The following is a 144179-nucleotide window of genomic DNA, read 5'->3' on the forward strand; positions in this document are numbered from 1 at the left end:
TCCTTGTTTTCAAAGTTGTGTTAGCATATTCTATTTGCATTCTATATAAATTTTGGAATCATCTTGTCAATATCTAAAATATCTTCTGGGATTTAGATTTTGATTTGGATTGCATTGAAACTATAGATCAGTTTGGGGAGAACTGACATTTTTAGCAACATTGAGTCTTCTGACCCATGAACATGGTATATCTATCTACTCATTTAGACTTTAACTTTTTTTACTTTGTTTAATCTCAGAAGTGTTCTATAGTTTTCATTGTATAGGCCTCATATCTTTTGTCAAATTTAAGTCTTTGTATTTCACATTTATTGATTATGTTGCAAACTGTATTTCTTTTAAATTTCAACTTTGGATTCTTTGTTGCTAGTACATAGAAATATAATTGATTTTTGTATTGATCTTACATCCTGCAAACTTGCTAACTAAATTATTAGTTCTAGTAGCTTTTTTTTAGAGTCCTTCAGATTTTCTGTATAGACTATCATGTCTCTGAATAAAGACAGTGTTACTTATTCCTTTTCAATCTAGATTTTTAAAATTTCCTCTTCTTATTGCACTGGCAGGAACCTCCAGCACACTGCTGAGTAGGCGTGGTAGACTCGGACACCGACGTCTCTGCTGTTACAGCCTCTTCCTTTGAGACGTCCCTGCCGAGGTTGGGGATGGGTGTCTGTTCAAGCCTGCCTGAACTTGCTCCGCAGTCATTCTTCTCTAAGACCTCATTACCGTCTGGTGGGTGCTGCTTGGATGCAGAAGCCAAATTCCCTATATTCTTGGCTTTTCAGATCTCACTGTTCTCTCTCTCCCCATCCCCGTCCTCTTTCTTCTCTATGATACTCTGTCTATACTATGAATCACTGTCTCCTACTCTTTCACTTCCTGTAAATTCTTTGAATTGATAAAGCTTTTGGAAAAACACAGCCAGATATCCTTGCATGGAATCTCCAATGTTTGGCCAGATATCTTTACTGAAGCAATGTAGACAGATGGACCTTCTGCGAAAGGGGACAATACAGTGAGAGCCGAAGTAAGTTAATGTCATCCCTTCTTTTCCTTTTTTTCTCTTTCCCTTTGTCTCTTTCTCTATACCTCCATCCCTTCCCCCTTTCTGCCTTCCTCCGTCTTTCACTCTCTCCCTTTATCCATCCCTCCTTCCTTTCTTCTTTCTATTCAACCAGCAATTCTGAGCACCTCCTTAGCTCTAATCCTCTGCAGCAGTGGGCAAATGCTCCTGCATATGCACAACAGTAAAGTGATTCACAAATTCAAAAACTGAGTTGGGTTCTCTGATTTTGCTAACTCTCAGATAACAAGCATATTTACATTCACTCTAACTTGGTAACTTTTCACTGTTTTATTATTATCTATTGCTTCCCAACGAATTATCCTGGCGCTTGGCAACTTAGAAAAGACTTACAACCTCCTACGGAGCAGGGATCTAGATGCACTTTAGCTGGGTCCTCTGCTTCAGAATTGCTCATAATCTGCCATTAACCTTGTTAGCCTGGGCTACGGTTCTGTCAAGGCTCTGCTGGGGAAGAGTCTGCTTCTGGGTCCAGTCATGGTTCTTTGCCTGACTCAGTTCCTCACAGGCTGTTCTTGCCATATGGCCCTTTCCATAGCACTGCTCACAACACGGCAGCTGGCTTCACCAGAATGAGCAAATGAGATGATCTAGCAAGATGCCAGTGAATGGAAATCGTCATCTTTTATAACCTTATCTCAAAAGTGATATTCTATATTCTCTTCACTAGAAGTGAGCCACTTGGTCCACCTTGCACTCAAGGAGAAGAGATTATTTAATGGTGTAAATACCAGGAGGTGGGATCAGTGGGACCATCCCTACCATAACTATACTTTGAATGGGTGCCAATATCTCAAGAAACTGAGGTAAATTGGCAGTTTCCTTTTATTTGGTGAAGGGGAGAGAGCCAAGATTTATATGCATCTACCTTGTGTCAAGCCCAGTGCTGAATGATCTTATGCACCTTACTTATTTCACTCCCACATCTTTCCTGTGATGTATTTGTGGCAGATGTATTGAGGCTTTCCCTCAATATTCATTCTTCCATTCTTTCCTGTTATTGTTCATCGCTAAATCATGTCCAGCTCTTTGCAACCCCATGGACTGCAAAATGTCTAATGGTTGCCCAGGTGCAGACTACATTTCCCACTCATTTTCTGCAGCTAGGGGTGGCCATGGGCCTAAGTTCCAGTTGATGGGTTGGAAGCTGTAGTGTTGCGTGGCAGCTTCCAGTAAACCCCTTTTGGAACAGCTAATAGGTATCCTTTCCTCTTCTCTGTCCTTTCTCTGTCCTCCTATTTGGAATGCCTAAATGTCATCATTTTAGGTCATGAGATTGACACCATGCAGGTAAAACAACTAGAAGAGAGACCTTCTGTTTATGACATTGGGAAGCACAGTATCAGCATTGTATTGCCTTTTGGGACTTTAGGGGAGGGACAATAAATTGCTATCTTATTTAAACTGCTGTCAAAATGTGTGGTTTTGGTTTAGTGCAGGGGCGGCAAACTTTTTGTAAAGGGCCAGAGAGTAAAGTCTTTAGTCTGTGTGGGCCATCTATGGTGCTTGTCACAAATTCTTCCTTTTTCTTTTTTTTTGTTATCAAAACAACTTTTTAAAATGTAAAAACAGCTCAGTCCTTTAAACAACAGCAACCACCCATAGCTCAAGGTCCAACAAAACACAGGCAGCTGGATTTGGTCTCCAGAGATGGTGTGCTGACCTCTCTGCTCTTGTCCTTTAAGGGAACAGTAGGAACCCCAGGGTAAATGTTGACTTCAGGGTTCACTTACCTTTCTGGAGCCATGTTTTCTCATTATTTTTTGTTTCTGAGTATTCTTGTTTTCTTTATTGATTGGAAAATAATGCATTCAATCATTAAAAGTTACGTTTACTCTCAGAAGTTGCACCAGAGGAAACTTTTATAAAAGATGTCAATGTAAAGAAGTCACCAGAGGGACACTGCAACTGTGGATCATTAATATTAAGGTATTTACTAAAAAAAAAATTTTAATTTTCAGGAAAGGAAAATGAATCAGCAACACACGTTGATACTTTTTAAAACTTTATAATGGTACTTGAAAATTCAATTAAAATCATTTTACCATCCTGGAATTATACTAGTCATTACAATATCACATTATTAATTATCTTATGAGATTTATGCTTCTATAGTGCACATTATATCTTCCAAACCAATGATTACTTTCCCAATGAATGAATGTTGTAATTTTACTCAGTATATTTAGATAGATCACAGAGTTTTATAAAACATTGTACGCAAAGTACAAAAATAAGTGCCTTATGCACACTCTTTAATACTGTTTTCGTTTCTTTGGTACCTCAGCTAACTAACTTCACATAAATAATGTCAATAATAGCAAGAAGGAAAAAAAGCAAGAAATTGCTTAACATCTAGAAACTAGAGATACATTTTGCAGACATCATGCTTTTTATCAAGAGAAGAGATAATATCTGGCTATATTGTAGTCAGAAAAGTAAAAAAAAAAAATGAACTCATGAAGAAATAGGGATAAAATGCCAATAATTACATCACATCTTTCAACCACTGATAATGACAAATTGATTTAAACAGACTGATCTTTACCCTAGGAGCTCAAATATCTCTTATGAATTAGATTGCAGAAAATGCAAAGTTTCAAAATTTACATTTGGAAAAAGTATGTATACTTCATTGTAAATCGTCTACTAGAAAGTAATGAAGGTATAGACAAGGCTTGTTAAACATTGTTAAATTTTATAAACACAGGTATATTTAGAAAATAGAAATAGTTAATAACCACAATGTTCTCAAGTAAGTAAAAAGTATGGATCCCTGCTCATTAAGATCATAAGTCAATATGTGAATTTGTCAACTCCATGTATTAAAGCTCCTCTGGATATCTAACTGTATTGTTTTCTTCTTTTAAAATTTTTGGGTAGTCTGTTATGTTTCTTTTGGGGAAAATATTTGAAAACTCATTTTTACTTAAGTAGAAATAACAACAGATCGAGTTAAATTTGTCTTTAAAAAGGTTTACTCTACCAACCCTAGTGTTTGGCTGTGATAGTGGAAATGAAGTTTAGAGCAGAGTTGATTTATTTTGGGGATTCTGACTAAATGACAAAACCTACGAGCTGATGCACTTAAATATATGCAATTATATTCATTTTTAAAAACTGCATATGGATCACTAGACTGTGTACCCCACTGAGGGAAAAAATTTTTTTAAAAATTTGTATTCACAGTTTCTGGCATAAGAGTAAGTGCATAGTAAAAACAGACTGATCATACATTCTATGAATATTTTTGTTGGCTCATAGCAATAGAGACTAATAACACTCAATATTAGTAAAGAGAATAAAGGAAGAGTGAAAAACTTTCCTTTTTAACAGGAATTTCTGTCTATTAATATTATTTTCCATTACAAATAATAAAATCTTTATATGGGATTATATGAGGATTGGGGGCAAAGAATAGTTGATGAATAACCATAATGGTGAATTTAATGCAGGGGAGTTAGTGTTTGAGCAAATCTGTAAGACACAGAAGGAGGGGAAAAGGCAACATGCCTCTTAATGTGAAGCTTTATAGAGGAAATCCTTTCTGTTTTTAGGTGCAGGTAACTTGGTGAAAGAAAGAAACCAGCAAGGGCTCTAAGACCTTGCTAATGCCCTCCGGATTTTGACAGACCAAGCACATGCCTCTAAGGGCTATTTTTCATCTTTTCTGCTTCACTCTTTGGCTAAGTGGCTGTGAGCTCAGTGAATGAAAGGCAGAACTCAGAACCCAGCACCCAGGGGCAGTGGGAAGAAAGCAAGGGCCAGAATGGGGTCATAGAGACTCAGCTAGATGGACTGTAGGTCGAGGGTAACCCTGGAGGAGAAGATGATGGATTCTTGTGTTCACCATGCTCCTACCCCAGTCAAAAGAAGTGGTCAGGTCTTTTAGTTTAAGCTATATCTGCTCTGGAGAGAATAAAGCCGTGTTGACAACATTAAGAAAACAAAAAAAGCCATAAAGATGGTCACTGTATAATTTGTTGTCTAAACTGAGACACACTTGAGAGTAAGGGGGGCAATTGTTTAATTGTTGATAGTTAATATTTATAATGGGACAGCAGACGTAAGCCTACATTGTCCTGGCAAACCAGGATGTACGGTCACTCCAGGGAGATGCTATTAAACAATGAGTGGCATGATTGCTCATTGGTCTCTAAGAAGTTCCTGCTGGCAGCTTACTTTCTTTAAAGAGCTGTGTCTTGCTATTTCTCCTCCCTTTAGGCAAAGTAACATATGTGAAGAGAGAGTGGGGGCATCTTCTTTTCTTGATATCTCCCTCAAAATAGGGGCAATATCCACAAGAGAGAGGTAGATGCAGAAGTGTTCTATATTTTATTCCAGGCATTTTTGAATGAATGAAACCTTCTGGTTTCATATTGTTTTTTATGTCAAGATTGGTTATGAACTTCTCTTTACTACTAGCTGAAGTATAAGGTATTGTTTTATCTTTCCTATGAAACTGAGGGCAACTGAGGATGTGTAAAGCCCGCTATCTCCCATAAATGAGTCTCTGTGTTCAAGGTATACATTGCTGTCCCTATTATACCTGTTCATTCTATATTCTATATAACATTGCAAGAGAAAGCTGGCTTTTAAAATGTTGGCATTTGAGGGGCAATAGAATATTCTATACCCATTTTTTATTGAGTAAAAAAATTTTTAATGTTTTACCCCATAAGTAAAGAGATACATATGGGGGCAGTCAAAAAAAAATCTTATTTTCCTAGTAGTTTCACTAATTATAGCAGGATATGTTTGGCTTTGTTCTAATGTTGGCAAATACAAATATACAGCCTGGTGAATATTTGACATGTTTTATGACTATGTCCTCATTAAACTGAGAGTATTTTCAAGATATTACTAGAATGAAGTGAAATATCAACATCAGATTTGAAAAATTAACAAAACCACCATACAACTGTTGCTTGTCAGGTAGGAATGTCTGTTGCCTTGCTTCTCTTTCAATAAGTATATTAAAATTCCTAAGTTGTGCTATTAATATTTTCTCTTAAAAGTGTTCATCACAAAGTTCACTTATGGTATCATATTTGAAAATTAGTTTGTCTTTAATAGATGTCTTTACAATATATAAAAATGTAGCTACAAAATATAAAAAGTACAGATTCTCTAGTTTAAACTGTAGCTACGTTTTCACCTCCTGGAAACTTCTGTGTGAGTTCAAGGGTGTAGGGGATACATGACCATGGCCTTGTATTGTTCCCTTTTAGTTGTAAGTTACTTTTGGGAAATCTGGGATGGGGCTGGAGTTGCACAATAATAACAAACTTTATCAAACTTTGTAGCTTTGAATACAAGACAATTTACTGAAAAATCCTAGCTTTCTTTATTGACGCTTATTCTGCCAAGGTACCCTGAAAAAATCTCCCTATCCCCATGAATTCAAATTGTGACCCAGTTGCCCAAGAAAGAACTATAAAATAGTCATTTAAAAATACAGTGAAAAAGAACACAAGTTAAAAATTACATCGAGGTAATATTTCTGAAAAGCTGATCTATATGATTGGAAGAATATTTTGTTTTATTTTTTAAAAAAAACTTTTAACTTTTAAGTAAGATAAAGTAATTTCCTGCATATCTGTTATCAATACATAGCTATAATTTAATTTCCATCCACCATTAAAAAGTTAAGTATCTGTGGTTTGGAAATATGTTCTCATTTGTTAGATATTTTTTGAAGTTGATGTTTTCTTAACATGAGGTAGCTTCGTAGCAGCATTTTGGGTGCTGTCACCCGAATAACAGTGTGCTTTGGCATGATACTAGGTTTGGGCAGGGTTGGCTGGGTGTGGGTAGTCATCTAGGAAAATTATATTTTGTGGCAGTTAAGGGCAGTTCTCGCTGTATTAATGGGGTCGGAGAGAAATTCAACAATTTAAGAAGAGGAGTATTTTTACAGAGAAGAAAAACTGACATCTAATCTCACTGCTATTTCATTTCCTCCTAAGAACTATAGGACTGATTTTAATTCTCACTAAGCTATTAATACCCAAATTTAGAAACCCAATTCTAACTTACTAGAAATTTCTAAATTATTGGCTTGGGTATTTTGTTATTATCACTTGGTAGGTTGATTTTAAATTTTTCCATGAAGACTTTTTTTCTACTAAGCAATAATTTAAGAAATGGGAAAATATCAATACACAAAGAATGATAGGTATTAGATAAGTGCTAATTTCTGTAGTCCAAAAACATAAACATGCAAAAAGAAACTTTGGTTCTACATTTGCTTTTTTTCAAACCTCAAGTTTTAAAGTTTCAAATTCATCATAGTGGGACTTGTTCTACATTATTTAATTTGGGCAAAGGAAATGAAAACATATGGCATGGTGAACACACTGAAACTTTCATGATTTATGTTCTAAATGGGATTCCCTAAATTTTACTAGAATAAAGTTTTAGCAAAAAAATAAAACTCTATCTGCTTACTTAAATAAAATTAGTACTCAGGAAGTAAATGTCATGAATACTTATTTTCCCTTGAGCAAGAATGAGGTGATATTCCAGTGGCAATTTTCTTTATACTTTGGTATTATTGTATATATACGTTTCTGCTCTTAACCTTTAAAAAAGTGATTATGATTTCATTTGGAATAATATTTTTTTTCTCATGAAGAGATTCTTGTATTAACTAATTGTCCCTTTTGATTACATTTTAAACTACTCTGAATCAGACCTTATATTGTACATTGACTAGCCATGCAGAGTGATTTTTTACGTTTATTTTCAAAGATTTTAAAGAGCATTAAACTTTTGTCCTTGGAATTTGAAATGATTCTTTGGACTGAGTAGAAATTTGCCTGCCTTCACTGTAGTTACTCTCCTTGAGTATGAAAGCAGGTCCATGGGGGAGTATAAATTTAAACCTAAGAATTGCTTAAGGAAATGTTTTTCACTTTCTGCTATTTAGAATTGGTTTGGCCAAAGAGTTAGTTTGAAGCCAGTATGAATTATAGTCACATCCATACTTCTCATGAGGTGAATATATGTAAAAATAAGATCTGGCTATTTGTTTTCATTTAGACTTTTTTTTTCTTGCATCTTTCTTAATGAAAGTGAAATTAAAAAAAAATTAAAACAGAGTGGAAATACAAAGAATACAGCAGTTCCCAGATTTACCTGCATACTTGAATCACCTAAGGATCTTAAAAAACAAAATGAAACAAAACTACTGATGTCAGGCTCCAATCCCAGGACATTCTGATGTAATTGGTATGAGGTGTGACCTTGGCTTTGGTGGGTTGAAAAGCTCTCCAGGTGTTTCTAATGTGCAGTCAAGTCTGGGAAACACAGTCCTTGGAAACAGGAAAAGTAAAATATAGAACTGAAAGCACAAGACCTTTCAGTGTTTCAGCTGTAGCCTTGAAGCCTTCGATACCTGATTGGAGTTAACAGAACTTTCAGGTTACAAGGACTCTTAATTGTTGTTGGAATTTACCTGATTTTGACTGGAATCTGGCCTGATCATTTGGATCATAGAATTCCATTCAAGAGTTGACAAATTTTTCTACGCTTTGGTGTCTATGTTTGTCCTTTAGTCTTGCAGAATTTTACAAAGGCCAAGGGATTTTTGAAATGAAAATTGAGTATTGAATGTCTTGCACCACTAATGAGACTAATGGTTCACAATAGGTATTCTGTGTTTGGACTTTGCTTATTTCTGTTTTGAACAAAAAGCCATCATTTACAAGTACAAAAAGAGAGCAGCGCCTTCTACTCCCATCTCCATCCCAGAGTCTGTAGCACTCTCACCTCGGGTGTTCTAGAGAAGAGGCCCCACACTCTGGAGATTTTGATAACTAGCACCTTTGCTGAGTATCTTTAGACTCAGCTTCTAATATTCAGTGATGGACATGAGGTTCTCCTGTGATAATTTTCAAGACCAAAGGACTCAGATATGGTAAAGCGGTCTGATACTTACTGAAAGTAAAAGGAAGAGAAGTCAGTGGATTTCTCAGCAGATTTAGTACAAGTGGGTTAGAGAGTCCATGGCTGAACATAAGATGATATAACTGTCTCTGAATGCTGGAGGGTGGGCTAGGTGCTGCAAAAACATCAAAGAAATATGAGTAAATCTTCTCTCCTCTCTTAGTTTGAAGTGACTTTTCAGCCAATTTGAATAGGAAAAAGTATCATAAATGGTATTCTGTAGATTTGATTTAAGTTTTTACAATATTGGAGATGAGCAAAATGAGACTGAGAGGAAAATAATATGAACAAGTCAGGATGTTTAAAATGAGAAAAAGTCATTTCATGTTGGTATGACAATTATCTTCTGGGGATCCTTCGGATTGGTAGGAGTTCTAGGGAAAAAGAGGTGTGAGCTAATGAGTTAAACAGTGGGCCTGGATTTGTTTTTAACAACAGCTATAACAGATCACATCAATTACCAAGTCCCCAGGGGATGGAGGGGATGAGAAGATCCTGACCTACAACAAAATGACTGGATGGAATTTTCAGACTGACATGATGCTGATTCCTCTAAACCATGGACAATCTTTCACAAGCTCCAGGCTGTGAACATGCTCCGTGCAGTGGGCAATGGGAAATGTACTTGGAAAGGCATCTCCTACTGTCCCTCTGCCTTTTGTGACTGTGCCTTAAAGCTGTAAGCCAGGGGCTAAGACTCTGGAATTACTTGGCTCCCTTGGTTGTTACTGGTTGCCCAAGTCTTTTTAGCTCCTGAATTCTTGCTGGCTAAAAGGTGTCTCTCTACTTTGTCAAGGTTTGTAAACATGCTCCCCAAACCCTCAGGAACCCTGAAAGAAGAACTTTTGGGGACAATAACTCCTTAGCTATCTGTTAGATAAATGGCTCCTTAACATTGCATTTCATTTGGAATAAAGTTCTCTTAACATAATTTTACAGTTAGTATAAGCTGTACAGTCTCAGGACAGGCATCACTTTGGGACAAGTATTGTGATCACTGGGGGACTGAGTTAGAGGTTAATTTCTTCTGGACTGAGTTTGTGTGTTTTACTCTTAAGACAAAGATGTCTTCAGAAGGTTCCATATCCATCCCCTCGGGCAGTCACTGCAAAAGTAGGGTAGACCTCATACGCTGCATATGCTGCTAAGTCTTGTCCCAGGGTCACCGCCTGCTTGAGCTGGGCTGCGGACACAGATGCAGTTGGACTGGGGACAGCGTAGCCTGGAGGAGGAGGCAGAGAAAACTTCATGAAAGGGGGTTTAGATTTGCTCACTTTTGGCTTGTTGTCTTCTTTTTGAAAGATAACAATTTAGCATGGTTGCTTAAAGCCCAAAATTAATATGTACATTTTAAAAGGTGCCCTCTGACGACACAATATCTGGACTCATGCATTAGGGAACAGTGTTTCTCAGAGTAGGGTCAACCACCTATGTCAGAATCATTTCACTCTTAGAACACTAGACACATTGGGGATAGATCCCAAGAAACAGACACTTCACAGGATGCTGAGTTGAGCAAAGCTTGAGGTTCAGAACTTTTTCAGAGGGTCTCAGAACTTGTAAAGGAGGGTAGGCAATTGATGGGTTGGCAAGGCATGGGGGGTGGGCTCTGTGGGTCCGGTTCTGCTGCACCCCACCTCACCTAAATAGAATATTAAAAACCATTGCTATACTCAGGATTGTAAGGACTGCATAGACCAGTAGGATAAATATTTAACATTTTAGCACATTTCTATGTAGCAGCATAAAAGCAAATACCTAGTGTGACCACATTTTGACCTAACTGGACAGGACCGAAAATACCTAACCCCACCATCAGTCTGTCTTTGGTGTATGTGGAGGCCATGATGCTCATCCTAACTGTCAGAGAACCAAGGGATTTGAGTAATAAGGACATAATCATGTATGTTCATATTACTGTTTTTCTAGCTGATCAATATTCCCTTTTGAAGAAAAGAGCATAATGACTATTATCTACAAGCAATATTTCCCTGTTATGTTTTAGATCAAAACCTGGTTCTTCCTGAGATGATCCCCAAATTGTGAAAGATAACAAGAAAAAGGGAAAAGTGTGCTTAAGCAACAAATGGGGACCTGATTTTTTTATTTTTTAAAAAGCCCATTGGTTTCTGTGTTGTGGAAGTCTGCCCAACCCCAGACACATTGATTTCTTTCTGGTGGCTTCTCAGGAAGTGGTGGCAGGAAGCTGGCTGGACTAGTTTTTAAAAAATTGAATCCACTCCTTGGCGTGTGCACTTGGGCAGTAATGCTGACTAATGCACAAGTGGAGTTTGGTACATTCTCCACGGATATGAGAAATGTGTTAAGAATTACTTTCATAACTTTGGAAACAGTATTTCTAAAGTAAGTAAGTAAAATGTGTGTGTGTGTGTGTGCGTGTGTGTGCATGGAGCATAGATTTTATCTTTAGGGATTTTGAGTTTTCTTTTTCAATTTGGCTAATTTCTAAATAGCAAGAGTATTTGTGTTCCAGACAGAGTCTTCCCTTGGAGCCTGTTATTCTTTGCTTGACTTCATAATGAGTTATAAAAGATCATCTCAAATTCTTAGGCATTCCCAAGATGATTCTTCTGCTCTAAATAATTTTTTATTTCTTGTAGGGACAAATAAAAGTGAGGATAAAATAAAACGTTTTTGAGTAAAAAGCAAATCCTTTCCAGTGTGAAAGCAAACTTTTAAAATTCTTCTGGCAGTGGCTCATTTATTTTCACAGTACATGAATTAGATGTCTTTGGGGTACAGCTCTCTGTAAGACAGGGGTTTAACTTGCTGCAAGAACTGAGAAGCCTGGCACAAGTCCCCAGAAGATGGATGAGTCAACACCCTGTTGTATGGAAAGCGAACACAAAGCTTATGGCCCCAGCACAACCCAAGAGGGACCTGGCCCTTGGCAGTGGCTGCTGTTGCCTTGGTAACCTTGAAGGCCTGCATCACACATCTTCTCCACATTCTACAGAACAAAGCTGGAATTGAGATCATACTTGTGCGTGAAGCGTGATTAGTTTTAGCCTCACTTGCCAGAATGGAAGACATATTGGCAAGTTTTGAGAAATAAAAGGAAATGAGAGCAGGCTCAGGTGTTATGGATGTGAGGAATATAGCAGTTCTCATACCCACATGCGATCAGCATATAAATTAATCAGTTGATGGGCATGTCCTATTTCTAGGTCTAGTCTGATTTGGGCTTGTTGTAAGTATGCCAACAGTGACAAGTCAGAATGACAGATTTCTTTGAAAGATACAAACTTTTATTATTAAGAGTGGAATTGCTCAGACTAACTGCTGAAGGAAAATTTCCAAAAGACATTTCTTGTCTGGTCCTCTTTAATCTCTAGAGGATTCATTTTAATTATTAGTATTTGTTGTGGGTATATAATAAATGGGGGAAAGTCTTAAATGTGACCCTGAAGGCATGTTGATCTACAAATAGGCTTTACTTTAAGTGATCAGCATACGCCCCAGACCTAAATTATACAACAGATAAAATGAGCCCGATTATCCCGTTATTGAAAGGGTCTCTCTCTCTCTTCTCTCTCCCTCTCTTTCACATACAGAATTTACTTCAAATAATTTTAAAAAAATCAGCTGTACATGTTTTTTTCAGAAAGCAAAGTACTAAAAGTAGGATTGAGTAGAACTGAAGATTAGAACTGGGGAGGGAGTCCCAAGGATTGCTTCAAAGCTGATTGACCTTGGCCAATGGCTTAATCTTTCCAGTACTGGGTTTCTCCATCTGTACGATGGGCATGATGGTAGAGTCTGTCTCTTGTGGTGTCATGAGCATTGCTGAGATAGGTGAGTGCCTGGCACATAGTTAGACTTCAAATAAATACAGCTATTCATAGACAGTTCTAAACTCTCCTACTAAAAGTAAAAGCCAACACAAAGCCAGAGGCAGAGCGACTGCTTCATTCTGCATCACACAGATGCTTATAGCCGAGCTAAGACTAGGTGCCCGCACCCCCGCCGCCCAGCTCTAGTCTCTCGCCTAGACATTAAAGGCTCCCTAATCAGATTTAGAGTAGGTGTAGTCCACAGACAACTCTGTCAGTCCATGGTACCCAAGAGGGTCTCCCAAACACTCTCTGTAGGGCGTCATTTCTGGCGCTATTTTTTCCAAACCTGGAAACGCAGTAGCAGAAGCGGCGGCAGCAGCTGCCGTCTGGGCGTCGGCTCCATCAGTGGGGATGCCCAGAGCCTGCAGGGTGTACTCGGCCGCGTATGTCTTTGCTTCATCCACGTAGGCACTTAGCTTCGGAGGTGTGAAAGGATGGCTGGAAAGCACATGTTATTAATAAATGTGTGGTGCTGAGACAGATGAAAACCTAAGGTGCTGTATGCTTTTTAAGATGATTGGATAATGGAATTTTGTGTGGGTACTTATCTTTCTTTTTGCTTTTAAACCTTTTAAGTATCTATGCATGTCGGAATATTTGTGAACTTATTTAGAACATGGGTGAGATGACACTCCTGGAAGGTACTTGCAACTCATTATAAACCTTTTCTAATATATATGTGAAACATGATGGTTCCTAAAACGTGTAGAAATGCAGGTTCAAGGTAAAATTCTGAAGGTAATAACCACTAACAGAGAGGTTATGTTTTTCGTCCAAGATTTAAATGGCAGAGTATGGTGTTATTAGGTGTAAAATGGTAATTTCGAATAGTTCAACCCAAGTACTACACAGATAAAAACATGGGCTATAGTTTTCATTTCTATTACACTTAATATCCACAGGTTTCCATTGGTTGATGAGAGTACCCAGTCTTAATTGTCTCTGAAATTTAGGGGCTTTGAGATGCTAGTCTCGTAGCTGGCACATATATCCCAAATACACATCTCAACGTATGCTTTGAATAAAATGAGTCAGTAGTAAGCTTGAATATTTATCTTCTTTAGATAGTGATAAATATATACTACATTTACAAGAGACTCTTATTCTAAAATCTAAATGATGAGAAGTTACGTACATGGCAGGATTCTGGCTGGCCAGGGCAGGAATGGTTATTTTGTATAAGAAGAGTTGTCTTTGATCTTGTCCAATGGCAGAGTGAAGCTGATACACAGGTTGTCCCCAGTTATTTTTCTGACAAATTTCTTCCAATATCTACAAGAGTGGTGGGGGGGGGGGGGAAGTGACTTTTCTTTCAAATGTCACATTTGCATTATTTCTCCAGCTTTCAGGTTTTTTAATTGAATCTTCACAGTTTAAGCAAATATAAGAAGATAAAAAATGCCAAATGGTTTAATGACTCATAAAATTTAAGATGAACTCAATTTGAACTCCATTTAAAATGTTATGTCTATTAATTCATAAAAATCATTTTCACACCATTTATTCTAATATGCTTTTAGTTTAGTCCTTTAGCTCTTTTTACCAATACTTTACGATTTGTTTGATATATTCTTTTTTTTTTTTAATTGATATTCCAGCACCGTGTGGCTGGATTTACTCATTATTACTGTGAATCCTTCTGTTTATAATGGGTTAGAGAAAATAACCTAAGGATTTATTTCTATTTCATGGCATTTGTCATCGGGTTTTAACTTTACATTTTCACAAAAATAGAGTTAAAAAGTTTGATGGGTATTTCTTGATGGACGTGAATAGATGGGTGTTGATAGTTGCCATGTTTTTGTTTGGCAAAACACCACTTCTGGATATTTTTACAATGATCTGATTTTTAGAAGCTGCCTTCTGTCATTACTCCAAACCAAATCTTTCCTAACGGCACATATTTTCTTCATCCTGAAACCATTTTTGTTGGCCCACAAGCCCTGATGCTCCCACTGGGCAGCAGATTCAGCAAACTGTGCAACAGAAGGCATAAATCTGAAAAAATAACTCCTGGGGTAGAACTGTTCCCTAGGCTGTGTCCATGGATCTTCTTATCTCATTTGCGCAAACCCTCGTCCAGCAGCAACGGCACATTTTCCTGTTTATTAAACTTTTAGGTTGTTTCTGTTTCCTCTACTAACTTTTGCTTTTTAGTACTCTTAGTTTTGTAACATCTTTTTTCATCTACAAAGTGTTCTCTTAGGTTCTGGGGCAATAGTCAGTTACTTGAGCTGGTAGATATTTTGCCTGCTTGTTTATGCCTATTGTGCAGACACGTGTAAAGGATTTTAACTCTAACTCCTGACTCTTCAGGGCAGCCCTAGTACCTCTGCTCTTCTTGTTGGAAGTTCATAACCCCTCCAAGAATTTGTCAAGGCTCCATCTAGGCTGGTTGGTGGTGGCATGACCCTTAATTTCTAAGCCACAGTTGCAGAAATTCAGAGAGGTTAATTTTAAACACTTTCATTAGTTCATAGAGATGGTTACTGATGGTACTATAAAGCATGATCAATTTCTCACCTGGGTTAATATAAAAGCAGAGATGATTACACATTCTATAGTATCTCTTAGAACTATTACGTAGAATTTAGGACAGTGATGGGGCTTCCCAAGTAGGGCTAGTGGTAAAGAACCCACCTGCTAAGCAGAAGACATATGAGACGTGGGTTCAGTTTCTAGGTCAGGAAGATCCCCTGAAGGAGGGCATGGCAGCACATTCCAGTATTCTTGCCTGGAGAATCCCATGAACAGAGGAGCCAAGAGGGCTTCCATCCATGGTATCACAAAAAGTCGGACACGACTGAAGTGACTTAGCATGCAGCATGCACATGACAATGATTATTTTTTTTCCTTAAAATGTTTCTGGATATCCCAATACTTTAATTAGATTGCTTATTTTAGGTTTTAACCCAAGATATATTGGATGACTAGCTTTTGTGTTTCTTGAACAAAGCTCCATCATCGTACTTAATTAGATTTTATTGTAGTTATTTATGTGTCAGGATCCTCTCACTGGATTGCCATATGATTTTTGATGGCAAGGATTATGTTATATTTGCTTTTCCATCTTTAGCTCCTAGCATAATACTTGGTGCATAATGCTGGCCCCACAAATGATTTTAAACAGACACATTATTACTGTTTACTACTCTAATAGGCATCCTTTTAAAAAAAATTACCTGGGGAGGGTTGTAGAAACTATAGATGAGCTCCTTTTTATGTATAAGAAAACTATTAATCCTACCAAAAATAATCAACCAAAAAAAACCAAAAACCCACTTAAGATGAGCTTTTAGAAAATCAAGTTTTCTACTTGATTGTAATCATAAGGCTACTTCCATAAATTTGGGGCTTATACCTTTGGGGTGGGAGTCAGGAAGTTTCCTTTAGGATGTGCAAACTGTCAACTGGATATTGATTATTCAGCAAAAGTATCTTTGCAGAGTCCAACATGAAATGCACATCCAGAGGGAACAGTTTGAGGGTTAACATTGATCCTGTTTTTTATTTTTAACCCTGTGATTCAGTTTCCATACTGGAACAACTTTTATAGCTTTAAATTTTCCAGTAATAAAAATCATACCCTCATGCAGGAATATGGAAACTTAGAACTGTGACTTGAAAGCAAAAAAATTTACCATAAAAGCCACTGCCCCAATATAATCACTGTAGAAGATTTGATATGACTGATGGCGTATCACAGCTAATATGAGTAATGACACACCATAGATTACACAGTGCTTTCACTTCAACAGTGTTTCCAAGAAAAGATGTTCTAATGAATCTATTCATTCCCTGTTGTGAGTGCTCTTCATTTGCTAACTGACCTTGCTTTATTTTCTTTTCATTTAAGGTACTGGTTGATAATTCTTAGTAGTCAGGATTTTTGCATTTCAGTGGATGATTATTTAAGATGTCAAAGTATATAATTAAAAACAAACAAACAAAAAAGAAAGAGTCTGAAGTGGACCAATGGTATTCAGTGCCCACTGTTGTCTCACAATATGTTATATTGATTGGTCACTTTATCTAGGTAATAAAACAAAAGAAAACAAAACAAGACAACAGCCCAAGTAAGGATCAAATCAAATCCATTGATGAATGGTGAATGATGGTCTTTGACCCAACTTATGCAAACTATCCCAGCTACCTCTGGAATAACATTACATACCTGGGGAGCAAGTTTAATTCCTTGGGGCTTTAAAGTGACAGGATTCATTGGGGTGAGCTCCATCCCAGGTAAAAGGTCATAGAGTTTGTCTTCTCTCTTGTCTCCTTTGACCTGGTATCCCCGGCCCAGGCCTGTGTAAGCCAAATAGCCACGGCCGCCCAGTCCTCTCACTCCCGCAGCCCCTACAGGTACATTCATGTAAATTTCTAGGAATGTAAGAAGGCATTAAACTGAATCAAACCACCAGAAAATCACCCTGAATCTTACTGTAATGGAAAAGTTAGCCCAAGTCACATTGATTATTGCCCTGAAGATGGATAGAAAACTCCAGGATTCTAATGTAATGAAACTCAACATAATATGGCATTTACCATAGGCATCTTTTTTTTTTTTTTAACTGCATGTAGAAGAAAGCAATACTGTCAAAGCTATGGATAAGTACACATGCCACTTTAAAACTTGGATATAGAGAAAAATTTTGCAATTTCTCTCTTCAGTTAATTTTGTGTTGACTTTTTTTTACACTAATGTTGAGAGATATATATATTTCACATTTCACAGTGTAATATGACCACATGTATTAAAATAAGTCTTGCCTTTTTGTCTTTGACCAGTGAATTGGAAATGAATTCTAGTTTCCCTAATGTTCCATTCCTGATGACCTGTTGGAAAACCAGTGTTTAGAAAATGTGTTTTAAAATACACCATTTTCTTATATTCTATCAACGTGAGGCTTAAATGTCCGTTGAGTTTCATTAATAGATTACTTTTGATTTTTTGTTTTGCCACATTACTACTTTGATTTCCTATTAGTGTTGTAAAGAGATAAAAAGCTGATTACCCTTCATCCATGAATATCATTCATTGATTTCTTTCTTGTTATAAGACAGGTATTTTTCCCCTTGGAGTAGAGTTTGTTTTTTTCCTACATTACAACTGGTTGACAACTTATACTTAATGTAGGGATTGTTTAATGACGTGATTTTAGATGATAAATGTACAGTGGTTTAATGACATAATTTGTCATCAAACATATAAATAGATTGCCCTGAATGAATTTCCTTCAGGAAAAGGTTCCTAAAGGTTTCTTTTATATTACGACTTTGGGTGAAGTGATTGTATTATGAGAATGGAACTTTCAAGGCAGTTGCAGACTAGAACTCCTAGGATGGTCAATTCAGTTCTCCTGAAAAATAGTAAAACACAGTAAGATAATTGTTTCCACAATAATCTGGACATGCCCCTTGCTTCTAGTCAAACCCAAGAATAGATTTAAGTACACAGTTTGTTGTTGAATTGCCCAGACTGTTGTCATATTTGGAAGACAGAATTGAGATTCTGTTGGCATTGATTCCTAGCAGAACCATTCTGAAGGATCCCATTAGGCAAAATCAAGACAGTTTCTTGAAAAAATGCTTTCCTTATCTTTGACTTTTTTTGAAATAACTGAGCTCAGAGAACTGCTTGAACATTTGGAATTCTCATAGGATTCAGTAGGAAAGATTTGTTTGGCAATGAGATTGAGAGTTGTTTATTTTATTTTTTTTTCTATTTGGACTTTTACTATTTAGTTCCCCATATCCTGGAGAAACAAGTTGATTTACCTAGTAATGTGGCTTTTTGGAAGGCATTATACATATTTCTCAGGGGAGGTCAGATGAGAGCATCTCATGTATCTGTTAGAATATATTTATGATAATTTGTGATTTATATCTGGACATGATGGCACTGAGTCACCATCCAATACACATGTGTCTTGACATTTGAGGTAGTTGGTTTCCACTGAACCGTACTGCTCCCATTTGAAAGTTTTGTAATGAGTCACATATGTTTGTAATATGGTAGTACAATGATAAGGAAGAAACTAGTAATTGTGGATCTGAGTTTTAGTGTGTGCATATTTTATGGGCCTGTGCAGAGAGCAAATGCATACCTTAAATTCATTTACACTGTATTCTGACCAAGTTTTTCAATAACCAGTTGTAATGTGAAAAAAGATTCCTAAGGAAGGAAAAATATTAATGTAATATTTGATTTTCAATAAGCAATTTTCCAGTTCTTTTCTCCCAGTAGACTCATCCAGTTAGACATAACTTAGACACAAGTCTATTGCAATACAAATAATTTGAAACTGCAGAGCTTCATCTAAGGCAAGAGCTGATTAATGTTACCTCTAACAGAAGGGGCCCGGATAATGGCCCTGTTGCCAAGATGTCCTTTGGTGGTTGGGAAATGAAGGCTGGGAATCGCTGTATAGGCCTGGGGGGCATAGAAGACAGGTGCTCCAAGGTAGGTGGTGGTGGGGTCGTAAACATGGCCCAAAGAGTAGGTATACTCTCCCTGCAACATGGTGCCCCTTCCACCTGTTCCTCTGGTGTACCTAACGTAACTGTCCTTGTCCACTGGTTTGGCTAGGGTCACTTCAATGGGGGACCCGTCCAGCACCTGTTGTAGACAGTAAGGAAAAAGCAATGTGAGACGATATGAAGACAACCAGGTGTGGCTTTGTCTTAGTAACACGCCTCCTTCTAAGGGTTAGTCTATTTGCTGCTATCTTTACTATTTCACTTATCTGTTTGAATGGAAAGTGTTGCCTGGCATGTCAGTAAACAAAGGATGTTGCAGCCATCAGGCCATCACATTACAGCTCGAAGGAACTCAGGATGGGAAAGAACAGGACACTGGCTGTAGATAGCTGAGGTGCATATCAAAGGAATGATTTCAATGAGCCCAGACTCTTGCATTTTCCCATATACTGAAAAGTGCTAAATTCCTTAACTTGAGATATCTGGTTTTCTTTACCAGTTATCTTTTGTTATTTTAACTACCTGGTCTTTATTGCAAAACTCCTATATATCTGGGTTCTCTCTTACCTCTTCAGAGCAGTCCTTTAGAACTATTGAGAGGCTGTCTCCCAGGCTTCAAGTCCTCAGAATATCCTCAAAATGAAACAGTTCTCAACTTTTAGGTTGTGTAATTTTTCCAGTCAACATATGCACCATCTTTTCATAGGTTCTTGTTTTCTGTGCCCTGTGAGTTTCCCCTGAATGGTTTGTTGGTAAATTGCATATAATCTGTCAACAGGCCAGTAATTGGCCACTGTCTATTGACATATTAGTTACAAATCTATTAACTGAATACAGTCACTGAGACAGAATTATGTAATATTTTTATGTGATGTATTTTAAAATACATACTTATATAATTATATAATTCTAAGAAATTTTAGGTTAGTTATGGGTGGAATATAATCTCCAGTACCTAGCACAGTGCAATGAAGATGAAAGGAGATCAATAAAAGATCTTATCAATTGTTCACACTTTGTTATGGGCAGCCTAGTCAGGCCTTTCCAGTTGCCAGCCAGCTAAGTGTCTTACTCTTTGGAGCTACATAATAGCTGAGTTTTTAGTGGAAATGAAGAGAGGCTTAAAAGTAGGACCCAACTTAAGGAAGTGAAATCATTGAGGGTGCTGCATTTGTCCTCTATAGATACTTCCTTAAGAAGCAAACTTTTGATCTGCTAAACAAACAGGAATAGCAGGTCAGTACTAATGTTTCTCAAGTCAGGTGCTACTTAAAACTTGTCTTCAAACATTTTTGAAGTGGTTCTTTTCTGATACAAGTTTTTTACATTTTGCAAACAGATCTGGATGTTGAAAATAATGGCCGTGTGTAGATCTACAAGTGTGACTTGCTTTTTTATGTGTTGCTTGCATACATAAGAGACAGAAGATGGCTCTCAACAATTACTTGATACTTTGATATATTTACTATCAGAGACAAAGTGTTTTGAGGAGGCATTTGTAACTTCTTTCAAATAAGAGTATTATTTTTTTAATAAAGAAAAGAAATATCAAGTGTTCCTGCAAATATTCCCTTTCACAGCGGCTGATGATTTCATGGGTGATTCAGTGGTTCCTGGATCACTGATGTCTGCTGGATGAAGTTCATGCTTTATGATCATCCTGATCATTTGGGATCAGCCTCTTGTTTCTAGTTACATGTATCTGCCCTCCTTTTTAGTAGCAGGAATCAGTATCAAATATCTTCCGTCGAACACATGGAGAGAGAGAATTCAGCTCATATTCTACCATATTATATTGATGTTGATGTAATTAGAAGAAACAGACGGAGTATTAAAGAAACACCTTGGATGTAATCCTTTGTCTTTGTTCCTGTGTTAAGAAAGATAAGATACCTAAATAGGTCTGTACTTACAGGCACTTCTATATCAAGAGATGTTTTTAGTGGAATGATTCTTTACTGAAAAGTCAGATTTCTTACTGTAATAGACTTTGTTCTGCATGCCTCTGCTCCTTTACAGTTTTCTAAACCCAGTATTGTATTTTACTTATTTTGTTTAGGTGTTTCAAAGTCTAGGACAATATCATATTAACCTGTATATCCCCAAGCCCAGCAAGATTTCTTTCTCATTGTAGACATTCACAGGTATTTGTAGAATAAGTGAATAATCATGTGCGAAGCTCAGTTCATCACCCTTCTGTCCAAATAGGTTTCCCTGCTTGACTTCCCTAACATCATTATCCTGGTCCTCTATATTGAAAACCTAAAATGACTTATCCTTCTTTCCCACTGCTCTAGCCAATCAGTTCCTGGATCCTTTGAATTCACCCTGCATAGTTCTGTGTAGAGCTTTCTCCTACATTCCATTCTCACCCTCATTCAAGCCCTTATTTCTTCCCATTTGAGTGACTTTAATAGTTATTTAACTAGTTCCAATTACATCTTTCTCCCTATTCTATGAAACTTCAATTCTTTATAGGTTGATTTCCCTAAATTGTTAATGGGATCATTACTTCACTGCACAAAAAACATCAAAGCCTCACCTTGTCTAATAGATTAAATTTAAATATCCTTATGGATACTTAAAAACTTTCATAGTTCTAGGCAAACTTACTTTTGATTTTCCCATATCACATTACAGTTAAGTATTATAATATTTAATAATAACTTGAATATGTATTTAACTATATAATACATGTATACATTGTTGTAAAAATATTTAGCCATGGGTTTCCCTGATAGCTCAGTCAGTAAAGAATCTGTCTGAAGTGCAGGAGACCCAGGTTCAATCCCTGGGTCAGGAAGATCCGCTAGAGAAGGAAATGTCAACTCACTCCAGTATTCTTGCCTGGAAAGCCCTAGGGACAGAGGAGCCTGGCGGGCTACAGTCTATGGGGTAGCAAGAGTCAGACACAACTTAGTGACTAAACCACCATAAATATGCCAGCTGCAAAAATTAGAAACAGTTTGAATACTTTTCCACTATGATGATTCCAATGCAATTATTTAGCATTTAATTGATGATGGTCCCTTCTTTGCAAGCATCATGTATCCTCAGAAATGTTTTCAAATTGAGAAACTAATCTCTCAAATATTTTCAAAGAAATATTATTATGACACTAAATGTAATTATCAATGAAGAAGAAATAATATTTTGCTTCCTAGGCATATACTTAATATATATGCATTATATATATTTATATATATGCATTAATATTTTGCTTTCTAGTTTACTTTATGTGTGTTGGAGTCGGTAGTCTCCCCCACTATGCAGCCCCCACACCACCCTCCCCCCACAGCAGGATTCACACACTTCTGTAGATCAGAAATAGCTCCTAAGCCCAGGCCCCACTATGTCTGAAAGCCTTGTGCTGGAAGACCCTCTATTTGCCCTGGAGATCTGCTCCCCATTGGCTGCCAGCCTCCAAGCTCCCACAGGGAGTTCTGCAAGGCTCCCCTTCAGGGCTCCTGGGCCTTCCAGATTATGATTGAATTTAGTCAGTGGGGAGGGCTGGCCAGAGGTTGGAGGAGAGAGAGCAGCAAGTGTGAGCTATTACTTCTCTTGGCTCCCTCCCTATCAGGTGACCTTGGCCTGAATATGTCCATTGGCCAAAGTTCATTACTTTTCTCAACAAGATCTGCTCTTGACAATCCTCTCTCCTTTAGGTTTCCTGTTCTCTAGTCCTTTGTCTCCTTGGCTCCAGGACTGCCCCAGGCTCCTGCCCTGTCTCTTTTAATTCTCCTGCCCCAGGCTCATACCTTTATCGTTAGTCCTTTTGCCAGCTGTCTCCTATTAGGACTGACCAGTGTGAGGCCTGGCAGGTGAAACAGCCCTGTGCTCATTCGATTCAGAGCAAGGCAATCCATCTTTACTGTTCTCCAATTATACTTTGTTCTTTACAAATTCTGTGCCTCTGTCTGAGGTTACCTCTCCTTTGCCATTTTTTTTTTTTCCTTTTGAAATTCTTCCCAAGTATCATGGCTTCTCTTAAATATTATCTTTCACATCTATGAAGATTTTCTGATTCTTAATAACCCACCTCTTTGAATATTGTCACCACTTCTTATCCATTTTTTTTCTTAAACAAAATTTATCTGACTGGACTTTGTAAAGGTATTTGAGTACTTGTTTTAATCCTCAGTTGACTTTTAGCTCTTTGATAAGCATCTTGGTTTGATCCTTTAAGTATTCCAAACAATATTTAGCATGATAAATGGTTTACAGAAGATTGTCAATATTGTGGGATTAATAAGTAAACATTATACTGGTTTCTATATATAAATCATAAGTTAGAATATAATATTACTAGTTGTTTTCCCCAGAGCTTACTCTTGGCAAGGTGAAGAGATTCCAAGCTTTCCATACTTGTAATATCAAACTCTAAATGCAGAATGATAACTTTGACATCTTCTCAGGTCATCAGTCTCCAAAATACTGGACTACAAAGATTACAATTTCTTTGAAATAATGAGAGAAAACTGAAATTTGGAAAATCACCTTGGGATACTCCATTCCAACTCTGTATTTCTAAAAAAATTGAGGGCCAGTGACTTGTCCAAATCAGCCAAAATTAAAGATAGAATTGGACATCTCCATTGAATTTTCCATCACCCTTTTGTTTGTCTTAGATGGACTAAGGCAGCCATGTCAGAGATGGAGGAAGCCTGAGTGAGATGGACTTGCAGGACTGTTCTCCTGGGTAAAACCTCCACAACAAACTTTGGTGGAATCTACATAGGTTTCTTTGTCCTACATTACCTTCCCATTTAAAGCTTTCATAGCCTCCACTGCATCTTCTCGGTTAGTGAAATGCACAAAAGCATAGTCTCGGATTTTCTTCACCCTTTCCACAGCACCTGGAAGCAGAGTGAAAGTAGCTCCATTAGCAAACCTGATGTACTTAAACATTTAGCTTGCAAGAATCTTTTTTTTTGGAGATTCACTATTTAAAGAGCTCATTGAGAATATTTCCTGTGTTCAGGTTTAAAATTCTGCACATTCAACAAAAGATTTTGTTTGTAATTCTGTAATAACACTTATGTTCTGCCTTATTATTTATAGATTTATTTATGGATTTGTTTTTCCACTTCCTAGATTATTATCTTTGAGGATAGAAGGGTATGTTTTTCAGTATATTATATAAAGGATAGTAATTTATTCATGGTAAAATATTTGTTGAGTTGAACTCAATTATTGGTCATCTTATATATTTAGGTAATTACCTTTTTAAATTTTATGGCTCTTTCCTCAAAGACATCTTGACTCCGTTGATTTGTACAATAAAATTTTAAAGTTAGAAGAGACTTAGCAATAATTTAATTTTTAATTCATTTTACCTTTATTTGTTTTCAACTTAAAGATTCTGAATCTAAATCTCTGACAAAGTAAGTGAAATTTATGAACTCACATAGCTAAGAACTAGAACTCAGATCTCTCATCTGCTTCTCTCGTTTGATCAAAACAAACAAACAAACAATTCTGAAAGTACATCTGAGAACCAAGATAGTTTCTTACCATGCTGGTTTAAAATATCAAAGGTTGGAAACAATGTACATATCTACTAATCCTAGTAGAGGAATCTCTTTAATAGAAGTATTCACACATGTGCAAAAGGATCATGCTTAAGAATATTAATAACACTAGTCAGTTGAAATAGCAAAATAAAACAACTTAATGTCCATTTTCATGAGCATGATTAAATACATTTGTATTAAATAATACTAAGAAGTCTTTAAAGAGAGCAAATAGGCTCATGTATACTTACATGGAAACCTTCAGAACCTGTTGTTAAATCTAAAAAGTTACAATATAGTAAGTATAATATTATAGCATTTATATTTATAAAATCCCAACCCACATATATATTGCACATAAATATAAATATACACACAGAAAGAGAACTGAAATGATCAAGATTGAATTGTTAATAGGGGTTAGTTCAGAGGAAGATCCTGATGCCGGCAAAGATTGAAGGCAAAAGGAGAAGAGGGCGGCAGAGAATGAAATGGTTGGAAAGCATCACCGACTCAATGGACATGAACTTGGACAAACTCCAGGAGATAGTGAGGGACAGAAAGGCCTGGAGTGCTGCAGTCCATGGGATTGCAGAGTCAGACACAACTTAGTGACTGAACAACAGCAACGACGGGAATAGGGAAAAAAGTTGGGGAGAATAAAGGGGACTTTCATATTTTAATGTGCATTCTTTGGTGTTTTTACAAATATTTGCAATATTGATATATATTCTTTGTGTAATAAAAAATAACAAATCAACCTAACCTATTATTATGTAGAGGGATTGCTGTACGTGTTGATGGACATTTGTAAAAATAAAGTTCTACCAAAACGGTTGAACTTTAGATTTTACATTTTATTATTAAAATGTCCTTGCTTACTCAATTTTAAAAATAGAACTTTTGCCTAAAGATAGAAACTTGCTTAATATTAACTTGTTAGTTTACCATGCAAATTATCCTTTTTCAGTTAGTCACTTGGGTATATTTTGAGCACTCAGGTTTTCTTCCATCCTTAGTTTCCAGGGACAACCGAGGATGGGACCCTATGCCAGGGAGGATCAGAAAAGGATATATCTTCTCCTTTTTCCCTCTCACTGTCAAAGTTCAGTTATTTACCCTCTTAGATTCAAGGTCATGAAGACAATTTGAGTTTCTATCCTGCTACATGTTTCAATGGCTATAAACTGTCTTCCTTTGGAATAATGATAGGGTGCTAATGTAAAGATAATTTAAAAACATTGTGATGTTTCTTTTTCCCCCTCAGTATTTGATTCTTTACTTCTTATGACAGTGGGTGTACAGAACAAAGTTATATGGCTAAGTTGAGAAAATGAAGGTATTTGAGACCATGAACCATGCAGACATGTAATTAACAGCATTGCAAACATGGTCTCTTTATTCCTTCAGTATCAGGTTGGAGTAATTATTGTGACTTAACTTCGTGCTTCTCTTGGGTATTAACAGGTAAAAGATGGGCCAGTGAGGACCTCTACCTTCCCGGTCTTTGCCCCATTCACCCTGCAGTGCCATCCTCTAGCCGGCTCCGCTAATCTGTTAGCCCCCAGAGGCATCTTGGTATTGTCCTTATCTAGTTCCTGCATAGTATTTTGTGCACAGGGGCTATTCAATAAATATTCCTGGAATGAGCAAATATTTTATTCAATTCATATTCTGTTATCATTCACATCAGTTAGGTGGCATTTCAGATGATAATAGATTTTGGCATACTCAAATTCTATTTGCAGATATTGAAATCAGCTTGCGTTTTTTGAACAATAATGTTTAGCCACACATGTTTTTAGAAATCATGGTATGTGAAAATGTAACCTCATTAAGCAGAAAGATTAGAAAGTGAGAATTTTTTAAATTATAAAAGCTGGTTTTCTTTACAATGCTGTTTATCATATGGCTTATTTTAATATGTTTCTTCTTGTTTATTGATCGATCATCATTTTACAGAGGGTGAGACAATAAAATATCAGTGGTCATCTATAAGACTCTAATACAGCGAATTGGAAAACAAGGACTCTGTTCATTATCAACTTGTCAGCAGCCGTTGAATTACCTGAAGACAAACACATCTGCAGTCCCAAGGGGAGACTATCAGAAGGTCATGTTTCCCAAAGTGTGGTCCTCAGACCAGCGGTATCAGCTTCCCCAGAACTTAATGGAAATGCAAACGCTTGGGACCCATCCCAGACCTATTGTTTTTCAGTCGTTCAGTCGTGTCCTACTCTTTGCAACCCCATGGACTGCAGCATGCCAGGCTTCCCTGGCCTTCACTGTCTCCTGGAGTTTGCTCAGGTTCATATCCACTGAGTCAGTGATGCTACTGAATATGAAATTCAGGTGGGTGGGGCCAGTAATCTTTTAACAAGCCCTTCAGGTTATTCTGAAGGTAAACTGTTTTAAGAAAATCAGATTTTGTAAAATGATTATAATTGGAATTTTAGCAGATACTTTTAGGCTACACTGGGGAAGAACATACATTTTCTGGCTCTAGTTTTTATTTTAATTATCATTATTTATCTGAATAGCAATATAATCTTTTCAGTTTAATAAGGGTTAAAATAATATATTGATAATTATTTGCAAGAATACTCAGGGTCCTTTGAGGGATCCAACTTTCAATAGAATTTTTAAAAAGTTATTTTTTTCTCTAATTTTTCTAGGTAAGTATAAACTTATCATTTCCACTGGAAAAGAAACTGGTTAGCTCTTTTGTCCCCCCAATACAGCAGATGTCTGTGAGTCAACAACCCTCTGCAATTCATTTTTTCTTTTTTTGCAGAGTGCCAAGAAGCAGCAACCACATATCATTATGGAGTCCTAGGAGTTGTGCCACCAGCCTCAGAGAGAAACAGACCTGGCATTTATTATTTTCACTATAATTAAAAGGGCCTAGACACTTGTCTCTCTTCAACATGCAGACTAGAAAGCTGATAGCCAGTGACTATGAAAGGAAGCAGCCTTTTAGTAGTTTCTCATTCCAGCCTTTCTGCCTCCCTCCATCCCTAAGAATAATGTTTTAATTACACAAAATAAATATTATTCACTATGGGAAGGAAGAAAGTCAATGCTAAGTCATGGTGGAACAATGTTTATACATGCACATATCAGTTTCTATGCTCACAATTGCATCAACTTCCAGATCTGCAATTACATGTCACTTCTCCTAAATAACCTAACCCTAGGAGTTAGGTTGCCATTGCTGTTTAACTCCTTCCACACACACACATCCTACCTGTTAGTTCCTCCCACCGTGCCTGGCACCTAGGAGCTACTGAAACAATGACAGGTGAGTGAATGAGTGGGTGAATGGAATATGTGTAGGTCATGGGGGTCTTTGACTTGTTAAGGACAAGCTCTTAACCAGACCTGGATTTAAGCCCAGAACCTGCCACTTTCTGGTTGTATCACCCTGGACAAGCAACTTAGCTGCTCTGGGTCCTGGTTTCTTTAAAATAATGGAAGTAGTAAGGTACCCTACATCGCAGAGTTGTTGAACACACCATTATACTCAATTAGCAAGGAAGGCAGAGTTCCTGAAGTGTGGAAAAAGACAAGTCTCTGGTGAATCTTTAAAAAGAGAGAAAAGAGATCCTTACTAATTACCTTTAGAATAAACCATCCATTTATGCTATTACATTTGACAAAGCAGTCAGAGTTAGAAACAGTCAGCATAACTATGTGAAGTGATTATTCTCAGGCAGTTTTAAGGTGATGGTATTATGGCCCATGCTTATCAACAACCTAGGAAATTCTCATTTATGGAAAGATGTCACCACAGTGATAAACTTAGACTAACATGCTCTAAGGCATGCTAATCACACAAGATGGTCTACCAAAAATATGGGATCCATGGCCCTCAAATTGGGAAGTGAGTCATTCTACATCTCCTCTTTTGGAGACTTTCAAAGCAAATTAGGTTAAGAACTATGATAAGTCCCACAGACAAATTTTTAATTTTATTGAATCTGGTGTTAGAAAACTTATTTGACCATGGATCCCTTTTAAAAGTAACATCTATTGATAGTTTATAGAATTAGTGTCCTGCAGAACTGGCTTTGAGAAATACTTGTTTGGACATTGTTCCTGTAAAATGTTTACCTGTCTCAGTGTTGCAGTTCCTATATGAGGAAAAAGAGATAGGGAGTCAATCTCATGGCTTAAAACTGACAATGAAAAGTATTGACAAAATGAAGAGTAATCAGTTCTCCTCCACCATCCTTTTCCTTTTCTATTCACTCAAATGAGCTTTCTAGAACAAGCTGTTACTTCCTTTCTTAGACATCTAAAGTCATAATCATATTCCATTAGACAGTGGTTCTCAACTGGGGGCAATTTGCTCTCCCAGGCACAAAAAATTCTAGAGACATTTTTGGTTATGAAAATTGCAAAACATTACATTCTGGAATGCACAGGACAGACCCCCACAACCAGGAATTATTGGCCAAAAATGTCACAAATACCGAGGTTTAGAAACCTGCTTTAGATCTTTAGTTATGGTCATGCATTCATTACCACAGTAAATATTTATTGAACATCAACTAAGTCCCAGGCACAGAAGTAGGAGCTGAGGAGACAACAGAAAAAGAGCTCATGGAATTTATAGTTCAGTGAAGGAAATATGTATCAAGTAATCACACATAAGCATGTAAAATTATAATATTGATAAATGTTGTAGAACCTTACATCCACATTTTCTAATCCAAAGGTCGAAATATAGTTTTAATAGTCTGTATGTGATTATGAGAATGATACGTGAAAGCTATCTTATTTAAAGTTACGGGAAGTCAGCTCAAGCAGAAGTGTTTTAAATATATTTTGAAAAAGTGATCCTGTCTGGCATGTCCTACCTGGTTTAATATTATTGAATTCTTTCTCAATCATCTCTTCTGAGGTAGACAGCATTAGGTTTCTTACGTACAGGATTTTCACCGAGGACATCGTGTCTTCGTCAACTTCTACTTCTGGTTCTGCCCAGTCTACAGCAATAGGATGGCCCCATAACTGAATTCTTCCTGTTGGGAAAGATCAAATATGATTAATTATATAGAAATTAGGACATCATCTCAGTTCATACTAAAATGGCCTTTTAAATTGAACCTTGAGATGTTGATTGAGCAAGAATACTAATATTAAAAGAGGTGATGGTTGATCTTAAAAGGCATTTCAGGTAAGACCTAGCTATAAGCAAGTTCTGGGCTTTCCAGGTGGCATTAGTTGTAAAGAACCCCGCCTGCCAATACAGGAGACATGAGTTCAATCCCTGGGTCAAGAAGATACCCTGGAGGAGGAAGTGGGGAGGAAACCCACTCCCACATTCTTGCCTGAAAAAATCCCGTGGACAGGGGAGCCTGACAGGTTACGGTCCAGAGGGTCACAAAGAGTCGGACACAACTTAGCAACTGAGCACACACACAGACAGATGAGTTCTGAATGACAAGTGGCTTACTGTAATGATTGGGTATCAAGGGAACTAGAACATGATTTGAAGTGGAACAGAAAGGAGGCAGCAGATGTCCTGTTTGAATCTTAGAACAGTTCTCACAGGATGAAGGTAGTCACTGAAGATGGCAAAAAGGGGAGAAAGGAAAAGGATGAATTTAGGGCTCAGACATAGAGTCTGGCTTCATGAAGCATTAGAAAGGTCACTAGAATCTTTGTGATTAAGTACCACCACAGAACTGTCCAAAAAAAATGGTGCATGTGAAAGGGGTGTAGGTCTCAGGTACATTATCTGTCCCTTATACTCAGAGCTCTGATCAACAGGATTCTCTCCTAGTTCTTTGCCAGAACATAGAAAAAATTATTATGTTTCCAAATTAAGATAAAGAGCAATGGTGGAGTCTATGATGGGAAACTGAACTCATCTTAAAGAGGTAGCAGTTATCCTACATATATTTTGGTATTTCTATAATTGTGATTAATTGAACGTCTTGCACTCTATGTTTCCCATATTCTGTCTCACAGAGACTTCTCACAGTAACTCTGTGCGGAGGGGTATGACTTTCTCAGGTTTACAGAAAAGGAAATGAACTTTTGAGAGGATACGTTGCCCAGATCCACTTTACTTCTCCCCTGCTCCCTTTTGCTTTTCATTACTCAATCTTGTACCCCTATATAGTGAAGATCCATGCTGAAGTGATAAGAGGAGAGTGAGGGTCAACTCAGTTTCTAAGTTTGATTGGAAATATGTGTATTTTTTATTAGTTTTGGAACAAGTGATATCCTGGAAGCAATAAAAAGTGTGAGAAAAGTAAAATCAGAAATCCTCAGTATTGGTAAGAGTTTAGTTGTTTAATTATTACATGTTTAAGGCAATTATTGTCAATCAAAATGCATCTTTTTATCCTTTAAAAAGCAGTCAATGAAAGCATCTGTGGCATTGACATTCTAAAACCCAAACAAAAGATAGACGCGGCCTAATGAGTCAGCCAATCCTGGGGAGACTGTCTCCTATTCTTCCAGGTCTTCCTTGCATCCTAGACAGTTTTGTCCATCATCCTCTTTCCTCCCCACCCCCCACCTTCCACTCCCCTTCTATACCTCCGTCCCTTTTTGTACCATTCCCTTCCTTTTCTGTGCTTTACACAGACTTTGCTAAAGGTCTTATCCCAAGGTTCCTAAGGTTCCCAAGTGACTCTGGTTTCTGTAGCTCAGTGGTTCTTAGTCTTGACCCCACAGTAGAAGAGCTTAAAAACACATGGGTTCTACTAGATTTGTTGGACTGAGTTCCTTTCTACCTGCAGGGATAGACTGTTCAATTTTCACAGTTTTTTGAGTCAACTGATGTCACCTTGGTAGCTGGAAATGAGCCATAGTGGGAGTGTTATACTAAGGAATCCCAAAATACTGCAACCAAGGCTTTTGATTTTCCCCTAGGAATTGCCTCATCTCTAATCCCAGGATCCTTCTTCCAAATTCTGATCTAAGTGGCCCAGTCTTCAGGATTTTGAAAAGCATCTCAGTTAATTCATCCAAAATTGAGAACACTATTCTAGCTCATTGACTTTTGCCTACCAAGACTGAGACCACATTAAGTCATTCATAAGCCTGAAGATGTGGAAAAGGTTAAAATAGATAGAAGTGGGAAGGGATGCTGGAAACAGTGATTTCCATAAACATTCCTGTGAAAATGAGTATTGGAAAGTGATTTGTGAATATGAACTTTGAAGTCAGACAGGTTCAATAATCAGATCAATGATCTTGGCTAAGAAACAACCCTACTAGCTTCACTTTCCTCATCTATAAAATTGGGATAATAAAAATACCTACTCATTAAGGTTGTTGTGAAGACAAAGAAGATGATGCATGGAAGGGAGAATTTTCTCTTTTAAATGATAATTCAATAATGTACTTTCCTCTTGATACTTTTTGGTCTATTTTGGAGATGTATAGTTTATAAAGAATATGCGTTCTTTGAGTCTAATGTAAATGGTATCAAATTACAAATGATGTTTTTTTTAGAATCTCCCTTGTCCTTTAGAAGAAAACAATGTACATTGTAGATGCTTAATAAATGTTTCTATCCTGAGTCATTCCCCAGGTTTTCCTATATCTCCCATGCAAGTAAATGGCTAATATCATCAGTTGATGGATATAGCAGTGGATCACAAAATTTGGTGCCACAATAGAATTACCTTGAAAACTTAAAAATATCAGTGAGTGAGTGAAGTGAAGTTGCTCAGTCATGTCTGACTCTGAAACCCCGTGGACTATAGCCTACCAGGCTCCTCCGTCCATGGGATTTTCCAAGCAAGAATACTGGAGTGCATTGCCATTTTCTCCCCCAGGAACACTGGTTGACTTCTGAAAACCCTTTCTCCTATTTTGGATTCTCTTTCACTGCCATTCTCCCGCTACCCCTCCCAAATGATTGTATATATCTGTACAGGTAATAAAGGAGGAAAATAATTAGTGTGGGCTGCAACAGTGTAAGCTGGTTTCTTCACAAAGTGATGGCTAAGCTGGGCCTTAGAATCAGTGAGTCAGGAGAGAGGGGAAAGGGTAAGTCATTCTAGTAGGAGACATAGCACTGGGAATAAAGGATACAAAACGAGCAAGGCATTGTCTAGGACATTGAGTTTGTCCTGGGAGAAAGGAGGGGTTTTTATTGGGAAACAGAAGGTACAAAATATGTTTGAAAAGAACTGGAACCCTGAGTGAAAGGTCTTGAATGACAGGCTCAGAGGTTTATGCTTTATCTCATATGCAGCAACAAGACAGTTCAAATAATATTTTTTAACTAGTGAGTGAGTGACAACATTCAGCCTGTTAACAAGGAGAGGCTGAATTTCTGCCAATACTAACAAATATTCCTCACGCTCAGAAGCCATATTTCAATTTTGAAAATTTTCAGAGGGCTAATCCTGTTAGTATTTTTTAAGAATGTGTATAGGGCAGCCTACATCTAGGTATTATTGCTGTTTTGCTTTGTTTCAAATTAAGGTGGTCTTCCATAGTGCTTAAGAGAAGCATTGATTCCAGTGTGTTCAATCAGTTATTCTCGAAATCCTTATCATTTTAATGTTAATTCATTTCAATACCTTACTTTGTGTAAGTTTTGGCAAATAAGCACAAGACTTTCAATAATTTTTCCTAAGTTGATCTGACTGAGAAAGTGTCTTGGTGGAAATTTCTAAGCCTAGGAATTTATGGTTGTTGCTCAGACAGGACCTACCTTGTTTTTATAGCACCTAACTAAGGTGTCCTTTTATGGACATCACCAACAGGGCCTCCCTGTCCATCACCAACTCCAGGAGTTTACTCAAATTCATGTCCATTGAGTTGGTGATGCTACTAGGGAGTCATAATAAAAGTATGCCACTTAATTGTCATTGGGATAATGTTTCACTTACATATTTATTATTTCCTCATTTTGATGGATAATATACCTTATTTCTAATAAGTCTGATAATGAAAATGATACATAAAGATACCTGTTGATTGATAAATTTAAGGAGATTCTTCAGTTTAAAAATTCAGTATAGGGTTTCTATAGCTCGAGGTTCTAGATTTCTCCTGTGCATGTGTATTGGATTTAATACACAGTGAATAGTTTTCAGAAGCTAATCTGTGAAAACTCTAAGGAACAGAATTAACTGTGAGAAAAGAAAGACAGAGAGTTTAAAATGTTACCTAATGAGAGATAAAGAGCAAAGAAACAGACTGCAGGGTTTTCTTCCTCTGCTAAGGAGCCCAGCAGCCGGAAGCAGGCAGAAGGGAGTGAAGCCTCCTCTCTGAGGATGGTCCTCACCTGGGAGAAGCTTCCTCCGGGCCATGGCTGCTGCCCGGTGATTCTCGTACTCCACGAAGGCAAAGCCGCGGTTTTTGGTTTTATCTGCAGCACTTGGGTAGACGATGACATCCACGACTCCTTCGGTGACCTTTTTCATCTCTGATAAGATTTCTTCTCTCTTTTTGGTCTTTGGGATTCCCCCAACAAACAATCGGCAGTTGTCCACACTGGCACAGACCCCTAAGAGGCGCCCATTTCTGCCAAAAGAGCAGGTGTTTTGATTGGTGAGAATCCTTGTGTGGTTAAGGTGTAAGACAGAAGTCGAGCGCGTCTGGCCTTGGAACTTTTATGGTCTGTGGATGTGTGATGTTTGGCTACCTTTAGGGTTTAGATTGCTTTTGGAGAGTGGTAAATGCTTTTGAGAAATTCTGCTTTAAAAAAATTTTTTTTTAAATTGGAGTACAATTGCTTTACAATGTGTTAGTTTCTGCTCTACAAAAAATCAGATTAGCTGTATGTATACACATATCCCCTCCCTCTTGAGCCTTCCGCACGCCCTTCTATGCCACCCCCTAGGTCATCACAGAGCCTGGAGTTGAGCTCCCTGTGCTATGTAGCAGCTTCCCATTGCTATCTTAAAAAAGAAAAACAATTGAAGCTGGGTAGTATCTGCTGTCTTTAGACTCATTGTAAATTCGCTAGCTATTGCCAATCCTCAACCCTCCCAAATATTAATATATCACCAATCCTGAGGCCTTTACACCTGGCCCAACCTACACATGTAACTTGCCTGGCTGCCCTGAAGGTATCTGAGGTTGCAACCCCTGGTGCTCCCTTTCTTTTCCAACCAAATAGAAGCTATTCTGACAAGGTCACTATTCAAGATAGGCCATATACAGAATTGATTTTCACATATTATCTTATTTGATTGATACAAGGAGAATGTGAGATAGGCAAACTAGGTATTGTTTCCGTTTTGCAGTTGAAGAACTTGAGACTCCAAGAAATGAAATGACTTGCTTAAAATTTTGTAGGTTTTAAGATATAAAATTGGCCTCTGGGCTCAATTCAATCCCCATTTCTCACACTGTACAGTGTTGCTTATTAGCAAGTTGATGGGTATGTTTGCCAAGATGAGATCGGTTCAACTTTTCCAGGAGCATTTGGCAAAATGCATACAAAAAGTCTCCATTGTGGGAACCATAGGCCATATAATGGCCCTCTGGAGGGAGTGTCCTTAGAAATAGAGATGAGCACTAGAATTTTGTGTAAAGTTATTCGCTGCTACTATTTAAAATCTCTCCCAAATTGGAAATGAGCAAAATATTCCATCATAGAGAACTGGTTTAATGTATCTCAGCTGAGACGACATTGATTCTAGGGCTGGATATTTCCTCATTGTATACTGTGGTGTGTTTGTCCTCCCTAGTTCTCACCCACTAAACACCATTAGGTCATCCAAGAAAACCTCTTCACCATCTCATATCCCTTAGGGTAGACAATACAATACGGCTCCTGGCTGAGATGCACTGTTAAATAAAAGATGAGCATTCGTAACATTGAATGCTCTGTAGTCAATAAACACAGTAACATAGGAGAGTATTTGATAGTTGAAAACACCAGTTCACTCTGTGCTGTTGGGTTAAAAAAAAAAAGCCTATAAAATGAATATATGAGAAAGCCACTTTGATTAAAACTGTATAGAAAGTCTAGAATGACTATAAGAATTCAACATAGTTATTATCTTATCTTTGGGCAATAGGGCAATGAAGGAATGGTTTGAACTTTTATTACTTTTTTTTTTTTTTTTGGCTGTTTTTGTGTGTTGTGTATTAGGCTATGTGACTTTTGTAATAACACAAAATTATTAAAAATGGGTAAATTTCCCGTAAAAGAAACCACTAATTCATTAGGAATAAAAAGTGCTTAAGGGGGAGATTGCTCTTAATTCTTGCTTCTAGTGGTTCTCAGTTGTGTGGCAGATGTTTGACCAGGGTCTATGCTTTGCTGAAGAATCAATAACTGCGTATCAGACCTGTGACAGGTCCGTCTCTGTTTGGTGAACATTGTCCTAGGAATGTGGTTTTTCTGGAGCGGTGAAAGTGCTGATAAAACGAACTTTCAGTTTTTTTTTTAAAAAACAACTTAAACCTTTTGCTTCAAGATATTATTTATTTAGAAAATGTATTATTGATCATTAAGGGGCTGGTCTTATCAGTTACCAGTAGGGGGAGCCTGGAGTCTCCATATCCAGTTTTCAGAGCTGTGTGATTTGTCAGGCAAACCACTGCAGTGTTCTTGCCTGGAAAATCCCATGATCAGAGGAGTCTGGTGGGCTAAAGTCCATGGGGTCACAAAGAGTCCAGCATGACTGAGCGACTAACACTTTCACTTTCCCAAGAATTGCTTGGAGATGAAAAACTATCTCTCAAAAGCTGAAGGCATGACTTTAATGTCACCAGAAGCCAGGCATTTAGAAGATACTCAGGGGATATTTGATGATGAGGAGGGTGACATGACAATTTTGAGTCTTTGCAAAGGTTATTCTCCTCTCTATAAGAAAGGTTCTCTCTCTGGCAGGACCCAGGCAAAAAGGATCTGGTGTCTATTGAACTATTTCACATTCCCTTTATCCTACTCATTAAAATTTAAAGTCACTCTGTGCCTTCACCTTGCTTCTGGCATCCAACCTGAACTTCAGAATTTTGGCCACCACTTTTCTCTTTCCAACTACTTTGTCATATTTCTCCTCTTCCTTCTCACCCTCCTCCTGTCATCACCATAACCATCAGCAGACATTTATAGAGCATCTGACATATCAGGCACTGAGTTTTACATGCATTATCTCTCTCTCTCTTTTTTTTTTTTCATTATGCCCCCCATGAGGTACAGATACTTTTATTTCTATTTTACAGATGAAGACACTGAAATTCACAGAGGAGAGTGTTATTTCTCAGTGGATCATGCTTATTGTTCATACCCTATCTATTTTCAAAAAGTATTGACAGGCTCCAGTGTGTAACAGTATCCTAAGGAGATCCAGCAAACATTGATTCCCTACACAGTCAATTCTACATCCATCTCAATTTAAAAGCTCTTTTGGCAATAATCCTGACTGTCAAGATATCCAGATACCATGAGAGATCAAGGAATGGAGAATCCTCTAATTCCTGAGAACATATAACTAATATCAAAAGCTATACTAGGATATAGCTTTTTATAGTCCTTTTTGAAACAATTTGGTATGTATTATTTCATATGATGGATGCCCAGAATAACTCTGTGTGATCACATGATGGCATAACAGTGATGCTAAAAGAGGTCAAAGGATTTGTTCCAAGGAATCTGGACTAGACCTCAGATCTTCTGATTCTCATCCCCCAAAATTCTGCGCATAGCAGAAGTCTTTTGGATCCCCGGAGCCATATGTTGGGGGAGCCTCCTTTATGTTTTTTCTAAGACTCTGTTCTAAAATCCAGTCTTGAGACTGAATGGCTAGACCAGTAGCAGCTGCCAAGTCCAGTCAATCCCATTGTGGTCAAGGGGTTTAAGAAAAGTGATCCAGTAGTCGATTGACTTACACAATTACAGGGATAATGTGGAACTTATTTTGGGCCTATAACAAGTGAGAGAAAAATAATGGTAGGAAATCTACTGTCTTTGTACTCATCAAATTTCAGATTCTGTCACTTTTAAGGTGTGACTCTGTTACAGGAAGGAATGTCTTCCTTCCTTCCTGTGAAAAACAGCATCTCACAATTAATGTTGCTAATGTGTGACTTCTGTCATTTATTGACCTATTACTATGTTCTGAATACTGGGCTAAACATTTAAAAATCTTGATAACATCCCCATAATAAATCTATGAAATAAGTATTATTATTATTGTTCCCACTTTGTAGATGAGGAAATTGAGGCTCAGAGAGGTCAAGTCAGTTTTTGACACTCAACTGAAACCTGTCTGACCCCAAGCTATTCCTTTTTCACTCGGTACACTAATCTTTGCTCTGGGTGACCCTGGGCTTCCTTAAAAAAGGATTTATGGCAGTTCCCTCTAGTTTACGTTTTGGAACTCAGACATTTTCATGAAGTTTAGTCCTATTGCCAATTTATTGACTGTATAGGGTCAGTTGTGTCCTGGAACCTTCTGCTAATTTCAAGTCTTCCAATATTACCTTTATTTGGCTGACCCCCAAGTTTATGCTCCAATCGTGACCATTCTCCTGACTCTAATGTCACACAGTCATCTCCTCAGTGTCTTCCCTGGGACATGTAATGTTCATCTCAGGTGTCGCCTGTCCCAAACATAGCGCTTCATGTTTTCCTGCTATTCTCCCAGCCTGTTCCATCTCAATGACACTATCACATCCAGAGAAACTTCAACCAAAATCCAGTTTTCTTCTAAATCCAATACTTAGCCAGTCTTGTCTATTCAACCTCCAAAATATCTCTCACATCTGCCATTTTACCACCTACACCACTAACCAGCCCCTTTGTCTAACCACCAGCATTTCCTGCCTCGTTCTAGACACAGTGGCAGCCTTGAAACTGATTTTCCCTCTTTTAGTCCTTACCCTGGGTCCTTAATAGCTGGAGGAATGTTTTAAAACGTATGACTCTAGTTAAACTCTTCTGTGATTTCCCCTTTTGTTAGACTAAAATCCAGATTCTTAAAGAGGAAATATGACTCTCCAACTAACTGTATTGCCCTCAATCCTCCTCGCTTCACTCTGTTCTGAACATTGGCTTTTTTTCTGTTCTCTAAAACATCATGCTTACTGTCATTTTGAGACCCTTTTTACTTGTTGCTCTTTCTTTCTCTGCAATGATCTTCCTCTAGGTCTGACTATCATGGTGGATTCTTTTCATTCAAGTCTCAGATCAAATTTTGCTTCCCAGAACTGTATTTTCTTAAATACATCAAGTTAGAACAGCAACCTCTTCACACAGCTTTATCCCATTTCCTGGTTTTATTTTTCCAAACTCTTTTGAATACATCCAGTTGCTTACTATGACTGGAGGAAAGTGCTCCCTGATACTTCTAATGGTTTGAACAGTGGCCAGCACATATTTATCAAATGGATAAATGAATGAATTTTGTTTCTTTGAATAGTTTACAGAACTTAGTCTGGCACCTTATATAATGTTGGCTAAATAAATTTTTCATTAAATTGATTTCCAAGGAAAAGAACTAACCTATTTTTTCCCTGATTTTGGCTATCTTTTGCATATACTAAAATATAGATAAACTTGATAGAACAATAGATAAAGGTACATTGATTCACTTTTAATCTAGAAGAGATAGATCTTACCTGATTTCATAATTATTAAGTTGCTTGATTGCATTCTTGGCTTCCTGTTTATTTGAGAATGTTACAAATGCATAGCCTCTATTGTTGCCATTAAAATCCATCATCATTCTCATTTCATAAATTTTACCAATCTACAAGTAATGAAAAGAGAGAATTCATATTTAAACACACATACACACACACATAATGTTTTGTGAAGTCTGCCTCTACCACATTTGGTATTTGCATCCCATATGAATGGTTCACATGTTTTCATGCTGGGTTCAAATTTGTCTTCTGACTCATCGGCAAAGTCAAGATAAATAAAGAAAACATGTGCGAGTGGCATTTCAGCCTGAGTTGCCAGAATATATATATTTTTGACAGAGCAAGTGACCTTTCATCACACAATTATCTGGGGATTTATACACTGTTTTAGGGACCAGAAAACACATTTGTCATCAGAAGTACAATGTTTCGATAGATTTGTCCTTATTCTCTACATTGACCTCTGAAGTCTCCATAGTTTTATCTTTACTTGGTTGTACTCTACCCTTAGTGTTTAAAAACCAAAACTAGGAACATTTATTTGGAACATTGCAAAACTGACTTATTTGCTATCTTTCCCCGCACCGTAATGCAAAGGTGAACAGAGCAGTGTATTTCAGAGGATGGTCTGGGAAGCCCTGTTTTCTGTAGGGCTGTAGGCGTCTGTAGGTGGAAGGCAAATGCTAGTGTTAATGCAACTGATCCGGGGCCAGACCTCCCTGGCCACGGGCGCGCCCTCTGTCCCTCGGTGCAGCTCCTGCTTTGCCTCTATGCTACTCTCTCCTGCTTCCCCAACCATTCTCCATGATCCAGATACAGTCGTTCATTACTGCTGGTTGCTGTAAAAGGATGGCCGACACAGATGTGAGGAACATGCGTGAGAAGAGGCACTATTCAGCAAATGCTATTATTGCAGTGCTGGCTCCCGCTCAGCTCAGCCCCACCCCATGCCACCCCAGGTATTTGCTGATGGACACCTCTTTCTCCTGGGCTCATTAGAAAAAAGTTCAAGCATGTCTCATCTGCATTTCAGGTGGCTTTGGCACTTATTTTCATGTTCGGTATATAAGATTCTTACAGGATGAAGTCCTCATAATTTGTGCATGTGCCAATTGATGTTGTTTGTATAAAATTAAAAGTAGTTCTGAAACAGGCTGAATTACACACACACACAAACACACACAGCTGATTTGGGCATTAGGAAAAGAAATAGCTAAACTCTCGTTTTCACTACATTTTCTAGGAATGTGATTGTTTTAAACACCACCTGGTAAATTATCAAGAACGTCAATTTTGCATTTTCACTTTAACTTTGGGTTCAGTAACAAAATATAATTTAGAGTTAAAACTGAGGAAATTTATTCCTCAATTATGTAATAACTTTGAAAAACCATGTTATTAATCTTGCTCATCACATTCAAAGTTTTAGAAAGAAATTTTTTCATTCTGGATCAGTATATACAGGTACATGGTTGAGGCATGACTAACACATACACATTTTTTTAATGCGACAGTCTTACACTTTATAAAACCATAGTAACATTTCAAGTTGAAACAATAGTTTATTTTAGACAGGTTGTTGTAGTGTTGTTCTAGACTGACAGATATGTTAAGCTTGCAGTAAGATGGCTTTGCCAGTGGAGATGGGGGGTTGAAGTACAGATTTAAAAGTCATCAGCAATGGTAGTTTCAGCTGTGAGTAATAGAGCAGAGAGAATTCAAGGCATTGATAATTAGAGGCAAATCACTAATAGCTAGGAAGGTTTTAACTTTGTCCATGATTGAGGAATGGCGATTGGAAAAGAAATCATCACTGACCAAGAAAAATGAGGGTGAAAGCAAGGTGAAGAGAATAGTATCTTTTTCCTTAAAAGATTAAAAAAAAATCATCTTCAGACTCACTTTTTCACATAGTGGGATAAGCTCATCTTCAAAAAGGTCTCGGGGGAGTTTTCCAATAAAAATTTCACAGCCCCTTTCTGGGGGTGCAGCATCCCAACCAGGTGGGGGACCACCATATTTTCTTTGTCCATTTTCCTGCAAATTCCATATGGAGTATAGGAGGGAGAAAAAAGCAATACAATCTTTAGTTTGAGTTCCTTGAGCATTTTCAAAATCATTTCTTAATAAGGAAGATGCTTATTGGCAAGTAATAGTAGTAGACTGGTCAGATAAAAATTGAAGTCTTCTCAATGTGGATTTTAACACCATGTTCTTTGTTTCAGGGACTTGCTCCAGATAAGCACAGTGAAAACTTATAAAGTGCTGGACAAATATAAGGGGTCATCATTATTTTTTGATTGCCATTCAAACTCACCAATGCCTGATCATCAAAGAATCTGACCATAATTTGAATCTGGGGTTCTGATTTAATGTTGAAGTCTCTGAGGGTTCTGGACCTGGACTATTTGGCTCTAGGATCCACTAGCTGTGGGCCTTTGGACAAATGTCTTGATTTTTCAGATCCTGAGTGTTTTTCAACTATAAAGTGGAGACATAATCAGTTTTTTATTAAAGGAGATAATGCATCGGATGTCCATGGCACAGGTCTTGGCATGTGATATATATAATAGTTACTAATCCTCTTCTTGCCTGCCTAGATGGAGATTGTTTCATGAGCAAGGCAATGTGAACCCCTAATTAGAAATATCATGAAGGTTACCATTGGAACTAGTTAATTTGGGAGGTCCCCAGGGAGGGACTTAAATCTGTCTTTGAAGTTGACAAGACTGGTGAGAGGTGTTCACTAATGTTTTATCTTTGTGGGGAACCAATGCTGTTCTCAGCCCAAGTATAATTAGCTTCTATATTTTCCTTTGTCATAAAAAGACCTTTGGTAAATTCAGTGTCTTTTTTTTTTTAATTGGAATATAATTGCTTTACAAAGTTGTGTTAGTTTCTGCTATACAACAGTGTGAATCAGCTATATAATGTCCTTTTCAGGGAGGAGTAACACAGGGTTTTCTGCCAGTGCTGTCTTTATTTTTCTGAAAGTTAATGACCTAAAAATAACTTCAGGGGCCCCAAAGTGAAAGATAGGCCTAATCCACCACTTCTGAGCTGACAGTTCATTTGCTAAAGAGGGATAAATTTACTGTTCACTTAGGCATAGCCAGAGCTCTTTGTTATTATACTTTATTGTGATTTTTGGAAAAAGGAAAATGTAAGGGACCAAATGTCTGTATTCATTACTAACTTCTACCATGATTACTTAAAAAATTTTTATACCATAAAATGATACATGATGTTGGAAAAAACATGGTAATGTATAAAGTGAAAAAGAAAAATTTCTCAATGTGCCACCCTACCTGTTTGTAGAAGCAGTTGTTGTTTGTCTGCCTTTCCAAATACTTTTCTATGTATATTTCTAAAAGACACATTTTAGTTATTGAAGGACATTGTTCTACGTGGTAGTTGTTTGTTAAAAATCAAAGTAAAGCAGTTTCTAGTTTCACTGTTAAATCTTTGTGAATACTAACTTGAGACTTTCTCAATTATTTTATAATTGATAATACAAAAGCTTTTTGGATTACAGTATTTAAATAATGTCTTTAATTGTAATCATGGCTAAAATTCCTAATAATTTAATCATGTTGCTTTAAATTAAAAAGATGTCATATGGGTGTTTGACCTTGCCTTGATTACTTTTTGCTATAAATAAGTAGGTGCTTCTCATTTTATTCCACAAACATGGAAATATTTGCCTCAAGGGTTCTTGTATTTTTTTTTCCTTCCCCTATATTCTTTTAGGATTATTCATTAAAAAAGCTTTCACTGAGAAATCTGAGAAATGAACTGTTTTATACTTATAGGAAAAAACTTAAGAATTCAATGATCTATGTCTCAACCAAGAATTTCCTAAAAAATGAATTTGATATTTTTGGAGACATATTAAAGCTTTTATTTACTTAACAAATATCTATATAGTGCTTACTACATACCAGTATCTCTTCTAATTCTCAAACAGTATTATAGATTATGGACTATGACTATCCTGATTTTACAGAAGACATTGAAGCCCACAAAAGATTAAGTAATTTGCCAAGATCCTGTGGTTGGGAAGTGGGGAGTCAGAATTTAAAGCCAGGCAGTCTAGTGTCAGAGTCTATCAGCTTAATTTCTACTATATTTTGCTTTGTTATATGAAAGCCTATTCACTTATAACAGATTCATACATTCAGTTACTTATTTATGAAAAAATTGTCATGCCATTAAATTGCAGACTCTCTGTTGCTTTTAAAATCATTCCAACTTCCAATCATTTTACTACACAAATTTTGGAAAGAACATATTTAATACCTGCTTCTTACAGAGAGAAATATTTCTATTGCCCATTCTATAGTCCACCTCCTAGGACTGACTGTTACCGCTGAATTGACGCAGATCCCTCTGAGGCCATTTCTATTTAAGTATCTGGCGATATACTTCCCAATGGATTATTGGAATAAATTTACTATAAACTTGGCAATATTTGTATTATTCAACCTAAGGAAACAAAGTTTCATTGCATAATAGTGAAGTGGCTATTTCAGAATTTCTCATTTGACAAGTTTTGATAGCTTGAAAAAAAATAGGCAACCAGCAGATTGACCTTTAGAATTTCCTCCTCAAGTTTCTTGCTATTGCTAAAAATGTCACCAAACTGTTTTGTGCGTATCATATATATCGGAGAACTCATGTGATTATGAGTCAAAATGATTGATTAGGAGAGATTATTAATTCTGTTGTTTCTGTAACACCAACAGTATTTTGGGGAATTGCCAAGAGTCTGACTGGTGCAGAGATGCCATGAAGTTCAGACACTGGGGGAGATTTGCCCTATGAACAACCCACTGGGCTCAGAATGCACCAACTAGTGGAGGTCCAGGCCAGTTTAAGACAGGCTCTGGGCATTAGTCATGGGGTTAGAATAGCTGTCCATTACTTGGACAGTTGGAAGCTGAATTGCTGGTATTTTAGGCACCATGCGTATAGTTGAGTTTAAAATAGATAAAGCACAGTTAGAGCTGCTCCTCCCTCTCCTGGCTGATGTCCTTCTTATGGGGTGCATTCTTCCAGCAGCATACATGTATAAATAGTTAGAGATTAAAAAATACAGGTTTTTGTTTTCTATGAGAGAGTGTTCATTAAACTTTGGGATCTTTTATTTTTCCATTCAAAGATGTGAATGTCACATATAAATAGATGAAAATCTTCAACTACATAAATTTCAAAATAAAGACCTAATTCTAACTATAAATCCAGTGTCTTTAATTTAGATACTGAATACTGAGCTTACCCATAACTCAGTTATATGTTAAGAGTATTTGGAAGTCCCTTCTGCCACAGATATTTTAAGCCCTTTCATGAAGGAACCTCAGAGTCTTAAAGAAATTTTATATACCATCTTTTTCTCCTTGGTTAAAACCATCCAACCTTTAATACATGATTCTGAGCAATAAATCTTTGCTTGAAGGACAAGCAGACTGAGTTAATTTGGGCCACCTGGCATCTGATCTTTGACTACATCTGAGAAATCTGGGCAAAACTACCTTTTTCCTGTAAGAGTTAAAAATGCCCAGATACTTGCTTCTTTAGTGTCCCTTGTAGCTGGGATAGTTCTGGTTATAATAAAGTTAAATTGGGTTCTGGTGCAGAAACTGTCATGGTGCTAATATTAGCATTGAAGGTGGATATGTCTTATTACCATTCCAGATTTGTGTGTGGTTTGGGTTTCATTTCTAAGAGTTTACCCTTTTTGAAATTATTTTGTTTTAATATTATTATATATTTTTAAAGTTGAAACAGTTGATTTCCAGTGTTGTGTTATTAATAGTTTTTGGTGTATAACAAAGTGATTCCGTTATACATGTATATATATTTATATATATATATTTTTTTTTCGTAAAAGCTTACATCTTTTTTACTCTTGAATCTAGTTCTCCAAATCCAAAATTTCTAGAAACCAGTACCCTTTTAATAAACTTTTCTGCTTAATCAGCCAGAGTTTACTTCTAACACTTGCCCATAATAGTAACAGCAACTGGAAAAACAACAGCTAACCCTGAGTCAGGATCTGTACAAATGCTTTCCATGTATTAATTAATTTAACCTTCTCAACAAACATATGAGGATATTATTATTACTTTCATTTTGTGGGTAAGAAATTCAAGGCGCAGAATGTGTCCAAAGATATACAAACAGTAAGTGACAAAGACAAAATTTGAATCCTGAGTTCGTGCTTGTAGTTTTAGCATTAGTTTTCTTTTTTAAAAATATTAACCTAATATGTTCATTTTACAGATGAGGAAGCTGAATCCAGAGATATTATGTGGCTTCCGTAAGGTTGCATTGGTTTAATTTATTGCAGAAAATATAGACTAAAAGTCCTCTGGTTCTCAGTCTGGTGAACTTGGCATATGTACTGTTCAGAATTCATGAGGACCTTTCTTCTCAGGCTTAGCAGTCTCACAATTTTCCATATTGTGTGCCACACTCACTTTCTTGTTCAACTTCATCAAACATAGATACCAGATGGTTGGTTGTCTTGATAAATGGACCCATTCATAAGGACATTAATTAATGAACCCTCATTCAGTCTATTTTCCTGAGTAGTAATTTCAACTCCTTTCACTGGTTCTTTGGAAATTTTATATTCCAAATCTGTAATCATCTTTGTGGTTCCCTCTGGTCCTTTGTTTCTTGCCAAGAGGGAAGAAACTGTGTATGTTTCCTTACTAAACTGCTTTCAGATGTTCCCCAACCCATTGTCCAACTGACTATGTTTGTATCTATTTCTGTTCCCGTTCTCTTAAGTGCTGGACAATCTCCCCAAGTTTGGTGGCATTTCTAGCCTTCACAAGCATGCCAGTCACCAGCATCATACCAAGAACAATGGTTCTGTGGCTAAACTCCTGTGGTCTGTCCTCATGGTTGATGCCTACACATGGAGAACAGCTCTATGGACTGTGTCTATTGGGGTTCATACATCACTACCATTTTTCCTAGTTGCTGATTTGTGAAATTGAATAAAGGTCTTTATTAGACCTTATCATTATTATCTTCCACCTGTAAAGCATCTATATACCTCAACATGTGATAGGGTTCAAGGCAAATCTTAGGGGCCTTAAATAAGAGGTACCAAAAGAATCTCCTTAGTTGTGATTTTACCTTTGGTTTGCTAATGCTATTATTGTTGTGGAGGACAACAGGCAGTGCTATAAGGAATGTTTATTTTGTTAATTCTGTATGAAAGATAACAGTCTGTTTTGTGTATTGTTTGTTTACCCACACATCTTAAGATCAGTGACTTCAAATTGGTAAAATCTACTTTAGGCTGAGAAGTTTTCCAAGGCAGAATTTATCTAACTTATATACTTTGGAAGTTGGCATTACCCTTGTTCGGTTTTTTTTAACAATCTTTGCAAGGCATACACAATATGAATGCCAGATATTTTTCTTAAAATAGAAAAATAACAACTGTAGTATAAAACTGAATAAGTGGGATGTTGGAATTTGTAGAAATATGGTACTATAGTTAGTAACAAAGAAGCAAAACCAGGGCATGACTATAATACATGGATATAAATTTAGTTTTTTTATCATACAGCCCAGAGTTTCTCAAAATATCATATGTGAGGTGATATTAGGTAGTTTATAGTCAATGTTTTATTTTAATAGTTATGTTTTATTTTAATAGTTATGCATTTATTTTATTGCACATTAGGAATGTAAAACTTTTCCTATTTACATAAGTTAGAAAAAGTCTACTTTTAAAACTAAACAGTATTTCTGTTCAAATTTTTTATTAAATTCTAAATATTATTAGTGGTGGTATGTGTTTATGGCAAAAATCACACAGATGCAAATAGATTTTGACTTTTGAAAATTTATCTATTTGTTTCAGTCTTCAAAAGGCTCTCACATTTGGTCTTTAAAAAGTGTATGGTTTGTCCATAGAAACAACTGTTAGCAAATTATGAATCATGTTTCTGATGTATCATTTTGGAAGAGTGACGGTTGAAATCCTATTGCCTAGGAAGAGTTCTGATGTCAAGTGGTTGGTTGTCTTATGAAGGTAGAACTAATTTGTTATCAAATGATGACTTTAATGATATCTTCTAATATTTCCCCTTTATTTTTAAGATTTATATGTGACAACCACCCTTTAGGATTTCAGTATTTCAGTAGTGGAAGTATTTAAAAGCAAACAGGTTTTTAAAAAATAACTTGTGTTTTATAAAGCTTCCTAGACATTTTTGGCTAATTCATGGGAATATGAAATTCAAGGTTATCCTTATACAAATTTGGAAATCAGAAAATATATTTTTTGGAGTGTATATGTGTGTTTCTGCGTAAGAGAACAAGGGAAATGCCAATTCACTTCTAAGACACTGTTTACATTTGCCCTGAGGTTCACTAATGTGGACTGCAAAGCATATATTATCTTGCGACTAGGATTTACTGTGCTCATGTTCACTTCTGGCTCTGGGTATGTGTCTCATCTCACGGCTCCAACCTGCAGGAACCTACAAATTATATCTAAGAAATAACTAGATGAAAGCTTTGGTGATTTCTTTATCTGTTTTGGGCTTGAATCATTTTGGAATGTGTAATTCATTCAATAGGCCCATCCAGCTTTTTATTATAGATACAGTTTGCCCTTTTGCATTGACTTAACTGGTAGTAGTTGGAGATCTGGTTAAACGACATAAAGATATTCACATGCAGATTTGACCTGATGACCTTATGTAGATAAAAAACATTTGTTTCAGGTTAATTGTTCTTCTATCCTTTTCTAGTTCAACATATGCCAAGGAGAATTCCGAATGTACTTGTTCTTTTAGCAAGTGAGAAATCTTATACAGTAATTATTCTCCTTACCACACCCAGAAGAATTTTTGACAAGCTAAGGGACTCAGCAAGGCACTAAATCTTTCCTCAGGAAATTCTTCATTTAAAAGGGTAAAAGATTAATGAGGTGATTGCAGAGGTCTTGGGAGGGTATTAGGATGCTTGTGAAATGGAGTCTGACTTATGCAATATTTAAGTATGGAAACATATTCATAGAATGTGTTTTGAGTTAGTTAATAGGATCCTTAAAGGAAATATAGGGATTTTTAAAATCCAATTGCATATCCACTTAACACTTCGTCCATTAATTATTCAATACTTAATAACGTTCTTTGCATTGATTCACTGTCTTTAACTTATGCAAGAAAGTATCATTCTCTTAAGTGGTGTATAATTTCCCACAAATGGAAGGTCATTATTTAACACTACAAAAGAAGGAAACCGTGATCAAATTCTAGTCAGACATTGTTATCTACTAAAAACTGATCCCTAGTCCTGTTCTCTGTTTTAAAAGATTAGCAGGGGAAGGAGAGGTGTTTAAGATGTACCTCTAAAGACTTTCCTCGTCAGAAAACTTAGAATTGAAAGTGGAATAATTCTCTCATGATGAAATTCAAGGTTATTGAATGCTCTGTCAATGTATTGTTCAACATCACTTCAGCTCTCTGCCCTGCATCTCTGAAACAATGTTTAAAAAAAGGATCATGGCTACTGAAATCCCACCCAGCTTCATGATTATATGCTTTTGTGATCTCATTTTTTTCTCTTTAGCTTATGTTAGAGAGTTCTCTTTGCATGTCATAGTAAGACTTTAGGTGAAGATTAAGAGCCAATTATTTTTTGTTGCTGATTGATATTAAACCAACACGTAACAGTTTTAAAAGTCCTGAAGTTATCTGCAAACAATGTCTAAAGTTCAAAACTGCCATCAATGCTTCTGTGTGAGTCATGAAATTTACACTATTTTTTAAGCCAACAAAACAGAAACCGTCATGTCTTTCTATTTTAAGGGGAAGCACTATAGTTCATATTTTGCAAATATTTTGAACCTTATATCGAAGACCTCATATGTAACCCACTCCCTATTAGGCGAGTGGAGAAGAAATTCATTGCTGTTTGAAAATAGCTCCTGGAATGCATTTCTATTCCTTGGGATGCTGAAGTTCCCATCTCATGTCAGGTACATGCACTCTCCACAAAAGGAGTCACAGAGCTGCTCCTTCATTTGGAGCTGTGGCATTGCTGGCTAGTAAAATCAAAGCTTCTTAGGACCTTGAAAATGAAGCTAGCCTATGGGTGGCTACAGTGGTGACCTTAAGGAATTACGCCTGTGATGATCTAATGGTACCATCCTGTTCTCATGGTTAGTGCCACCTATTTAAGGAATTAGCATTCATGCACTTGATGAATGACATAACTCCTTGAATAATGGGGACCGAAGCAGGTGGTAGGAACAGGCAACAAAAGAAAAAGGAGGACCCACGAGCTATATTTTGTCAAGGAGTCAAACTCTTATTTCTGTCCCTGGAATTTTTGTGTGGTGGTTGGAAAAGAATGTCAGTGCCACAGGGTTTTTCCATCTGCTTCTCGCTGATCTAGTCTAGTTGAAGCCAGTTATAAACTCTGGGATCCTAAGTTACTTATTTTTATGGCATTGTTTTTAGAAAAAGTTGCCATTTCAAAAGTACCCAAGGAAAGTTACTAAAGCACATTATACCAAACCAAAGAGATAGGGGAGTTAATTTGAGGCACATAAGCAGAGAATGGTCTTCTAATCAGATTAATGTTGATCTAGTGCCATCTTTTGTACCTTTTGGCTTGTAGATATTTATTTAGGAATTGAACAAATTAGAAAATTAAAATGTATAGTTGCAGTGAAACTCCAAATAAGAGAACACGCATGGAAAGGAAAGTTTGAGAAATGGGAATTAAAGTCTGTATTTTGTTCCTAGTTTGAGGGAATTGCTCCTAGGAGCAGACTGATGACTGATTGAAAAGGGAAGAGAAAGATGAAGCGCACTGATTTCTTATTTATCTGCTGTAATCTTACTGAAATTGAGGCACTCTATTGTCTTCACTGCAAGTCGTTGTGCGTTTTACAAATATTTTGGTTAATCAGTACCCCCCAAGTGGTCCCCTCTGCCAAAGATGCTGCTTTGTTTTTGGCTCCTGGCCACGTTTGTTTGCCCTCATCCTTTATGTCTCAACTTCAATGTCATCTTGTCTGAAGAAGGCCTTCTACCATTCTGTCACTTGACCTGATTTATGATATTCATAGCATTTAACATGCTATGCTATTATTTAATTTCTTGCTTACTTTCTGTCTTCCTTTGAGTAATTTTCATGAAGGTAGGCACCATGTCTCTATTTGTGGAATAAATAAATAAGTGAAGGAATGAGGGTTAGGCTTGAATTGGTGGGTAGAACAAGGAGGGATGCTCCTACTTCCTTTAAGGAATCTTAAACCCTCATCTATGTTATAGGGCATTTTCTTTGAGAACTGTGAATTAGAGAGCAGACTTGTGGTTGCCAAGGGGGAGGGGGAACAGGGGAGGATTGGATTGGGAGTTTTGGGTTAGCAGATGCAAACTATATATATATATGCATATATATATATATAGTGGATAAGCAAGGTCCTATAGTATGGCACAGGGAACTATATTCAATACCCTGTAGTAAACTATAATGGAAAAGTATATGAAAAAAGAATATATATATATATACACACACACACATCTGTATAACTGAATCACTTTGCCGTACACCAGAAACTAACATGACACTATTAAACACTGTAAATCAATTGTACTTCAATATTTTAAAAACCTATGGATTAACTTATAGAGTACTAAATTAAGGATAAGAGTTGGGAGTTAACGAACTTTTTCTGTAAAAGGTCAGATAGTGATATTTTAGGATTAAAACAAAAACAACATTTTTAAAACTGTGAGAACCACTCATGTCCTTAAATCACTGCAAAAACAGGATGTGGCCACATTTGAGTCATGGATCAGTTTGCTGACCTCTGGCTTATGTCTATACTGAACTGTATAACTCTGGAGCTGGTTTTCCAACAGTGAAATGGGAGCGTTGGACTATATCAGTGTTAAATATGCATACAGCAAACATATAAAGAATTAGAAAGAATCGCCTAGTGAACCCAGGCATCTATCATCCAGCTTCAATAATGAAGTTTTCTTCATGAAAATTTCCTAGGTTTTTTATTCCTAACTGAATGCTTCTTAGAAATATTTTCTATTTTATGAAATTTTTTTCCTTGAAATAAAAATAATCTGTATTCATTATAAAGAGTTTGGAAAATAAAGAGCACAAGAAAGAAAAAGCTATCCTTATCAGAGATTACCTTTTATTATCTTCTAATATTTGTGTGTGTGAATAATTTCTTAAAATATGATCTGTAAGCTGATACATACAGGTTTGCTTTCTTATTTTTAACTAAATTTTAAAATTTGAACATTTTCCCATGTCTTTCTTTGAAATCACAGTTTTATATTACCATATAATTTGGAAATATAAAGGCAACATATTTTATATGACCAGTAATATTTTTTTGGACATTTATGATGTGTCCGATATTTCTAAACATTATAAATTCCACTCTGATGAACATCCTTATGTCTAAATATTAGTCCTTATTCCTTAGATCAAAGACTATGGTCAATTTTAAGGCTCTAAACAGAAATGTTATACCTGTTTAATGCAGTCTTATGTTGTCCTTTTAAATTCTAGATAAATTAATTTTCATTGCAATTACTTGATATGCATTTTAGGTCAGCTGCTATAATTTATACTTCTGTAATCTCAAGGACTAATACTAACACATTGTGTTTCATAATAAGGATTAGGGGGAAAAAGCAAAGAAAATTTTGTTAAAAACAACCACTGCATTAGACAAACAGTAAGAGTGACAAACCACATAAATATTTGTGTTGTAATAATTTTTAGAAAATAGATTATCTATAGGGTAATTGAGCAAAGTATTAACACACACCATATTTTAAATCACTGAAAAATACTATATAACCATCGGGTCTTCTTTAAAATACATTCAGACTACTTAAGAGTGATCTTTATTAACTATATATTTAGATTTCATTGTAGTAGAACTGGTGTAAACTGACTCCACATTGGGTAGAAAATTATCTGAAAATATTCATCTATGAAAATGTGTTATTCTAGTTTTAAGGAGAAAATTCTGGATGAAAGGAGCATCAGATGTCACAGAGTTGATGACCCACACTAGTAATACATTCTGGAGGAAACGATCATCATAATGTTATTTTTTTCCCCTTTCGTGTCTGAAATATATGGTAGTTTTGGAAGATCTGGGAAGTACAGTTAAGAATGGAAAAGTGAAAAAAAAACTCCACATCTAATTCCATTGCCTAGAGACAAATTTTATTTACAAGTTAACATTGCAGCACACATCTGAAATCTCTCTATGTGGCATAATGTGACTAAGGTGAAAGTTTAGCTTGTCAACATTACACAATTTTTATAATAATATTTATTTAACCTCTATTCATTAAAATTCTTTTATCATTTAAAGAAATTTGATAAAAATTTTAGTTATCAATTCTAAAGATATCCAATTATTATTTAAAAAGAATATCACAAGGCATATTTTCAGATCCTCATGAGCATGTTTTATTGCATCAGTTTGGATATAAGAGACTGACTCATGTTATTAAGTAACCTGCAAAATTCTATTTTTGGCAGTTGTATTTGTCCTGCTAGTGATAAGAAAGCACAGATTAGTCACACTCTCTTTTTGGAATTCTTGTTTTGCAAGTATTCAGCATTCAATATCAGAGACTGCAAACGTACAGCTGAAGCAAATCCTTCAAACCCTAACTTAGCAAATACTGTAATATTTTAAAATATCATTATATAGGTACAACTCCCTCAATTGCATTAATATACTTATTAATATCTGCACTTTTGAACAGAGACTTTTTAAAAAGTACATCTGATGTTCTTTTATTTGATGATGATGTTAATGTTTTCTCTAATCCAGAGTAGGAAGGCTGAAATAGAAGGCGGAAGGGTTTTCCCTAAACTGCAGAGTTTGAAGCTATGTCTCAGTACATGCTGGTTTGCTTTTCCAATTAAACAAGTTTGCTGACCAATAACTAGACTGAGCATATGCTAGAATAACAAAACCTTGTCTAAGAGTGGAGCAGGTCCTAGCCAATCATCTGGGAAGTTAAGGCCGAGAGCTGTTAAGGGACTTGAGTTTGGGGTTAACATATACACACTAGTATATATAAAATAGGTAAACAAGGACTACTATATAGCACAGGGAGCTATACTCAATATATTGTAGCAACCTACAAATATATATACTTACATATATTTTTATATATAAATCTTAATCACTTTGCTTTATACCTAAAAGTAATACAACATTGTAAAGCAATGATAGTTCAATTTAAAAAAAGAACTAAAAGAGAAAAAAATGATTATTCTTGTGTGTGGTAGACACTGGGTTAAATAACAGGTCTCTGATTTGAAGTCTTGGGTGACTTTCTACGCTTTGCAGTCAAAATCAGAAAGGATTTTCCAAATCATTCAAAATGATTGAACTGAATCATGTGCATATTTACATCTTGATTAGAGGCTTTTGATCTACATAGCAAAGGTTTCAGAACTTTAGGTTTCTACATCAGGAGAAAATTTCTGGTCCAGTAGTCATTCTGCTAATAAGTGATTACTTCAAGCGAATCATGTTACAAAGTTTAAGCTCAACCAAGTGCTTTTAGCATGCTCTGGCATGCTAATCTCTCAAATAGCAATCTTAAAGATAACATTATAATAGCACTTAGTTCTGTAAATCTTGCTGGAAATTTTAGCCAACTGCAGTGGAATTATGGCCCATAAATCTTGGGCAAACTATCTAACTCCTTGAGCTTTGTTTTCCTTATCTAGAAATTGGAGATGATCATAGTAACTACCTCACAGTGTTGTGGTTAGGACTAAATGAATTAATAGACATAAGCAGTTGGAATATAAGTGCCCAATAACTGTTTGCTATTTTGTAATTGCTATTAACTTGTGATCTAAATCCTTATTATTAATATTTTCTGAATGTAATTGATTATGTAAGACCAAAATGATAGGCAAATAGGCCATATATTTTTAGGTGTATTTTATTTGAAAATGCTTTACATAATAAGGGTAAAATAGCCCTATTATTTTTTTCCTTTTAAATGAAAATGTTCTTAAATTATTAGGTTTATGAAAAGGTCTCCATTGCTATTTGAGCCTTTTTAAAAAATGTATTATTTGCAAGCTTTTTACATTGCTTTAATATGCTAAAATTTTCTAAATGATTACTTAGTGACTTTTTAAGTTTCATTTGTAACAGGATTTAAAGATGGAATGGAATTCTTCTGGCCTCTGATGTGGATATGAAACTTACTGGACCAGCAAGCAGGACAAGGAGGTAGGAAGAAACTATTTAACAACTTTAAGTGAACACCTCCTACCCCTCCCCATCTGTGAGTTAGAAAAAGTATTGAATAGTTTAAGAGGAATTTTTGGAATTGATTCAAAGATCTCTGAGCCCACTGCTGGTGTGTTGTGAATCTTAGTTCCCCCTAAGTGGGATGAATCTTGAGGTGCCTCTCAGTTCACCTAAAGTAGAGGAGGGGAGTAAGGAAAAAGCTCATGGAGCTTGCTATGTACTCCCTGCAGTTGGGAACACCCCAGGATGGTAGGTCTAACTCACCCCTGGAAGTATCTCATGGTGAGCAATAAGCTGGCCATTTGCTTTGATGTTGGTGAGAAGGAGAACTGGTTGCTTCATCTCACCTGCACTTGCAGGTTTTACTGGGTCAGAATGTGAGTTTCCAGGGGTCTAGAGTTTGGCCACATGTAGGAATTAGGGTTGAAGTTCCATTTCCTCCAAGAGGGAGGAGTGTCAAAAAGAGCTCTGTCGGAGGAGACTGGGTCTCAGGGAAGTAGCCTCTACCTAGAGGGACCCCAGGCAGTGGAATTCAGGGTGTCTCTGGTGACTCTCGAGAGTACCTAGGAGCCTAACACACCTGCCAGGCTCAGAGACCAATGCCAAAAATAGTCAAGAGAAAACTTTCCTGTCCCTTCTCCTTTACTTTCATCCCTTTCTTCTGCTTCACTTGAGTCAGGAATTCTAGTTAGTACACTGGTATAGGGAACTAGGCTTCTGAGAGCATAAAGAGAAAAAAATAGAAATTGCCTTCCACCCTGATATGCGTGGGAAAGGGAAATAGCTTTCACTTTGAATGAAGTTAAGTTTTTATTCTACTGGACTAGACATATTCATTATTTAGCGGCTGATCTTTTATTAGCTGAAAGTTACCAGAAAAGTCATGAGACTTGCCCTGAATTTCATCTAGGGGAAATGAAAGAACAAGTGCCCAGAATAAAGTTAAATGGACAATTTATATTGTTTTAGGGTAATTTCTCATAAACTTCTGCTTATTGAGGGTAATTATATATTCACAGTTAAGACATTGATATTAGAAATAGTGTCACACTAGAAATATTTATATATATTTTCATCATTATATTTCAGATCATTAGAAGTTTGTTTCCACAAGGAGAATACCCTTATGTATGAATATTGACAAATTGCTTTTCAAAAGGGTTTAAGTGCTTTTCACTACCACTGTTCTTATATGAGTGTTTAAGACACAAAGAAGTTAAAAAGATAAGCTGATTTAAAAAGTATTGATTTTATAACATTTATGAGACTGCTGTTTACAAAAGAAAAAGAACATTTTTTTCAGCTAACCATACATACCTGAGCAAATGTAAAAAATTATCCTAAATATTTCTGTTTTATAGACTGTAAATGCTATCAAATTTTCTCTTTGGCTTATGAAAACCCCTTTATGTAGGAAAAGACTGCATAAAAAATTTGTCAGGCATTAATTTTGAAGCACATTAAATTTGGAGGTAAAGGCATTTAGATTATTAATGATCCTAAAATAGACTAAGTATTAAAAACTAATAATAGATTAGTATCCCCCTTGGCTTAAACTTTTAGGAGTCTTCTGTGACATAATACTTTCTGAAATCTTAAAAAAGACTAAATAAATACTCTTCATTAGGATGAAAAATTAGAAATAACTTTGAGCATTATCTCTAACAAAGTGTGTCATGACTCATAAGATTATTACAAAGTGTGCTGCATTTAGTTTTCAATTGATCTGACAAATGAACTTGCAATAAAGGACACTACTGTATATGTTATTGTTATCCATTTATGACTTTCATTCTCATAATAGCACAAAGTTTTGGTTAAGTTGGGGAAGTATGTAGGAAAAAGATAATAGCTGAGAATTAAAATATTAACACTTTGTTGTACTGTAAAAAGAGCAACATTAAAAAAAAGAGCAGTGTTATTTCTTCAGATAATTTATATGTATAATACTCATTTGCTTTTCAATGTATCATAAACTCTCTAACAGAGGTTATCATAAAGATAATAATATGCAGATAATTCTGAACAACTAGTGACTATGAATAGTTTTAGGATTTTTTTCTTCTTTCCTTTTCAAAAATGCTGGACATGGAGAGAAATTATTATATATCCTAAATGGCTTGAGTAGTTATTTTGAGAAAACATCCTGGAATAGCTATGCTGACCAAATGGTCAGTTCTTGGATCCTTCATCTACAAGTTGTCATACATCCATAGTCAGAAACCTCTCTGGAAACCAAAGCAAGTCTCTGGATAGTTTGCTTTTTGCTGATTTCTTGAAACACCAACTTGGTTCTACTTCACTGACTGCTCTCAGTGGTGAATTCCAGCTGCATTTTGTTATTCTAAATTGGCCTTTCAGAACTGTGATAGTCTTCATGACTGTGAACACTAGTTCAGTTTCCAAATGACAAGGCAAAATTGAGTTGATAACCCAGAGTAGAGAGAATATCACCTGTAAGGTCCCCTGAAAGACCGAAAGGATCCAACTTCCTCTGCCCCAGGAAAGGAATGTCCATTTTAAGAGTTACACAGCTGACCAGTCACATTTTACATGCTAGGATCACCGATATTCCCACCACTCTGAGTTCAGTGGTGAGCCTCAGCAGATGGCACGAGAAGCTCCTACCTGGACCAAGCTATATCCTGTGCGCTGGACCAGTGCGCGGAGGGCTGCTTCCTTCTGGGTTCCGCTCAATCCATCCCCGGATTTGTGATTTGATTCCATTGAGAGTGATTATCAGCAAAAAATCAGGTTAATTAGGGTTGCTCACTGAAACCAAATTTAAGATAAATTAAGTAAATTACTATTACCTAGTCCAAACGTGTCCCCTTCATGAAGGACATCTTCAGGAAACATTTTCTATAAATGAGTCACTAAGGATAGAGTAACTGACAGTCACCCACAAACCAGACCAGTTAAATGTCCTCGTTAAAAAAGAGCTTTTTAAAAATGTTCAATTTTAGTTGAAATTTAGAAGTAAATATTAATAACTTTTTTTTACACTTAGAAGGCAGACCAGTAATTCTCAGTCCAATTATCCCAGAATGTCACCAAATGCTTGGAAACAAAGTCGTTCTTACCAATTAAAAGAATACATAGAATGGTCCTTGCAAATGTGGGGAGAGAGCACTGTTACTAAGTCAAATCAACTAGGATATGGTATGAAGAGCCTGAAAGTTTCAATTTCATTTATCTGTTCTGTTACCTAGGACATTTACCAACTTATTCTTCAAAGATAAATTTCTAGACCACAGTGTGCTGGTACCAGATATACAAAAGTCATGCAAACTACTCTGTAATAAAAGTGTCATGTAGGGTTTAGCAGAACAAGGACAATGGATCCTTTTGAGTGGTGCTGGAAGTGCCTACTGACACCTGGATCATATACGACATGGACCGCTCAGGAAAGGATGTGAGGCCTTTGTAAAATCTAAGAAATAACAAAAATTTGCATATGTCAGTGTTGATCTATGTGGGCTTCCCTGGTGGCTCAGTGGTAAAGAACCTGCCTGCCAATGCAGGGGACATGGGTTTGATCCCTGGGTCGGGAAGATTCCTTGGAGAAGGACACGGCAGCCCACTCCAGTATTCTTGCCTGGGGAGTCCCATGGACAGAGGAGCTTGGTGGTCTACAGTCCATAGGATTGTGAAGATACGGACATGACTGAGTGACTGCATATTGCTGCTACAAATAGGAAACTTCAGCATTTCATTGTCTATACTTTCTATCTGGGAACAGGATTTGAGCCCCATTCCCAATTTGATAGTTGCTCAAATCTACAGGTTCCCAGGGCAAGGACACATCCATGGTGAAGGTCCCAGTTCAGACTGGTGAGAAGCCCTGGAGGTTTTCATGTGCAGAGAGGGATGAGCGGGAGTGACTCTGAAGCGTCTGTGCTGGATTTTTCACTCTGCCTGATGTACTCTGCCAACCAGGACAGAGGAGGCTTGTTTTACACTGATTTGAATTACATGCAAATATTATGCATTTCACTATAGGCCCTCTAAAAACTTCTCTGTCCTATGTATTGGGGTTTCCTATACTACTTTGGTTTTCATTTAAAGATTCAGAGTAACTGTACCATTAACAATACAGGGAATGGGTAAAAAATTAGGTGACAAAAGTGAAGCTGAGATAATCATTGGAGTAAAATGCAGCTTCAAAGTATTCTATTATTAAAAGTAATAAAATAAAAATGTTCCCAAACTAATAGACAAATATCATCTAGAATGTAATATTTTTCATATAATTTAGAAAACTCAATCGAGATTCCAGTGAGAATATTCATTAGCTGTTAAAGGGATAGAACAGTTTCTTGTTCTGTATATAAGCATGGCCATCCTTGCCCAGAATTTTCTGATACTTCTTGCCTGCTTCTGACCCAGATCGATTCGGTCCTCAACCATTCATTCTCTCAAGAAGCAATTAGTTAGTGCTATCTGTATGCCAGTTTCATTTTCTGCCCAGCTTTAGGGCATTGTGTTCTATGGACAGTTGACTAAGTTTCTGTGTCTGTTACTTTACAAAAGGCAGAATTTTGTTTGTTTCCATTTTAATTTTGTATCTTGGCTAAGACAAACTGGAATGTATTTTTTTATAGTGGTGGATTGATATATATATATATACATGCAGCAATTCAGAATGACTTGTAGCTTTACTGAGACATTTATAGTATAAATAATTTCTATGCATACTACAAAGAAGGCATAAAATGATACCTATATTTAGTTTATAATTCTAAACTGCTGGTGAAATAGTTGTAGAAGTTTCTATGAAACAATATAAATCATCTTAAAAAATAAAACTACAAAGGCATTTTGTATTAAAAAAAAAAAGGCATTTTGTGCCATTGGCAGCAACATGGATGAACCTAGAAATTATCATACTAAGTGAAGTAAGCCAGACAAAGACAAATATCATATGTTATCATTTATATGTGGAAGCTAAAAAAAATGATACAAATGAACTTATATTCAAAACAGAAATAGACCCACAGATGTAGAAAACAAACTTATGATTACCAAAAGGGAAAAGAGGGGAGAGGGATAAATTAAAAGTTTGGGATTAACATACACTACTGTATGTAAAATAGATAACCAACAAAAACCTGCTCTATAGCAAAGAGAACTATACTCAATATTTTGTAACAACCTGTAAGGGAAAGGAATCTGAAAAGAATATATATATATATATTCTATATATATTCAGTCATATATATGTGTGTGTGTATATACATAAAACTGAGTCACTGTGATGTATACCTGAAACTAACAGTGTTGTAAATCAACTATACCTAAAAAACTTGTAAGTTAAAAAAGCCCAAAAGGGATTTTGAAGATTTGAAAGAAAAAGCTAGTTGTTAAGACTAATTCTAACTTGTTCACTTTTCCCAAATGTTACTAAAATTGCCTTTTCATCAGGATATTCTCATGATCCCACAGTGCTAGATTTAACCCATAAGAGCAAGGAGGTCATGGATGGACTAGGGTCTGATGAGGCTAGTCTTGTGTGGGTTACAGATGTTAGAAGGCAAAGTCTGTTATCTTCTTGCCAAGTTGTAAGTTTACTTTTTGCTGAACTTCATCTTCTCCATCAGGAGATAACAATCTGTGGTGAAATGACAAGTTTTATTTGCAAAACTTACCTTTAGTTTCGGTTAATTATTAGTAAATGTGATTAAGCATTTTGACATCAGAATGGCCTTTTGATCACATACATGTTCACTCCGATATTATTGAGAAAATCTGTAGAATATCTCAACATAGTATCAAGTGTTTGGAAATTAGGACATGAAAATAAAATTCAAAATTTGGACTAGAGACACTTGATCTTCAATGTTTATTCCTCAAAAACAATCCCCTTTCAACACTGACCTAATCTAAGGGGTGAACTCAAATCCAAGATAAATATATTCTTAAGCAAGTCAAACTTTTGTTTAAAAATTTGGTCAATTTGAAAAAAAGACTTTGCAATACATTTTCTAATTTTATACCTTATAAATACATCAGATCTGAGCTTCTGAATTTTCAAAGAGTAATTTCCAGTATTATTTATTGAGGCAATAGAATTCAAAACCTATACATAGCAGACATTCAGAGCTAAACGAAAAGCACTCAAACATTTATCACTTATTCATTCAAAAGTTGTATACTGGGTGCATGTATGCATCCTAAATCACTTCTGTCATGTCTGACACTTTGTGACCCTATGGACTATAACCCATCAGGCTCCTCTGTACCTACTGTCATCCAAGAATTTTTGAGACACTAGGGATAAAGCAGACAACAAAACAAATCCCTCTCTCCCCCAAATCTCATGAAGTTTTATAGTGGGTGTGATAAGCAATAGTAGGCAAGATAAACAGGCAAAATATGCACTGGGCTTATGTTCATTTCAGAGAAGAAAAAAAGAATGGAAAAGGAATGTGAAGTATATTTGTTGGGAAGGGCATGGAATTTTAGATGGTACAATCCTGATATAGTGAATTTGGGAAGGGACCTGGCTGAAGTGAGGGAGGTATTTGGGAGAGAGCATTCCAAGAAGAGGACTTGGCAGGTGTGAGGGCCCTGAGGTGCGAGCTTGTTGATGACACAGTGGAGGTCTAGGTGGAGAGGGTGCAGCTGAGTGAATCAGTAGAGAAATGGGATCTGGTGTCAGAGAGATGATGACGGGCCAGGTTGTGAAGGATCTTGCAGTTCACAGGAAGGACCTTGGCTCTTGCCTCGAGATGTGAAGATGTGACTCATGTTTAATGGAATAGTTCTAACCATCAAGAACACATTGATTTGCATTCCTCTAATAATGAGCAATGTTGAGCATCTTTTCAAGTGTTTGTTGGCCATCCGTATATCTTCTTTGGAGAAGTGTCTATTTAGGTCTTCTGCCCAGTTTTTGATTGGGTGTTTTGTATACAGTGAGCTGCATGAACTGCTTCTATATTTTGCAGATTAATCCTTTGTCAAAGAGGCTCAAGAGGAAAGGGATATATGTATTCATATAGCTTATTCACTTTGTTGTATAGCAGAAAGCAGCACAGCATTGTAAAGCAATTATACTCCAATTATATTTTTTAAAAAGTAAGAAAATACATTGAAGGGAGTCAGGCCTAGGTGAGGGTGAAGCAAGGGAGGCAAGGCAAACAATCTGGTTCTGTTTTCATTTAAAATCTGCCATTTTGTTCACCATGAATTCTTTTCATTGATTCTTTATTTTTTTTTTAAAATATTCTATTAATTTATCATTTGTCTTAACTACTGACTTTTATGATGCCTCTTACATTTTGCATTTAAGACAGGGCCTTGCTTCCCTTGCTCTGGTTGGAAAGGTTGAGAGGCGAAGCAAGGAGACCAGTTAGAAATACTGCGACATCCAGGTGAGAGAGACCAGTGGCTTGTGGTAGAATGATGATAGTGGGTGTGGTGAGAAGTGATCAAGTTCTGGAATATGTCTTACAGATGAGTTGTATGCACTGGGAGAGAGAAAAACAAGAGACTGAGGATGATACTGTTCTTTGGCCTGGGCAGCTAGAGAAATGGAGTTGCCATTTTACCGAGATGAGGAATAAGGAGTTTGTGGAAAAAGAGCAGGAACTCAGTTGGAGGCATTTTGATTTCAAGATGCCCATTAGGTAGCCATGTGAAGAGGTTCAGTGCACAGTTAGATATATAAGTCAGAATGTTATAGGAGATTTATTGACAGAAGATACCAATTTGGCTGCAATCTGCCTGGAGATGATGCTTAAGCTGTGAAATTGTATGAGATCAGTAGGGACTGGGTGTTAGAAAACAGGTCAAAGGACTAATCTCTGGGGTACTCCAACTTTTGGAAGCCAGGAATCAAAGAGGAATCGGCAAAGGGGAATGAGATGAAACAGCCAGACAGGTAGGAGGTGAACCAGGTGAGAGAGGCGAATTGGAAGCCAAGGAGGAAACAAAAAGGATTTTGAGATCAAGTGCCTGGTCAGGTGTGCCAAGACCTGCTAAGGCAAGTAAGATGAAGCCTGAATAGGGATGCAGACCCTGGAGCTAGACCTCCTGGATTCCATTCTGCCTTTTACTCTGTGCCCTGGAGAATTTCCTTAACCTCTTGGTCACTCAGAATCTTCCACTGAGGGGAGCAGTAGTCTTTCTCTGGGGGTCATTGGGTGAGTATTACATGAGTAAATATTTTGGGAGGGCTTCGGAAGAGTTCCTAGAATGTAGTAAGTGCTGGATTCATGTTGGGCACAGATAAGTAAAAATAGAAAAGGGAAAGAGAAGAGGCCATCTCCCCAACTTCTCAGAGATTGTACAGTAAGAAATTCCAGAGGTTCGTGGAACAGTTGGTTACCTAGATGAGAATAAAGAAGAAAGGGGCAAAGAAATGGAAGTTGGATAGAGAGAGAGATGATGGGAAATATTAGGAAAGAATAAAGGAAAGAATCATGGATTCCCCTCCCCACAGCATCAGTTTGCTTATTTGTGAATCAGGATAAAAGGCAGGTTGTGACATTGCTCTTGTGGAGATGAAATGAGAAAACATCTGTGAAGTGTTGAGTTAGGTCTAGCATGCTAGGTACTCCCACCTGCCTTTCTGTCACTGCTAATTACTCATGTTGGAGGGGAGAAGCAGAGGAGGGAAACAGCGAAGAGATTGCTGAAAGGTCTTTCTCGCCATGACAGCACTTCCTTCTCCTCCTTCCTTATTGATTATGAAAATTAGGTGAAGGAGGGGCTAATAGTATAAAAAACCAGAGGTCTCCTCCAGCTCTGCCAACTTTCATTAATCTGCCCTCAAACCCCCCATCCTGATTTTTCTTAGCAAAGGAAGACTTTGTTCAAGCGTATGCTCACCACCAAACCTGCTGCATAAATATGCTACCCTCTTTTGTGCTTCCATTCTGTGGAAACTGAGTCTCAGTTTCCTAACATTTAAAATTTAGGATAATATTAGTTCCTACTTCATAGGGTTTGTTTTTAAGGATTAAGTATTTTAAATGTATTCATATTTAAAATGGCTACTGACATTTAAAAACTGCCCAGAAAGTGTTTGCTATTTTATTATTTAATTGTGATTATAATTGATCTCTAATTCCAAGGGGTAGCGTTGCAAGACCACTTGCTGGGAGAATAAAGTCCCAAGTCCTTAGGATGATACGTCATATATTCAGGACCAGCTCCCAGATTCCCTTTCCAGTGTCACTCAGAGACCCTGCTGCTGGGAATTCCCATGTTTTCTTATATTAATACTTCTGAGCTCTCTGTTTCAAATGCTCTTTCTTTCTCTTCCCTTCTCTTCCCTACCATTCCCTTCTCGCATTTCACCTGACTACATCTGCCTTGTTCATCCTTCCAGACTACTGAAATAGTGTCTGCTCTGTGATGATTTCTTTGATCCTCTCTATTGATAATGTTAGATGCCACATCCTTAATTCTCTCATGAAAGCTGATACCTTCCTTGGTTGTTGGAGATAGTACTATAACTATTTGCTTACTTAACTAAATTGTGAACGTCCTGAACATAAGGAGTATGTTGTACTCATCTTTGCCTAGAAGAAGGTTTAGCCTGACTTTATGCTTAGTAAATACCTGTGGAACAAAGGAAGGACTTTTCATGGGTATTTTATAAATTGTAGTGACTTGCACTGATCAGAAGTAAATTGAGTCTGCATCTAATTTCCTAATACTTATTATTATGCTTGTTCCAGTCACTTCCTGAAAGTTCTATCCTAGAATGAATTTGCTTTATGTAAGGAATTGATTTGCAAGTTTCTCTGCATTTATGAATGAGTCATCATATCTGGGAGAATACAGTTTTATAAAATTAAAAGTTTGAGTGCAAAGTGATTGAAAAATAAGAGCTTATGTTTGGATTTAATTTTTTTCTCAAGGCCTTTCTGGTTTTATATTTGCAATGTGAGTGCCTATTTGATAAACATAAAGTGAACCTGGAAGTTACTGGGGATCAAGATTTCTGCCTGCCTGAAAGTCACAGGTAGATTGGAATGAGCAATCACCTTATCACTTGGCTGAGACTGATTGATAGAAATTTCCAGAGTTCACTATTGGACAAGATCAGAGCTGCTGTTCCTGACCTTTGACCCTGATGGTCTCTAATGCCAGTGGGTCCTGGCTCAGGGAAGGTTGCAGGGAACAGAGGTAAGAAGGAAGCTGGAAGAAAAAAGAAGGTTGGAGGGGAAGATCATGACTTTTCCAAATCTAGAGCTGTCAGAAACATACTGTACAATGCTCTTTTTTTCTCCTTGTATGCTGCTTCTAAATCAGAACCCTAATCTGTAAAGAAGAAAACCATACATAAAAGTTGAACATAAAAATTGGGCTCACATAGAGAACCTAGTTGTTGAAGGGAAAATATGAGAATATGAGGGGAATTTAGGCGATATTTGTATCCAGATTTGCCTGAAGTTATAACGATATGGGAAGATCTTAATGCCCCGGTGGCTACTAGGGAAACAGAGAAAGTGGGAAAATAAGTTTTTTGTTTGTTTGCTTTTAAAGTCTCTCAAAACAGTAAACTGAGCAAGACACGAGACAAAGGTAAGAGACATGCAGGATGGAAAATCACACTTACAGGACGAAGAAAGAATGGCTTTGCAAAAGCTGGAATGGTAGCTATGAATGAGAGGCAGAGAGGAACAAAAAGCCGGTGAAAGACAAAGGCAGAACTAAGGTTAGAAGGTTTCTTGGTGAAAAACTAATTGAAGTAATTGTCCTCAACTTTAACCAAGAGGCCAACAAATACTTGCTATCTATTGCAAATGTATAATGCCAGGCATTGGGCTAGACAATCTAGAGTTAGCAAATGTAGTAGTTTTGTTAATTTATTTCTATCTTATTTGTTTTGTATTTTGCTTTTTTCCTGAAGCGAATGGATAGGGAAACTGAATGGAAAGTAACACTATTCCTGACTTGGTAAGCGCAGAAAAGCTGTTCTTTGTGACTGAGGATACTTGGGGTCCTGTACTAGCAATGTGCCACGTGCATGTCAAATTGACGGGAGCTTCACTTGCTGTTGGGACCTCTCCAAACCAAATCCAGTCTTTCCCTAAAGTCTTATTGTTGCATGATGTGGGCCTTGTGGCTCAGATGGTAAAGAATCTGCCTGCAATGGGGGAGACATGGGTTCGATCCCTGGATTGGGACGATCCACTGGAGAAGGAAATGGCAACCCACTCTAGGATTGTTGCCTGGAAAGTCTCATGGACAGAGGAGCCTGGTGGGCTACAGTCCATGGGGTCACAAAGAGTTGGACATGACTAAGCTACTAACACACCAGGTTGGACATAACTCTTAGGCAACATGCAAGTTGTACAAGTGATTTTGTCATGAATTTCAGCCTTCTAATATCCCTCTGGGAATCTCACACAGGAGTTTCAAATTGTACTGAAATGGTTTGTGAAGGGTTTATGCCCAAGTTTACACGTTTGCCTGATGAGATTCAGTAAAAATTACTCTGTAGTACTTGATAAAATAATTTAAATTAACTCTAAAGTCTCTTTGGAAAAGTGTTAACAATTAGTCTTAAGCTCATTTTGGAAGCGAATTAATGTGATAGCTCTTTATTTGGCCATAAATCATGAATAGTAACAAAATTAATGCAGAATATGCATACATAAAATTCCAGAGTGTAGCCACAACAACATCTCAAAAAGTCCTAATACTTGGCGTCTTATTTTTAAAAAACAACATATATAAACAAAAAAAAATCAAATTAACCAGAATACCTTCTATTTTTTTCAGGCACTAGTAATGAATTATGCATTAAGTTGGGCATGGTCAGTTTGAGCAAAAATTAGACAAAAATTAACTTAAAATAATAAACTTGTTCATAGTAGTTATATTAATTTTGCTGGTAAATACTGACAAAATCCTCCTTTTAGAGTAGCCTGCACATTTTTAGAGAAAGACAAGTTTGCATTTAAATTTCAGTTCTGCCACCATGATTTTCATTCTTCTGAGACACTATTTCCTATTTTAAGAAAAGAATAGGAACATAGATACTTACATGTTTTTCTTTCCTTTTTTTTTAAACACAGGATTAAATAAATCAGATCATGGACATGAGAGCATCTTACAATGTGCCTGGCATATGGAAGACACTTAATAATCATTCCTTATTTGTTCCTTATCTGCTGCTTTGGCTGACTTTTTAGCCATCATGGTCTGTGGCTCTCTGAATGGTTATTCTCCTTTCCAGAAACTGAGGGGAAGAGAAGTGCAGTTTTGAATGTACTATATTATCTTGACTTCTTTCTTACTTCTTTAATAATCTAGTTATTTCATTTACTTGCCTTCATTTATCAGTAGGAAAAATCTCTAGGGTCCTCAGTGTTTGAATGCTTTTGTGTGTATGTATGTGTGATGTCTTATAAAGCAAATTAATTTTTTAATAAAAATTAGAAATAATATAAATATCCAATGATGAAGAAATATGTTAATAAGCAGTGGTACAGTATAGCTAATAAAGTTGTTGTTCTAGTAGAGCATGTCATTTAAGCAGATATTTGTAAAATATAATAAAGTAAAAAAAAATGGTGGGTTACAAAACTCTGTATAGGCTGATTTTATTTGTGTTAATTTTTGTACTGTACATTTTTGTTAATGTACATTTTTGTACATTATAATCATCAGACTGACTATAAAAGGCTAACTGATTATTATTAATTAACTGGGTGGTTAATTAAAAATTATTTCATCATTCTTGCTTATTTAACTACCTTAGCTCTCTATAACATACAGCTCTTACTCTAATTTTAAAAAGTTAAATTATATTAATAAATGAATGTCAATGTAAGCAAATCATCAAAAACTATGAGATATGGTCAAGATTCTGTTCTGAGGAAGTTGTTTATTTTCAGCATTTTTCTAAGTGATAATCATTTCACTAAAGAGGCTAGGAAAAGAGCAACATAGACTAAAAGAAATCTGAAGGAATTAAACATAAAAGTAAATTAATAAGACAAAAATTTGTAGATAAATACATGTAAGAGCTGATTGAAGAGATGGTAAATTAGCACATCTCTGGCAATCTTGACAAGATAAAATGAAGAAAACTGTTTTAAAAACAAGGAAAAAATTGAATATAACCACAGATCAAGAGACTTTTAAAGAAAATGTTTTTATCAATAAATTGAAAAATGCAGTAGTCAATTACTTGGGAAACTGTGAATTTTTAAAATTGCTTCAAGGGTAAGTTAAAAATTTGAATATACCAATGACTGTAAACTGTATTGGAAAAAATCATTGTATTCTTCCCAAATAACAGATCCAAGTGGCTTTATTAGGCAAGTTTTATAAACTTTGTATGTGTCTGTGCATGTCATTCATGTCTGACTCTGTGACACCATGGACTGTGTCCACCAGGCTCCTCTCTTCATGGAATTTCCTAGGCAGGAATACTGGAGTGGGTTGCCATTTCCTACTGCAGGGGATCTTCCCAACCCAGGGATCAAGCCTATGTCTCTTGCATCTCTTGCATTGGTAGGTGGATTCTTTACTACTGTGCCACCTGTTGTAAACTTTAAGTTTTCTTAAATGAGTTTTACAGACTCATTTAAGAAATATATATTATTATAGAAAGATTTTGAAGCATAGAGTAATAACAGAAAACATGTGAAATTTTGACAGATTTAGCATATCTCTTATACAAAGCCAAATATATCACAAAACAGAAAACTATAGACCAGTATCACAAGTATAGATATGAACTGCATACAGCAAAATATCAAAACATTAATATACAATAAACATGGGTTTATTACAAGACTACAAAGATTATTCAGCATCAGGGATTCTATTAGTTTAATTCATTTCATTGATTTAAAGAAGAAAAAATATGAACGTCCGAGTAAATGTAAATTCAACACACACTATTGGTTTAAAAAAAGGAAAAAACTCTTAGTAACAGAATAGTAATTCTTAAATTAATAGAGTATCTATCAGAGATATGCAGCAAACATTATACTAGTTAGTGAAATACTGCAATAATTCATTCTCAGTAAAAAGAAGTAAATCAACTATATAACACTATTAGAACTAATAAAGAATACTACAAAGACAGTTATAAAAATATTTCATACTTAAGCAGAAAGAAACAAATGAGTATCTAAAAAATATTAACAAAAATTTTAAAATAACAATGAATAATGTGAAATATCCAAAATCCGTAAGAAGAAAATATGAAATTCTACTGAAGGATCTAAAAGCCTTGGTAAATGGAGGTCTTATTATAAAGATTAATTCTTCTAAAATTAAACTAGTGCAATACCAATTTAAATTGCAATTAAATTATTTTGAAATTTGACAAACTGACTCTAAGTTAATCTGGCAAGAAAAATGGCAACATATATCACAGCATGTATTGAAAGTGTGAAGTTACTTGGAGCTAGCCCAGTCAAAAGTTAAAACAGGCAATGGTGATCATTTGGTATGCATAGAAATATTGAATTACCATGTTGTGTACATAGAATTAACATAGTGTTATAGATCAATTATACTTCAACAAAAATAATTAAAATAGGCACAGGAATAAACAAATAGATTAATGGCACGTTAAAAAAGAAATCTAGCCCATAGTTAACTGCCAACAGGTGTAATCATAGGGAGATCATAGACAATTTGAGACAAAGATGAAGTTGGCATACCATCTCACAGCATATACCCGAATTCTAAGTGGAAAAGAAATAACCTTTATAAACACTGTATAACTGCTAGAAGAAAGTATGGGAGAACATTTTTATAATCTTGCAATGTGGAAAGTCTTCCTAACTAAGCATATTGAAAGCCAGAAATGAAAAGACTAATAGATGTGACTATGTAAAAATTACAAATATCTATAATGGCAAAATAAAGTTAAGAAGAAGCCACAATCTAGAAGAAAATGATTGCTACTACATAATATACAGAAATTAATATCTGTAATATACAAAGTACTTAAAATCAATAGTAAAGAGACTCATAAATAAGTGGGCAAAGAGCAAAGGACACAAGCAGTCAATTCACAGAAAAAAGTAGTTTATAAATTTGTTTAAATATATTATTTATGTTTAGTGACAGAAAAGACAAATCAAAACCAAGATACTTGGTTCTGCCTTTTGTGGTGTTTAATCTTTAAGTCGTGTCCAACTCTTGGCGAGCCTGTGGATTGTAGCCCGCTAGGCTCCTCTATCCATGGGATTTCCCAGGCAGTAATACTGGAGTGGGTTGCCATTCCTTCTCCAGAGGATCTTCCCAACCCAGGGATTGAACCTGGGTCCCCTGCATTGACAGGTGGATTCTTTACCACTGAGCCACCAGGAAAGCCCTTTTGCCTTTTATGGGGCAGAATTAAAATTTCCAAATAATACAAATAATAATAAACATAGCTGACATTAACTGAACAATTACTATTGGCTATGTTCTAAAAGTGTAATATATAATTTATTTAATCCATATTAAAACTCAGTGGGGTAGGTATTATTCCTATGATATAGGTAATAAACCAAGTAAGGTTAATGAGCCCAAGGTTACTTGGTAATAGGTGGAAGAACTATGACTTGAATCTGTGCTTCCCTGTTGACTTGGGTGGTAAAGAATTCACCTATAATGCAGGAGACCTGAGTTCAGTCCCTAGGTTTGGAAGATCCCCTGGAGGAAGGCATGTAAGCCCACTCCAGTATTCTTGCCTGGAGAATCACCATGGACAGAGGAGCCTGGCTGGCTACAGTCCATGGGGTCACAAAGAGTCAGACATGACTGAGGGACTAAGCCTAAGTATGACTTGAATCTAAGTAGCCTGGGTCTAGCATCTGTGCTCTTAATTACTAAATTTGACTTCTCACCTACTTTGGCCACATGATATGAAGAGTTGACTCATTGGAAAAGACCCTGATGCTGGGAAAAATTGAGGGCAAGAGGAGAAGGGGACGACAGAGGATGAGATGATTGGATGGCATCATTGGCTCAGTGGACATGATTTTGAGCAAACTCCGGGAGATAGTGAAAGACAGGCTAGCCTGGCGTGCTGCAGTCCATGGGGTTGCAGAGTCAGACGTGATTTAGTAACTAAACATCAGCAACATCTCAGAAATAATAGGCAAGTTGTGACAGGGAGAAGAGGGAGATTATATCTACCAGCCTCCCTTAGAGTGTGAAAACCATGATACCGTGATGTAACGGATGAAGGTGATACTGTGAGTCTATGTTCTCTTCCATGGGGACAGATGTTATTGGTCATTTAAAGCAATATGGTAAGTTAGCCTCTTTGCTTGAATGAAATGAGTTATTGTTATAATTTTTAAATAGTGCTGTGGATGGACAGTCTGATGGTTCAGTTGGATGCATTTAGAATCTAACACCTGCTGGACATAATCCAGAATGGACACATGGTCCTTACCAGCCCTCTATTATGTCCTTGGTCACACCTCATTCAAACATCACTCTGTGACAAAGTGTGGAGTCTTCACAGGTGACCAAGTCATGTGTCATTTGACAGCATGTTAATTTCTATTCCTATATTTAAATTAAAGCATTATTTGTTTCTCATTTATCTTTAGCTTTTTTGGATTGTAGAAAGTCAGAGAGGAGGGTGTCAGCTATGGACCAAGTATTTGATGCAGTAGTGCAGTTTTGGGTAACCAAAGCCACAAGTACTTCTAATGGGCAACAAACACAACTATTTTGGTAACAGGGTCTTCTCTCTTTCTCTTTCCCTCTCCCTCCTCCTCCTTCCTTTCCTTTCTCCTTTAAACATCCATTTAACTACAGTTAAAAAACTACTGTTTTCCTTCTCCTTTCTCTTACTGTCTTCCACTCTTTAATCTTGTACTTTATTCTCTCTCCTGCTCCTTTGGTGACACCAATGGTGAAAGAAGTTGATGATTCCATCCAGAAGGTATACCATATTTTTAAGACAAGTTATTAACAGTTGTAGAGAAGCAATGCTGACAGACACCATCTCTAAATAAATGGCTATTTTTGCAAAGATGTATAGGACCAGCTGATACTTTGATTACTGTTTGTTGATGTTTAAATCCATACACCATCCTACTTGGAATCATTCTGAGTCCTAAATAGAGTAACTTGAAATAGCAAATCCTAAGATACCGGGAAAATTGCACCACAGTAAAAATATCTATGGAGAAAAATAAAACTGTACCAGAGTAAAAATACTGTTGGGGCTACCAACTAAGAATTTATAAAAAAAAAAAAAAAAGAAGCAGCAGAAATATAATAGACAAATGATTGGATTACAGTTTGTGTACATTTCTTTGTGTATATACTTACACCTGGACTAAATTAGAGCATTATGAACATTTGGGTGATGAGAAGGCATGTCTCTTCAACTTTTGTTTTAATAATTAAAAATCAGGAATCACACACAATCTCTTTTGGAAAGATAAGACTAGCCAAACTCTTGGGAAAGCACATTCATCTGGCCCACGTATCATTATTACTGCAAAACAGTCCTGACATCTGGAAATTCTTCTTGTTTTGTTTGAGGAAAAAGTCCTTTCAAATAGTCAAAATTTTTATTTTCACTTTAAAAGTCTGTTCAAAACTGCAAAATTTATGGTCCAGTAGAAACACCTGCTATTTAGCATATTCTCATTAAGTGGTTATTACAAAGGTACATTTTATCTTCTTCAAAAGATACTTCACCATTTATTTGCTTCAAATGACCTTTAAATGTCAACAAAGAGCCTTTAAATCCCTGAAATTTAGCTTGAAACTATAAATTACATGAGGAAAGACAGGAGAGGAAGTGTTAACCTATGTGTGTCTTGTCAAACTAGGACTTTGAGATTTAACTGCAAATGTTCCGGAATTTTAGCAGAAACTATGAAGAAAGAACAGATTCCCTACCTGGCCTCATGGCATATTCACCTGTATTGGGGAATCATCCTTACCATCTCTAGAGGAATTATGATTCGACTGGTCTGGAATGGAACCCAGGATAGTCTAAAATGGTATGGTCTGAAGCCTCCTCAGGTGATAATATGCAACCAAGTTTAGAACTTCTGAATTAAACTCTAGTCTATATTTGTAAAATGTCAAACAAAATGAAATACAGAGAGTAATTTATTCCACCTGCCAAATAGTTGGGATATACACATTTTTAAAAATTACTAAAAAATTCTGTAAAAGAAAGGCAGCGACTAGGTTACAGGAGAAAGAAAATAATTCAAAATTGTCTTTAATATTTGTCCTGTCTACATTCTCATTACTTTCAATGAGTAAATGTTTTCATAATTGCTAGCATTTAGAAATAAAGTCCTTGAGTAAAGAAGATTGCTCTTCTAATGTGGGTGGGCCTCACCTAGTCAACTGAAGACCTGAATAGAATAAAGGCTAAAGGCAATTCTGCCCAGCCTGAGTGCTTGAGTTGGGACAGCAGTTTTTTCCTACATTCAAAGTTGAACTGAAACGTTGGCTTTTCTTGGGTCTCTAGGCCTCTGGCTTCCAGATAGGAATTACATGTGTGCTGTCCTGGGTCTCCAGATTGCCAGCTGGAGATCTTGGGACTTATGTGCCTCCATAATGAGATGAGCCAGTTCTTCACAATAAACCTATTTATCTATTGACAGATAAACAGATTTATGTATATCTTATAGATACGAGAACTTTGACAACACTAAAACCATGTACATGTATGTATTAGCCAATTAGGATTCCAATTGGAATATTGGTTCTGTTTCCCTGGAGAACTCTGGCTAACACATATACATACATGGATTTGGTGTTGTCATTGTCGTGGTACATGTAACATCAGGGTATCAGCCATCATCAGATGGCTATCATGTTACCCTCACTCAATAATAATGTTCAACTCTGACCCTATGCCTGACTTTCTTAAAGATCCCTGGGAAAGAGAACTGGCAGAGTTTAGAAATTCTAGAATCACATAACCTAACAAGAGTAGAATTTTCTTGCAGTTCAGTTCAGTTGCTCAGTCATGTCCAACTCTTTGCAAGAGTCAGTCACTCTTTGCGACCCCATGGACAGAAGCATGCCAAGCTTTCCTGTCCATCTCCAACTTCTGGAGCTTGCTTAAACTCATAGTCATTAAGTTGGTGATGCCATCCAACCATCTCACCCTCTGTCGTCCCCTTCTCTTCCTGCCTTCAATCTTTCCCAGCATCAGGGTCTTTTCCAATGAGTCAGATCTTCGCAACAGGTGACCAAAGTATTGGAGCTTCAGCTTCAGCATCAGTCCTTCCGATGAATATTCAGGTCTGATTGATTTCCTTTAGGATTGACTGGTTGGATCTCCTTGCAATCCAAGGGACCCTCAAGAGTCTTCCCCAAGACCACAGATCAAAAGCATCAATTCATACACGCAGGAATTGAATCCAGGTCTCCTGCATTGCAGGCAAACCATTTACCAACTGAGCTACCAGGGAAGCCCCGAATTTCCTTGCATGTATGTTTAATTTCTAAGTTGACTTAGAAATTGGTAAAGTGGTAATCAGCATACAATGTAGATATCCCTCAGCTTAAAGGCAGATACTTACCCAGTAGTCCTGGGACCAATAATTGGTATGGCAGATTACAGAGATCTGATTAGTTGTTGAGGTCTGGTGTTATCATGTGTCTTTTTATTTTTGTTGAGATTTGTCCTTTTGAACTTATTTGCTGCATCTGTTACCCTCAGACCAATTTGGAAAAAGTAAGTTGAAAACTCAATTCTTAACAAAGCTGCCAATCACTGACTAATGGGATACATTCAATCCTGGAGAGAATCTTACAAAATCAACTATCTAAAGCTCTGTACTACAGTGACCCTGAGGCAATCTGACACTTGCTATAAAGGACAATCTTATGCTTCCCTTTAAAAAGCAGCTTATATAAATTCTAATTTTATTCTAACTTACATGCATTGGTGTAAAATTCCCTCATTAAATCGTTGTCTCCTTATTTCTAATCAGCCATTGTGTTCTGATATTTAGCTTTCTTTTGAATTCCCATTGCCATTTTTATCATTTATGCAACCCTTATCTATTTTTTTTCATTTATTTTTATTAGTTGGAGGCTAATTACTTCACAACAGCAACCCTTATCTAATATTGGGCTTCCCTTGTGGCTCAGCTGGTAAAGAATCACCTGCAATATGGGAGACCTGGGTTCAATCCCTGGGTTGGGAAGATCCCCTGGAGAAGCGAAAGGCTACCCACTCCAGTATTCTGGCCTGGAGAATTCCATGGACTGTATCATCCATGGGGTCACAAAGAGTTGGACATGACTGAGTGACTTTCATTCATTTCATTCATTATTTAATATCTAGATCACTGTTACAATTCAGCCTCTAGTTTGTTCTAACTTTAATGCCATCTGTAAAACACTGGTTAATTTTCTTAAATATTTCTTTAATATTACTCTTCTATTAACATAATTCCAATAGCCTCATATAACTATCAATGTCAATTTTTCTATTTTGTTACCTGTCAAACATCTCTAATACTTCATATTAAGTTGCACTTCATATTTCCAGCATATACCTTCCCTCACTCAGGCCAATTGAAGGATGGCTAGGAGTTAGGTGAAGGGAGAAGAGGAGAAATGAACTGTAGGGGACAGGATGTAAGTGAAATAATATGGATGGTTGAGAAGTTGAGTATGATTAGACTTTGAATACAATTTGGGGAGGGTTTTCTTGAGGTATGTCTTTGAGGATGTTTCTGGATGATATGAATGCTAGAATCTGTAGACTGAGTCAAGCAGATTGCTCTTCCTAATGTGAGGATGCCTTATCTAGTCAACTGAGGGCCTGAATAGAATAGGGGAAGGGAACGAGAGTGACAGTAGATCAGGCTGGTAAGGCAGGCAAGAATTAAATCAATCTATCCATTGGCGTAATAGAGCATTCTTGTTGTATTATGAAGTCACTGAGATCACCTCGGAAGAATTCTAGGACCCTGTGTACTTTAGAAAGAGAACTCTTGAGTTTTCTTGCATGCATGCATGCCTTGTTGCTCAGTTGTGTCCAACTCTTGTGACCCCATGGACTGTGGCCTGCCAGGCTCCTTTGTCCATGGAATTTTCCAGGCAAGAATACTGGAGTTTGTTGCCATTTTCTACTCTAGGAGATCTTCCTAACTCAGGGATCAAACCCACATCGACTGTGTCTCCTGCATTGCAGGCAGATTCTTTACCCACTGAACCATCAGGGAAGCCTGATGCATTAACTTGAGGATAGTTTAAAGGCAGAAAGACTAGTTTAGAGACAGATGGGGGAAAGGGGGCAGAACGATAGTTGAAAATAAATGTAGCATGAAGAGAAGGAGGGCCCTAAACTCTCCAAGGACATACACTCATCTTCTTAGCCTTTAGCCTCATTCTTAGTTGTCATTTCATACATATTTGCTGAACAGAATGGAAATTTTATATAACCTCTCTGACTATTCCAGATTTTGTGCTCTTTAACTTTATAGTTTCACCACATGATATTGGAATATACAATATTTTGCTCTGTGTTATTCATTATTGGTTCATAAGTCTTAAGGGTGTCATAGTTATGAACAAAAAACTATGGGATCACAAATTCATACTGACTTAGGTTCAGCTGTTGAGTTCCATCCCTTAAGAATTTTGCAAACTTGGTTTAAGTTATTTAACCAAGTCCCAGTTTATTAATTTCAAAATTGAGGATGATGATACCTGCCTCGTAGGGTTGTTATAGTGATCCAAAGTGACTGGATGAGTGCACATTCTGGTACATGGCACTCACTAATGTTTTCCTTTACCTCTTCTCCTTCTCCCCCAGTTAGGTGGCTGTTTTATTCAATAAACAGTATTATGCAGCTGTTATGCATATATTACACTTTTAGGTTTGGAAATTAAATAGGATACTTTTCTTGCCTTTCGGACACTCCTAATTTTGTAAATAATATTCATTTCGAACAAAGTAAGAGGCTTTGAAGAAGGGAGTGATTAATTATCCCAGAGCTGCTGTGGGAGCTCTAGAGAATCCTTCATGGATTCTCCTAAAATCCTTGATTTTAGGGACAAATGTACAATGTATCTTTGTATGCAACACAACATCTAGAAGAATGGTGAACTCAACAGTCTCAATAAATCGGTTCCCAGTGGGTAAGTTAACATTATAGTCTCCCTGATGCCCTTTCATCTTGCCACTTCCCTTAAAACGAACACTGACACCAACCCCTTCCGTGGCAGTGCTGGTGCCCCAAAGCTCCTCCACATACGATTTCCTCTTCAGGGGTCTGTTATCATGCCTATGCAGGGGACTGGTTTGGGGGCAGTTTATATTAGCTCATGCTTGCTTTTTTGCTGTGCTAATGACCATCATTCAGCAATCTGCACCTTTATAAGTGCCTTTGAAAACTTTGATAATTTTGTTGTTGTTGTTGTAGTAACTATGAAAATAATAAAACCTGAGAAGTTTGTTCTCTGGGGTGATTTCAGATCAGATTTTTAGGCTCCTGCCCTTGATAATTACCCAGGTCCCTTTGAATCACTCTATCCTGACTTTGGAAATGGCAACCCACTCCAGTATTCTTGCCTGAAAAACCTCATGGATTTTCCTCCCGTGGAGGAGCCTGGTAGGCTGTAGTCCATGGGGTCGCAAAGAGTCGGACACGACTGAGCAACTTCACTTTTCACTTCACATCTTGACTTTGTTAGGAGGCCCTGCCTGTGATAGAAAACGTCTCTGCCTTGGAAAAGATATCACAGAGTCAGGGAGAAAATCGCTCCCCATTTACAGAGCAAGCCAGTCGTGAGGATAGATAATTTCTAAGCCACTGACTTCCCCACTAAAATACTTTCTACATGTTGACTTCATAGCCTCTCTCTCTCCTAACCGTTTTCTTAGTAAAGCATTGTGTAATCAACACAGAAATGAGATGAGAATTACAGCTGTAATAGCTGAGGTTTGTGTACACTTGCTTGGCATCATTCTGAGAGCTTCATGTGTAATTTCTGATCCAATCTCAAAGCAACCTTGATTTTACAGCAGAGGAAACAAACGCAGAGAAATTACCTTGCTAAAAGTCACAAGGGTGTAAGTGGTGAAGCTAGGATTTGAGCCCAGGCCTTCTGGGTCTAGAGCCCTCTGCTTTTCATCTTCCTCTTGGCCATGCCAGCACCATGAATCAGCTTTTTTGTTTTCATCAGAATTGTGGGAATACTTTGAAATCTTGAATTATTATTATTGGAAGTATTAAATTGAGTTATTATTATTATAGTAAATATTTGATTTTATGGCTTATTTTGAAAGAAATAAAAATGAGAGTTTGTAGACATTATAAGATTTTCTCTTATCTTTATTCTCCTCTGGGACCACATAATGGCATTCTCTGATTCCAATGTAAGTAAATACACTTGTATTAAGTAACTGTTTTGAAATGAGGGAGAGATGGAGGAATTAGTATCTGGTAGGCATGATGCTCGAATGACTTTAATAATACATCAAAATTGTTTAATAAGTAAATTCTTTCTCAAAAATCAAATGCCATTCAAATCCCTTGTTCTCTGATTAGCCATGACACTTCCACCCTGAGCTATATCTCCTCAACATCTTCTCTTCCCCACCATTGAAACTGACTTGTCCTAAGTCCTCTTTCCATAAGACTTGACCAGGCTGGTGACTATGCTAGGTGATTTTAGTCTCCCCTGATAGCTCAGATTAGGTAAAGAATCTGCCTCCAGTGCAGGAGACCCATGTTCCATCCCTGGAAGATCTTCTGGAGAAGGGAATGGCTACTCACTCTAGTATTCTTGGCCTGGAGAAGCCCATGGACAGAGGAGTCTGGTGGGCTACAGTCCATGGGGTTGCAAAGAGTTGGACACAACTGAGCGACTAATACTTTACCAGGCTGGTAACTATGCTCGATGGTTTTAGGCTAGTGTTCCTGAATGTTAACACCTCAAAGCACCCTGCTCACTCTCACTCTGTATCCCAACTAATTTGTATCTTAAAAAGGAACTTCTGGAAACATACTCTTTTTAAGCTAAATGAAAAACTCTCTTGAGGCTGGTGGAACTGCTATTTGGGTGCATCTGGGTCTCCATTTAAAGCTCCAAATTAGGTCAGTTTAAATATGGAATTCCCTCAGCATTCATAGACCCAATTATCCTGTCCCTGGGGAGAAGGGTGTGCCCTCTAGGTGGGAGGTGTTATGTCCTCTTCAGACACTAAGAGAATTCTAGTGTAAGGCAGCCAAGTCCTTCAGGACAATTACTGTGTATTTCTAGAGAGATCTCCACTGTATTCCTGGCCTGTGCCTGCACGTATTTCCTCTGTGATCTGGGCCTTGCTGTCTCTTCATTCACAAGATGGGTCTCCTCTGACTGAGTCTCTGATGTATCATCTGTGAATCTGAGCAGAGTGGGGAGAGGACTCAGAATGGAGGGAATATTTCTCATAATCGTGGAAGTCCTATTACTCTTTCTCCAAGAATGTGTATAGAGAATCCGGCTGCATTAGAAATGCTATCCAGTGGGTGGTGGTCCAATGGGAAAGACCTGCCTGAGGACTGGAGTCCTGCATATGGGTTCTCACTCTAATAAAAAGTGTCTTTTAAAACCTTGGGACACTCACTTAGCTTTTTCTCTGTCAAATAAAGGACCTCAAAGTTTTCTTCTAACTCCGACTCGAGGCTTCTCATTGTTCCACTTTTACTCTTTTTACAGGGTCCCTGTGCCAGACTGCTGGAGTTCACTCCTGTTTCTACCACTGATTAACTGGGTGATCTTGGGCAAGGTTTTCCTTGTCTCTGAGACGTCACCTCTTGTTTGAAAAGGGGGTATTGATATAAGAACTGTTATTATTATCATTGTTCTCATTCTTGTTATCATAGGGTGTCAAATGGTTGGTAGTAAATGCCTAAACTATGAGGCAGTGTTAGAGTTCTTCAGGACAGAAGATTGAAAAGAGGATTCATGAAGTGAATATTTGTATGTACCAACACAGTTTTCTCCTCTGTGGTATCAGATTCTGATTTCTGACTTCCGCTGCAAGTAAGCAGAGGCTTTAGGCTAACAAGTCAATTCACTTCCTGCAGAAGGCCCCAGCTGAGCACTAAGTATAAACCTAAGAGACAAGCTGGATAGAATTATACTAAAAATGAGTTAATAGGAATGAAAATCAGTTGCATGTATACCTAATACCCTGCCAGCGCTCTGTCAGTTTTTCAGGAGGTGTTACAAATTTGTCCCTTCTTTGCTTCCTTCACTATGTTAGTTGCGACATCTGCACTGGTTTAACTCTTCAGGGTTGTTTTCTTCTGGGACCTGCATGCCACTGATTCTCCCCTCGCCTTCCATGGCGTTTCCTATGCCTTCTCTTCACAGTTTCATCAAACTTCTTAATTCATTCACAGACAAATCAGCTAATGTCCAGGACAGTAGTTGAAGCTCCCAACATAGTCTGCATTATTGCTGCATTAACAGAGCTGGGCTTATAAACTCTAGGTGAGAGATCATTCAATGATGAATAATGACAATAACCTTGAAGAAACTAAGATTACTAAGTTGACTGTGAAGAAATTTTCTTTAAAAAATCTAAATTCTTCTGTATTCAATACTAGAATAGTCTATAGAAATAAGGTGTCATAATTGTTAATTCTGCTATGTATCAATAAACCTCATATTCTTAAGTCAATTCAGCATTCCAAAAAATGGTGGCTTTTTAACTGCTACAGGAATAAAAGACATTATTATGTCATTGAAGGAAGGAATGTTTTTTATAGAATTGCAAGCCAGTTTGCTCACTTAGTCATTCTATGTGGCCAAACTGTCATATGCTAATTCTCCTTAGCCATATTATTGACTGGAGCAGAACCCTGTATATAATCTTGCAAACTAGAGGGAGTTATCTTAATTCTTCTTCTTACTTTCCTCTTAGTATTAGCAGGGATGAATCTGGAAAATATTTTCCATATGACTGTTAACACCTACAAATATAAAACTCCACATATATATCCAAATAAGGAAAAAAAAAACTTAGTTTATACATCTTTAAAAGAAAATAAAATTAGAGAGCTTAAGAAACCAGCATATTTTAGTCAAGACAACCATGTTTATAAAGGGAAATATTTTAATTGTGGATTTGGATCCATCAAAACTATTCACCACAAAATGTCAATGTATTAAATTAAAAATTTAAAATAGTTTTTAAAGCTGACAACCCGGTTAAATAAGGTTTAATGGGATAAAATGAAAAACTGCTGATAGAATCAGCAGTAAATATTTGTTAATTACTGCCTGGATTTTACCTTATCAGGCCAAGGAGCAGATGGGACTTAGATTTCTGTATAGAAGGTCACTGAAGTCCTGCTGCTCCCTTTCCAGGTGCTTTCCCTGGGGGAGTTTGGACTGTGAGGACTGCACTTTAGAGGAGCCTGGTTACTGTTTCCATGAATAAGATAAAATGGTGTTTATCCTCTGTGGATCAATACCATCTTGTTTGAACTTATTGAGTCATTTAGAGACACAGAAAGTAATGAAAACCATTGTGCAATAGTACCCAGCATAGTACCCAGCGTCCTGAGGGATGACAGTATTTTAAAAGACAGTTATTGAACCAGATTTGTAACATCAACTGGCTGTATGATGAAACGAACATGCACTGTGACAGGGTGTCCTGTAGGTTTCAGTGGAAAAGGCTTTGGATTCTTGACTAAGAGCCTTCTTGAGAAACATTCTCTAAAATAGAAATGGTATAGGATGCTTGTTTTTTGGAATAAAAGAAAATAATAAATTCTCTTATTTTCTAAACACATATGATTTGTCTTTGTGACTCATCAAAACTTCATTGTTTATGTACAGTGTTTGATTTAAATGATATTAGCATTGTTTTGACAAAGAGGAGCTAATGGGGAAGTTTGGGAAGTTTTAAGAAACTCTGAAAAGTTTTAGGAAACTATTGGAGGTTTATACCAATAGGGAAATGGACAGGGAAGAGAGTTTTGCTGAATTTTTGAATTCACATTGCCAAGGACTATGCTTAACTAGTTTTGCTTTATCATCTCCTGTGATCTTTACTAAATTCTGCAGAACAAATTTAACCCCCATTTTATATTTGAAGGGGCTTCCCTGGTGGCTCAGACGGTAAAAAATCCACCTGTAATATGGGAGACCTGGGTTCAATCCCTGGGTTGGGAAGATCCCCTGGAGAAGGGAATGGCAACCCACTCTAGTTTTCTTGCCTAGAGAATTCCATGGACAGAGGGGCCTGGCAGGCTACAGTCCATGGGGTTGCAAAGTGTCAGACATGAGTGAGCAACTTTCACTTCATTTTTACATTTGAAGAATCTGAGATTCAGAGTTGAATATCATGCCTAAGGTCACAAACCTAAGGAATTTGGGAACAGGCATTCCAGCCTAGCTCTGTCAGGAGAAAAGTCCAGTGTTCTGTCTATAATTAATTTGAAAAATCTCTAAGATAGACATACTCCTGTTTGACGGAAGATGGTTAGACTCTAAGTTGCCTTAGAGGTTTTTGATCATGATTATTGAAATAGTGATGGTTTCAGTCAATTCTTGTTGCTATGGATACTGGACATGGACTATAAAAATGATTTGTTCTGTCTTCATTTGTGTTCTGAAGAATACCATTTCTGAGATAATAGATGTCATCAAAAGAAGATGCACTCTTGTAAATTAAGCTTAGGAAACAAAACATTGCCTACTCTCCTAGATAATCACAATGAATGAACATATTTGCTTGCTGCTGTTTAGTTGCTCAGTCATGTCCTATTTTGTGCGACCCTGTGGACGGTAGCCCACCAGGCTCCTCTGTCCATGGGATTTCCCAGGCAAGAATACTGAAGTGGGTTGCCATTTCCTTCTCTAGGGGATCTTCCCAACCCAGGGATTGAATCCAAGTCTCCTGCATTGGTAGGCATGTTCTTTACCATTAAGCCAAGAAGGAAGCTACTTATACATAGAGTAAATCTCCTTGTGAGGACAGTCTCATGGTTTTATGCCTGGGCTCTGGAGTCAGAACACCTGATGGGGTGCTTAGCTCTGCCACCTCCTAACTGGGTGATGTTCAGCCCATTCGGTAACTTATTCATGCCTCAGTTGTAAAATGTTATAATAGTATCTAACATATATGGCTATTCTAAGAATAGCTTGAGATAAATGCATGAAAAGTACTTAGACTTGCACTTGGCCATATGCTTAATAAATATCTGTTATCATTATTATTACTCAAAATACTCATGTAGTAACAAGATCTGCTTTAATTGTCTAATTGCCATTTCCTCAACATACTTAACAACACAGTCCCCCTTTGGAAGCCACATGTATTAACATCCGCTGAATACAGTGTAGGAAAGGTTACATTTGGAACAACACAAAACCAACTTGGTATTAGCCCAGGTGAACATAATAACTAAATATTCAGTGTTTTCATATCCACTATATTACTTCAGGTTTGTCCATAATAACTAATTTCTTTTCTTTTCTTTTTGGACAACCATCTTTCCCCTTCCTTACATTTGATAAATAATAAACTGAAACAGTAAAATGTGACAATTTTCTCAAATGGAGAGTATCTATACTATTCCAGAAAATATGGTCCTTAAAAATGAACCTGTAAGTCATTTGTTTATTACCTATATTTAGCAGAGGAAGGCTTCAGTGCTTTAAAATAAGTGATTTTACTTTTATTTCTTAACCTATGCTCTATTGTATGCATCTCAGCACATATAATAAAGAATTTTTCAGGCCACACCACCACATCTTTGATGCTCCTAAATTATAGCAAGAGTTAAATTTGCCAACACATGTTTTCCAAAACAGTAATCCTGCCCAATGCAAAATAATGCTATGTTAGTCATCTTCTTGAAGACACACAGTACACAGCTGAACAGTCCAAAAAACTTGTTTGACTTGGAACACACTTCTTTAACCATTCTCCATGGAACTTACTCTGGCAATTATAGAACAAAACTATTTCAATTAGAATATTTAAGAGATTTCTGGGAGGAATGGGATATTCCTGGTAAGTGTCCTGATTGATTTCCTTTTTTAGATAGAATACCATCATAGTCTGATTGTGAATCATCTTTTCGGAGTGAACAAAATGATCACGTGAAATATATCCACTGCAGCACAGCTGCCCAAACCATCCTGAAAGGAAAAGATCTAATAATTAAGCCATCTGAAGGTAGAGATTTAATACACTCAAGACCAAAGATTTTCCATGACTTTTTTTGTTTCGTTTTCTTGTGTTTTTGGTGGTGGTGCAGGATAGAGGAGGAAAGGAATTGAGAGAAATGATTATGTGAAATCTAAAGCATGGTAGAAATTATGACCCCCACAGAGAACGCAGAATCTGTCAGTGATGTTAATGCCATTTCTCTTGTTAATTACACTTTTATGCTTCCCCAGATCCGAGGACCAGAGCAGACAGTCAACCACAACTCTCCCGGCTGTCTGCCTATTGCTGAATACATTTCTCAGAAACATTAGCCTGGCTCTTGAACCTGATGTGATAAATCTACACTATTTTTTTACCCTCAGAAATTGATTAAATCAAAGAACAAAAGCTGGTTGTTGTCTCATTTTGAGATTATATAATCATCCTAATATTTTCTTTTGTTTTCAGATGGCTTTATCAGTATAAAAGCAAACTAGAAAAATCCCTGAATTCAGCTCTCTTGTGGAAGCGCATAAAAGCTGTTTCACTGCATTTCCACTGATCCACACGGCACAGTTTCACAGAGTTGAAATAGAAAAGTCAAAACACATGGACCATACCTGAGTGATTTCAGAGATCCCCACCCGGAAAAGGTTTCCTTGATTATGGCGAATTCAACGTGTCACTCTGGTTATGCTCTAATCATCATATCAAACTCCAAAGGTTCAGTGGCTTTAGGTTTGGTTTACAATTCCTGGGAGTTAAACTTTAACTCACCCTGTCTCTTGCATCCATGCAGCCCTTTGACCAGATAATTGGGTCACTACAACCCAAGCAGAATCTACAAAATTACTGTTGTCATTTGTTTACCATATTAAAATGAATTTTGTATTAAAAATCATTGAGGTGAATATTATTTTGATGTGTTTTAAGTGACACATATTTTAAAAAGTAGAACTCACTGCAATTTGGATAACTAAACTTTCCTTTATATTAGCCCCCTTGTTTTCTGCTATCCCAAAATGATATTAAGCCTATGGTAATTTAAGAGAATGTTTCACACTCCTTATATCATTGTATTACATGGAATAAAGTGGGGAGTTTTAGGTCAAGTATGCAGATAAGTGCATGCTTAGAAAAGTAGAACACACAAGATATTTACATAACCAAATAAATAATGTCAGATCATGTTGGGGAAAGCAGGCTTCTTTTTTATACAAGCTGCTCATTCAGATTTTAAGATAGCCATATAATCAGCCATGTACTGAGGTTATATGAGAGCCAAGGCTGTTCATTACTTGAAATCTCAGTGGCAACTGTGTTTTTATTAAAGAATAGGCAAATGTATTTCCAAAGATATAAACTCAACATTCTCAATTCTCTGATAAGAGCTCCAGTCTATGGAGGAAATTTCTAAGAGTCATAAAGCCCACTGAAAAAAATAAAAACCCTCCTAATTTTGAGTAAATTGTAAGGGTTTATAAACCACAGGCCCCAACACTAAAATTAGAGGACACACTTAGCTTCAGCTCTAATAAGAGGAGTTTGCTTTCCTAGGAACCAACTACTAACAGAAGTACCTGCTCATTCTGTGTTTTATTTTTTTTTACAGCCAGTTATTCCATAACATGGCATAGAGGAAGATAAGTCGATTGCTGACATCTGGTAATATAGAGCATACTGTTGGAATGCTAGTTCTGCCCACAGTTTTCAGCTCTCAAATACAAGAAAGTCTAGATATTCCTAAACTTTTCCCAGAGCAATGCCTGACAACGTTAAGCAAAAACACTCTGGGAACTGTTGCTTTGCCCTGGAACTGTGACATTGGAATGAATCCTGAGGGAGGCATCAGGCCCCTCCCAGCTGACAGCTCTCTAAGGAGTGCATCTCTCTACAACCTCCTCAGGAGTGGATGCCCCTCAACAGGCAGTTTTTTCAGTTTTCCTGGTGAAGGCTCAGTCTGGGTGTGTGTGATTTCCCAGTGTGTGGGGAATTCTTACCCTGAATTCACCTGGTGCTGCAGAGAACTGTCGATACTGTGAGCTGGTCAGCCTGGGAGGATTTTGTTGGTCGCTTGGTATGGTTGGTGCCTGGATAGTGAGGAGTGGAGAGGATGAAAAGAAAGCCAGGGGTTTGAGGTATCTCATGGAGTAGCAAAATACGACAGTAAAAGAAGGCATTATATTAACTAATTATTTTAAAATGTATCAGTTTCCTATTTGAGGGGTCCTGGCATTCTCTGTGGCCTTGGGACAAAGAAAAACCAACTGATCAGAATGAGATCAAATAGATGACCTTGATCTCATCTGTCTAATCAAGGGAAATGAAGTTCCTTGAATGGCAAGGCTTGCTTTCACTATGTAAAAATAAACCTAGGTTAGCCCTCCTGGGGCCTCGTTATCCTGGGAGAGAGAAAGCAATGATCAAAATGTTATACAATGTAAACAAACAAATTCGGTTTAAATAATGACTGGTAAATATTTTTTATTGTTTATTCTTCAGTTACCTAAGGACCTACAATTTGCCAAGCATAGATGGACATTTATTTATTTAGTTTCACACATTTTATTATAAGTACAATTTTCAGAATACCATAAAACTGCTATAAATGGGCATGTATGTGTACACTGATACTAGTTAGTTGATTTCCATGGCTAGTGTAGGACTCATTGACCAAGGTGTCTGAGTTGTTATTTTTTTACATTTAAACTTGTAAATTTTTAAAAATTAACTTCTTTTCCACCCTTAGTGGAATATAAAATACTAATGATAATAATGATAAGGCTAATTATTCTTAAGACATATCATACCGTCTTTACTTTTTATGATCCATATATGTAGTTTTTTATATGTTAAGCATAGAATGTTGGTCTTTTTCTGTTTTATACAAGGCAGTCCAGTAGATTAGATGAGTAATTTTTTAAAATGAGGGTTGAATTTATTAGTAGACTGTAAAGTCAGGATACTGAGTCGTATACAACATATTCAAGCCAGAATATAATAGAAAATACAAAGTGAATTGCTTCTAGAAAGGGTATGGAGTGTTCCTGAAACTTTTGTTTCAGTTCTATATATATGTGTGTGTGCTGTTTTTGATATAAATTTTATGTTTTATATTGTGAAGCACAGTTTGAAAAGCTTGCAGAATACTGTGTTAGTCTTTAGGTATTCAGTGGTTAACAAACCAGATACAGGGTTTATGCACTGAGCAAATTTTCCCCCCAATGACTGACTGAGTTATAAGTATCTTGAAAGAGAAGTGCAGGATGCTAAACAGAACAAAACACAGGGAACTGCAATTATACCTAAAAAACAAGCACATTCCTAGAAAAACAGATCAGATTTGTGCTTACTAGAGGCAGGCATGAGGAAATTGGATGAAGGCAGTCAAAAGGTACAAGCTTTCAGTTATAAAAGTACTAGGGATGTAATGTACAACATGATAAATACAATTAACACTACTGTATGTTGTGTATGGATGTTGTTAAGAGAGTGAACCCTAAGAGTTGTCATCACAAGAAAATTTTCCATTGAATTTTGTACCTATATGAGATGATGGATATTCATTGATATCGCTTGTTGTAATAATCATTTTAAAAAGAAACAGAAGCAACACCACCAACATAGAAACCTAACCTAGTGTGGGACTGGGTGGCACTGAGGAAGGCCTTTCAGAAAAGCAACTGTTTAAACTGAGACCCAAGGCATGTGTGAGTGGAGGGTGGGCATTCTAGTCCGGGAAAATAGCACGTGCCAATGCCCTGAGGGTTGCACAGTCAAATAACTGGTGGAAAGCCAGTTGTGAGGGGTGAGAGGGAGGTAGTGGGGGAAAGTGGCCCATAGAGGGCCATGTATGTGGTGTTTCAGATTTCCAGCATTATCCTGGAGCAAGGGGAAGTCACTGAAGAGTTCTAAAATGAATCCCATTCTCTATTTGTATATATTTTGGGTGTAGAGTTGAGAAAAAAATTGTCATGAGATGATACTGTCTACCTCTCTTTTCTTTAATTAAAAAATTGAGGTATAATTGAGATATTGCTGCTGTTCAGTTGCTAAGTTCTATCCGATTCTTTGCGACTCCATGGACCTCAGCACGCCAGGCTCCGTTCTCCTCCATAATCTCCCAGAGCTTACTCAAATTCATGTCCATTGAGTCAGTGATCTCCTTTTGCCTTCAATCTCTCCCAGCATTAGGGTCTTTTCCAATGAGTCAGGTCATATAAAATTGATATATGATATTATATTAGTTTATCCTTTTTAAAATCAAAATATGCTTGTCTTAGAATTGTTTGATTCATGTATGTATTTAAATAAGAGTTAGTCATTTCGATTTGAGGGAGGCGCAGCATCTAACAGACTTCATGGTGGTAAAGATTAGGACGGTGGCTCTGGAGCAAAAAAGAATGGAATAAAGTAAAAGCTTTGCGAAGTGGACCGTAGCCATCAGGCCCATAGATATGCTCATTAAATAGGAGCTGTCGTCCATCATTTGCTCTTTGGCTTGTGGATTTTAAATAATCTTGCCTTTAATATCAGATGACTTTGCCACCTAGCAGAGCTGGCATACTTAGGCAAAATTTGCTGATAATTGGTAACTTAGGTAAAATGAAAGTTTTAAAAAATTTAAGATACAATTCAAAGCCAAAGGTTACCAAGTGTAAGAAGCTTTAGTCCCAGTCATAATCTTCCCTCTCCTTCCTTAATAAAAATGTTCTCCATTTCTTCAGAATGCAAAATTTATCGTGGATGTCTGATAGGTTGGTGGAGTTGCTTAATTCCCTGGAAGGGAGCATTCTAGATAATACAAGAGCCATGTTGGTCACATTACCTAGGGCACAAGCCTAATTGTCTTTTTTGCCTATGATGTAGAAAGAGCTTTGAGCATGGAGCTGGTGCCTGAGGAATCCAGGCCTGATGCTATCGCTCATGAGCTACTTGACCCTGAGCAGGCTCCCGCCCCTTGTCTGAGCCTGCGTCCCTGCCTTTAATGAGGCAAACCTCTACCTCCCTTATCTACCTCACTGATTATTGAGAGGGTCAAAGTATATGTGAAAATGATTTAAAAATAGAAGAGTACAGAGGAGAATGATTACAGAGCAGATGAAATTACACCCTCGAGGTTATGTCAGTGCAGCTTCTTGTTTTAATCTGTGAAATACATGGTCTTCCAGGATTTTAAGCCTACTTTTTTAGAGGTTTAGAACATGTCAGGCCTAGAAGCCTGATGCTATTATTAAGGCGTGCAAGACTTTAGAAGACAGTAGAATTTGATTCAATGGGTTAGAACCCATCTGTTCTTTAAATGCCATGTTCTAGGATTTTAGACTTTTGACGAGTTATTGGTTTTGTAACTAGAGCCATCTAGTGTTGAACTGATTAAAACACACACTTGCACATACACGCACACATGCATGCACGTGCGTACACACACACACACACACACACACACACACACACACACACACACACACACACACCCTTCTTTGGTTTGTGCTTGAGGAAATTGCATTAGGTTCTCCAGACATATTTGAATGGTATTTTCAGTATCACATAATTGTAGGATTAAATGAAGTCTTGAGAATTTGTAGACTAATCTAAAAATCACGTCAGCCAATGGGAAGCCACACACAGTCCTTGTCCTTTAAGCATGAATGGAGTACCTTCCACTTTATAATCCTTGGTCCTTTTGGTAGCATTCCTATATTGAAATAAATGTTCTTGAAATTTTAGTTTGCAAAAATCATATTGCTTTTTTAAAGCAATATTACTTAGTTCAACCCCAAAGCAAAAGCAAATATTAATTTTTTAAATAAAAGAACAATTTTAGAAAAGGAAATCCAGCTGGCAGCCTGGTGTTTTCCTTTCTTGATACTAGAAATTTCTGCTCATTAGATTTTAATCTGTTTAAGGTCCTGTGCTCAATTTTCTTTAAAGAAAATAATTCCCACAGAAAAATCTCCACTAAGCTCTTAGATAACTTCTAGAGGGGAAGTTATTATATAGTCTCTCTTAATGATTATGATATTACCCATTTTCTTGAGTTAATTTTACCAAGTTTTGGGAAAAAAGATCATTTCAAAATGTAGGAGATATTCTGGGGGACGCAAAGTTAAAACACATATGTACACATACACATATACATTCCAGACAAGATGATTATGGCATAATCATATTTTCCCTCATTTGCATTCGGTGTACCACTTGTTATGACCAACTGGTATACTGAATTCTTCAGGTTCACAAAGCATCTGAGAAGTATTATATGGCAATTTGGGCAGCATCTTGAATTTTTTTCCTATAAAACTAGATCTGGCTAATTTAGCAAATCTAGGTTTCCCACATCCAAGCAGGAAAACATTAAGTATTAGTTGCTCAGTCATGTCTGACTCTTTGTGATCCCATGGACTGTGGCCCACTAGGCTCCTCTGTCCTTGGAATATTCCAGGCAAGAATACTGGAGTGGATAGCCATTCCCTTCTCCAGGGGATCTTCCCAACCCAGGGATCAAACCTGGGTCTCCTGCATTACAGGCAGATTCTTTGCCATCTGAGCCACCAGGGGAGGTGTCTCAGATAGAAAACAGTATTGGATAAAGAGGGACTTTTTTCTGATTTTCTTAAATACTAGAATAGCTTTGGGGTTAAGGATAGCAGAAATGGGAATGGGATAATAAAGTGTTAATTATTTGCATTAATCATTTTCAAATGGTAAAAGAAACCTGAAATTAATGTTGAGACAGTTAGGAAGATAACATTAACTTTTCAAACAACTGAAGCTGCTCTTTAATGGGCCTGATTCCTAATTTGTGTTCATTGTGGTTTATACAAAATGAAAACTTACATTTCAAATGCACTATGTATTTCCAAAGCACTTCTAATGGATCTTCACCACAACCATATTGGATTAGGACTTGGTAGAGTTTAATGTTTAACAGCATGATGTTAGCAGTCCATTCGCTTGGGTTATAATCTCAACTAAGCACTCAGTATCTGCCTCCCCTCAGACAAGTCTTCAGATCTCTCAGTCTCTATTTTTGAATCTGGAGATGAAATCATGGTAACACCTGCCTCAGACTTCCTATGAAACTCAAAGGAGAGAAGGTGTGGAAAGAGCTTAGTCCAATGCCAAATGCATAGCAAATATTTACCTATTAATTGTATATTGATTTTAAAAGGAGCTTTGAGAGTTAACTGTCCTTCCATCATCCCAATCAACAGAAAACTGCGATTCTGTGTGGTCTCAAATGTACTGCTCTGAAAATTGTTTCCTGTCAGATGCTCCAAGATCATTCACATGGTTTGGTGAACAGCATGCATCTACAGTAGAAAGAGTGTGCATGTGCTTTGAGAATCATAGATCACTGTAGAAATTAATATGTCATATGCATTAAGATGTACGTTTTTCTTTTATAGCAGCTCTAGGAATCGATGAAGGCAAGAAGGCAATTTCCTCTGTTTTGAGGAAGAGAAGATGAGCTAATAAGAGGGTAAATGTTTTAACAAAGTGATGTTATACCAGGAAATAGTACAAAGATGAAGCAAAGCATACAGGCTTTTGCCATTTACTCACCAACTGGCCTTAGAAAGTTTCCTAATGTTTCTGAATATCAATTTTTCCTCATCTGTAAAATGGAGCTGGTCATCTCTAATTTATAAAATTCTGTGGACAGAGGAGCCTGACCGGCTACAGTCCATGGGGTCACAAAGAGTCAAACACAACTGAGCAACTCAACAGCAACAACCAAAGAGTTAAGTGAGCTTTGTGTTTGTACCATGCCTGGCACATGGTAAGTTCCTGTCTCATCTCTGGGACTCTTGCTACCACACTGGAGTCCATCCAGAGTAGGGTTCTTATCCTGCTTCTTCACTAACAAATCAGAATTTTTATTTAGACTGCTTGAGAAGCCTTCTGTTTCCTGAATCTAAGGATCTAAGTCTTTCATAGCTTACTCTTGATCATTGTTTCTTTAAATGTTGCCCCTGAACTGATTCTCTCTCATCTTTCCATGCATGTAGATATTAGAAGTTCTATTTGTTTTTTTAACAGAACTGTGTGTTATTGTTTATTTTTCTTTGTTTTCAGTTCCATCTTTCATTTTGTGTATCATGATAAACATTTATTTATTGTCTGTATATGATTATGGTATTATAAAGTGATGCACGTCCAATTCTTTTTGCTGTTTTTGAGACTCTCTTTTAAAATGTCTTATGTTCTTGTAGTTTTGTCATTTTTAAATTGTTACATTTAACATATAGAGGTTATATTTCGTATGTGCTTTTATAAGTACAAATCACGGACCACCTGGGTTTGCCAACTGGGCTGTGTCTTCCAGAGAGGTTTTATATTTGCATCCTCTAGGGACACTGTTCTACATTAATTTTTTAGCTTGATACTTATGATATTATGCAATGTATATTATACACATATGTTTATACACATACATCATATATGTGTGTGTATACCTTAAAACTTGCATAATGATATACTAGGTTATACATATTAGAAGAAATTTTATCTCATTTTGATCTAAGATTGAGACAAACAAATTCCACTTTAATTTTCCTTTGCCAGTGGGCAAATATTTTCCAGTCTGCATTTCATTTTGGATGGTGCAGTTACATTCAAAAGTCCTGGCTTTATGAAGGCACTCAATACCAGTGCTAATACCATGCTTATTTCTGGTCCAAGGTCCCCACCTGGTTACAAAGATCCACTTCACTTGGTTACTAATAATCAGCTTCTGTCAATTTTTTGTTTTCTTGTTGTCTTTATGCATTTATATGAGTATGTTATATTCTATCCACATTTCTAGTTTTTTTAGTGGAAATTATATATATTTGAATTAGGTTTTGGATTCATACAATAGAAAACCCAAAATAGCAGTGACTTAGATAGAAATTTATTTATGTAATGTCAGTCCACAAGGAGGCAGTAAAAGCTGGCCAGGTGGATATAAGCTTTTTTCAGAGACCTGGGCTCCTTCCTGCCCTCAGCTATATGATGACCCTCATCTTCATACACCAGAATCCTGATTAAGCTGGCCATCATTTCTAAGATCCAGGCAGCAGGGTACAGAAAGGGGTTTAGAAGTCATAAGCCTTCTCTTTAGTGAAACTTTCCCCAAAATCCCACTCACCACTTCTGCTTACATCTCATTGGCCAAACTTTGGTCAAATGGGCTCATTTAGATCCTAGTTGGAGGAGTTATTCTTTTAAGGCTGCCCCAAATAAGTGCTCTTGCCTGGAAAATCCCATGGACGGAGGAGCCTGGTAGGCTGCAGTCCATGGGGTCGCTGAGAGTCAGACATGACTGAGCGACTTCACTCTCACTTTTCACTTTCATGCACTGGAGAAGGAAATGGCAACCCACTCCAGTGTTCTTGCCTGGAGAATCCCAGGGACGGGGGAGTCTGGTGGGCTGCCATCTATGGGGTCGCACAGAGTCAGACACGACTGAAGTGACTTAGCAGCAGCAGCAGCAAATAAAATCAGGTTTCCTTTACTACGTAGACAGAACTGAGGTGAGCAACTAGTCTATCACACTTTTTGAAGAGGTCTAATGTACAGGATTGTACCTAAAGGAACAATGTTCATTGAGCACTTGGGTCACACTTGATATGGGAATTATTGAAGCCAGCATGGTCTCTGCTGTCATGAACTTTTGTCTAGAGTGATAATTTGTCATATACATAACTTAATAATTATAGAGACAATTTCATGTCTCTGAATCTGTTTTATCACTTGAAAATTTATATCCAATTAGCTTTTTTTGGTGATAAATTTTATGTGTCAACATAGCTGGTGTGTAGTACCCAGATACTTGATGAAACGTTATTTTAGATGTTTCTGTGAAGGTATTCTTTAGATGAGATTAACATTCAAATTGATAGACTTTGAATAAAGCAAATTATCCTCCATAATGTGGGTAAGCCTAATTCAATCAGTTGAAGCTTTAAGAGAAAATGACCTTCCCCAAGGTAGATGGAACTCTGTCAGCAGACTGTCTTTGGGCTTGAAATGTGACTATTCCCTGAGTCTCCAGCCTGCTGGCTGACTCTGCAGGTTTTGGACTTACCAAACTTCCAGGATTGAATGACATGAACTAATTCCTTAAACTCTATTTGTCTCTCTGTCTCTGTCTCTCTCTGAATAGACACACACACACACACACACACACACACACATACTCACACTCAGATGCTTGCTAGAGGCAAGCTACTATAAAACCTACATTAGAAATTTGATAATTATCAAAAAGTGATAATAAAATCAGAAATGAACAAAGTCAATAAACATTTATGTGTGTTAGTCGCTCAGTTGTGTGTGACTCTGCGACCCCAAGGACTGTAGCCCGCCAGGCTGCTCTGTCCATGGAATTCTCCAGGCAAGAATACTGGAGTGGGTTGCCATTCCCTTCTGCAGAGGATCTTCCCAATCCAGGGATCAAACCTGGGTCTCCTGCATTGCAGGCAGATTCTTTACCGTCTGAGCCACCGGAGAAGCCCCAGTAAGCATTTGGGGAAAGGCAAATCTGTGAAACATAAGTAACAAATTCAGAACATAGTCTGTCTAAGAATTATTATCCTCAGATACTTAATAGGTATTGGTATTTATTTAAAAAAGAATTTGTTGTTCTTTAGTCGCTAAGTCGTGTCCAACTCCTTTGCGACCCCATAGACTATAGCCTGCCAGGTTCCTCTGTCCATGGAATTTTCCAGGCAAGAATACTTAAGTGGGTTGCTATGCCCCACTCCAGGGGATCTTCCTGACCCAGGGGTCAATCCTACATCTCCTTCATTGGCAGACAATTCTTTACCACGGAAATGCCAGGGAAGCCCCCACAACAAAAATGAAAAGAATAGGCTACTATAAAAAAGAAATCTTGGGCAAGTGAAAATACTTAATCATTTGAATTTCAGCAGTAAGAGTATATTTAGGTATAATTTTTAATACTAATTATTTTAAAAGTGGAATCTGTATACTGCTGTTGTAAAGAGTGTGCTAAATTGGTTGGTAAAGAGATGCTTCCTTTGTAAAACTGTATTTGATATGTTGGAATGAAGCTGGGTCAAAAAAAGAGAAGACAGGGTTCACTTTAAATTTTATTCCCATCATAGGAATGGCAGTTACGCGATAAAGAAGACTTTGGAGAGAGGAGGTTTCTTCACCATCTGGTTTATCATCCATACCCTTAAGCCTTCCCTTCTTCTTTTTCTTTTTTTTTTATAAAGGGACTCGAGTCCCAGAAAGAAGTGAGCTGTGCAAGGCTGACAAAAAGTTTAGTTTAGTGGAGACCATCAAGTTCTAGGATAAGCAACTCCAAAACTTGAATTCCAACTTTAAAACTTGGTTCTAGGTTTGAATTTGGAGGTTGAGACTAGAATTCTCTGGATGATATGGCTGCGTAGTAATGTCTGGTGACATGGTGCAATGATGAAGCATTTAGGCTCTCAAGCTTGATTTCCTGCTTATTTACGATATAGCTTCCCCACTCAATACTTGTGAAATCTTGGTGAACTTATTTGAAATTTTGGTGCTTGAATTCATTCTCTCTAACATGAAGCATTTTGAGGATTAATATATTTATGTAATATGACAATCAAGTAAAGCATGTAACCCATTGCCTGGCATACTTTAAGGATTCAATGAATGTTAGCTATAGGTTCTTGAAGTAAAACTAAGTTCCCATGATATGAAGAGGTCACTATACAGAAAGATTTCTCAATAAATGAGGAAGGGAAGACTTCCTTTACATTGTTATTTGACAGAAATATGCAAGAGAGGGTGGGAGGGCTCACAGCATATCCAGTCTTGGTCAAAACGTGAGTTAAAATTTGTGCTTGGTGTTCTGGGAAGCGCTATGATATCTGAATCCTGGAGTGAGAGAATTGGAGAGGAAGACATAAAACGCATCCCAGGTTGTATTTGTTTTGGCCAACTCAAATATTCCTGGATTCGTTGTTGGAAATATTTTGACCTGGCCACACAAATTACTTCTACCCCATTAACTTCACACAGCGGAGCACCGCTGAAAAGAGAACAACCAAACTTTACAACATCACCCAATTCCGTTCACTCAGTTGGAAAATGAGCTCCATGTTAATGGCAGTTATTGTGGATCCCTTTGCTGCAAAAGGGACATTCACCCAAAACACCAATTAAAGGCACATATAATTCAGCAAGACCTACTTTGCTGAGATCTTTTGAGCTCAAACATCTGACTGCTGACTTTATGCCAGAGGAGTTGTTATTGTTGTGGGTTGTTTTTTTTTTTCCATTTTTAATAGGGAAGTAGATTGACATTTTCACCATTCTGTGATTTTTACATTCCCATATAACTGTGACTAGAATAGGCCTTTAAAAATGACTCATCTCATTAGGGCTGTGCTCTCTGTGTTATAAATACAAAATGAGCAATTATTTTGAGTGGCTTCCCAGGTGGTAATAGTGGTAAAGAATATGCCTGCCAACACAGGAGACGTAAGAGACGTGTCTTTGATCCCTGAGTCAGGAAGATCCAAACGGACAGCCAGAAATAGCTCCATTTAATGAGTCTGAGCTCTGGCCAATCTGGTTGTATGCTTTCTGAGCCTTAGTTTTGCCCATCTGTAAAATGGGAGTTTTCAAACTTCAGAAGTCGATGAAGAGTAGGTGAAATTGGTTCTATTTAAAGAGCTTGCTACATGCTGAGCACAGGAGCATCTGATACATGTTAGTTTCCTTCTTAGACTGATAGAATTATGGCAGCATCTTGGACTCTCAGTTGAAACTGTCATACTTAGGGATCTTGTCCCCTCTCCCAGGCAATGGCCCTTAGGTTGCATAACTCAAATTAGTGACTCCAACAGAGTAGATTTCTGACTTAGGAGGCAGAGCTCTTTTTTAAAAAAATCTAGCAAAATTTATCAGAATAAAAAATTAGCTACTGCTAAATGAGTCCAAACTCAGCTCTTCCAGTACTGCCTCAAGAAAACTGTTCTACACACACATATAAATCCAGAAGCTGGATGTTAAATCTAGCGATTGCCTACTCTACAGGTTCCACATGCTTCTATTTAGGAGCATGTCTGAAAGTTTTTGAAAAATGTTTATTAAAGTTTACAACAGCACATTATAGACTTTTAAAATATTTCTTTAAAATAAACTTTATTTTTTGAACAGGTATAAATTTACAGAAAATTTGTGGAGATGGTGCTTAGTTCCTTTATATCCAGCACCCAGTTTTCCCTTTTATGAACATCATCTATAGGCATAGTACATGTGCTACAATTAATAAACCGTATTGACATGTTATTTCTAACCAAAGTGCATACTTTATTCAGATTTCCTTAAATTTTACCTGATATTCTCTCCCCATCATAGGTTCTCATCCAAGATATATTGCACTGAGTCATCGCATCTCCTTAAGTTCTTCTTGGCAGTGAGAGTTTCTCAGACTTTCCTTGTTTTTGATGACCTTGACCATCCTCAGGCATACTGATGAAGTGCTTTGTAGGGTATCCTTTAATTGGTTTTTATCTGATGTCTTTGTCATGATTAGACTAGAGTTATAGATTTTCCGGAAGATCACAGAGGTGAAGTGCTATTTTAATCACGTCATATCAAGAGTACCTACTATCAACATGATTTATGACTATTGATGTTGACCTAGGTCCCCTGGCTGAAGTAGCATTTGTCAGGTTACTCTGCTACAAAGCTGCTCTTTATCTTCCCCTTCCCACACTGTACTGTTTGGCAAAGAGTCACAATGCACAAGCCTGTGATTTCAAGGAATAGGGAGCTATGTTCCCTCTCCTTTAGAGTATAGTATTTACCTACATAATCTATTTGAAGTTCTTCTGCATAGGAGATTTGGCTCTTCTTCCCTATTTATCTATTTGTTTATTTACTAATATATATATTACAATGGAATCATGGGTATTTAATTAATTTTTATGACGGATAGTTGATTTCCAGTGTTGTATTAATTTCAAGTGTACAACAAAATGATTGTTGTCCCTATACTATACAGTAAGACCTTGTTGTTTATCTGTTTTAAATATAGTAGTTAGTAACTGCTAATTCCAAACTCCTAATTCATTCTCCACTTTCCCCTTTGGTAGCCATAATTTTACTTGCGTGTCTGTGGGTCTATTTCTGTTTTGTAAATAAGTTCATTTGTATCACTTTTTTGGATTTCACATATGAGTTGTATCATGTGATATTTGTCTTTCTCTGGCTTATTTCACTTAGTATGATAATCTCTAGATCCATCCATATAACTGCAAATGGCATTATCTCATTCTTTTTCATGGCTAAGTAATATTCTATAGTATATATTAATATGCATATAACCCAAAAGGCAAAATGGTTGTCTGAGGAGGCCTTAAATAGCTGTGAATAGAAGGGAAATGGAAGGCAAAGGAGGAAAAGAAAGATATACCCATCCAAATGCAGAGTTTCAAAGAATAACAAGGAGAGATAAGAGAGCCTTCCTCGGTGATCAATGCAAAGATATAGAGGAAAACAATAGAATGGGAAAGACTAGAGATCTCTTCAAGAAAATTAGACATACCAAGGGAATATTTCATGCAAAGATGGGCTCAATAAAGGACAGAAATGGTATGGACCTAACAGAAGCAGAAGATATATACAAAAAAGATCTTCACGACCCCGATAATCATGATGGTGTGACCACTCACCTAGAGCCAGACATCCTGGAATGTGAAGTCAAGTGGGCCTTAGGAAGCATCACTACGAACAAAGCTAGTGGAAGTGATGGAATTCCAGTTGAGCTATTTCAAATCCTAAAATATGACGCTGTGAAAGTGCTGCACTCAATATGCCAGCAAATATGGAAAACTCAACACTGGCCACAGGACTGGAAAAGGTAAGTTTTCATTCCAATCCCAAAGAAAGGCAAAGAAAGGCAATGCCAAAGAATGCTCAAACTACCACACAATTGCACTCATCTCACACGCTAGTAAAGCAATGCTCAAAAATCTCCAAGCCAGGCTTCAACAGTATGTGAACCGTGAACTTCCAGATGTTCAAGCTGGATTTAGAAAAGGCAGAGGAACCAGAGATCAAATTGCCAATATCTGTTGGACCATCAAAAAAGCAAGAGAGTTCCAGAAAAACATCTATTGACTATGCCAAAGCCTTTGACTGTGTGGATCACAACAAACTACGGAAAATTCTTGAAAGAGATGGGAATACCAGACTACCTGACCTGCCTTTTGAGAAATCTGTATGCAGGTCAGGAAGCAACCATTAGAACTGGACATGGAACAACAGACTGGTTCCAAACAGGAAAAGCAGTATGTCAAGGCTGGATATTGTCACCCTGCTTATTTAACTTATATGCAGAGTACGTCATGCGACATCCTGGACTGTATGAAGTACAAGCTGGAATCAAGATTGCTGGGAGAAATATCAATAACCTCAGATATGCAGATGGCGCCTCCCTTATGGCAGAAAGTGAAGAGGAACTAAAGAGCCTGTTGATGAAAGTGAAAGAGGAGAGTGAAAAAGTTGGCTCAAAATTCAACATTCAGAAAACTAAGAAGATCTGGTCCCATTACTTCATGCAAATAGATGGGGAAACTGTGGAAACAGTGACAGACTTTATTTTTCTGGGCTCCAAAATCACTGCAGATGGTGACTGCAGCCATGAAATAAAAAGATGCTTGCTCCTTGGATGATAAGTTATGACCAACATAGACAGTATGTTAAAAAGCAGAGACATTATTTTGCCAACAAAGGTCCGTCTAGTCAAAGCTATGATTTTTCCAGTAGTCATGTATGGATGTGAGAGTTTGACTGTAAAGAAAGCTGAGTGCCAAAGAATTGATGCTTTTGAACTGTGGTATTGAAGAAGACTCTTGAGAGTCCCTTGGACTGTAAGGAGATCCAATCAGTCCATCCTAAAGGAAATCAGTCCTGAATATTCATTGGAAAGACTGATGCTGAAGCTGAAACTCCAATACTTTGGCCACCTGATGCGAAGAACTGACTCATTTAAGAAATCCCTGATGCTGGGAAAGATTGAAGGTGGGAGGAAAAAGGGATGACAGAGGATGAGATGGTTGGATGGCATCACCGACTCGATGGACATGAGTTTGAGTAAACTCCGGGAGTTGGTGATGGACAGGGAGGCCTGGCGTGCTACTGTCCATGGGGTTGCAAAGAATAGGACACGACTGAGTGACTGAACTGAACTATATACACTAAATCTTTATGCATCTTTGTCCATCTGTTGATGGACACGAGTTTGTTTCCATGTCTTAGCATTTTATGTAGTGCTGCTAGGAACATTGGGGTGCATGTATCTTTTCTGAATATGTTTTCATCATTTCTGGTTATATGTCTTAGGAGTGGGATTGCTGAATCATATGGTAGCTCTTTTTTTTAGTTTTTTCTTAAGCAACCTCCACACTGTTTTCTGGAGTGGATACATTCCAGATACACCAATTTACATTCCCACCCACAGCGTAAGAGTGTTTCATGGATATTTTGGAGGTTATTTATTTTACACTTTGAGTTATAGTCTAATGCTACTTTTTTTTTTCTTGCTCAAATTGCTTTAGTTTTGACCGCCGGGAGCTCTTTCAGTTAGCTTCTCTGTCTAGGTGTACTTTTCACAGTTGTGACTTTATAAATATATTTTTATGATTCATTGATTTAATGCAGTTCCTCACAAAAATTGTATACTTTATGAGGACAAGTTTGTGTCTAACTGAGTTTGGTTGTTTACCTCTGTGTCCTTAATATTTAGAAGTGTGACTGGAATAGAGTAAGTGCTCAGTACTCTGAAGGGCTAAATACTGAAGGGCTAAATACATGAATGAATGAGTAAGTGAATGTGTTAGACACTGTAAAAGGCATATAACATATAGTATTTGTAAACTTCAAAATAATTCTTAAGAGGAAGCATTATTATTCCCTATTTTACTAGTGGAGGAACTAAATTCAGAGAAGTTAAGTAACTTGACCAAAGTCAGACAGCTGGTAGGCAAAAACTGGAAACCAAGATTGCCTGACTTGATGTGCATGGCAGCCCCGAATGTTGCAGTTGAGAAATACATTAAAGATCTTCAAAAGTCTAATTATAAAGTTATATATATCTATAATTGCACTCTCATTATTTATCTCCTTACCACTCTCTTTATTCATACTTAAAACCAGATATTATCTATTGTCATAAATAGGACCCAAAAAAGTCATAATTTTCAAAAAATTTAAATTTTGCTAGTCCTTCACTCAATGTGTAAATTACATAATTCTCAACCAATTCTTACATATCCCAGTTTGCAGGAGAAATTCCAAAATTTGAGTAAACTATATATTTAAATCAACATACGTTACTCCAATATACTGATGAGAGTCAAATACAGCATCCTTCTGATCTTCATGGAAAGGCTCAGAAAGGACCCCTGGTTTTAATATTGCCACCTTAGTGGCCAAAATTAGTGGCAATGGGCAGTGAGTGGAAGGCAGATTGTCTTAGGGGATGGAAGGGCTGGGTTTGATGCATGCCTCTGCTGTTTCCCAATGGGAGACAAGTTCCCAAGAACTTTCAAACCTTAGAGTTCTTGTCTATAAAATGGTGTTAACACAAGTGCCTATTTTATAAGTGAAGATGAAATGGGGGCCTTGTGTATTAAGTACGTAATATAGTGCCTATAACATACAAAGGACTCAATGCATGGTGCTGCTGTTTTCATTTTTGTTATCATTGTTATTCCTTTCTCTGGAGGTTAAAACATACTGGAGTGATTTTTAAGTGTTGTTTTAATGGAGCACTCATATGAAATATAGGGAGACTCAAATTGAGAACCCATAAACTACATGTGACTAATTTTTGAGGATATTTAGTTTCAAGATGAGGCTCTACTTTTCTGGCAAAAGTATTATTAACTTGAATACATTTACTCTTAAATTACAATCTAATTTATAAAGATATCTTAATGTTTCAATGCTGTTCTCTCAAAACATCCCACCCTCACCTTCTCCCAGAGTCCAAAAGTCTGTTCTGTGCATCTGTGTCTCTTTTCCTGTTTTGCATATAGGGCTATCGTTACCATCTTTCTAAATTCCATATATATGTGTTAGTATACTGTATTGGTCTTTATCTTTCTGGCTTACTTCAGTCTGTATAATGGGCTCCAGTTTCATCCATCTCATTAGAACTGATTCAAATGAATTCTTTTTAACTGCTGAGTATTATTTAGGATGAAACAGATCATTAGCCCAGGTTGGATGCATGAGACAAGTGCTCGGGGCTGGTGCACTGGGAAGATCCAGAGGATCGGGTGGAGAGGGAGGTGGGAGGGGGATCAGGATGGGGAGTACATGTAAATCCATGGCTGATTCATGTCAATGTATGACAAAAACCACTACAATATTGTAAAGTAATTAGCCTCCAACTAATAAAAATAAATGGGAAAAAAAAAGATATCTCCATGGCTCTGTTCAGCTGTCTCATACTCACTGATAAACATGTTCCACACATTTTTTAATGACCCTGAACACAGACTATCACTTATTCCACTTACTTAGAATATTGTCATCCTCTAAACCAATGGTAGTAAATCTCCCTTTGTATTGTGACAAATAATATTTAATTCAACTTGGGTGGATGGGTGTGCTGGACAATGAATTATAATGTGAATGGTAACACCTGTTGCCAGTCTGTTTCCATGCCCTTTAAGAATTGCTTTCTAGGGGCTTCTCTGGTGATCCAGTAGTTAGGACTCTGAGTTCTCACTGCCAAGGGCCTGGGTTCAATCCCTGGTCAGGGAACTAAGATCCCCCTAGTCACTTGGGCACAGCCAAAACAAACAACAACAACAAAAAAGAATTGCTTTCAAATACTGTGTAAAGTCTCACCAGTGACTCTCCATCCAACCCATAAATCCCTGTTGCCTTAGAGAATCCTCAGCACAGACCCTGCTGCTGGCCCCATGTCTCCAGTTGTTTAGTGTGATTCCAAAGGAGTAGTTAGTAGTCGTGATAGTGGAAAGTCGGGTAGCCTCTCAGCAGGCATGTTCTCATATCAATGGTTAGGATCCAGATGTCCATACATGGACATTGACAGGCATCTATGGGCTGCCTAGGTGGCTCAGCATGTAAAGAACCCGTCCCAATGCAGCAGATGTGGGTTCAATCCTGGGGTCAGGAAGATCCTCTGGAGGAAGGCATGGCAAGGCACTCCAGCATTCTTGCCAGGAAAATCCCCTGGACAGAGGAGCCTGGTGGGCTACGGTCCATGGGGTCGCAAAGAGTCGGACATGACTGAAGCGACTCAACACCAGCACCACCATTCTAACTTTTGCACAATTTCCATATATTCACCTCTGTGTCTTAGAATCACTGTTGGCCAGGCAGTGAGTATAATACCATTGCCTCCATGTGCATATCAGTATTAGAACAGGTGTTCCTGGGTTGAAAGGAAATCCTGAAGATGGTAGTGGACCATTCTTTATACAAGAGAAGAAAACGCATTGCCAGTACCCTTAATGGCATAGAGTTCAGGGTACAGGATCCAAGGAGAGCCAGACTGAGTGTGAAGTTTTGAGAAGATCTTAAAGTTGTTTGGTGTGCATCCTTTTTATTATGCATAATAAAGTGATACAATATAAATCTACGCCCAGGTAAGTCTGAAAGAGCTATTTCAGAAATTAAGTTTAAAAAAAAAACCCTTGAATGTAAGAAACCATTCTGTCTCAGGGACAATTTTTTCTTAGTGGTGCATGTCATAATGACATGTCTCATGACGGATGGCTTATTAGATTTGATAAAATATGACAGCCTAATGCCCTCAGGTTTTAGGTTTGTTCTGGAACTTCTGGTTCTGTATTTCAGTTAACACTCTTGGTCTAATGGGTCAGCCCCTCATGGTTAATTTGCTTCAGGACTCACATCCTCACGTAGCAAAGTCTAGAGGAAGAGAAAGATCTTCACAGGTTCATTTTTCAATTAACCTCTGTAGAGACAAGCTATCCATTGCATGGCTTAAGTCTGATTTTCTAAGTCAATTATTGGCAAAAGGGAAATTAGAGTCTCATGATTAAGATTCAGTTCAGTTCAGTCGCTCACTCGTGTCCAATGCTTTGTGACCCCATGGACTGCAGCACACCAGACCTCCCTGTCCAGCACCAACTCCCAGAGTTTACTCGAACTCATGTCCATTGAGTCGGTGATGACATCCAACCATATCATCCTCTGTCGTCCCCTTCTTCTCCCACCTTCAGTCTTTCCCAGCATCAGTGTCTTTTCCAGTGAGTCAGTTCTTAGCATCAGGTGGCCAAAGTATTGAAGTTTCATCTTCAGCATCAGTCCTTCCAATGAATATTCAGGACTGATTTCCTTTAGGATGGACTGGTTGGATCTCCTTGCAGTTCAAGGGACTCTCAAGAGTCTTCTCCAACTCTACAGTTCTAAAGCATCAGTTCTTCAGTGCTCAGCCAAACATGAGTACTGAACAAACCATAGCTTTGACTAGATGGACCTTTGTTGGCAAAGGTCCATCCATACATGACTACTGGCAGAACCATAGCCTTGACTAGACAGACCTTTGTTGGTAAAATAATGTCTCTGCTTTATAATATGCTGTCTAGGTTGGTCATAACTTTCCTTCCAAGGAGTAAGCATCTTTTTATTTCATGGCTGCAGCCACCACCTGCAGTGATTTTGGAGCCCCCAAAAATAAAGTCTGCCACTCTTTCCACTGTTTCTCCATCTATTTGCCATGAAGTGGTGGGACTGGATGCCATGATCTTAGTTTTCTGAATGTTGAGCTTTAAGCCAACTTTTTCACTCTCCTCTTTCACTTTCATCAAGAGGCTCTTTAGTTCTTCTTTACTTTCTGCCATAAGAGTGGTGTCATCTGCATATCTGAGGTTATTGCTATTTCTCCTGGCAATCTTGATTCCAGCATGTGCTTCATCCAGCCCAGAGTTTTTCGATGTACTCTGCATATAAGTTAAATAAGCAGGGTGACAATATGCAGCCTTGATGTACTCCTTTTCATATTTGGATCCAGTCTGTTGTTCCATGTCCAGTTCTAACAGTTGCTTCCTGACCTGCATCCAGATTTCTCAGGAGGCAGGTCAGGTGGTCTGGTATTTCCATCTCTTTTCAGAATTTTCCACAGTTTATTGCGATCCACAGAGTCAAAGGCTTTGGCATAGTCAATAGAGCAGAAATAGATATTTTTCTGGAACTCTCTTGCTTTTTCAATGATCCAATGGATGTTGGCAATTTGATCTCTGGTTCCTCTGCCTTTTCTAAAACCACCTTGAACAATGAGTGAGATTAATCAGGGTCAAATTTGAAAACCACATGGGTTGGTGCATTGAAGAGAAAGGTGGAGAGAATGTTGTGAGGCAGCCAGAAGGGTCCACCACAGTGCTTTTCTTTCTCTTTATTTAAAACTGTGTCAAGATACTCCCTCCCCCCCTGCCCCGCCAAGGCATACTTTCAAGTTTAATAATTTTGTTGAAACAAAAATCTCTTCCTATTCCAAGCATCAAGTTTTCTAAGAAATTCATGTATGAAGTAAAATCTATTTGCAGTTGTCACATTTAAATATGGGCAAAGCTGTAAAATACTTTCTTGGAATGAACATGTACAATATTTCACAGATATTTGTTAGAATAATCAAGTACTTGAATATTTCTATTATATCACAAATGTTATCAACATTTCAGGGAATCAAAGTTGGATGGGGGTATTTTAGCAGAGTACTGTGAAAATTGAATGCTGCTATTAGGGAGGGTATTTGCCTAAAGTTAACTGGTTATAGACACACAAGTGTCTATAACCTGAGTGAGAGAGCAGTTGTCATTTTATGGATTTGAGAGAAAAGGTAGGATCGGTTCTATATACCCTAGGTGTGTGTTTTAATTTTACTATTTTACCTCTAGGAAAGCATTCTAGGAGTTACTATTGGTGATTTGTAGTAACAGAGAAGCTGGTTACTTTCTTTTTTTTTTTTTTCTTTTTAGAAAATATGATGGATAAGATGGTCAATTTTTTATCCAGTAGGGAGGCAGTTGGACCTTCTGGGTTAGGTGTAAAAAGTTTGATTGTTGTTCTTCCAATGTGGTATGAGAAGCAGAGGGTGGGTAAATACATTGGAAGTGGAGGCAGGATCAGAGTTTGAGAAATCTATCCAAACTTCTCAGGGCAAGAAAACCTGGAACGGGGAACAGAAGGGTCAGAACACTTGAAAAAACAAATGCAAAAGTGCCATAGGTGACCAGAAATGGGGTAGGGATGAACCCCCTGGGCTTTCAGTGAAGCTGTGTTAGTGGAGTAGTTTAAGACCATAGGCTCTGTTTTAGGTTAAATACTACTCCGTCCTTTACTAGCTGTGTGACTCTCAACTAATTGTGTAACCTCCAAAATCAGTTTCTTTGTCTGTAAAATAAGAATAATGGGGGTGGGGTGGGAGGAAGACTCAAGAAAGAGGGGGTATGGCTGATTCATGTTTTATGGCAGAAACCAACACAATATTGTAAAGCAGTTATCCTCCAATTAAAAAAAAACTTAATAATACTAGCACCCATTTCATTCTTATTATACTGTGTTTATTTCCTTCTTAACCTATCCTGGTCATCACCTATTTCATTTGTTGGCTGTATTTACTATCTTTCCTCCCAAAGATAAATTCTTTGGTGGTAGGAACTTTGTTTGACTCATTCACTGCTGAATTTCAAGTACCTTGCCCAGTGACAATATAAGAAAATAAGGAGGTGCTTTAACAAATAGTGTCTTTGAATAGATAAGAGAGGATGGAATCAAGGAAACAAACTGAAAAGCTGAATGTAAGAATGGGGTAGCTCAGTGCTTCTCCAACTTTAAAGAGCATGCAAATACCTTAGGGTTCTTGGTAAAAGTACAGGTTCTAATTCAATAGGGCTAGTTGAGGCCTGAGATTCTAAGTATACACCAAGCTCCTCCAGTAGCAAGGTCTAGGAAAATTACTGAGTCAGACACTTTTGGGATAGGAACAGGGAACTGTGTTTTTAATAATTCTAGAAGTAATTATGCATATCAAAGTTGGAAAACTTCTGGGCTGAATGAAAGAAGAAAAGAGATTTTAGGAAGTATGTAGGGACAGCTGAATTGGAATTGAGTGAATATCTCATGACAGTCAAAGAGGCAAAGATTAATGTACAATAATGCTTAAGTGGAGTTTTGAGGTCCTCTAATCTAAGTTTCTATTATATTAAAAAAATGATGCCTTCAGCACTGATTTCAAAAATGAGGAATTACATATCCCATCCAAATTAATGCCTACATTTACTGGTTACCTTAACTTGAATGCCTCTGAACTTACTAGCAAACACTTTAGACAAATTGAAGGGTTTTCTTATACCTGGTGCTGTTTTGCAAAGAACCAACTATGTTGAATAGATGAAATTTGTCTCTTTGGCAAAATAATGGACCCCTTATTGAAAATAATGAGAAAGAAGTAGCTAGTATGTGTTTTAGCTTAAATGAGCTTTCGATTCTTTTTCATATTTTCAAATTAAATTTGTTTGCAAGGCTATATTTAGACTGTAATATCAGTGGCTTTATAGCAATATTAAAAAAGGAGAAGGGAACTTATTAGGTAATATTTTGTAGGCCTTGCGCCTTAGGCCACTGCTGTGTAACTATTTTTACATGACTAATGATGAAACTTAAAAGGGCATGGCTCAGACAGTAAGGGATCTGCCTGCAGTGCAGGAGATCCAGTTCGATCCCTGATCACTGCGTCAGGAAGATTGCCTGGAAAAGGGAATTGCAACCCACTCCAGTATTCTTGCCTGGAGAATTCCATGAACAGAGGAGCCTTGTGGGCTGCAGTCCATGGGATTGCAAAGTGTCAGACACACCTGAGCTATTCACACTTTTGTAATAATGGAAGGGAAAACATAGTTATTAAATCTGCAAAGTTGGTGGACCTGGTATCTTAGGGATGAAATCTAAGAGAATCAAATTGTATTGAAGGTGATACAGAAGTGGTTTATTGGTCAATCAATAAGTATTTTATTGTCTGATTATACATCCTTCATGTCTGAAAAGAACTTCCAGCAGAGTCAACAAATATTTGAGTGTCCGCTGTGTGAAGTAGCTATGCCATGTTCTGAGCAGAACAGAGACAGAGGACTTGAGTGCTGACTTCAAGGTGCCTACAGCCCCAGGAAGAAGATGAGACCAGTACCTGAATAACTAAAGCAAGATTCCAAAGGGTGCCTCCTTCTGGAGTTGTCAATAGGCTCCCTCTGAGAACTGAAGGTGATGAGAGTGTCCATCAACATGGATTATAGATTTGATTTCAGACTTCAGCAATATTATTCAAAATGTAAAATACACATGCACATTGACTCTGTTGCCATAGACAATTTATAGTACATTCAGGTGCTGATCCAGATTTTGTGGATCTTGAAGCATGTATAATTTTATGGTTTTCTTTTTAAGGGGAAAAGTACACTCAAGGGCCCATGAAAGTGAGGGACTCTGATGCTTGAGCTTTGGTAGCTTCACTGTAATCTGTTCTTAATAGAACTAGATGTGTAATTTAGCATTATTTTTAGTAGCAAAAGGCTAGACTAATCAAGTTGTTCATTAGTAGAGTAGTTTTATCATATATTTATAATGGAATATCAGACAGCTGCTAAAAAGGGTGTGGGAGATCTATCCATGTGTACCAATATAGAACAATCTCTAAGACATTATTAGATGACAAAAGCCAAGTGCAGAACAGTGTGCATAGTATGCTACTATTTATTTTAAAAAAGGGGGCGAGTATTCATCTACATAGGGATATTGCTTATCATGCTTATAGATGAACTGGATAGCTCTGACACTGATAGATCGTTGCCTCTGGGAAAATGTACCCGATGGGAGTCAGTGGCAGAAGGAAACTTACTTTTTTGCCTCATACCCTTTTGCACTGTTGGAATATTTACTAGGAGTGTTTACAACATTAAAACATACATTGCCATATGTGAAAGAGATAGCCAATGGGAATTTGCCGTACGACTCAGGGAGCTCAAGCTGGAGCTTGGTAACATCCTAGAGGGGTGGGGTGGGAAGGGAGGTGGGAGGGGACACAGGTAAACCTATGGCTGATTCACATTGCTGTCTGGTAGAAACCAACACAATACTATAAAGCAATTATCTTTCAATTAAAAATAAATGAAATTGTAAAAGTAATGTTAAAAAGCAGCCACAAGCCACAGCAACCAAAGCAAAGCAGAGACAGTCCTTGGAAGAAAACAGCATGGAGAACTCTTAGGCTGTTGCGCAGGGTGAAGTCAAGTTCCAGTGTTGAGGAAGCTCTTCCATGCAGGCGTCAGGGAGCCACTGAGCAGATGAATTACCTAAGACTAGCTGCGCTTTTAAAGTGCTTATCACAAGATGGTAATGATAACCCTATATGCAAAACAGAAAAAGAGACACAGATGTACAGAACAGACTTTTGGACTCTGTGGGAGAAGGCGAGGGTGGGATGTTTTGAGAGAACAGCATTGAAACAAGTATACTATCAAGGGTGAAACAGATCACCAGTCCTAGTTTGATGCATGAGACAAGTGCTCAGGGCTGGTGCACTGGGAAGACTCAGAGGGATGGGATGGGGAGGGAGGTGGGAGGGGGGATCGGGATGGGGAATACATGTAAATCCATGGCTGATTCATGTCAATGTATGACAAAACCCACTACAATATTGTAAAGTAATCAGCCTCCAACTAATAAAAATAAATTTTAAAAAAATGAAAAAAAAAATAAAGTGCTCATCTAGCCACGCTGGTGGGATGGTTTGGAGTCAGTAGGCTGGTTCTGAGCCTGCTACTGTGGATCCCCTACAGTGAGGATCTGGGTGGTGGTCTGCAACTAAAGCAGAGGCATAAAGATGGGAGTGGGAGGCACACACAGAGTCAGGGAACACATTAGGTGTGGAAAGAAGGATATAGAAAGGGGCTACAGGAGACCTGGAAGAAGTAGGATTCATCTAGTTAGGACAATTAGTGCCCAGTTTTGTGTTCTAAGTTGTTTTCCTTTGGTGTTTGGTGATATGTGTAAACCATCTTAGAAAACTCTTTACTTGGGAAGACTCCTGTTGCCATCAGCCTTCTTTCCCTTTCTTTTCAGGGATTCAGGGAAGGGTGGGACTTCTCAAGGACTCTGGCTTTGGTGATTATTCAGAGGTTATTTTCAGACCTTATCTTCTGAAAATATGGAGGGAAGCATAAAATTCATTGGACCACAAAGAAAGGAAGACTCGTTCATCATTCATTTTGTGTAAAAGCTAGCAAGTGTGGATAGAGTGAGCAGTGCACAGAGGAGGATTGTCCCGGAGCAATGGGGTACCTTTTCTCATGAGCTAAATAAATGGTCACCTTCAAGGTCTAATCTTTTTGGTCAGTAAAGTTCCCTGGCACTTCTGCAAATAATCCTGCCTCCCTGAGGATATTCACCTTCCCTTAATTGAAGACAAAGATTTTTCTTCTTCAGAGGTCAGGATAAAAAGCAAATTTATCCTGATCATGGTAACTCAAGAGGTCATGGTATCCTCACTTCACATTGGGATATGAAGGGTGCACTTTCCAGAGAACATATTTCCATGCAGGAGAGCACGTGAGTGACTGAGTGAAGAGGGGCATGATTTTAAAAGGTTGCAGGTAAAAGAATGCAGAAAAGATAAATCAATTCAGTAATGATTACTTTTCTAACTGTGATGCTGCCTACCTCAGATTAGGAATAGCACAGTTGAGAGTGAGGCTGGGCTTGGCTTGGCTTGGGTAAAAGTTTCCTCCAGATGGGGTTCAGGACCACTTGAGATAGAATCATCTGGGAGTGCTTGTGAAAAATCAGGTTCCTGGGATCCACCCAGGTCCCAGTTTATGATAAACTTGGGAGGCTGAGGAGTGGCCTGGGAATCTGCATTTTGACCAAAGCTCCCTGGTGATTCTCTTGCTCACAAAAGTTTGGGAATCATTGCCCTCATAGTTTAGGATTTCACTCCTCTTCTCTTCTTCCCAATATCTTTCTATCCCTGACCTTTCCTACTGCTCTTGAGCCTTGTCATCTGGGATGGCAGCCCATCTTCTCTGCTCCTACAACACACGGGCTTAACTCCAGTACAGGACTTCTGGCACTCTCTTGTAGATAAATTTACTTACATGAGAATGTGCATTCTTTGGAGCCAAGAGCCATGCAATTTATATTTATTGTTCTAGAATTCTAGGCCTGGAACATCTAACCAAGAAGCTTCTCAATCCCGGGGCGTTGGAATGGTGAGATTTGTGCAGTGCAGTCTATCAGTACAGAGCTATGGCTTTCAAAACTGTTGAATGGAATCAGGTCAGTTCAATGATTTTCTGATTTATCCGTAGCCTTGTATATCCTCAGCAGGAATCTGGTGGTAGTTTGTGTATGAGCTCATTCATGGAGGTGCATCCTGTCTTCTCTGCTTGAATCGCTCCCAAGTATCCTTTAACCCCACACTATTAGGCTCTTTGCTGTTGTATAGTTGCTAATTCATGTCCAACTCTTTGTGACCCTGTGGACTGTAGCCTGCCACGCTCCTTTGTCCATGGGATTTCTCAGGCTAGAATACTGGAGTGAGTTGCCATTTCCTTCTCCAGGGGAATCTTCCCAACACAGGTATTGAACCCTGTTCTCCTGCATTGACAGGTGGATTCTTTACCACTCAACCACCTGTGAATCTCTTACCCACCTCAAACAATAACTACAGGCATAGACTGTACTTAGTAGGCTACTATTCACAGAATTCAGATATGAAACACAGAATTGGCTAAATCCAAGTTTCATGCATAGACAACGCCAGAGTGCTGGGCTTACATTACCTGTCTATAGCAGAGATGTGAAAAAACAGGTCAGTGACAAATTTAGGTCCTGATCTAATCAAGCAGCCTGGAAGGCAGCCAGCGAGTCAGGACAGCTCAGATAGCAGACAGCATCTCTCTCCAACATTCTGCTTGTGGGCTTTTAGCCTCCATGCCTCAGAAAGAATTGCTAAGTACTTGAGTGGTTTACAAAGCACTTTAAAATTAATTCAGATCAGGCTGTAGGTGGTTAGGATGGAAGTTGTTGAACCGGTGTCAAACAGTGTCCCGGCATCATTTCTATGATTTATTTCCCTCACTTTTGTCCCTTCAGAAATCAATTGGTGTTCTTCACAGCCAGAGGCTTTATGGGATCTGAAGTTAGTAAGCCTTTGAAGTGTGCCTAGCATTTGGAAGTGCTCAGAGCCCATGGTAGGCCAGCTTCCTACTCAATATATACGGCCAACTTCTGGAGTCTGGAGAAAGAGGATGGCCTGGCACTGAGGCCCACATGGTGGGTTGGGGCTCACCCTCTGAGACCCCTCAGCTTAGGTGAAGCTGATTTTCTTCTTCCTGCAAACCTCAAGGCTTCAAGCCCACTACCATCCTGCCCTGCTGCTCACTCAGAGTTCTGTCTCTGCCTGAGGGTAGGATGGGAGTTCAATCCATGATTAAACTTCCTTCAATCCACTGGACAAGCACACTGGAGCCCTAGAAACCATAACTTGAGTTCGATTTGTGTCTTTTAACTCATGTAGAATCCACAGTTGGAGGGGAGTGTGTGAGGGGCTGTGTTACTCTCATCCACTTGCCCTCTGACCTCAGCAAAGGTGGGCCATTCATGACTCCCACTTCACAGTTAATTACTCTTCTTAAGGTCCTGGGGCAACATTCTCCCTTCCTCTATGCTTTTAAATTTCTGCCTCCTCTGCTGCCTCTCTTGGAGTCTGTCTCTTGGGGCCTCTTTTCCAGTGTTGGCTCTCAATCATTCAGTTCCATCTCTTCCATCAGGTTGGACCACAGTGGAGAGCGGTCCTAAGGAAGATGCTCAGAACATGCATGTACAACATCATCATGACCGTCAGACTCGCACTGTGCTGTGATGCTCAACCTCAGAGTGCTTTTCTGTGGCATATTCTTTCTTTGCTTTGAGTTGCCTTACCAAATGTCCCTTTTACCAAACATGAATCTGCCTCCTTGACTGTCTCTTTGTAAGTAAGATAATCACATTTTCTGGCATTAGTCATAATCCCAGAAAATATGGAAGTTATACCTAAGTTATATCTAAGAAGAATAGATATCTTTAAATGACAATAAAATTAAAAAATTGAAGGAAGAACTATTTGGATTGAAAGTTTCGAAATATGTGGTTGGGTTAGTATGTCCAAGGACTATAATAGCAGATTTTCCTTTGACCATCAAACTGATTATTCTGAGTCTCATTCCTTCAAGTCCCTGATAGTAACAGTTTACCTCATTCATGTTCAATGAATGACTATAATTTGCTCATCTTAATGATTTATCCATGCAGAGTAATGTGATCCCTGGATCAGGAAGATCCCCTGGAGAAAGAAATGGCAACCTACTCCACTATTCTTGCCTGGAAAATTCCAAGGATGGAGGACCCTGGCAGGCTACAGTCCATGGGGTTGCAAAGAGTTGGACATGCCTGAGTGACTTCACTTTCACTTTCATGCAGAGTAATATATGTGCATTTTGGGGAAGACTTTTAACTTAAAGATGAAATGTCAGAATTAAATGACAAATTGTTGTAGATTTCAATCAAACTTGGACTCCGTCTCAGTTTTGGCAAATACTAGCGATTTTACTTTGAGTATCTCATTTAACTGATCCTCAGTTCTCTCAGGCCTGAAGTAACTGGAGATACTAATAGCTGGAGAGTTATGCCCATGCCTTACTTATGTGTGGCCTAGTACTTACTGAAATATATTATGCAAAAGAATCACATGAATAATTTGTTAAGACACAAGCTTCCTGGTCTCTACAACCAGGAGAGATTCGAATTGGTAGGTTTGGGGTAGGCTTGAGAATGTACATTTTGGAAAGACCTCAGATGATGTTGCTGGGAGTAGATCCCATTTTGGATAGTATTGTCATAATCTCAAATTAGCAATTGTCAAACATGCCTGTGGGATCATGTGCTTGTCTAAATGATAGATTCTTATATTCTGTCTTTGGAAAATGTGTTTCTATAATCCCGGGAGGAACCTAGAAACCTAGGAATCTTTGTTTTTAATAAAACACCCAGGAAATTCTTTGTGCCTGTTTATGTCCTCAGTGACATTCTATTGTTTTTCACTAATTTTAGACTCATAGAAAGAAAGAAAGTGAAGTCGCTAAGTTGTGTCCGACTCTTTGCGACCCTGTGGACTGTAGCCTACCAGGCTCCTTCCATGGGATTCTCTAGGCAAGAATACTGGAGTGGGTTGCCATTTTCTTCTCCAGGGGATCTTCCCGACTCAGGGATGGAACCTGGGTCTCCCGCATTGCAGGCAGATGCTTTAACTTCTGAGCCACCAGGGAAGCATTCATAGAAATGTTACCAAAATTATAAGAGTTACAGAGGATGAAATGGTTGGATGGCATCACCGACTTGATAGACATGGGTTTGGGTAGACTCCGGGAGTTGGTGTTGGACAGGGAGGCCTGGCATGCTGCGGTTCATGGGGTCGCAGAGTTGGACACGACTGAGCGACCCGAACTGAACTGAACTGACATATATCACTTACCCAGCTTATATAATTTTAACTTAATTACTCAAACTCAGAAATGAACATGGACTCAATACTATTAACTACTCACCCTTTGGGTAATTCTGACACACCAGTCTGTAACAGGCTGAGTAGTGGCCTCTGTAGATGCCCACATTCTAATCCTGAGAACCTAAGGATGTTAGCTTTTATGGCAAAATGGACTTTGTAGTGTGATTAAGTTAGGGATTATGAGGTGGGGAGATTGCCCTCTATTATTTGGATGGACCTGCTATAATCACAAGCATCCTTATTATTATAAGAGATGTATGCAAAAAATCAGAATTAAAAGACAAGGCAATGTGCAGAAAGAAACAGCAAGAAAAGGTATTCTGATGCAGTGCCATAAGCCATGGTTCAAGGACAGCCTCTGGAAACTAGAAAATGCTAGGAAATGGATTCTCCCTTAGAGATTCCAGAGTGATCCAGCTTGTCCCAGCACCTGTAAGCTTGTTTTGGGTTTCTGGCCTTCAGAACTGTTAGAAGAAATTTGTGTTGTTGTAAACCACTAAATGTGTTCTAATTTATTACAGCAGCAGTAGGACATGAATACACAGGGTATGGAAAATATTTGAGAACTATTGAAACTCACTAGCATTGTGCAGGGAATTAAATAAGATAGCTAATATGAAAGTGGCTAGCTTTATTTTGGGGGCTTCCCTGATGGCTCAGATGGTAAAGAATCTGCCTGCCTTGTGGGAGATCTGGGTTTCATCCCTAGATCAGAAAGATCCCCTGAAGAAAGGAATGGCTACCCACTCCAGTATTCTTGCCTGGAGAATTCCATGGACAGAGGAGCCTGGTGAGCTACAGTCCCTGGGGTTGCAAAGAATCAGACACGACTGAACAACTTGACATATATACAATATGGGCTCACTAAGGGTATTTTGGTTACCAAAGAAACAAAAGCAAACTCTGAGAGCTGTATGCTTGCATGATTGCTGGGGCTGTTTTCTTTTCTTTTTTGGTAGAATATTTACTATTATTATATTTTATTTCTGTACCATTTGGCATGTGCAGGTCTTAGTTCCCCAGTGAGGGATCTCACCAGTGCCCTCTGCATTGGAAGCATGAAGTCTTAACCACTGGACTGCCAGGGAAGTCCCACTGGAGTTGTATTCTGAGACAGTATATCTTCAATGGGTAAGAAACTGAGGAAGATAATTGTCCTAGGAAGTTATAGATGGTCCTTTGTCTGCTTCTGTCCCCTTAGCCTTTGTTCATGGAAACCACTCCAAACTTTCCATAAAGAAAATGGTTTGATTTTTGCTGTCTGCTTCAGTTTGTTTTTCTTAGCTTTACTGAGAATGGAGTTATACTATTATTTATAATGCACACACATACACACATCATTGAGAGTTTTGCATCAGTTTGGTACACTTTGTTACTTTGAACTAGGTTTTTTCAAAAAAACTTTTCCCATTTGGATTTGTATTATCTTTTGGAGCTCTGATTTATTTTCCTTTTCATTATTCATTTTCATCTTATCTTTGGATTTCTCTGTATCTCTTAGCTATTGAATCTTGTAGTCTTCTTTTACTATATTATAATCTAACCATCCTGATTCCTGTTTTCTTTTTTTGTACTTGTGTGTCTGGCAGAGAGCAAGGGGTACTAGATGAAATGGGGGGATTCTATGTTCTCCAGGTGCTTCTGGGCAAGAACCACTTTCAGTCCATACCTGCAGGGCACAATCTGTTACATATTATAGACACCCTATGTTTATGGAAAGAGCATGTAAAAATTAACAAGGAGCTCCTTGTCAAACTCCCTCATCTGACAACTTTTCAAATATGTCTCTTGGCTGAGTAGAGATCCTTTTTTATTTTTATTTTTATTTTTTTTAATTTTTTTATTAGTTGGAGGCTAATTACTTCACAACATTTCAGTGGGTTTTGTCATACATTGATATGAATCAGCCATAGATTTACACTTATTCCCCATCCCGATCCCCCCTCCCACCTCCCTCTCCACCCGATTCCTCTGGGTCTTCCCAGTGTACCAGGCCCGAGCACTTGTCTCATGCATCCCACCTGGGCTGGTGATCTGTTTCACCATAGATAGTATACATGCTGTTCTTTTGAAACATCCCACCCTCACCTTCTCCCACAGAGTTCAAAAGTCTGTTCTGTATTTCTGTGTCTCTTTTTCTGTTTTGCATATAGGGTTATCGTTACCATCTTTCTAAATTCCATATATATGTGTTAGTATGCTGTAATGTTCTTTATCTTTCTGGCTTACTTCACTCTGTATAAGGGGCTCCAGTTTCATCCATCTCATTAGGACTGGTTCAAATGAATTCTTTTTGATGGCTGAGTAATATTCCATGGTGTATATGTACCACAGCTTCCTTATCCATTCATCTGCTGATTTTTAAAAACTGAATCATTTATTTACAATGTTGTGATGATTTCTTCTGTACAGCAAAGTGATTGTTATACATATATACATTTATTTTTATATTCTTTTCTATTATGTTTTATCATAGGATATTGAATCCCTGTGCTATACAGTAGGATTATGTTGTTTATCCGTTGTGTGTGTGTGTGTATATATGTGTATATATATACAAATAGTTTGCATTTGCTAACCCCAAACTCCCGTTTCATCCCTCCTCCACCTCCCTTCCCTCTTAGCAACTGCAAGTCTGTTCTCTATGTCTGTGAGTCTGTTTCTTTCATAGTTAAGTTCATTTGTGTCATATTTTTTATTCCACATACATGTGATATCATATGGTATTTGTCTTTCTGACTAGTTCACTTAGTATGATCATCTCTAGGTCCATCCATGTTGCTGCAAATGGCATTATTTCCTTCTTTTTTATGGGTGAATTTTATATCTATCTATCTATATATATGTATACACACACACACACACCCCACATCCTTTTTATCCATTCATCTGTCAATGGGTTTAGATTTTTTTCTTTGTCTTGGCTATTGTGATTAGTGCTTCTTGGAACATAAGAGTGCATAAAGTGTTCTTTTTGAATTATGAGTTTTGTCCAGATGTATGCCCAGGAATGGGATTGCTGGATCGTATGGCAACTCTGTTTTTAGTCTTTTGAGGAACTGCCATACTGTTCTCCAAAACCAGCTTACATTCCCACCAACAATGCTATTTGTAGGCTTTTTAATAATGACTGTTCTGACTGGTGTGAGGTGGTACCTCTCTGTAGTCTTGATTTGCATTTCTCTAATAACTAGTGATATTGAGCATCTCATGTGCCTCTTGACTGTCAGCATGTCTTCTTTGGATAGATGTCTACTAGGTTCTTCTGCCCAGTTTTTGATTGTGTTGTTTGTTGTTGTGTTGTTGAGCTGTGTGAGCAGTTTGTGTATTTTGGAAATGAAGCCTTTGGTTATATCGTTTGCAAATAGTTTTTCTCATTCTGTAGGTTTCCACTGTGTTTTGTTTGTGGCTTCCTTTGCTATACAAAAGCTTGTAAGTTTAATTAGGTTTCATTTGTTTATTTTTGCATTTATTTCTATTGCCTTGGGAGGCTATAGAGCTCATTTCTTTTTTTTTTTTTTAATTTTTTTTATTAGTTGGAGGCTAATTACTTCACAACATTTCAGTGGGTTTTGTCATACATTGATATGAATCAGCCATAGAGTTACACTTTTAGTCAATTTATTGATTGATCATCTTCTCTGTCCCAGACATTAAACTAGGCCTCAGCAGCGCAGTACAAAACAGATGGGATAGCCCAGTGATTTCAGGTTTGGTCTCAAACCTGACTAACTGATAACAGGATAAAAACCATATGCTCACCTGTTTTCTTTTTTAACAATAATATTTTCGCTTTTCTTTTAGTCATTGTATTTTTTTACCAACAACATTAACCTCCAATTATCTGCTCATTTTTGTTTTGATATAGCTCTCATTTATGTTTTCCTTAAGTTTTATTTATTTTAATTTTTTATCATTATAGCAGGAAGTTTGGTCTTTGGGGGAAACAGGGAATAATTCCACCATAAATGGAAACTTTGTAGACCTCTTTTTCTCTACCCATTTCTGCAGGGGTCACACATCGTAAGAGTTATACTCTTCTCAAACACACATTCCTCACTAAGTATATTCAGAAATACATTTGAAGGACAGTGACAACTCTCCCTAAAAGATGGAAGTAAGAAATGAGACCATTTGCTTGTACCACGAGTAACCACTTGTTCTAAAGTCTTTGGGGCTGGGGGTGTTGTGCTCACAAGAAGGGGAACAGCAGAGATGCTTAGGCCCGCTTAGGGAAGTCCGGCTCACTTCTCTGCGTCTCCCAAAGCTGATGTCCCTCTTTTGAGAAAGATAGAAGGTATCATAACATTCCAACTGTTCTTCCAACACTCCAGCTGTTCTTCCAAATTTTATTTGTGCAAGTTGGTATGAAATCTAGACTTTTGAAGACACATTTTTTTCCACATTCAAGATTGTAGAAGCACTAGATTGGCCAGGCCTTAGCCATCTTCTCTTACACTGGCTGCCAGGCATAGAAAGAGGTCTAATATCCCTTTGACTTCCATAGTGGGAGGCAGATTCCTAAAATAGAGGGAGGGTGTCCAAATGATGGGCAGTCAAGATATTACACAGGGTGCTAGAGATGCTTCTTCCCCCAACCAAGGAACAAAGGCAGTGGGAGATATTTGGGGTAAGTTCAGAGCTTGTGCTCTTTAAGTCACATTGTTATCAGCAGTTCTTTGCTCTCACTATGCTGCTGCTAGGTCACTTTAGTCTTTGTGACCCCAGGACTGTAGCCCTCCAGGTTCCTCTGTCCATGGGATTCTCTAGTCATGAATACTGGAGTGGGTTGTGATGCCCTCCTTCAGGGGATCTCCCCAACCCAGGGGTTGAACCCGCCTCTCTCATGTCTCCTCCATTGGTAGGCAGATTCTTCAGTGCCACCTGGGAAGAGAACCTTTTTTAGAAGTCTCTTTACTATTAGTCCTTAAAAATCAAGATTTGTGTTTACTTTTCTTTTTAATCAAGGGGAAAATTTTCCTCCCTCCCACCCCTCTCTTTCTTGTTGGCTCATATATTTTTAAAACTGGGAAGGGTCTTAGAACCCCTTAGAATAACATCTATTCAATAAGAATGATTTTGGCTATAGGTAATGGAATATTCCCCCAAATGGCTTATAAAATGAGAAACTGTTTAATGAATTCTAATATTGGTAATTCAGCACCTCAATAATGACAAGGAAACCTGGGTCAGATTCCATATAATTCGTATAGCTTCCATTTCATGGTTGCATGATGGCTACCACAGCTCCAAGCATGAAAGTTCCAAAGGCATGTAGGAGGGAAATTTATTATTGATAGTGAGGAAACACTTTCCAGGAATACACTAAGCAAAATAATCTCTTTCCATTGGCTGAGACTGGTTAGGTGTACATGTGCTAGCCACATAGAAGTGAGATGGTGTTTTCAGCTTTATAGTAGGAGATCAATTCTACCAGCAAGGAAAAAGTGGGGAGAGTGACTCCTGGAAACCAACATCATTTGCCTTAGCATCTAACTCAGCACTTGATTTTGGAGGGAACTGAGCCCCTGTAGGAGTTAAACAGTTTGTCCAAAGTCACAAGGTTAGTCAAGACAGATCCAATAATAGACCCAGGGGACTGAGTTGAGTTCTCCTTCTAATCTCTTCACTATTCCTCTGATATTCAAGCATTCCTATGCATCAGATAGTTGTATCTGAAGGACACAAAATAATATTTACTTTGCAAGTTTCCCATGTCATCAAATACATCATTATTAAATGAAATTTGTGATACAGGATGGTTGAAGCTGTGGAATGAGGGGGCATTTCATAAAGGATTTTTGTATGAGGGTAGATGGTTTTATTTTCTGTCTTCCATGGCATAGTTTCTTGGACTCCTGTGTATTGTGTGCAAGGGGACACTTTGCCATTTGTAGTAAAACGTGTTTTCCCTCCACAGCTGAGATTATGGATAACATCCTGGGTGGACAGAGGATGAGAAAGGCAAGGGAGGTAGAGCTTTAAAGAGGCCAGGTCAATGTAAAAAAGAAACCAAATTATTTCGTTTTGAGGCAGAACCCATCCATTCTTGTGAACTAAAAAGAGGCAATGTAGAAGCCCCTTCATTCCTCTTTGGATCCATTGTAAAGGGCACTTATGAATGTACCCTTCTTGCTCACTTATCTCTATGATACTCAATATTACGGTCATAGTGTGTTGCCGCAGATGGAGAAAATTTGAGCACCCTCTTATCATGATTGTTGTAGAAGTGGACAATCATGGTCGCTGGATAGATGATCTATGTGGGTTTTGCCTTGTTTCAACACTAAGTAGATTCTGAAGGCTGGGGGCTTAAAGTGAAGGATAATGAAAGAGATGTGAAAAGCTAGCAAACAAATGTGAAGTGGACTTGAATCAAGAAAATCTTTAATAATCAGAAAGAAAGAAGAGAGGAAGGGCTGAACATACTATAAAACAACCCATGGATATCTTAAGGTAGGAATACAGAAGTTGAGTCCACTAAATATGTTTCATTGCCTGCCCCTATCCACAGACTTCTAAAACATTCTTCCCTATGCAGATTCCACTATAGACAGACCTACATACTTTGGTATCTTTTTTCTTTTCTCTTTTTAAAATTTTATTGGAGTATTTACTGGAGTATATATATGGCATATATATCCTTTCTTAAAATTTCCTTTCCATTTAGTTCACCACAGAGCATTGAGTAGAGTTCACTGTGCTATACAGTTGGTTCTTACTGGTTACCTGTTTTGCACATAGTAATGTATCTATATCAATCCCAATATCCCAATCAATCTCACCTCCACTTACCCCTTACCCCCTTGGTGTCCAAATGTCTGTTCTCTATGTTTGTGTCTCTAGTTCTGCTTTGCAAATAAATTCATCTATACCATTTTTATAGATTCCACATATATGCGTTAATATACGATATTTGTTTTTCTCTTTCTGAGTTATTTTATAGAGGGAACCTACCTCACCGTAATAAAGGTCATGTACAGCAAACTCACAGCAGACATTATCCTCAATGGTGAAAAACTGAAAGCATCTCCTCTAAGATCAGGAACAAGACAAAGATGTCCACTTTTGAGACTATTTCTTTGGTATCTTTTTTTCCCTCTCTTTGTATCTTGATACTTTCTGGAACCACATAACTGGGCCAGGAGTAACCACATTATCCAATATCTGTCTATGCACTGGCTAGCCAGCAAATTTTATAGCCTGGCTTGAAGAGATGAGTTAGATCAGTCAGACTGACTCATATTCTCTCCTTGTTTCCCTCCTTCATATTTAAACTGAAGAACTAAGACTGGTTATAGTTGGTGATGGGCAGAAGGGCTGAAACTTTTTGACGTAGAGTTGGAACTGCTGGTCACACTGAGTCATGTGCAGGGTGAAGTAGAAAAAGATAGTTGATAAAGGAAATGGATCAAATTCAGAGGAATGGAAGTTAGAAATTGGGTAGTCCCTAATTTCTAGTTAAAAGTCTACCAAATGCCCATTTATTCTTCACGCTCTGTTCTTGGCCCATGAAATGCCTGTACTCTTATTATCAATCCTACTTTGTATATATGATAATGTATTTCTGCTTCTTGTAAACAAAATTAATGGAAGACCCCCATAGCCTGAAAGTTCATTGCTGAAGGCTTCATATCTTGAGTTAAACTTTATCCATTCAAGTGGTTCTCTTTAAAAATATATTATTCCTTGAAAGACTATGCTCATATATTATTATAACTTCTATTATAGTAGATTCTGTCTATGGGGGAAGGTAAATTGAAGGCAAGGGTTAAGAGAGGGAAAGAAGTTATTGATAGACTACTCACATAAAAGTGGACTATTTTTCAAGTGACATTATAGAGCAGAGCCTTTGCAGAAGGCAGAACACTAAAAGGAGGGTGGGAGAGTCCAGAAATAAATGATGATGATCTTGTCATTCTAAGAGGGGCATTGAAAGCTCAGAAAAACTGTGCTTTGACTGAGCTATTGTATTGAAAGTAGCGTTAGGGTTAACATTTCACTTAGATCTTAGCAACGTGTGTAGTCTCTAGCAAACATGCAACAGTTTAAAATGGTAATTGACGATAGAAAAAATAATGAATTGGGCGTAGTTATCATGAATCATGAGAGTTTCCTGGAAGACCTTTAAACAAATAATAAACAATGACCCCAGGAACTGACTCCTGTTTTCTTCTCTTCAGAATCAAGAAAGTTTAAATAGCAAAGGAAATCTTTATGAAATGTTAAGCCATAAATCAGGGACTTTCTACTTGAAAAATTTGCCTTTAACCATTGAGATAAGCTGATAGTAAATAAGATTTTGCTGTTATTTCCTACTTTTTCTACCTTTAGTATACAGAGAATATAAGGTGGCCTCTTGAAATAAAAGATTAATCTTGGTCGTCCTGCACATGGCATAGTAATTATTAATTTTTTTTATAACTTTGGTGTTCTTTACTTATAAGACCTTTGATCTAGGCTTAGGAAAGATAGCAACACGTTTTAGTAGTATTATTAGCTCCTCAGTACAATCTCATGTTCTAAAATTATGGTTCTAAAATTACTAGTACAGAATTTAGGACACTGATGAGATTTTTAGGTCATCCCTCCCTCCCTGACTTAGAATTCTTTCTCTAAGAAATATTAGCAGCACAGATTACTGTAAGAGAGAAGACAGTTTTGGCTGGACTTCAGGTATGAGGATGTTAAAAAGCAACAAACATGAGCACTACTTTCTATAAAAATAAAGTTTATATTTATACAAAAAACTGTTTTATTTATATCTGTTTATTCAGTCAAGAGCCATCCAATGTTGGCTCAAAACTACACAAGGGGATGTGTAAGGAGATAAGAGAAAGCTGTATCTCAGCCAAACCAGGTTGATTAGCAACAATCCACCCATAATTGCACACACTTGGATGTGGTAGACTATTAAAAATATATCTAGGCAACCAAAAGGAATTTTATTAAAATATAGAATTTTATTTTTAAAAAGGCTTTCCACTTCCAAAGGTTTTCTGGTTTGGGAGTGGCAGATGGAGGTAGGTAAGGGAAGCGTGTCACTGAAGGAGATTCAATGAATAAAGGGAAGTCTTGAAGTCCCCCAGTGTTATAGGTCTACAAGCTAATATACTTCAAGGGACTTTTTCCTGATTCTAAATTCTCTGTGATCCAAGGATTCCAGGCATTTTTAGGCTATAGACTCTATGGGGACAGAAGAGATGAGAGTTGGTGAGGTATTTCAAGGCCAGCAAAGAGATGTGAGATGAGAAGGTACCAGTGTCAGAGGCTCAGTCTATGTCAAAGCCTAGAGTGGTGGTGTGAGCGGCTTAAAAGAGACTGTTTCAGTGCATCCTTTGTGGGAGGGATGGTAGGAAAAAAGAGAGTAGTTGACTGTGGCCAGTTCCTCTCTTTTCTACCTTTAGGAGTAAAAGAAAGCACAGGTAATAGACTGAATCACATTAGGACTGGGGCGATCTTAGCTAAACTGTAATGAAATCTTAAGGTCTTTTGGAACAATCATATCTCTACTGTAATTTAATATGATCCTCCCACTAACCAATAAAACAATTCAGTTTGTTTCTCAGCCACTTGGGAGTTTCCCACCATGAGTATCCATTGGTCATGCAGCAGAAAACCTGCCAACCTTTAGTGACTGATGTCCATGCTTAAGGAAAGTCTCTTTAGCTGTTCCTGTCCTAGAACCAGTTGTCTTATCTCTGATAATTTGGCTGTGACTGTAATGTCAAGCTGTGATTTTAGATTAAACGAACTCTCTAGACCTTCTCTGAAGCTGCTCTTTGGCATCCTTTGCTTTCTATTTCTTCTACAGGACTTTTAAAGTCATAGAAAAAAAGGACTGAAAGCCATTTTTATTAAGATGGGCTTACCTGGTAGCTCAACTGGTAAAAAAAAACAAAAACCCACCTGAAATGCAGGAGACCCTGGTTTGATTCCTGGGTTGGAAAGATCTGCTGGAGAAGGGATAGGCTACCCACTCCAGTATTCTTGGTCTTCCCTGGTGGCTCAGCCGGTGAAGAATCTGCCTTCAGTGGAGGAAACCTGGGTTAGATCCCTGGTTTGGGAAGATCCCCTGGAGAAGGGAATAGCTACCCACTCCAGTATTCTGGCCTGGAGAATTCCATGGACTGTATAGTCCATGGGTTCACAAAGAGTCGGACATGACTAGGCGACTTTCACTTTCACTTTATTATGATAAAGATGATCTTATGAATATTTTATTGAGAAAATACTTCTATTTTTAAGGAATATACAGTGGCAGGGAAATCATACTGGATAAATGATAGGACTTCAACATTTGGGTACATTGAATTCATGACACACCTCCCAATAGTTACTCTGATGGCTTGTGAAGCCTCCCTTTACAGTGCTTTTGATATCTCTAGGAAAGTGATACCTTGAGGGGTAAGGAAAATTTGTTGAATACACACTAAATTCTAGCCTACTATTTAGAAGATTTAGACAAATCATCTCAGCTCTTCCTTATAACAACTCTTAGGGGGACTGATAATTATGCTCACTTTAGAGATGAAGAAATTAGGATCCAGGGAAGTCAGGCAACTTGCTAAGGGCAACATAGCCTGGAAGTGGAAGAGCTGGGAATTGAACTAAGGTTTGTTTGTTTCTTCATCCACCTATAAATTCATTCACTTGCTCATTCACTCACTGACTTACTGTGTGCCAGGAACCAGAGATATGGCAGTATTTGAGAAGACAAGACTTTGCCCTCATGGACTTTATATTCCAGTGAGAAGGGCAGACAATGTCAGAAACAACTTAAATTCAAATTGAAATCTTTCTAACACTCTGGTTTTCCACACTACCCACAATAGTGATTTATTTTGTCAGACCCAGGGTATATGTGCATGTATGGATATGTCATAGATGGTGTGTGTGTGTTTAATCACTCAGTTGTGTCCGACTCTTTGTAACCCCATGGACTATAGCCTGCTAGACTCCTCTGTCCATGGGGATTTTCCAGGCTAGAATACTCAAGTGGGTTGCCATGCTCTCCTCCAGGGGATCTTCACAACCCAAGGAACAAACCAGATCTCCTGCATTGCAGGTGGATTCTTTACCATCTGAGCCAATAAGGAGGCCCAATAATACTGGAGTGGGTAGTCTATCCTTTCTCGAGGGGATCTTCCTGACCCAGGAATCAAACTGGGGTCTCCCTCATAGCAGGCAGATTCTTTACCAGCTGAGCTACCTGGGAAGTCAGGTATCACCATACCTCTGACTCCAGATGTCCAAGGACAACACTTTGTAAAACATTCTAGTTTTTGTACAGTTTTAGTTTCCAACCCTGTTTTCAGCCTAGGACATTTAAGCCTTTATCTGCACTGTGATTTCAAAACAGACCAGGATAGCACTCAGATTAGAACTTCCCCGCCACCGGGGAATCAGAACTAGTCATTGTTGGCCTGAGAATGAAATGTGCTCATTAACAAAGAAAATTGGAAACTAGGCACCACTTTTCCATTAGTGCTTTGTTTTCTGAAGCATTAATGGATAGATTTTGCTACTGCTCCAGAAACTATTAATAATTCTCCCTATGGTGCGCAAACAAGATACTACTGACCCACCCTCAGTAGGGTGTGAGGTTTTAACATTTTTTTGCTTGTTTGGACAGTGCTGGCAATGGATATTGTATTAACCAAAGTTATTTTAGTCCTGAATAACAGAAACCGAACTCCACTAATTTAAACCAGAACAATAAATAAAACCAAGGCAGTTTGTTATACAAGTTTATTTTGGGTCCTTATGGACCACTGAAATCAGGAATCCGGAAACCACTGGGAATCCAGGCCATTTTCTTTTTCCTTTTCTCATCCAAGCTATTCACTGCACATCTGTCCAGTTCTCAGCAATGGGTCCCATCTGAGTGAATCAGGCTTCTTGGGGAGCAGACCTTTGTGGCCACATCACTGCCAGCCTATTCCTCGTAATAAGCAGTTAGTGACCAGCTGTCCTGATTTGCCTGGGATTGTCCTAGTTTTAATACAGAAAACCCTGCAACCTGGATAACAGGAAGATGGCCACCCTACATGCAGCAGTCTTGCATGTATTAGGATAATGGATGTGAATATTGGGAATACCAGTTCTAGTTAAAGGGATTGGAACCAGAAAAGACCCAAATTGAGTCTACTACAAACTTAACAGTTGTTCTTTTAGGTTTGTCTAGTTTGAATTCAACCAGTTCTTAGATTTTTCAAAGATAATTTAGCCATTTATGTTAGAAACATGTAGACACAAAGTACATCTTCCAGAAAGCAGCTAATAAGGATATATTTTCACCATTACTGTCACCCCTGCCCCTTCCCTAAGTTGCTTCAGTCATGTCCAATTCTTTGTGACATCATGGACTGTAGCCTGCCAGCTTGGTTTTTTTCTGAGTAATGGCAAATCTACGTAAGTACTACTTGATTTTGCCCTAGTTTCTTTCTATTCAGATGTAACAGAAAGAATAAACCCTGCACTGGGATTAGAGAATTCTCATTCTTTTTCTACCTTAATGACCTTAGGCCGATTAACCTACCTGCTAGCAGTCCCAGTTACCTTATTGTCAAAGGAGGAAGATGATTGTTCCTTTCTCTTGAGATGGAAGAGGAGGCCAGATGGCTCTTGATCTCTGATACCTTAGAACTCCCCATCTGATTTCCTAAAGCCACAGGAAATCTTCCCGTGCTTACTGTCTTAAGGCTCTCCTTCTTTTAATCCTTGCATTATAAATTAAAATTCTGTGGATACATGTATACGAATGGCCAAGGTACTTCACTGTTCACCAAAAACTATCACAACATTGTTAATTGGCTATACCCTAATGCAAAATAAAATGTTCAAAAAAATTAAAATTATGTGAGCTTTACCAACCAGTAGATTCAAAAATCACTTTAATTTTCTGTGACCCCATGATTATGAGGACTGTGGAGGTGTTAGCTCTCTTACTTCTTTCTTGCATTTACTTGTACAGTATCAGGAATTGTTCTGAAAGCAAAACCTATCGATAATACCCATCTTTCAGACTTTCCTCCACACTGTTCTTCTAAATGCACACCTCCAGCAACAATGCATATCTTAAGATTAAATCTGGTTTTAAAACTGAGATTTAAAATGACTCTCCACAAAGACGTTGAATAATCGGTATTTAATCCTCTTTTTCAGCCTGGTTGAGCTATAACTGACAAATAAAATTTGTAATATATTTAAAGAGCATGATGTGATAATTTGATATACATTTACTTTGTGAAAATACTCTAACCATTGAGTTAATAACACATCCATCAACTTACATATTTACCTTTCTCTGCGTGTGTGTGGATGTTAAGTTCGACTATCTTAAGAAATTTCAGTTGTATAATACAATGTTATCAACTATAGTTACCATGTTATATCCTGAGACCTTATTCATTTTGTAACTGAAAGTTTTTACCCTTTTATTAGCATTTCTTTATTTCCCCCAACCTCTGCCAACCACCATTCTAATCCATTTCTATGATTTTGAATGGTTTTTTGTTAGGTTCTACATATAAATGATATAATACAGCCATGCAGTATTTGTCTTTCTCTGTCTGTTATATTATACCTAGCATATTTCTGTAGAGGTTCATCCTTGGTGTTGCAAATGGCAGGGTTTCCTTCTTTTTTAAAGCTGAATAATATTCCAATTATATATATATATTTAATATATAGTATGTATATGCTTAGTGCTTCTTAATACAGTGTCATAGAGAGTATAAAATTAATATTAAAAGGTATTGGTGCTGTTTTTGTGCTGTGCTAAGTCACTTTAGTCATGTCCGACTCTTTGTGACCCTATGGACTATAGCCTGCCAGGCTCCTCTGTCCATGGGATTCTCTAGGCAAGAATACTGAAGTGGGTTGCCATTTCCTTCTCCAGGGGATCTTCCCAACCCCTTTCAAAACTATTTAAATTCACTTATAATCTATAACATACTTTTAGGTTATCAAATTCCTTTTTAGGTAGCAGTTATATCTCTGTAGTTTCCTCCTAACATTTCAATTTAGATTCTTTTTTTCATGCTGACGTTAAATGGCCAAGAAATCCCTAGGTTTTAAACAGTCAATTCCTGATGTGCTATAACATCAGACATGATTTGAGTACTACTTGATTTGGGTTGTTTTCACTACTGACAAATAATAAATTATATATTATAGACTCTTCAGGTTGATCCAGTATCTGTTAAATTGATACAGTAAATGTTCATACTTGTCACCCAGTAATAACTTAATTTTTCTTACATGTTTAAAAGATCATTTAAAAGAATAATGCATATCTGATTTTCTCTTAAAAGAATGCCTATATTGTTAAAATGTCAATTCTAAAAAATATTTTCATACTATGGTGGCAATTTACACTAAGGTATAATGATCTGAAATTGTCTTCACAGAAAGGAGGCCAACCTTGTAGGATGGGTCAAACTCCCTATATGTTTAGGGCACGGAAGAAAAACAAAAGTGTTTATAAATCCAATTTCCTAGAACATTACAAATTATTATATTGAGGAGAAAACAATATCTTTTGGTTCTTTTTAGAAACTTTCCACATGAAATAATTGATCTTTGACTGCATAGTCAAGATTCTGCACTAAAATGTAACAGCTGATCTTTCTGAAAGCATTAGAATTATCCAAAGAGCTTCCCATTGATTTGCGCATTTTGTTCAACATCAGTAAATTTACTTACTTTTGACTGACTTTGAGATAAATGGTCTTATTTAATCTCTCAGGTATGGGGGTGATCACCATTAAAATCTGTCACCTATTGTTAGCAGTGGCTTAAGTCATATGTGATTGCTTTAAAGTTGATTAGATTATGTACAAACATTCTTCTGAACACTATGTATGTATAATCTCATTCAATCTTCACAAAATCCTAGCAAGTCGGTGCTGTTAGACCTGTGTCATTAGTGAATAATCTGATGCACATAGAGACTTATCTAAAGCCATCACAACCTAAATAACTCAGAGGAGGAGGTGAAGGAGCTGGCAGGCTGACTTGGGAATCCACACTTTTAATCATCCCACTGTAGTCCCTTCCTAGAGTTGAGGCAATCACTGGGCAGCCTGTCCATCAGCCTGGGCAGTTTTACTACCCATTAGTCTGTCACCATACCACTTGCTGCCTTTCCCAGACCTTTCCCTGAAAAGCCACAAATGTCTACCTTTTTAAATTAAAAAATTAAAAGCAAACAAACTCCAACTCATCAGAGGGAAAAAAAAGCTATTAAAGTTTAGAGTTGAATAGACAAAGTACTCTCATCTCCTCTTCATGTTTAAAGCCTATCTCTCATATTTGTAACCTCATTTGGGCTCCTTTTTTATGACATTTTCATTCTATTCAATATGTATCTACTTATCATGACATCTGGGAAAGCCACTGTGTTCTGAACTTTAAATTGCAGATTCTTTACACAAAGCAAACAGCCCTTCCCTGCCTCAAACAAAAGCAATAACATTTGTACCAACCACTTAGACAAAACTGAAAAAAAAAAAAATCTAAGAAAATTGTTTTGTCTCACATTCAAGTCTTAAATCATAACCTCTTGTTATAACAAACTCACTGTGGAGGAAGAAAAAAATTTAGTGTTTCTACTGAACTCAATCCATTGTCCAAATAGAACATGTTTCCATTACTCACAACATCCTGAAAGGATTCAGTTGAATTTGATGGCAAAAATGTCTTAAAACTAGGCAGGTGATAATTACTATTATTTATGCCCAATTGGTTTTTGTAAAGGTGTTTAATTATTTTTTTCTGAGCTGTCATTTAATACTCAGGCTCTCTTATTCTTGACATTCATAACCATAATAATACACGAGAGTGAATTTAGAAATGTACCCTGAGATGGAAACAAAACTAAGCCCTCTTCAAAACTGTATTAAAAAGCTGCATTAAACTGGAGTTAGAACAAAAACAAGGTCCAACATCTAAGTTGCAAGATACCTAACACTAAGTGGGATAGTATTATAAAGAATGTTCTTTGATCAACAGAACCCATTTTGCTAAGGTAGAAGGCTCTGGTCAGAAGAAAAAAAGGAACTGAAAACACTTGAATAAATGTTAGCATCATTCCAAGTCAGTATGGAAGTAAGGAAAGCATTAGAATTCATTGATTGTGCAGCTGAAACTTTTCTTGCAATTGACTACACTGTGTTCCATACTAAGGAAACAAATAATAATAACGGCTAAAATGATTGAGTTGCACTCTTCTCCATCCATTTTCTTTGTGAGATGCTCTTAAAGAAAATAAACAGAAGTGTCAATTAATTAAAGTTGGGAGATCAGAAGTTTGGGTGAGGGAGCCCTTCTCCCTGAGATGATCACAGAGCCTAACGGGAAGGAAAAACACTCCTCTTGTTTCCTGGCCAGGACTCAGTCGATGGAAAGTCAAGGACTCTATGTTTGCTATAGCCCTCCCAACTTTTTTCTCTATAAAAAATCTGTTCTCCTTCCTTTGCTGTGCAGGGATTTGCATGTGGCCTGTCATGGTTGCAAACTCTAAAATTGCAATTCTCTGCTGATCCCAAGTGAGCCCATCTTTGCTGGAGAAATACCTGACAGCCTATTTTGTAATTTTTGTTTGTTTGTTTATGTTTTCTGGCAGTCTATTTCAGGTCAACAATTTTTACTTTGCAATTTTCCTGGTATGGGGACTATTTCAAAATCTTCTTTTTTTTAAAAATAGGATCTACAAGGGCTCCTGTTTTCGTGGTCACATCCTTGAGAATCTTTGCAATATTCTAGTGATTTAAGCCTAAGTAAACTGTAGATCTTATCAAAAGAACAAGTTCATGGCTGGAATAAACCATAGAGATCATTTAAGTCAACCTTTTCATTTTACAAAGGAGGAAAAGACAAATTGGAACTGTGACTGTTAAGACGACGTGATTGCTGTGAAGGGAGGGAGAAGGCAGAGACAGAGCTGCATGTGGATCCTGGGGCCTCTGGTGCTCACAGCAAAGACCATGATATTTAACCTGACCTGAGCTCAGCCCTCACTGCCTCTCATTCGTGGTTCCTCTGACTCTCTTACTTTTGTTTATGCAATTAATATCCATTATTCTCCTCACCTGCTCACTTTCCCCTCCACCCTGAGGACTGAAGCTCAAAAAAGCATGGCCTGTGAATATTTTTTTCATCTCCATTCTACCTGTGGCATGGTGTCTGGTACAGAGAATAACTCAACCTGTGTTGAATGAATGACTACTGTGGATGGGTATATTATTTTCATTGAGGCAGTTCTGGTAAGGCTGGTGTTTCTAGATTAAACTGTAGTCACTGAGAGAATGCAGAAAGAAGAGACAGAAAGAGCCCTGTACTGATTTTTGCTTAGAAAACAAACTATCTATTTCTTGGTTCAACCCAAGTCCCTGCTGACTGCCAGTTTGGACCCTGAGACATCTGGTTTCATCACAAGTTGGATCATCCTCCAGTGCTTTGGCAAGGACATGTATAACTCTAACCAGTGAGGGAACTGAAGGCCAATTCAATAGACTAGGAAACTGGAAAAAAGCATGTCAACACTCCTGGTCAAGCAATTCATTTTATAGAAGAGGAAGTAAGTCTTGCTTGGTCACTCTGGTGGGTGGGGAGGGAGTCATGAAAACTAATATTCTCCTTACTCTTTTATGTTCTTGGCTGAGAATTCTCTGTGATAAAAGGCAGATTACAGGAGAAAAATAGAAATTGAATAACATGTATACCACCTATATACATGAAAAATACCCAGGAAAACTGAGTAACCCCTGAAATAAACCAAGCCACCACCTTAAATACAATCTTCAGCTAATGATTAAAGATGTTGAGGGGAAGACGGGAGACCAGTTATGGGAAGTTACCAGGAAAGGTGCAGTAAAGAAGGGTATATTATATGCAGATCTGTCTATACCTTCTCCACTAATAAAAGTTACCAGAGATCTTGTCTTCTTCCTGGTGCAGAGAGGGAGACACACTACAAATGGAGATTTCCCTTATAAAGGTCTCTTACTCTATTCATTTTCAAAGCTGTGTCTGCCATTTCTTAAAAATACCCAGCTTAAAATGATCTTTATGCCAGTGAGACATATTTTGGGATTGTATATTCTGGCCCCATGCAACTCAATACATTAAAGAATTTGGAAAACTGCAGTGAATAGGGAGGTCTAGTGTGAGTCCAATATTTCTTTTTCAGAAAACTATAAACATGAGGGCATTCCCATATTCTCCAGATGCATCTAGTTCTGCCTCAGTTTGAGGGATGTAGGTTTGATATAGTTCTTCTGTTTACCCAGTTTTTACCATCTTATATTCCAAGGATTGTGAGGGAACCTGGTTGTCTATGTCCCTGTCACACTATTAGGGATTTTCTTTAGGGAATCCTGTGAATCTTGGATAACTCCACCATCTCATCTTGTCCTGGGATTTTTCCATGCCCATTGCTCACTATGGATGCTGAAACTCTGACATCCATGATTACCCCACTTGCTGAAGAGCTTCTGATATTTCATATATTATCATTTCTTCCTTCTTTTATTTGACATTATGGGTATTTGCAAAAATTATTTTTAAAATTTTGATATAACATTTTAAATGGCTACATACTATTCTATTGAAGAAATGGTTCTGAGCCAGTCTTCTATGCGTGCATGTTAAATCACTTCAGTTGTGTCCAACTCTTTGGGACCCTATGGACTGTAGTCTGCCAGGCTCCTCTGTCCATGGGATTCTCCAGGCAAGAATGCTGAAATGGGTTGCTATGACCTCCTCCCGGGCATCTTCCTGACCCATGTCTCTTATGTCTCCTGCATTGGCAGGTGGGTTCTTTACCACTAATGCCACTCAGGAAACCCAACCAATCTTCCACTTTTGGTCATTTAGGTTGTTTTTAATTTGTCACTATTATAAACTGCTGAGAAGTTGTTCTTATATTTTTAAAGATACACTCTCAAAAATAAAACTGTCAGTCATAGAAAGTGAAAGTCCTGTCTGACTCTTCGCAACCTCATGGACCATACAGTTCAAGGACCTCCAGGCCAGAATACTGGAGTGTGTAGCAGTTCCCTTCTCCAGTGGACCTTCCCAACACAGGGATCAAACCCAGGTCTCCTGCATTGTGGGCAGAGTCTTTACCAGCTGAGCCACCCGCGAAGCCCAAGAATACTGGAGTGGGTAGCCTATTCCTTCTCCAGTGGATCCTCCCAACCCAGGAATCAAACCAGGGTCTCCTGCATTGCAGGCAGCTTGTTTACCAGCTGAGCTGCCAGGGAAGCAGTATTAAAATATAGAAAGAAAAGAAACCACAGGCTCGAGGTAGAGTCACTTGCCCCCAGGACAGCAAATTATGACTGAATTGCAGTTTCAACCCCTATCTGAAGTGGAATTTTAAGCAATCAGTCTGGAATTTCCTGGCCAACATTAATGATGTAATCTGTGAAACCCTTGCTGTCTGTGTCCCAAATAAAGGTGACCTTGACTGAATCAATCCCTTCTTTTCTTTTAATAATAACTTTCTTATCCCATCCAGCTTCTGCCTGTAAAAGCCACCCATATTGAACAGGTGCTCCTTGGAACACCTTTCTTTTTACTAGATGAGATGATGCCCAATTCATGAGTCATACAGTAAAACCAACTAGACTTTCAAATTTATTCAGTTGAATATTGTTTTTTAAAGCAGGAAAAAGTTGAAGTACTTGGTACATGGTTTCAAACTGGCAAGATCTTATTTAGTTAAGAAAATCACATTAGTCTGTAAGTTCCCTGTTAGCAGAGGCTTTATCTTTTCAGATGTTTGTTTTGTAACACCTATTATAGTTTCTTAACACTTAAAACAGCCTTGTATATAGGTACTCAGTAAATGTTTTTGCCTGTCTGGCATATGACTCTACTTAGAGCTGGAGTAGGTTATTCCCAAATGAACCTAGAGACAAGCTGCCAGTGAAAAATCAACTTCTTTGAATACTAACTTGTATCAATGACACAGAAGAAAATAAATCTGCTATTTGAATTTTTTATTTGTTTTCTATACTTCGAGCAAAAGCAAATAGACTCTGGGTATATCTTCAAACAGGATCTTTGGTTTTGTAACCTTTAAGCAAACTAGTTGATTCTCAATTTCTGCAGGTGATGGTGGTGATGAGAGTAATGGTCAGTATGTGTGGGAGGCAGGGAGTGGTAAGGATAAGAGCAGAGATTCACTCTTCCCCTTCACCAGTTTAGACATTTAGTTGCCTCGACTCTTGAATATTATTTTGTGATTTCTTCAATTACAACTGAATTAAAATGACACAGTTGCAAGTGTGCAATTTAAACTTTGACCTAAACTCTACACTCACAACCAATCTGTGTCCTTTTTAAAAGATGTTCCTGTTTTCCTCAAATTCCCTATAGAACTGTGAATTGGAATACTTAAAATCTTTTTGAGTTGCCGTATTTTCCTAAGATATCACAAGTTCTTAACACTAGATGGCATGGTAGAGTTATTATGTAATACCATTCGTGGAAAGGGAAAGTCTTCTCCAAATCAGAAATTTTCAGCTTTGAGAAAACCAGATACCTGAGGTAGCAGGCTATAGCTTAGACATAGAAACAAATGTGACGAATCTCTATGCCCTTAAATGCTTTTAACTGAGTGTGTATTATGGTCCCTTTTCAACTGTTATTAAATAATGCTTGTTTAAAAGTATAAGTGATAAAGAAAGGGTGACAGTCTTGTTACTCAAATTTATCCACTGTTAAATTTCTGGTAAATCTTGAGATATTGAGACCTTTAAATGCAGACATAAGTATTTATAGAGGATAGATCTGATACATGAAAACAGTATTTTATAATATGCATTTTACAGAATAAACCTCAGATATCTTTCATGTCATTAAATATACATCAACATAAAGAAAAGTTACGGTTACAGAGTTTTCCACAGAGTAGATGTGCTATATTTATTCATTTATAGAACCTTAAATTGTTTTTAAAATTTTTTACTGGTATAAACAATACTGAAATTAGGATCTTTAGTATCAAAAAATTTTTGTTTTACATTTTTCCAATTATTTTCTCAGATTAAATGTCTAGGTTAAATGGTGTACTTGAATATTGGAAATAAAAGCAAAAATAAACAAATGGGAGCTTATTAAACTTAAAAGCTTTTGCACAACAAAGGAAACTATAAGCAAGGTGAAAAGACAGCCCTCAGATTGGGAGAAAATAATAGCAAATGAAGCAACAGACAAAGGATTAATCTCAAAAATATACAAGCAACTCCTGCAGCTCAAGTCCAGAAAAATAAATGACCCAATCAAAAAATGGGCCAAAGAACTAAACAGACATTTCTCCAAAGAAGACATACAGATGGCTAACAAACACATGAAAAGATGCTCAACATCACTCATTATCAGAGAAATGCAAATCAAAACCACAATGAGGTACCATTACACGCCAGTCAGGATGGCTGCTATCCAAAAGTCTACAAGCAATAAATGCTGGAGAGGGTGTGGAGAAAAGGGAACCCTCTTACACTGTTGGTGGCAATGCAAACTAGTACAGCCGCTATGGAGAGCAGTGTGGAGATTTCTTAAAAAACCGGAATTAGAACTGCCATATGACCCAGCAATCCCACTTCTGGGCATACACACTGAGGAAACCAGATCTGAAAGAGACACGTGCACCCCAATGTTCATCGCAGCACTGTTTATAATAGCCAGGACATGGAAGCAACCTAGATGCCCATCAGCAGATGAATGGATAAGGAAGCTGTGGTACATATCTACCATGGAATATTACTCAGCCATTAAAAAGAATACATTTGAATCAGTTCTAATGAGATGGATGAAACTGGAGCCCATTATACAGAGTGAAGTAAGCCAGAAAGATAAAGACCAATACAGTATACTAACGCATATATATGGAATTTAAAAAGATGATAATGATAACCCTATATGCAAAACAGAAAAAGAGACACAGATGTACAGAACAGACTTTTGGACTCTGTGGGAGAAGGCGAGGGTGGGATGTTTAGAGAGAACAGCATTGAAACATGTATATTATCAAGTGTGAAACAGATCAACAGCCCAGGTTGGATGCATGAGACAAGTGCTCGGGGCTGGTGCACTGGGAAGACCCAGAGGGATGGGGTGGAGAGGGAGGTGGGAGGGGGATCGGGATGGGGAATACATGTAAATCCATGGCTGATTCATGTCAATGTATGGCAAAAACCACTACAATATTGTAAAGTAATTAGCTTCCAACTAATACAAATAAATGGGAAAATAAATAAATAAATAAAATAAAAATTTAAAAAATAAACTCTTAAAAAATAAAATAAAATAAAATTTCAGCATACATATTGTTAGATTGCCTACCAGAATTATTGAACAAATTATCTCCATTACTGCCAAGAGCTTTTGAAAGGGTTATTTTCCCAACACTTATACCAGTAGTGGATTTTCTGATTCTTTTAAGCGTTTTCCAGGGTAATAGGTAAAAATTATATCCTATTATTTTATTTTGCAGAATGGAAAAAATTACTGTTGAAAATATATATATTTTCATTTATTGACATTTATATTTCTTTTTTTTTTTTGAATCACATACTTGTATGATCATTTGATTACTCCTTTGGGACCTTGCCTTTTTGAATAGTTTAAGACAGCTTAAAATTTTTTTTAATTTAATATTATAATATACTTCATTAACAATATTGTGTTAGTTTCAGGTGTATAGCAAAGCAATTCAGTTTTATATATATATATATATATATATATATAAAAATACACACATACATACATGTATCTATTCTTTTCCAAATTAGTTTCCCATTTTGGTTATTACAGAGTATTGAGTAGAGTTCCCTGTCTATCAAGTAGGTACATGTTGGTTATCTGTTTTAAATATAGCAGTGTGTACATTTCGATCCAAAGCTCCAAATCTATCCTTCCTCTTCACCCTTTCCCCCTGGTAACCATACATTCATTCTCTAAGTCAATGAATCTGTTTCCATTTTATAAATAAGTATGTGTATCCATTTTTTTTTTTTAGATTTCACGTATAAGGGCTATCATGTAACATTTGTTTTTCTCTGTCTAACTTACTTCATTTAGTATGATAATCTCCAGGTTCAGCCATGTTGCTGAAAAAGGTCATTATTTCACTCTTTTTAATGGCTGAGTAATATTCCATTGTATATATGTACTATATCTTCTTTATTCTTTCACCTGTCAATGGACATTTAGGTTACTTCCAGGTCTTGGCTATTGTAAACAGCACTGCATTGAACACTGGGGTGCATGTATCCTTTTGAACCATGGTTTTCTCTGGATATATGCCCAGGGGTGGGATTGCTGGGTCATGTGGTAGTTCTATTTTTAGTTTCTTAAGGAACAACTATACCGTTCTCCATAGTGGCTGTACCAATGTACATTCCCACCAACAGTATCGTAGAGTTCCCTTTTCTCCACACCCACTCCAGGATTTATTGTTTGCAGATTTTTTGATAATGGTCATTCTGACTAGTGTGAGGTAATACTTCATTATAGTTTTGATTTGCAGTTCTCTAATAGGTTGTGATATTGCGTGTCTTTTCCTGTGCTGTTGGTCATCTATATGTCTTTGGAGAAATGTCTATTTAGATCTTCTGCCCATTTTTGATAGGGTTGTTTGTTTGTTTGTTTTATATTCAGCCATATAAACTATAAATTTTGGAGATTAATTCATTATCAGTCACATTGTTTGAATATACTTTCCCCCATTCTACAGGTTGTCTTTTCATTTTGTTTATGATTTTCTTTGCTGTGCAAAATGTTTTGAGTTTAATTAGGTTCCATCTGTTTATTTTTGTTTTCATTTCCATTACTATTGAAGATGGATCAAAAAAGATATTGCTGCAGTTTGTCAAAGAGTGTTCTGCCTATGTTTTCCTCTAAGAGTTTTATAGCATCCAGTTAATACAGTTTTTTTAGAATAAAACTGAGAGAGGTATTGAGATTTCCCATATATTTTGTATTCCCACTTGCATACTCTCTCCCACTATCAGTATCCCAGGTAGAGCAGTATATTTGTTGCAATCAATGAACTAACAAAAATCTCTGTTGCAGTTTTATTTTTATACTATCAATGAAATATCAGAAAGATTTAAAAATCTTGTTTAAGATTGCATAAAAAATATCTAGGAATAAACCAAGGGCGTGAAAGACCCATACTCTAAAAACTATAAAACATTGATGATGAAGTTGAAGATGAAATAAACAGGAAGAGATCACACTTTCTTGGGTTGGAAGAATTAATATTGCTGTTTAGCATGACAACTAAGTCTACACAAATGAAGTTTTCAAAACTTGAATGGAACTAGGCTAACATTTAAATTTAGTTAAGAAGGAAGTCATTAAAAAAAAAAAAAAAAAAAAGAAGGAAGTCATTGTAAATTCAGCTGGTTATCAGTGGAAGGATACTATGTGCTGTGCTGTACTTAGCCGCTCAGTCCTGTCTGACTCTTTTCTACCCCATGGACCATAGCCTGCCAGGCTTCTCTGTCCATGAGGCTTTCCAGGCAAGAATACTGGAGTGAGTTGCCATGCCCTTCTCCAGGAGATCTTCCCAACCTGGGGATCAAACCCAGGTCTGTGGCATTGTGGACAGATTCTTTACCATCTGAGCTATCAGCAGAAGGGTACTATAGGTTAAGGGTATTATATTATGGAAGCAAAGCACAGATTAAAAATAGTACCTGCTGGAAAATTTTGCTTCTAATTTTATGGATTCAGCAGGAAATAGGAAAAACACATTTAAGCAGAAGAACCATATTAAGGAAATATAGTCTAGCTTTATACCTACATATTCTAGTTAAAGGTTTGTGCTGTTGGCAGTGTTAGAGGTTTCTGATGTAGTAATGAGTGCATATTTACATTGTTGTTTGTAGCCCATATATTAAACTTTGACTAATTAAAAAAAAATGTCCGTAGCTAATATGAATATTAGAGTCTGGAAGGGAAACATAAAAAAGATAATAATCACATTTTCAACATATCCTTTTGAAGGACAGAAACATGGGCCTATGAGAGTGTATAGCAGAGGATCCTGACATAGATGAGGATCAGGAAAAGTCAAGTTTTGAAGACTAGGTAGGAGTCATCCAGATGACCAGGCATTATAGAGTCTTCTATTTAAAAGATCAGCTCACTGAAAGAACTTGTCCCAAGGAAGAATCCTGGCATACTCAGGGGTCAGAAATGAGCCCAATGTGGCTAGAACAAAGTAACAGTGCATAAAATGAAGGTGGTGAGGTAGGCAGGGCCTAGACCAGATATGCAGGATCACATTAAAGATGTTGTTCTCAATTCCAGGAGCAACAGGAAATCACTAGAAGTTTTAAATAGGAGGATGACATGATAAGAGTAGCTTTTTGTAAAGTTCTCTGCAACTGCAGTGTCAGGGGTGAATTGAAATGGGGTTAGTGTACATTAGGGGGACCGATGTGGGGGCTTCTTCAGTGGTCCAGGAAATTGATAAAGGCAGCATGAACTAGAGTGGTGGCTTTGAAGAGCTTGAAAGGGAATGACTTCAAGACATGTTGAGGAAGTGAAATTAACAGGATGGGGGATAGATTGAAAGTGGATTGGAGGCAGAAGAATATATCAAACATGACTCTTAAGCTTATGACTTTTGCAACAGAATGGATAATAATGTATACTTGAAGAAAGGGTATACTGGAAGACTTGTGGATTTGAAGCAGAAGAACATAAGTCAAGAACAAGTTGAAACTGACAAGACGTTCAGACATAAAAGTGGAAATATAAAGCTAACAATGAGGTGTCTGATCTGGAGCTCAAAGTAGAGATCTAGGGAAAAGATAAACATTTTAAAGTTCTTGCACATGTGTGTGAATTGAAGTCATGGGCATGATAGAGATTATATAAGGAGAAAGATATTGGGGGGAAATGAAAAAGGTCTAAGTCTCAGCCTCAAAGAAATCCAACATTTATTGCCTAGTTAGAGAGCATAATCTTGAAAAAGGAGCTGAGGACATGTAGAGAGGTAGCAAGACATCTAGGAGAGTGTCATGTTCTAGCACCATGGGCAATCACATTCTACTTGCTGTGATCTCTGTACCGTGGTCATGGCTAATGGGCACGTGGTAAGCTTTTGACCTAAAGACAACTGGTCTGCACACTAACCAGAAATACATTATTTTCCTGACACAAATACCCTTCCATGCAGGAGCTCTCTATTGGATGGTGGGCTAACAAACAAAATGGGTTCTCTGAACTGAAAATGCTGGGTGCCAGACCAGCAGAAGGAAAGGAGTACTTAGAAGAAAGGGCAGAAGCCAATGACTTAGAAAGGAACCAAAGCAGAGGGTTCAGTTCAGTGGTTCAGTCGTGTTCGACTCTTTGCGACCCCATGGACTACACCATGCCAGGCTTCCCTGTCCTTCACCATCTCCCAGAGCTTTCTCAAACTCATGTCCATCGAGTTGGTGATGCCATCCAACCATGTTATCCTCTGTGGTCCCCTTCTCCTCCTGCCTTCAATCTTTCCCAGCAAAGTAGAGAGTAGTTGAGTCTCAATCACAGCAGAGTGGGAAGGAAGGAGCTCCTGTTGCCCAGGTGGAGGAGACGATGCAGTGTCTAGAGTTATGTTGGATTCTCAACCACCTTCCAATTGCTGAATTCTATTTCCTTCTAGGTGAAGCCAATCTCTATGACTATAATTTTTTTAAACTCAGGCATGTGATCAGTCTCATCATTCTTATTTCCACATGTATCTTACTAAAAAAAAAAAAAGTACTACAGTCTAAGTTTGTTCCTTGCAACTTAAATTGCCCATGCTCTCACTTTTTGCAGGACCTTATTGCTATCTCATTCTTGTTTTCACACAAATTTCATCCCTTCAGTCTTTACTGTATGTATTCTGGTTATGTCCATATGCATCCTGTGGATTTTTTTTACGTACAAACTGCAGTAAAACTCATAAACCATGACCCACTAGTCCAGTTTGGATTAGTTTTGCATTTAGAGAAACATGGTCCCAATAGTAGTTTTTTTCATAGTCTCTTTAATGAGACACAAGCACTTTGTCTCCACCCATGAGCTTCTTTTCTAACACCCACACACTTCATAAAAGGTCTCACTCTTCTACCTTAGCCAACAGTAGCAGCACCAAGAAATGGCTAGAGAGTGAACTTTAGCCAGGATAAGCAAATATCCATAGCTTTACATCTGTTGACTCATCATAATCATTAATACTAGCCCTTAGCACTCTCAAAAGCACTTCCATTTAAACAGAATCAAATGGATGAAGCTTGGGCACCTCAGAGATTATGACTTTCATCTCATTTATTTCTTCCATTCTGGAACAACTGGGGCAATGGGTCAATAATGGGCTTTCAATTGATCATTTCTTAACATTATGTGACATAAGCCAGTTAACCTGGTTAAGAAGCATCAATTCAAAAAATAGATGTCATAATTACAAAAGTATGTCACTGGCAACAGATTGCATATTTTTCTTTTTTTCCTTTGAGTCTTCAAAAATCCAGTTGAATTGGATAGAAATACTTCTCCTTTATAAAGTATTAGAAACCACTTTAAGTGCTTGACAGGGTCTACTCATCACCAAGATTTAGTCTCCTTAAAATAGTTCTGACCTAAAGTCATCCACTTCATTTTCTTGTGTGTTTTTCAAAATATTCTTTTATATCAAAAGTGAAAGTGAAATATTTATAGGTCTCTGGAATGCTATGTACATTGTTTAAAAAATATTCATTATTTTCTTCCTTTCTTGCTGTTGCATTAACTCATTTACCATCTGACACCGTCTTTTAGGTGTGGATTCTCACTCATTATAGTCATTGATACACCTTTCATTTTCTTTTTTGTAAAGATTCAGAGTATTGGATTCTGATCTCAAACCTTGTGAGTTTTGACCACTTCCACTTATAACTCTGTGACTTTGAAAGCTTATGCAATGTCTTTAAGCCTTAGTTATTTCCTCTGTATAATGGAGAAAATAATTATATCCTGTGTGAATTCAATGATAAATTGCATGTCAATCACACTCTCTAGAGTAACAACTCAACAAATCTCAGGAATTCTTATTGTGACTGCATATAGAACAACAATTGATTACCACATGTGAGACTGTATATGATCCCAAACATTTCTGAGGATGATTCTTTCATCCTTTCATGTAAAACAAATCAGATTTTAAAAAATTTAGGTGCCCATAGTGGAAAAGAATAGCAAATGTCTTATCCTATTAATGACATAAAATTCAGACTCAAAGTCTGAATGTAAAATTTTGCATTCCAGATTAAAACAATGAGTTCTTTCAGATATTCAACTTTCTGAACTTAAGCAGTTCGTGGAGTTGGCCCATTATAGGCAGATGGTTTTATTGTCAGATTGCTGTGATTAAGTAATAAGGGAAGTCTTATTTTAAAATATCAGCCTTAACTTTAGAGTTAGTCAGTCCTTAGAGACTGTAGTTGTCATAAAACATCTGAATGGAAAAGTTGTATCAGAGGGAAACATGAGCAACTTTCTCATAAAAGTTGACTACATCCTCTGTCTGCCTCCCTAAATTGCTTTGTTATAGAGCAGTGGCTCAAAGGACCTGGCATTAACTACTGTCATTTTTTGTTTCTTCACTAGTAGAAGAAAAAAATGCCAAAAAGACAAGCCTATGGCCATGGAAAACCCATAAAAAATAGCTGAAATTTAACATAATAATCATTTTTCTTTTGAAACTCTTTGAAATAACTTATTTGTTCTATTTCAATTAAAAACAGTTCCTACATTACACATCCAAAGCATTTAAAATATAAGTCATTGACTTCAAATGAAGATTGAGAACTTTTTTTTGTCCTTACATGTTTTCACTCTGATGATAGCAAAATTGATATACTTATTGTCACAGATGATGCCATTTGGAATTGTCCACAAATAGGATCTTCCCTGGTAACTCAATTGGTGAAGAATCTGCCTGCAGTGCAGGAGACCCGGGTTTGCTCCCTGGGTTGGGAAGATCCCCTGGAGAAGGAAATGGCAAACCACTCCAGTATTATTGCCTGGAGAATCCCATGGACAGAGGAGCCTGGAGGGCTACAGTCCATAGGGTCACAAAGAGTTGGACACGACTTAGTGAATAAACCACCCACCACCCACAGTGAATACAGGGTACCCTGTAAAGTTTGCATGTGATTGATTTGTATAATTGGCACCATTTAACTGCAGTGTTTTTCATAGAGGCTTTTGCTGGAAAACTTTTCTGTATAACAGGTTATCTGTTTCTCAGCTACAGTTGACTGGGAATTCAGGAAAGGGCATGGGGTTAGTGAGGAGGAAGGGATGGGCTTATCCTTAGGCATATGGAGACATGAAGATAACGCTTTTATTCCTACCTTTTAGTCAGATTCTTGATCTAAGGACCTATATCCAATTTCTCACTGTCTGTGTGCTGTGGAAGGGATGGTTAGGTAAATTCACGTGAAAAAACCAAAGTCAGGCTGGCATTGATAAAAGTGGGGGCTGACTCATACTTCAATAGGTTCACCAGAAATCTCCATGACAAAGAATGTAAGCTTTGGAGTCAGACCTGAATTTGAAGCCCAAATTACCTTACAAACTAGATATGACACTAGGCAAACCGTGTAACTCAAGGTCATAAAACTGGTAAGGATTGGAATTAAGATGAAATTC

At 37.5% G+C, this 144179-nt stretch overlaps 1 protein-coding gene across 7 annotated transcripts; it reads right to left on the bottom strand.

Moving 5' to 3' along the window:
• Positions 1-3079: 3079 nt before the first annotated feature.
• On the bottom strand, positions 3080-84577 carry A1CF (APOBEC1 complementation factor). Of its 7 annotated transcripts, XM_043477002.1 has the most exons (13): positions 84502-84577; positions 66800-66994; positions 57421-57564; positions 41376-41510; positions 39447-39577; positions 34153-34391; positions 29750-29914; positions 24133-24230; positions 19240-19513; positions 17069-17274; positions 14030-14166; positions 13181-13332; positions 3080-10259 (listed from the first exon to the last, which is right to left on the bottom strand). In XM_043477002.1, exons 3-13 carry the CDS (start codon positions 57517-57519, stop codon positions 10108-10110), a joined length of 1788 nt encoding a protein of 595 aa, XP_043332937.1. In that variant the 5' UTR covers positions 57520-57564; positions 66800-66994; positions 84502-84577; the 3' UTR covers positions 3080-10107. The 7 variants fall into 7 exon arrangements, with proteins under 7 accessions (XP_043332937.1, XP_043332938.1, XP_043332939.1 ...); XM_043477003.1 differs by lacking the exon at positions 66800-66994 and having other exon boundaries at positions 84502-84567; XM_043477004.1 differs by lacking the exon at positions 84502-84577 and having other exon boundaries at positions 17069-17250; positions 66800-67105.
• Between the last annotated feature and the right edge of the window lie 59602 nt (positions 84578-144179).

The sequence above is a fragment of the Cervus canadensis genome, chromosome 8 (genome assembly GCF_019320065.1).
Source record: "Cervus canadensis isolate Bull #8, Minnesota chromosome 8, ASM1932006v1, whole genome shotgun sequence".
NCBI lineage: Eukaryota > Metazoa > Chordata > Mammalia > Artiodactyla > Cervidae > Cervus > Cervus canadensis.

Excerpts from the sequence above, each read along its gene's own strand:
- A1CF (XM_043477002.1), bottom strand. The coding sequence starts at position 57,519 with ATGGAATCAAATCACAAATCCGGGGATGGATTGAGCGGAACCCAGAAG. Across the intron at positions 41,511-57,420 it reads CAGGATATAGCTTGGTCCAG|GAAAATGGACAAAGAAAATA; the intron begins GTAGGAGCTTCT and ends TGGAATTTGCAG. Across the intron at positions 39,578-41,375 it reads TTATCCCACTATGTGAAAAA|ATTGGTAAAATTTATGAAAT; the intron begins GTGAGTCTGAAG and ends CATTACTTGTAG.